We start from the raw sequence: 144,179 nt of genomic DNA, 5'->3' as shown, positions 1-144,179 counted from the left end.
GGAGGGGTGGGGGATGAAAAAAAGTATGGCATTTCTTAATGGAGAAACAAAGAGGGTGTCAAAAGGGTTGAGTTGCTATTCATCTGTCCAGTTTCAGTTTGTTTGTTTGCATGTTTCTCATAATCATGCTGCAATTCGTTTACACAATACTTCCCAGCATGTGCATCAGCGTAACCTGCAATAATACTGTTATGGTTGAAGTGGCACTATCATTATTATCTCATGTTTTTGCAGAATCGTCATTTGGCTAAAGTTCGTTTTGCTTTCTCATAGGGTAATGCTGATTCTTTTGGGACAGTTTGGTAAATTCTGTGCAAAGTGGAATCAAATGCGAAAGAACAAATTACCCATGGACAAGGAAGGACAAATTAACTCAGTGGGGTGTGTGTTGTGGTTTGTATTTGGGCCTGTGTGCATAGGCGCTGGAACTAGGGGTACTGGGGCTGGGGGAGACTGATGCAACCCCTGGCTTGAAGTGGTTTCCATCATATACAGGGTTTACACTTTAGTTCAGGTTTCAGAGTAGCAGCCGTGTTAGTCTGTATTCGCAAAAAGAAAAGGAGGACTTGTGGCACCTTAGAGACTAACCAATTTATTTGAGCATAAGCTTTCGTGAGCTACAGTCTACTTCATCGGATGCATTCAGTGGAAAATACAGTGCGGAGATTTATGTACATAGAGAACATGAAACAATGGGTGTTACCAGACACACTGTAACGAGAGTGATCACTTAAGATGAGCTATTACCAGCAGGAGAGCCGGGGTGGGCGGGGGGGGGGGGGGGAACTTTTGTAATGACAATCAAGGTGGGCCATTTCCAGCAGTTGACAAGAATGTGTGAGGAACAGTGGGGTGGGGGGGAATAAACATGGGGAAATAGTTTTACTTTGTGTAATGACCCATCCACTCCCAGTCTCTATTCAAGCCTAAATTAATTGTATCCACTTTGCAAATTAATTCCAATTCAGCAGTCTCTCGTTGGAGTCTGCTTTTGAAGTTTTTTTGTTGAAGAATTGCAACTGCAACTTTTAGGTCTGTAATCAAGTGACCAGAGAGATTGAAGTGTTCGCCAACTGGTTTTTGAATGTTATAATTCTTGACATCTGATTTGTGTCCATTTATTCTTTTATGTAGAGACTGTCCAGTTTGACCAATGTACATGGCAGAGGGGCATTGCTGGCACATGATGGCATATATCACATTGGTAGATGTGCAGGTGAACAAGCCTCTGATAGTGTGGCTGATGTGATTAGGCCCTATGATGGTGTCCCCTGAATAGATATGTGGACACAGTTGGCAACAGGCTTTGCTGCAAGGATAGGTTCCTGGGTTAGTGGTTCTGTTGTGTGGTGTGTGGTTGCTGGTGAGTATTTGCTTCAGGTTGGGGGGCTGTCTGTAGGCAAGGACTGGCCTGTCTCCCAAGATCTGTGAGAGTGATGGGTTGTCCTTCAGGATAGGTTGTAGATCCTTGATGATGCATTGGAGAGGTTTTAGTTGGAGGCTGAAGGTGATGGCTAGTGGCATTCTGTTATTTTCTTTGTTGGGCCTGTCCTGTAGTAGGTGACTTCTGGGTACTCTTCTGGCTCTGTCAATCTGTTTCTTCACTTCAGCAGGTGGGTATTGTAGTTGTAAGAATGCTTGATAGAGATCTTGTAAGGTGTTTGTCTCTGTCTGAGGGGTTGGAGCAAATGCGGTTGTATCGTAGAGCTTGGCTGTAGCCAATGGATCATGTGGTGTGGTCTGGGTGAAAGCTGGAGGCATGTAGGTAGGAATAGCGGTCAGTAGGTTTCCGGTATAGGGTGGTGTTTATGTGACCATCGCTTATTAGCACCATAGTGTCCAGGAAGTGGATCTCTTGTGTGGACTGGTCCAGGCTGAGGTTGATGGTGGGATGGAAATTGTTGAAATCATGGTTGAATTCCTCAAGGGCTTCTTTTCCATGGGTCCAGATGATGAAGATGTCATCAATATAGCACAAGTAGAGTAGGGGCATTAGGGGACGAGAGCTGAGGAAGGGTTGTTCTAAGTCAGCCATAAAAATGTTGGCATACTGTGGGGCCATTCGCATAGCAGTGCCGCTGATTTGAAGGTATACATTGTCCCCAAATGTGAAATAGTTATGGGTGAGGACAAAGTCACAAAGTTCAGCCACCAGGTTTACTGTGACATTATCGGGGATACTGTTCCTGACGGCTTGTAGTCCATCTTTGTGTGGAATGTTGGTGTAGAGGGCTTCTACATCCATAGTGGCCAGGATGGGTGTTTTCAGGAAGGTCAAGATGGATTGTAGTTTCCTCAGGAAGTCAGTGGTGTCTCGAAGATAGCTGGGAGTGCTGGTAGCATAGGGCCTGAGGAGGGAGTCTACATAGCCAGACAATCCTGCTGTCAGGGTGCCAATGCCTGAGATGATGGGGCGTCCAGGATTTCCAGGTTTATGGATCTTGGGTAGCAGATAGAATACCCCAGGTCGGGGTTCCAGGGGTGTGTCTGTGCAGATTTGTTCTTATGCTTTTTCAGGGAGTTTCTTGAGCAAATGGTGTAGTTTCTTTTGGTAACCCTCAGTGGGATCAGAGGGTAATGGCTTGTAGAAAGTGGTGTTGGAGAGCTGCCGAGCAGCCTCTTGTTCATATTCTGACCTATTCATGATGACGACAGCATCTCCTTTGTCAGCCTTTTTGATTATGATGTCAGAGTTGTTTCTGAGGCTGTGGATGGCATTGTGTTCTGCACGGCTGAGGTTATGGGGCAAGTGATGCTGCTTTTCCATAATTTCCGTCCGTGCACGTCGGCGGAAGCACTCTATGTAGAAGTCCAGTCTGTTGTTTTGACCTTCAGGAGGAGTCCACCCAGAATCCTTCTTTTTGTAGTCTTGGTAGGAAGTTCTCTGTGGGTTAGTGTGCTGTTCAGAGGTGTGTTGGAAATATTCCTTGAGTTGGAGACGTAGAAAATAGGATTCTAGGTCACCACAGAACTGTATCATGTTCGTGGGGGTGGAGGGGCAGAAGGAGAGGCCCCGAGATAGGACAGATTCTTCTGCTGGGCTAAGAGTATAGTTGGATAGATTAACAATATTGCTGGGTGGGTTAAGGGAACCACTGTTGTGGCCCCTTGTGGCATGTAGTAGTTTAGATAGTTTAGTGTCCTTTTTCTTTTGTAGAGAAGCAAAGTGTGTGTTGTAAATGGCTTGTCTAGTTTTTGTAAAGTCCAGCCACAAGGAAGTTTGTGTGGAAGGTTGTTTTTTTGTGAGAGGTTTCAGAGTAACAGCCATGTTAGTCTGTATTCGCAAAAAGAAAAGGAGGACTTGTGGCACCTTAGAGACTAACCAATTTATTTGAGCATGAGCTTTCGTGAGCTACAGCTCACTTCATCGGATGCATACTGTGGAAAATACAGAAGATGTTCTTATACATACAAACCATGAAAAAATGGGTGTTTACCACTACAAAAGGTTTTCTCTCCCCGCACCCAACTCTCCTGCTGGTAATAGCTTATCTAAAGTGATCACTCTCCTTACAATGTAAGCTGCTTCTCTTGTTCTCCAGTGGCCCCAGCCCCTCCCCATCCTGTCTGGCACAAAGTGCATCCACAGGGCCATGTGGAGGGAGCAGTTCTTGTTCTCCCCTAGGCATGGAGACTGCAGTTGTTCCTTGTCTTTACACAGGAAAGGTACTTTTGCTTCCCTCTAGCCCAGGTACCTTCAGGAGGATCAGGCAGAGAATCCTTTAATACTGCACATGCTGCTCAATGATTTATTACTTGGAGCTGTGAATATCAGTGAGTTTCTTGTGAAAAGAATATTTATTATCTTTACTTTTGCTCTATGGTGGTTTGAGCGCCCCGAGTTTTGCTTTAAATTTCAAATTCAAACGAAGGGGGAAATCTCGAAGCATACCCATAAACTGATCCAGGTCATTCAAATCTGGGGCATGGTTCATTTGAAACAATGGAGCAATGTTGATGCAAAACAATAAGCACAAGTTGGCTCAGACTGTTTGTGGCACTTGGCCAAACCTTTGGTGACCTTGGTCTGAGTTGGAGACAGTTTGTAACAAAACATGAGAATGGGTACGATTCACCTGGTTTCACTTTTCACAGCAAAGACTGCATGCACACAGCTTTGTCAGTGTGGGGCTCTGCATTTCTATTGGCAACCATAATGTTCTAGTAACCTGCACTGTGTTACCTTAGCTTGAGAAAGAAGAGAGTAAGGAAATAATATATAAAAAGTGAGCAGCCAACAAGAAAAAAGCCAGACAAACTGCAGCAGATGCTGAGTTGTTGAAATGACCATGTTCATTGCAGCGTGAGAGTCAGCTGGGAAAACAGGCAAGGAGAATTCAAAGATGGATGTCCGAAAAGAAAGACAAAAAGCAATGTTTTTTTCTTTCCCTAATTTCTGTGCAAGGGAGGGAGGAGGCAGATAGTGCCCCCTGACGTCCTACATGGCTACCAACACATTGGGGTGGAGAGCAGACTCTAGGGAGCTGCTACTCCCCTTCCCAAATAGGGAGGCATGGAGTGAGCAAGTGTAACCCACACACCTTTGGGGTGTGGTGTTCTGTCCCATCTACTGGCACCAAGACCACTTAGAGAAGGGGTGGGCAAACTTTTTGGGCCAAGGGCCACATCTGGGTGGGGAAATTGTATGCAGGGCCGGGGCAGGGATTTGGGGAGTGGGAGGGGGTGCGGTGTGCAGGAACGGGCTTAGGGCAAGAGATTGGGGCAGAGGAAGGGCCCGGGATGTATGAGGGAGCTATGGGAAGGGGGTTGGGGTGCAGGAGGGGTGCGGAGTGCAGGAGGGGTGTGGACTGCGGGAGGGAGCTCAGGGCAGGGGTTTGGGGTGCAGGAGGGGTGTGGGGTGTGACAGGGGGCTCAGGGCAGGGAGTTGGGGAACATGGGGTGCAGGGTGCAGCAGGGGGCTCAGGGTAGGGAGTTGGGGTACAGGAGGGGTGCAAGGTGTAGACAGGAAGTTGGGGGGTGGGGTGCAGAAGGGGTTCAGGCTCCAGCCCAGTGCCGCTTACCTAAAGCGACTCCAGGGTGATAGTGGTGTGCACCAGGGCCAGGGCAGGCTCCCTGCATGCCTGCCCTGACCCCACCCACACTGCTCTGGGAAGCGGCCGGTACCACGTCCCTGTGCAGCCCCTGGGGGAGGGTGGAGGCACAGGCCTCCGCACACTGCTCTTGCCACGCCTCCAGGTACTGCCCCCGAAGCTCCCATTGGCCACGGTTCCCCATTCCTAGCCAATGGGAGCTGCAGGGGGTGTTGCCTGGAGCCAAGGGCAACGCATGGAGCCCTTTGCACCCCCCCACCCCGGGCCGCAGGGATGTGGTGCCAGCCACTTCTGAGAGTGGTGCGGGGCCTGCGGCACCACGGCGGGCAATCCCGTGGGCTGGATCCAAAACCCTGACGGGCTGGATCCGGCCCGCGGGCCATAGTTTGCCCATCCTGACTTAGAGAGAGAGATAAAATGAACCTGCTCTATAGCCTTAGCTAACAGCCAGTTGGCTTTTAGTTCTTGTGGTAGAGGCTCATGCACTAAGCTCCAGAGGTCCCCGGTTTGATCCTACCCGCCGACGTCTGGGGTCTGTCGCCGATACACAAGCAGAGGTGAGGGCTGGGCAGAGCCTTAGCTCTGTCTCCACAAGCACACTGGCCAGTGACACTGAGCCAGCACTGAGAGGGAAGTAGTCTGCACCTGCTGTAGGCCAGTAGCAGATTACTTCTCTCTTGGAGAATGGGAGCAGCCAGGGAATGAACTGTAACTCAGTACCACCGCTTTGTTCCCTGGTCCCCTCAGGTGCAGCCTGCTCCTTCCTCAGGGCAGATTGTTACGTTACAAGCTAACCCAAAGAGAAGTGCGGGGGGTGGGGAGGGGAAAGGGTGTATTTGTGTCATTACAGGTTTGTGTCATGGCTTTGTAATGTGGCTATAACCTATATGGTCCCATTCACACAAGCAACACCTAACATATTCTAGTAGAGCTCAGGCATTCCCCATATTAAACAATAGTTCCCCTGTCCTCGCCCCTGCCCCAGTAAATTCTGTTGTGTTGCAAGATCCAAATATGTCCACATCAGCAACTTCCTTTATCATTTGCATATTTTCTCCTTTTTACATTTTTTCCAGTTGAGTTTCATGTTGCACAGAATTTACCAAACTTTCCCCAGCTCTCACGTCTGTGCTAAGAAGAAGCATGAGAAATTTTAGCTCAAAGGATGATTCTACAGAATCTGCTAAACACTAGAAGACATGGGTGTATGATGAAATAGCCACCCCTGTAATGCTGCACACGCTGGTCTGTATTCTGTAGAATTGTGATCCTGTGATCATGAGCCATGTCTGTCTACAAACAAGCTCAAATGTAAAAGATTAATAGTCATCCGTGTTCCTCAGTGTCTTGCCTTCTTTCTCCCACAAGCATCATCCTTTGCCATTCCACACCACTCACCTCGCTGTGCCCTAAATGACACAGGGAAGCTCTGTGCACGTAGACAGGGGACTGAGTTACAGGTGCTAAGGGAACTGTAACTTTGCATTTCCTAATGTATAAACTTTTAATTTCTCACCTATATTTTAGGTTATTGTAGGCCAGGATTTTCTTAACTGGGCTTTTAAAGTTAGGCTCTTAAGTCTGAGGGTGGGTGTTTCAAGAGTGTTCAAGTGACTTAGGAGCATTGCAAGTCACCTAGGTCACATAGATGCTTTGAAGACCCCACCTTAGCTCCATATTTAGACATCCACACTTTTCAAACCTGATGAGCATCCTGAAGCTCCGGGTGAGGAGCTGCTGGCTACTCAGTACTTTTTAAAATTAAGCCACTTCTTAAGATGCTTAAATATGGATTTAGAAGCCTGACTTTAGGAACCCATTTTTGAAATATTGTCCATAGTATCTTGCAAAGCTATCATTTCAATAACACTTTCCATATTTTTACAGTACTTTCACCTAACTACTTGTAGCAGAATTAATGGTCACTGCAGTTTGTCATTGTAACTTTCAACAATATGTTTTCATTTTGCAGTTACAAGAAATAGTTGTACACACAGCAGTTGTTATGAGCAATGTCCAGGATTGGCAATGGTTTCATCTGGAATTACTGTGTACTGAAATCATGAGTAATAATGTCTTCCTTGTAGAAAGGAGAAGTCAGAAGTATTAGGCAGCAGACAGAAGGGGGCTTAATCTCATTCTTTTAAGCCTTAGGCCTGGTCTACACTACAAATTTAGGTTGACATAAGCTGCATTAAGTTGATCTAATAATGTATGTGTCTATACTACTGAGTCCCTTCCACTGACTTAAGCAGCCTGTAAAGTCAACTTTTATACTCCGCCTCCATGAGAGGTGTAGCACTTGATTCGCCATCCACAGGTCGACATGTGGATAGTGTAGACACTGCGTTGTGTAATTCTAATAAATTGACCTCCAGGAGGTGTTCCACAGGGCTCCGCTGTGACCTCTCTGGAGAGCACTTTCAACTCCACTGCACGTCTGCCAGGTACACAGGAAACAGCTGCTCCCTTTTAAAGCCCCAGGAACTTTTGAATTTTCATTTCCTGTTTGATCAGCTTGGAGAGCTCGCCAGCACAGCTCATCATGGAGGCTCAAGGCCGCAAACGCACTCCAGCATGGAGTACAAAGGAGGTGGTGGAGCTTACTGCTGAGTGGGGAGAAGAGTCTGTGCAGGCAGAGCTCCGATCCAGCAGAAGAAATTCTGACATCTGTGCCAAGATTGCACGAGGCATGGGGGAGAAGGGCTACACCAGGGACACCGATCAGTGCCGCGTGAAAATAAAAGAGCTATGGCAAGTGTACCAGAAGACAAGGGAGGCGAGCAGTCAGTCTTGTTCTGCCCCACAGACATGCTACTTCTATGAGGAGCTGCATGCAATTCTCGGCGGCGACGGCATCACTACCCCCAAAACACTCTGTGGATACCTCCCAGGAGCCCCGTGCGACCTTGAGCAACAACGAGGAGGACATTGTTGACGAGGAAGAGGAGGAGAAGGAGGAGAATGCACAGCAGGCAAGCAGAGGATCCATTCTCCCCGACAGCCAAGAACTGTTTTTAACCCTGGAGCCCATCCCTTCACAGGACCAGTTGGTGGCGGAGCTGGGGAAGGCACCTCTGGTGAGTACACATTGCCAATCAAACTGTAGGGGTTACATGCTGTATTTTTTTATGTTTAATCTGAACAAAAAAGTATGTGTAGTGGGTATTGGTGGCCATTCCAGGTATGCAGAGGGTGCTCTTATGTGCATGGGGATGGCCTGGGAATTCTCCAGAGAGATCTCTAGGAAGCTTTCATGGAGGTACTCTGCAATCCTTTGCAGAAGATTTCTGGTAAGGGCTGCCTTATTTTGTCCACCACAGTAGGACACTTTCCCACACCACTCCAGTATTAACTCTGCTGGCATCACTGCAGCACACAGCATTGCAGCATAAGGACCAGGTCTGTACCCAGATGCTTGCAGCATCTGCTCCCTTGCCACCTCAGTTACCCTCAGGAGAGTGATATCGCATAGGATCACCTAGGGGAAACAGAGGAAGTTTTTGGTGCTAATCCTTAAACCACAAACAATTCAACAAGTAATCTTCCCCCGTTTGGTGAAATCCGGGTCACACAACCACGCTTTCCCAAACGTGCCATGGTTGTGGTTGGAAGGGATCACCGTGTATTACAAGCAGCATTGAATAAAAGAGGGGGTGGGGTGGCCTCATCCTGTTTGTCTCCCTTCCCCCCCAAAACGGTGCCACTTTTGTAAAAAACAAACTAATTGGGGGGCTTTACATTGGTGCCTGTCCTTAAGCACCATCCAGGTTGCTAAGGGAAAGAGGGCTTTTCTCAAGTTCCAACCTATGATCCCAAAGATGTCTTCACAAAAGCAGCAGCAGAAGACCTTTCACCCATGCCCTGTAGCCTTACTTGCCATGGCCGGAGCAGCAAACCGACTCTTGCAATAGCCAACAGTTGTGATTATGTTGTCGCTTGCAGTGGAGTGTATTGAGGGGTGTTTTTTTAATAAAAAAAATTAACCTTGCACCAGAAACAATATATGCACTGTTAATGCTACCCTTGTGCTTTGCATTCCTTGCAACTGAAACCTTGTCCGTTGGCGCATCCTCCACACCAGGATAGAGACTTTCTGAGATTGGAAGGTGGAAAAAGAAAACGTGGGAGGACATGTTCAATGAGTTAATGTGCACCTCCAAGAGTGACAAGACAGAGCTCAGAGCAGGGAGAACCTGGACATGGGAGGAGAGGGGAGCATGCAGGGAACAAGAGCGTGGCATGCAGGAAGAGATGCTGCGGATAATGAAGGAGCAATCAGACACGCTGAGGTTCAAGAATGGCAGCTGGATGCAAGAGTCCCTTTGCAGCCTGTGCTGAAACTGCTGCCATCAGTACCCAGTTCTACATCCTCCTCCCCGAACTGTCCTATGAGTCGGGGGGTGGGAGGGAGTTCGGTATCCCTTGCACTCAACACCAGAGGAGGGTACAAGGACCAGAAGGAGCCCATTCCCACACCTTTGATTGTTATTGCAGTGCATCTGTAAGCAAGCTTTCTTTGTTTCTCCCCCCCACAGTGTTATCAGCCCTTTTGCCCCAGGTTATCTTACTTTTCTTTGCTGTCTCTGTGTGTTTTTGTGCATAATAAAACTTAATGGATTGAGGAGAAAAGGCTCTTTATTCATTCAACATACAGTGGTTGGTGGGGCTGGAGTTTACAGGGGATAACATGCAATGGAGGGATCAGTTTGGTAAGGAACAACACAGATAAGTGTCACATTTCAACTCATTGAAAACATTGCTGAAGCTGGTTTTCAAAGTCTCACAGAGATGCAGAGCACCTCGATGTGCTCTTCGTATTGCCCTGGTCTGGCTGCTCAAAATTGGCTGCCAGGAGATCTGCCTCAACCCCTACCTCCCTTTGTTTCACAGATATTATGGAGCATACAGCAGGCAGCAATAACAATGGGGATACTGATTTCACTGAGGTCTAACCTAGTAAGCAAACAACACCAGCAATCTTTTAAATGTCCAAAGGCACATTCCACCACCATTCTGCACTTGCTCAGCCTATAGTTGAAATGGTCCTTACTGCTGTCCAGGCTCTCTGTGTCCGGCTTCATGAGCCATGGGAGCATGGGGTAGGCTGGGTCTCCCAGGATCACGATTGGCATTTCAACATCACCAATCGTTATTTTTCAGTCTGGAAAGAAAGTCCCTGCCTGCAGCTTTCTGAACAGACCTGTGTTCCTAAAGATGCGCGCATCATTCACCTTGCCCGACCATCCCATGTTGATGTTGGTGAAACGGCCCCCGTGATCCACCAGCGCTTACAACAACTTTGAGAAGTACCCCTTTTGGTTTATGTACTCTTTGGCAAGGTGGTCTGGTGCCAAGATAGGGATATGCTTTCCATCTATTGCCCCACCACAGTTAGGGAAAACCATCCACTAAGTCCTGCACGTTGCCCTGAGTCACTTCCCTTCTTAACAGAAATCTGTTGATGGCCTTGCAAACTTGGATCACAACAGATCCCATGGTAAATTTACCCACTCCAAATTGATGCCCCACTGACTGGTAGCAGTCTGGCACTGCAAGCTTCCACAGAGCTATCACCACTCACTTCTCCACTGTCAAAGCAGCTCTCATTTTAGTATTGCTGTGCTTCAGGGCTAGGGAAAGCTCTTCACACAGTTCCTGGAAAGTGGCTTTATGAATTCAAAAGTTCTGTAGCCACTGCTCATCATCCCATAGCTGCCTAATGATGTAGTCCCATCAGTCAGTGCTTGTTTTCCAGACTCAGAAACGGCACTCAACTGTGTCAAGATGATGCGTGACTGTTGTCAGTAAATGTGAATTCATAGAATATCAGGGTTGGAAGGGACCTCAGGAGGTCATCTAGTCCAACCCCCTGCTCAAAGTAGGACTGATCCCCAATTAAATCATCCCAGCCAGGGCTTTGTCAAGCCTGACCTTAAAAACTTCTAAGGAAGGAGATTCCACCACCTCCATAGGTAACGCATTCCAGTGTTTCACCACCCTCCTAGTGAAAAAGGTTTTCCTAATATCCAACCTAAATCTCCCCCACTGCAACTTGAGACCATTACTCCTTGTTCTGTCATCTGCTACCACTGAGAACAGTCTAGAGCCATCCTCTTTGGAACCCCCTTTCAGGTAGTTGAAAGCAGCTATCAAATCCCTCCTCATTCTTCTCTTCCGTAGAGTAAACATCCCCAGTTCCCTCAGCCTCTCCTCATAAGTCATGTGTTCCAGTCCCCTAATCATTTTTGTTGCCCTCCGCTGGACTCTTTCCAATTTTTCCACATCCTTCTTGTAGTGTGGGGCCCAAAACTGGACACAATACTCCAGATGAGGCCTCACCAGTGTCGAATAGAGGGGAACGATCACGTCCCTCGATCTGCTGGCAATGCCCCTACTTATACATCCCAAAATGCCATTGGCCTTCTTGGCAACAAGGGCACACTGTTGACTCATATCCAGCTTCTCATCCATCGTAACCCCTAGGTCCTTTTCTGCAGAACTGCTGCTGAGCCATTCGGTCCCTAGTCTGTAGCGGTGCATTGGATTCTTCTGTCCTAAGTGCAGGACTCTGCACTTGTCCTTGTTGAATCTCATCAGATTTCTTTTGTCCCAATCCTCCAATTTGTCTAGGTCCCTCTGTATCCTATCCCTACACTCCAGTGTATCTACCACTCCTCCCAGTTTAGTGTCATCTGCAAACTTGCTGAGGGTGCAATCCTCCAGATCATTTATGAAGATATTGAACAAAACCGGCCCCAGGACCGACCCTTGGGGCACTCCACTTGATACTGGCTGCCAACTAGACATGGAGCCATTGATCACTACCTGTTGAGCCTGACAATCTAGCCAGCTTTCTATCCACCTTATAGTCCATTCATCCAGCCCATACTTCTTTAACTTGCTGGCAAGAATACTGTGGGAGACAGTGTCAAAAGCTTTGCTAAAGTCAAGGAACAATACATCCACTGCTTTCCCTTCATCCACAGAACCAGTTATCTCATCATAGAAGGCAATTAGATTAGTCAGGCATGACTTGCCCTTGCTGACTGTTCCTGATCACTTTCCTCTCCTCTAAGTGCTTCAGAATTGATTCCTTGAAGACCTGCTCCATGATTTTTCCAGGGACTGAGGTGAGGCTGACTGGCCTGTAGTTCTCAGGATCCTCCTCTTTCCCTTTTTTAAAGGTGGGCACTACATTAGCCTTTTTCCAGTCATCCGGGACTTCCCCCGATAGCCATGAGTTTTCAAAGTTAATGGCCAATGGCTCTGCAATCACATCTGCCAACTCCTTTAGCATTCTTGGATGCAGTGCATCCGGCCCCATGGACTTGCACTCGTCCAGCTTTTCTAAATAGTCCCGAACCACTTCTTTCTCCACAGAGGGCTGGTCACCTCCTCCCCATGCTGTGCTGCCCAGTGCAGTAGTCTGGGAGCTGACCTTGTTCGTGAAGGCTGAGGCAAAAAAAGTATTGAGTGCATTAGCTTTTTCCACATCCTCTGTCACTAGGTTGCCTCCTTCATTCAGTAAGGGGCCCACACTTTCCTTGACTTTCTTCTTGTTGCTAACATACCTGAAAAAACCCTTCTTGTTACTCTTAACATCTCTTGCTAGTTGTAACTCCAAGTGTGATTTGGCCTTCCTGATTTCACTCCTGCATGCCCGAGCAATATTTTTATACTCATCCCTGGTCATTTGTCCAATCTTCCACTTCTTGTAAGCTTCTTTTCTGTGTTTAAGATCAGCAAGGATTTCACTGTTAAGCCAAGCTGGTCGCCTGCCATATTTACTATTCTTTCTACACATCGGGATGGTTTGTCCCTGTAACCTCAATAAGGATTCTTTAAAATACAGCCAGCTTTCCTGGACTCCTTTCCCCCTCATGTTATTCTCCCAGGGGATCTTGCCCATCAGTCCCCTGAGGGAGTCAAAGTCTGCTTTTCTGAAGTCCAGGGTCCGTATTCTGCTGCTTTCCTTTCTTCCTTGTGTCAGGATCCTGAACTTGACCATCTCATGGTCACTGCCTCCCAGGTTCCCATCCACTTTTGCTTCCCCTACTAATTCTTCCCAGTTTGTGAGCAGCAGGTCAAGAAGAGCTCTGCCCCTAGTTGGTTCCTCCAGCACTTGCACCAGGAAATTGTCCCCTACATTTTCCAAAAACTTCCTGGATTGTCTGTGCACCACTGTATTGCTCTCCCAGCAGGTATCAGGGTGATTGAAGTCTCCCATGAGAACCAGGGCGTGCGATCTAGTAACTTCTGCGAGTTGCCGGAAGAAAGCCTCGTCCACCTCATCCCTCTGGTCCCGTGGTCTATAGTAGACTCCCACCACGACATCACCCTTGTTGCTCACACTTCTAAACTTAGTCCAGAGACTCTCAGGTTTTTCTGCAGTTTCATACTTGAGCTCTGAGCAGTCATACTGCTCTCTTACATACAGTACAACTCCCCCACCTTTTCTGCCCTGCCTGTCCTTCCTGAACAGCTTATATCCATCCATGACAGTACTTCAGTCATGTGAGTTATCCCACCAAGTCTCTATTATTCCAATCACATCATAATTCCTTGACTTTGCCAGGACTTCCAGTTCTTCCTGCTTGTTTCCCAGGCTTCGTGCATTTGTGTATAGATACTTGAGATAACCCGCTGATCACCCCTCTTTCTCAGTATGAGGCAGGAGCCCTCCCCTCTCACGCGCTCCTGCTTGTGCTTCTTCCCGGTATCCCACTTCCCCACTTACCTCAGGGCTTTGGTCTCCTTCCCCCGGTGAACCTAGTTTAAATCCTTCCTCACTAGGTTAGCCAGCCTGCCTGCGAAGATGCTCTTCCCTCTCTTCGTTAGGTGGAGCCCGTCTCTGCCTAACACTCCTCCTTCTTGGAACACCATCCCAAGGTCAAAGAATCCAAAGTCTTCTCTCCGACACCACCTGCGTAGCCATTCGTTGACTTCCACGATTCGACGGTCTCTACCCAGGCCTTTTCTTTCCATGGGGAGGATGGATGAGAACACCACTTGCACCTCAAACTCCTTTATCCTTCTTCCCAGAGCCACGTAGTCTGCAGTGATCTGCTCAAGGTCATTCTTGGTAGCATCATTGGTGCCCACGTGGAGAAGCAGGAAGGGGTAGCGATCCGAGGGCTTGATGAGTCTCGGCAGTCTCTCCGTCACATCGCGAATCTTAGCTCCTGGCAAGCAGCAGACTTCTCGGTTTTCCTGTTTGGGGCGGCAGATAGATGACTCAGTCCCCCTGAGGAGAGAGTCCCTGATCACCACCACCCGCCTCCTTCTCTTGGGAGCTGTGGTCCGCTCAATGTCTTCCAGCAGGGCTGCTTGCATGGCATCATATTGTTCCGTGCGGCAGCTCCTGTATTGGCTGTGTAAATACTGCAGGATAAGGTGCAAGGTGTTTGTAGTGCTCACAATAGTGTACAGCTGAGAGAGGTCCATGCTTTTCGTACTATGGCATCTGCGTGGGTAACCTAGGCTTACGAAAAAAGGCGTGAAAAAAGGCTTGGTTTGTTTGTCACTGATTTCAGGGAGGGAGGTAAGTGCATCATGGGAATCTAATACCATGTTCCCATTACCACCCGCATCAATGTTTTGGTCCCATAAGGCATTGCTCTAACCCAAAATTCCACTCGGCTATGTGCACTGTGGGACAGCTACCTACAGTACAGTGCTCCGTGCAGTGATGCAAGCCCTGCTCGTGAGGATGCATTCCGCTGACAACAATGAGCATAATGTGGATATGCAAGATCGACTTACTTAAATCGGAGGCTCAGTGTCAACTTACATGAAGTCGACTTAACTTTGCAGTGTAGACATTGCCTTAGTGTAGCAAAGCAGAAATAGATGTAATAATAAAAATACCTTAGTGGTATACAGTAAGTGGAGTTTGCACTAGCTTACAACAGCTCTAAATATAGCTCATTGGTAAATAAATATAGAACCCCTTGTGAGATAGGTAAGTATCATTAGCCCCATTTTCACATATGGAGAACTGAGTCACAGGGGCAGTAACTCTGAGTATGGAGCAGGACCAAACACCCTGTCTCTCAGTCTCCTCTTCTAACCCCACCAGCTTGTACTTCAGAATTAGAGTTAACCAGATCTGGAAAGACCTGAAGGTTCAGTTCAGATAGTCATCTAACAATATGGATGAGGGTCTGAATGATCCTTTGAATATCTTTGGTTTCGAAATCAGGATAGAAATCTCAGACAGATTTTATGTGAAATTTCTAGTATCTGGTACTCTGTACCTCTGGCCAGGCTGGAAATTCCATAAAAACAGCCTTTTTTTTAGCAATAATCCCATTGCTGCAGAGAGCATGGGTGAAATGCTGGCCCTACTGAAGTCAAGAGGATTTTTGCCAATAACTTCAACAGGTCCAGGATTTTACCTCATGTGCTCTTCCATATTTTGTGCAGCCCTTTTTGTGCTTAATAAAAATATGTAATAATAATAACTTTCATTTCCAGCTCCTCATACGACTTCCATATGAGGAGAGATGAATAAGACTGGGACTTTTCAGCTTGGAAAAGAGACGACTAAGGGGGGATAGATGTCTATAAAATAATCACTGGTGTGGAGGAAGTAAATAAGGAAGTGTTATTTACTCCGTCCCATAACACAAGAGCTAGGGGTGACCAAATGAAATTAATAGGCAGCAGGTTTAAAACAAACAAAAGGAAGTATTTTTTCACACAATGCATAGTCAACCTGTGGAACTCCTTGCCAGAGGACTTTGTGAAGGCCAAGACAATAACAGGGTTCAAAAAAGAACTAGATAAATTCATGGAGGATAGGTCCATCAATGGCTATTAGCCAGGATGGGCTGGGATGGTATCTCTAGTCTCTGTTTGCCAGAAGCTGGAAATGGGTGACAGGGGATGGCTCACTTGATGATTACCTGTTCTGTTCATTCCCTCTGGGGCAGCTGGTACTGGCCACTGTCAGAAGACAGGATACTGAGCTTGATGGAACTTTGATCTGACCCAGTATGGTCATCTTATATTCTTATGGTTAAAACTGGAAAGTGCAGCAGTTCACATAACTTCAACAAAAATTAACCTGACTTTTTTTTTGCATCTCAAAGTTTGGTTTGTGTTTTTAACTAAAGTTCGCATTTGTGTTTTCTCTAAACCAGTTCATCCATCTCAAACTACGACACAGCATTTGAATTTAATTTGAATATGTAACAGTACACAGCACTAAACAATGTGAAGTGGAAAAACCATTCTGAATCAAAACACGACATAGTCTCATTCTGCTTTTGCCACTAACATAAAGCTTTTTCTCATATAGGTCTGCTGAAACTATCCCAGTCATCTTTGTTATCTTGCAGTGGTTTACACCCTCACAGAAGTGGTATTTTAACCAACACATGCAGCATCTTGAAGTTTCCTGATGATTTATTCACATGCATATACAAATGAGAAAATGGTGTTCAGGTCGGGAACTTTACAAAAACTGTGTTTTCCTGTTTACACAGTTGAGTCAATAGTTAAGTCTTGAAAAGTTTATTTTAGCTTTGAACAACCCACAGCTACTTTTACTAATATCTACTTAGCCATTTTTGTGTGTTGCACACCCAAGACTTTCTGCTTCAGGGGATTAGTACTCAGCTGACCATGCAGGGCATCAGAACCATAGCTGGTACATCGGCATATGGCACTATTTTGATTCACAGCAGCTGAAGATCCGGTCTGAAGGTATCTGGAATAGAGGAAATGTAATAATGTGAACTGATTTTTACTAACTGGGGAAAATAAAGGTTTCGTTGCTTCGTTTCTATGTAGAGCTGGCTGAATACCACTAATACAGTGTGTGAAATCCTGGCTCCATTGCAATCAATGAGAATTTTGCCATTGACTTCAGCAGGGCCAAGATTTCACCCAGTATCCATAAAGTTCAATTTAAGCTCTGAGTAGCTGCTCACTTTATGCTCCTGCCTCTCCTTATACGTTGTTCACAAACATTTGCAGAGATAGGGTTTCATTTGCATGAGTATTTGAAGAATGGCTTTTTTTGTTGTTTGAACAAAGACCTGTATTTGTACATGAAGAAGGGTTTTCATGCATAAATTGGAGTATTTGTTATTCACTATTCTCCTATTTGAAAAACTTCTGTTATCTAATTAGAAATAGTCTCATATGATTTATGTGACCAATGCAAATAATTGCAAACTTAGTGATCAATGCACACAATTTGTGAACCACACATAAACTGAAAATTTCAGAGTAACAGCCGTGTTAGTCTGTATTCGCAAAAAGAAAAGGAGTACTTGTGGCACCTTAGAGACTAACCAATTTATCTGAGCATAAGCTTTCGTGAGCTACAGCTCACTTCATCGGATGCATACTGTGGAAACTGCAGAAGACGTGTCTTCTGCAGTTTCCACAGTATGCATCCGATGAAGTGAGCTGTAGCTCACGAAAGCTTATGCTCAAATAAATTGGTTAGTCTCTAAGGTGCCACAAGTACTCCTTTTCTTTAAACTGAAAATTGTTAGTCTACATTATTTGGTGAATTGCAAACACAGTTTGTGAATGATTTGCAAACAGGAAAACAAGGAAATCTGGATATTAAATTTATTTGTAAGTAATATATGGAATAACTGTAACTATACTGATGGATTTCAGAAGCATGGTAATAATGCTTAGCACGTAATTTATTCTGCCCTTCAGCTGGTGTAAATCCACAAAGCCCCATGAACTTAAAAGAAGCTACAGCTACAGGAGATGAGAATGGCCCATACTATTCAGTTTGGATTTTTCTGTGTCTATCAGAAGCTCTAGTTTCATTACATCTATAATTTTGTATAGTGCTTTCCCATCTTAGAAAAGCAGTACTAACATTAGGAAATTTTTGCATGTTTTCTTCCACTCTTCTTTCAACCGACCACATTGTAGACAATTTGTTTGTATAAAACATAGAAAAGTATAGTGTTGAAGGAACACTGACCAATGCAGATTTTAACTACCCTAGGGATGTGAGAGTGGTTCCATTTTGGTGTGGTTTGATGTGACACTTTTGCCTGTGGTTTACGTGTGTTAAAATTGCTTTGTCTAGCTAGCCACTGGTACACACTCACTGTGCTGTTGGTTATATGGCTTGAGAATGAATTACTGTGGTCTGAATGTTTCTCACGTAGATCAGGACTCTGAAGTGGCTTAACTGCATAAGAAGAGGAATGGTCTATGTCTCCTGGAGACGTTTCAAATGTCACAGGTGAAAACAGAGATGTTACATTGTCAGATTATGAAACCTCCACCTGTCTTTTATTTTTCTTCAGAATAAAATGACCCACTGAGGATTTTTAGATTATATGTGGGCTTTTTGTTTTAAATTTTATATTCTATGTCACTGAAGAAAAAAATATGAATATGACACGTTTGAAAGTTTTTTCTGTACAAGACACATGTCAGTCTGTGAATAGAAACTTTAACTGTTCTAAAAAGTTAAACAGAAAGTGATGAGAACATCAAGGTTAAGGATACAAGCAGAAAAGCATATAAACAGCCAGAAGCCCAGAGTGGAATGGGAATAGAGGGAGTTGTTGTTGACTGGTGACGAAGACAAGACTAGAGCATGGAATCAACTGCCATTGGATGCTGAAGAAAGGGAGTAGTTGTGATCCTGAACAATTAGAGGGCCTTGATTTGCTAAAATCTAGAAACTTCTGGAAGATAAGCAGGGGTTCTGAGAACTTACATAAAGCTGGCTATAGCTCATCTTATTTTTTAGTATTCATGCTTTTGAATTCACAATTCACGATGTAGTAGGTCATTCTAACTGTGGAAAATGTGAAATCTGCTGGACAATACTGCTAAAGGGCTATTAGTGTTTCGTGATTATCCAGCATCACGGTATTAATTTGTCCAAATCGACAAGCTGTGATACACCATGGCCAGAGGGCAGCAGGAGAGTGTTTTGGGTTTTTTTTTGAAACAGAAAAGAATTTCATTTGTGTAACACTTACAAAGAATCACCAAAAAGGATAAAGCAAAACTATGCAACAAAACAAAAGCAAACACAAGGTATAACACAGCAGCCTTCAGGAGGGAGAAGTGTTCAGGCTAGCCTGGGCCCAGAGCCGGGGGGGCTTCCTCGACACTCGTGGTCTTCCACCCTCCTGAGTTATCTGGTGGCCTAGAGCAGGGGGGGCTTCCTCGACACCCCCTCGAGTTACCTAGTGCCACGCCCAGTGTCACCAATTATTCCTCTCCTGAGAGTGCCTGACAAGATGGGCATGGCTGCGGGGTGGGCGTTTTGGGGGTGGGGGGGACGTACACCCACGTGTGATTAGGACCCCTCCTAGGTGACAGTGATGATGGTATCCACAGCGGCAACGGCTGGGGCTGGGGTCTCTCGCTCTTCCCCTCAATCAAAGGGTCAGACGGAGGGAACCGGACGGGGTCACTGAGCAGAGAACCTCGGACAGTGCCCACCGCTCCTCGAAGGCCTCAAGGGAGTCAGTGGACACCGCCCAGAGGAACTCCGCCCGGATACGTGAATGTACTGAGGATCGGAAAACGGCCCTACAATCGCAGGACGCTTCATTAGCCAACCTCCCCTCTCTGGTTTTATAAATGGCTGTTTTAGCTAGGGCTAGGAGGAGGTTAACCAGGAGATCTCGCGATTTTGTGGGGCCACAGATGGGGAGTGTGTAGATAAAAAGGTGAGGGGAAAAGTGTAACCAAAAGCGTAATAAAATATTCGTGAGGAGCCGGAAAAGGGGCTGCAGCCTGGCACACTCTAAATATACGTGCGCCAGGGTTTCCCTCACGTTGCAAAAAGGGCAAGTATCCAGGATGGGGGGTGAACCGTGTCAAAAACACGCCTGTGCTCACAGCTCCGTGAAGGAGCTGCCAACTAATGTCCCCGATGGGCCTCGGGACCAAGGTGGAATACAGGCTGGCCCACTGGGGTTGCTCACCCTCCAAAGGTGGCAGGAGGTCCCGCCACTTTGTATCGGGGCGGGACACCAGGGTGTGGGCATGAAGGGTGTGAAGTGTGAGTGTGTATAGATATTTCCGTGGCACAATTTGGAAGCTGACCGGCTGCAGTTCATGCAGCCGGCTCGCAGTGAAAGGGTGAGGGGTTTGTTGGGATCTACGGGGTAGGGGCCCAATTGAAAGGTCCGGCGGGCCTGTGGTAGAGGGTGGGCGGGGTGCGCCCTCGCGCAGGGCTCGGTTGAGATAAGCCCGAGCAGCGGGCATCAAGGCGGCCTTCACCTCCTGAAGTACACGCCAGGGGGTACAAGGTCTGGAGAGCCCCATGCGCCGAGCGAGTGTCACGGGATCCAGCCAGTCTCCCCGGTCATAGTCCAGGAGGTCTCCGACTCTCGTGACTTCCGCCAGGACCAAACTCTGGCGCACCGAGCGGGACTCCGCCGCCTGCACACGGAGCTGGGGGTTGTGTAGCAGGGGCTCCGTGAGGAGATCTGCTCCCACAGTGACCGCCACGGACCTGGTCATTGAAAACAATTTCCAGGTCCGGAGGAGGTCCTGGTAGAAGACCGGCAGCCCAGAGAGGTCTAGCGGAAAACCTCTCGGACAAAGATAAAAGAGCTGCCGGTCGTATCGGAGTCCTTGGAAGCGGCGCAGGAAGGCGTGCGCCAATATGCTCCACGTCGAACTACCTGCACTATAAAGGAGCCTCTGCAGAGCCTGGAGGTGGAAGACATGGACCTGAGTGTGCAGACACTTCAGGCCCTGCCCTCCTTCCTTCAGGGGTAGATGAAGAATCCCAACAGGGGCCCAGTGCATTCCTGACCAAAAGAACTCTAGAATCGATGTCTGGAGGTTGGTCAGGAAACCCAGGGCCAGGACCAGGGTGTTGAGCTGGTACCAGAGCATGGACAGGACTAGTTGGTTAAGCACCAGTGCTCTCCCTCGGAGGGAGAGACATCGGAGTAGCCTCGTCCATTTCTGGAGCCGCTCTATCACCCCGCCTTCTAAATTTTGCCAGTTCTCCGGCAGAGAAGGGTGCGTGGCAGAAAGGTAAACGCTTAGGTAGAGCAGTGAACCCGCGCTCCACCGGACGATCTGAAGCGCGGGTGGGAGGGAGCTCACCTGCCGCCAGTCTCCCACCGCCAAGCCAGAGCTCTTGACCCAATTGACTTGGGCGGAGGAGGCTGCCGAATAGATGGCCTGGCAAGCCTCCACCCACGCCAAGTCGCCCGGGTCCTGGACCACGAGGAGCACGTCATCGGCGTACGCCAACAGGACCAGCCGCAGCTCCGGCTCCCGCAGCACCAATCCCGTCAACCTCCTGCGGAGGAGACAGAGGAAGGGCTCGATCACCAGAGCGTACAGCTGGCCCGAGAGGGGGCACCTCTGCCGTACTCCTTGCTCGAAAGCAGGAGAGTGTTAGACGGGAGCCTTATTCCCTGTAGAGGGAAGAAAGTTTGCTATGAATTAATTAAAGCACCTGAAGACAATTAAAGCACCTGAAGCCAGTCACATGATAAAAACCCCTGCTTCAATCAGACAAGAGAAGGAGTTGAAGCAGAGTGGATTGATGTTGGAGTAGAGAGCAGTTTGGAGGAGTTGAAGCAGAGTGGATTGGTGTTGGAGCAGAGAGCAGTTTGGAGGGAAGCAGAGGAGAGTTTGGAGAAGTGCTGCGGTGGGCTAAGAAGACAAAGACCCTTGGTAAGGGCACCTGGTTTGTGCAGAGGGAGGACAGGAAGCCCCACAAGCTGAAGGGCAGGAGAGGGAAGTAGCCCAGGGGAAGGAACCGCTAGTTTTAGTGGTTTACCGCTATCCCTAGGGCCCCTGGGCTGGGACCCGGAGTAGAGGGCGGGCCTGGGTCCCTCCCTCTCCACACCCCTCCTCTAGGACACTGTTGGGGCAGTTAATACCCCAGTTCAGGGGCAAGAAACAGTGCCCTGACCCCCCCCACAAGAAGAGAAAGCACGAGACCCATCATAGTAGTGCCGGCAATTTGCCACAAAGCCTAAAGTTGAAGGAAGTGATAGGAAACAAACTGTTGAATAGACTGATGTAATGAAAACACATTTTTTCTAAGATAAAAGGTGATTATTGTCAAGAGTGCCAAGTAGTAAGATAAAAAGGATTTGTGCTCATCTCAAAGTGCAGAAAACCATTTTCTATGGATTCTTCAAGATCAGATATGCCATTGAATTAAACTTTGGCCAGGATTTCCATAAAAAGGGCATTTATTTTAGTGCCCCACTATGGATGTAAGTTCCTAATTTTAGGATCTTGTTTTTGAAAATCTTGGCTTTAGTGGACTGAATTAGAAGAGCAGATGCCTGATGAGTTTGAATGATCCTCCAAATGAGACATTCTTGTGCTATCGTCATCAGTGAAAAGTAGCTAAGAGGACAATCTGGATGTTACCCAAAGCCCAAAGAAGTCAATAAGAATCTTTCCAATGATTTCAGTAGGCTTTAGACAAGATACTTATTTCTTGTTCAAGGCCTTTTAGGGTTCATCTACACAGCAATTAAACAACTGTTGGCCCAGGTCAGCTGACTCAGGCTTGGGCTGGGGAGCTGTAAAACTGCAGTGTAGATGTTCTGGCTCAGACTGGAGCCGAAGCTCTGGGACCCCAGAAGGTTCCCGGAGCCCAGGCTCCAGTCTGAGCCTGAACATCTACACTGCAATTTTTAGCCCCACACCATGAGCCCGGAGCGCCTTAGTCAGCTGACCCGAGTCAGCTGCAACCATGCCATGGGTCTTTTATTCCAGTGTAAACGTACCCATGATGGCTCTTTAACATCAGCCTCCTACAGGAGTAGGCTCTTTCATCTTTGGCATCCAAAAAATGTTGAAGATCAACTGGTGGTTAAGCCATAAAACAGCTGAATAGCAAAGACTGGAACTGAAAAAGCTGCAGCTTCCTTTTAGGTTGACAACATCATTTTCAAAGAAGCAACAACAACAAAAACCCATTTAAAGAAATATTGAATCATTCCACTGTCAGCATAGTCCCACAGGCAAATTTAGAGTTACAAACCCACGCTTTGGTTATGCCACTGACGAAACAGAGGAACAATTAAAAGATTCTTGATCGAAGATGAAAAATTACCCAATAATGGCTTCAAGCATCCATGCACAAAAAAATATGTTCCTAATTAATACAGTTGATTTTACATCCAAAAAGAAAACATAGATTATTATGCCAACAATGCAGAGAAAGATTAGACAGAAGAAGTTTTGCCATTTGCTCAAAGTAATAAAAGTAGAAAAGATGAAAGACCTTCTCAGGTGAAATGCCTCTGGGAGTGTTCCACATGGTGTTTAAATCTTTTTCAGAAATAAGTAGCTCCTAACATGGTCAGAAAGCAAATTCAAAAGATTATATCTGTCACTGATTAATATGTTCTGTTTACGTCATTGCTGATACTTCATTTTTATGGGAATGTTTGAAGCAAGAAGATTTTTTTCAGTTTCCTTTCTTTTATATGTTTGAAAAACTATATGACAAATTTCCAAACACAGTTACATGTAGGGAAGCACTAAGGTAAGGGCAATTTCAATGTACTAATGATCTGAATTAGCTCAGCCAGTATTTGTGAATGTTGTACAGTTGTGACCTACTCAGATCAGATTTGGTCAGCCTGCAATATCCTGCTTATGAAATACACGTTTACAGTGGGGAATATGGACCCTAAAGCAGCATAAACTGATGAATCCAGAATGAGACAAGATAAAATAAAATTGTGGGCTAAATTCTGCCTTCCATTTCAAGTCAATGGGAGCTATACAAGTGTATCTGAATTTGGCCCCTATAAATTGGAAGTGAAAAGTTGAACAGGTAACCTAAACTCTCCTCTGCCAATGAAGGATTTTATTCTTAACCAATACTGTTCAATGGCAAAAAGAGTTAAGATTGCTTGTGGTGTGTTGTCCCCTGGCACTGAGTTGAGCAAAACTGAGATTTCTGAAACTCAGGAAAGGTTGCCTATGCCCTCTGTCAGCAATGTCCCATTAACACACTTACCTTCACTCTGCCAACCCTACAGGTGCTGGAATGTACAAGCTCTTTATCTCCTTTTACAGGCCATTCACTCTCCCCCTCTGGATTTCAACACATACAGGACAAAAAGTATGTGTGTGGGGGAGGAGGGAGAAAAGGTTGCCCATGCTACCTTTCTTCTGTTCCCCTGAAGCTGGAGGTAGCCAGTGGGAATTAGTTGCATACATTCCTGGTGCAGTCAGCATGTTAGGTGTACCTACACTAAATGGTGGAGGCCGTAGTTGGGCCTGCTTGTGCTTGGTAAATGGGTGTTTGTGATAGAATCATAGACTTTGAAGTGAGAAGGGACCATTATGATCGTCTAGTCTGACCTCCTGCACAATGCAGGCCACGGAATCTCACCCACCAACTCCTGTAACAAACCCCTAACTTATGTCTGAGCTATTAAAGTCCTCAAATCGTGGTTTAAAGACTTCAAGGTACAGAGAATTCTCCAGCAAGTGATATGAGAACATGTGTGGGTTATGTTGGAGTAGGGAACACAACTAGCATTTTACTAAGCAGAAGGGCCAACTTACTTGCCCACTGCCCCAAATTTGAGTGGCATCACGACCTGGTGCACAGGGTCACAATACCACTCCTGTGTCCTGGCTGCCCCTCTGTAAGTGACGTGAACTTTTTCTTAAATACTGCTCACCATTTGGGTCTGCCAAAGACTTAGTGGGTGCCAGGGACTACCTTGGGTAAAAACTGACCAAGACCCCCCATCATAGCAGTAGTTTGACCTCTAGCTCTGTTTAAAAAAAAACACCTAGAAACATTTTAAAAAATATAGCCATTTCTTTGGGGTTTGTATCTCTGGAGCCTCTTGCTCAAATTACCTCAAATTTGGATCACTAACGCTACTCTGCACTTCCGTGAGGCTTAGTGAATTTTAAGAATATCTGTGCAAGCATGTGTATTTTCGAGCACTGAGAAACATCATCCTTCAAATAGGAAGAATAGAGGAACAATGGAGAGAAGGGCTCCTCTACTTATCCATCTTCACTTTAGGAGGCTCTGAAAGACCTGAAACTCTGAATGATGTGAAGGCACTGAAAGGTGTGAAGCTGAATGAGAACACCCCATGAAGATGAATACAACCTGGAACAATAGCTCTGAGAATTGTGAACTGTTTCATTCATCTCAGATGGTGTTCACATCCACCCCAAGTGTCTTAGAGCCTGTGATATGCATGAAGTATGCCTGTTCTCAGCTTCCATCCAAAGGGGCAGGACTTCTGCAGATCCTGGCTTACATGGGGGGGCGGAGAGGGGCCTCAGATACTCCCAAAAGAGCAAGCCCCCCCCCAACCGGTTCATATGAAGGAGGTGGTAGTGGTGGGTCCATCCCCTGTAGACGGGCACAGATCCTGGCATATAGGGGCAGTGAGAGAGGTTCAGACACCCCCAAAAGGGCAAGGGCCCCATATCCCAACTCATATGAGGGGGCATATAAAATGGTAAGCATGGAAACCCTTTAGCATATGCTCACTGTGTATCTTCTTAAATACAGTTTGTTTGGGTCCCCCAAAGGTTTAGTGGGTGCCATGCACTACCTTCAGTGAAATGCAACAAATTGAGATCTTTTTGACCCACATCTATGGCATGTACTATGCAGGAGGCAAGGCTAGGAGATCAGAATAGCCCTTTCTGCCCTTAAAATGCCTGGTTAAAATTGTGACTCTATTGAAATGTGTGACAAAACTCCTGTTGAGTTCAGTGGGGCCATGATTTCACCCTGTGACTCTATGGGCCCCAAAATGGACTGTTGCTCGGAAACAACCTTTGATATTATCTAAGTAGCAGGTCTCAAAAAGAAGGTTGTCCTCATTTTGTTCCATTGTTTTGTTGTCTGAATGTTCAGATGTGGGTAGTGGCAGAGGAGAGGAAACTTGTTTCTTATGTCTAATTCAGCTGTTTCTGAGAAGCCTCCATTGCCCTCCCACTCCTCAACTTGGGCTCCTTTACATAGTTTGCTTTCTAACATTCACTGCAGATATTTTGGGGAGGCAATAGGGAAAATGAAGGAATGCAGGGAAAGGGAGGTTTTCAGTGTGCATCACAGCTCAGGTGAGAAACGTCAAACTGGATTACTTCCTCTGGAAGGGAGGAATGGGCTCTACAACGTAAAACTGCTCAGCTAATTTACCCTCCTCTTGGCAAGTAGCTGTCATGGTGCCAATCTTGCTGTGATATGGAATGCCTCTAATTTTAGCCTTCTTTTACCTGTGCCTTTTGCTAATGGGGAAGTGGCGAAGATAGGCGAGATTTTTAAAATAATTGATTCTTCACTCACAGTGCAGAGCCCTAACCACAAGACCATCTTTCTTCCCCTTCAGACTTCCTCCCAGAAGCAATGTGAATGACAGGCCTGGTTTAAAAAACGCTAGGCTCATTGTCTTACTATTAATCACAGTGTGAACTGTACGACATTTCAGCCAATACAACATTTACTGCGTGCTTGCCACCTGTGTAACTGCAATGCTATTGTACAACAAAAGGTTTTTCTTTGTCAGTTTCCTGCCAGCCCTGGGTCTTCAGGACTTTGGGTTCCAATTGATTTCAGTACCTTGGGAGCTTGCAGGACTGGATCCATGATCTTATTTTAGCAAAAATGTTTATTTATATAATCAATGCAAATCAAATTTAAAATCACTTAATAATAACCCTAATCTGGAACAGCAAATGATAATGCTTTAGATATTTCTATAGTATCAATAATAGTGCAAAAGAACATTCCCCAGTAATGATCAAGATCCTACCCACTAAGTCCCCACTTTAGGAAAGACATAGGAAAACAGACAGGCCGTGCAATGCTCCCTAAAGGTCAGCAAACTCAGGGCCTGGCTTTTCACTCTGTTACACAAGTTTTATGCTCATGTGACTCTATTGGGTTCGAGTCTCCTATAGCAAGATCCACTCAGTGTTGCAGGAGGTTCTCTAGAAGTCAGTCATAGCTCTCTGATTCTGAAGCCACTGCTTCTCTGCTCTAGCCTCTGGGTCAGGGCGGTTCTACCCTGAAAACTTTCATCAGCATAGCTCGGTCACTTTGGGGTGTGAAACCTCCATGCCCCGAGACATGTAGCTATGCCAAACTGGTGTAGACAGTGCTAGGTTGACAGAAGAAATCTTCCATCAAGTTAGCCACCACCTCTTAGGAAGGTGGATTACCTAGAGCATTGGGTCACTCCTGTCACTGTTGTGTGTGTGTGTACACTGAAGCACTACAGTGCTACAGCGACAACACTGCAGCTGTGCCATTGTAGTGCTTTAAGTGTAGACACAGCCTCAGTCAGAGTTCTTTGGGGCAGAGGCTGTCTTCTTTGTTATTCATAAGAAAGTAAGAACAGCCATACTGGGTCAGACCAAAGGTCCATCTGACCCAGTATCCTGTCTTCCAACAGTGGCCAATGCCAGGTGCCTCAGAGGGAATGAACAGAATAGGTAATCATCACGTGACTCGTTCCCTGTTGCTCATTCATCTATTCATCAACCCTATTCATGTATTCATCTATACAGCACCTTGCACAATGGGGACCCTAATCTTTCCTGGGGTTCTGGGGCTCTTAGGCACTACTGTCATACAAATACACTAGGAGGTGTTCCACATTTCACAGCTTCTGCAGGCCAAGCCCATTGCACACACCAGGGGCTCCTTACATCCCTCCATTCCCCGCACCCATAATCTCCCTGTGTGCCACCTTCCCCTCCCCGACTCTATTTCCGGGACTCCCTGCAATTCCCCCACCCCTTCCTTCATACTGGGGGCTCCAGGTGCCCGCCCCATGCTCTTCCACCATCTCCATTGTTTCCCATTCTCCCCCCGCCCTCCTTGCTGGGGGTGTCTATGTGCTCTCTCATTCCGCACTTGTCTCATGCCAGGAGCTCTGTGCCTCCCCATGTCCCTCTCCCCGATACCATTGTACCCCATTCTCCTGCCCATGCCAGCCGTTCTATATGCCCTCCCCTTTCCCTACCACATGCCAGGGGCTCTGTGTGACTCCATTCATTCCCTCCTTCCCCCATGCTCCCCCCCCTACATATTTCCAAGTTTCCAAGTCTCCCCCTTGCCAGGGTCACTCATTGTGTCCCCGCCATGCCAGGGGCTCTGTGTACAACCCGGCATTTCCTCCCCGTTCTTTTTTCCTTCTGTCTCAGAAAGAAGTCATTCAGGGGGTTAGACAGACAACGTGGGTGAGGTAGTATCTTTTATTGGACCAGCTCTGTTGGTGAGAGAAACAAGCCTTCAAGGTTGGTCCAATAAAAGATATTACCTCATCCACCTTGACTCTCTAATATCCTTGCAGTGACACGGTTACAACTACACTGCATTCAGAGGCGCAGCATTTTAAACTCTATTGAGATTATGGGCAGAGATGAGGTGGGGCTATTACACCAGAAGGTATTAATGGTATCAACCAATTCCTTGGTCTATAGCAGGGGTGGCCAAACTGTGGCTTACCATTAAAGGGAGACTTGCAGAGTCGTCCCCCCACCCCCATTCTCCACCTACCAGACTGGGGATGGGGGAGATTGGGACCTCTGCCTTGCAGTGGGGTAGGCGGCTTCTGCCCAGCAGGGATGGGGGTCTCATGGCTTCAGCCCTGTGGGGCACACATGCCCCAAGCCCCATCAGGTGCCTCCCCCAGGACTGAAGCCTTGAGCCACAGCGGGTGCGCCTTGGCTCTCGAACTTCTGAAGATTGTCATATGTGGCTTGGAGTGTCAGGCCATCCCTGATCTATAGACAATTACAGAGGTGGTTGAAACTGCTGGCTGTGCTAACCAGATATCAGGAGCTCTGTGTGTCCCTTATTTCCCACTTCTGGTCTTCTGATTTTTCTCCAGAATCAACACTTTTACTCTGAAAAGTGGCTGTGGAAAAAATGACACCTTTTTTTCTCAACAGACCTGCTACCTCCCTATCTGCTGACTTGAGAGACAAACATTAAGCATGCTTTGCATGGCACAGCCAAGGCAGGCTAGAGAGGGAGTTGGATTCTATGCCTTCTTCTGTATCATCATTGGAATTGTTTACTAAGGGCTGTCTTCACTAGAGGGATCCACACTGCTAAAATCAATGCAGCAGGGATTGATTGAACAGGTCTAGCAAAGACCCGCTAAATCGATGGCAGAGAGCTCTCTGGTCGACCCTGGTACTCCAGCTCTCTAAAAAGAGTAAGGAAAGTCAACTGGAGAGCATCTCCTGTTGATGCAGCGCAGTGAAGACACCAGGGTAAGTCAACCTAAGCTATGTCGACTCCAGCTACATTATTCACGTAGCTGGAGTAGCATAACTTGGGACGACTTACCCCAATAGTGAAGACAAGCCCTAAGTTCCAATCAGTCACACCTGTGCAACCTCAGTGAAGTCAATGAGTTTGTACTGCAGGGGTATAATTTGAGAACAATGAGATTGCCCAGATATGGTGGTGGGATAATTTCCTCTGAAGAACCTTTATTATAGGTCATGATACATGAGATGGAGAAAATAAAACAGTTTGGTTCTCCAAAGCCAGGCAGAGTTTGTAAAACCAACCATTTGATAAAAACATCATTACTTGTAATCCAAGCACATTTGAGATGGAATCCCTGACAGACAACAAACATAGGACCAACCAATGCCATTTTTAGAGTCACTTTCCAGCGTTGAACTACACTACAGTGGTTGGACTTTCCTGAGTTTGGTTTGATTTCATAGCCATAATGTTGCATTAATGTTAGTGGTTTGCATTTAATTTTCAATTTTAGTTAACATACTATGTCCTTTCAAAGCATATAGTAAAGCTGCACATAAAGATTAATTTACACTTTTCACTCATTATGGAATAAAACAGAACTAAGTGGTTTTTAACAAGCTGACATGCTTCTCTTGTGAACGACATGAAGAAGGCAGTGGTTGAACCTCGAGTTCAATGGAAATTTTGAGGTATGAACCACAGAGCAAACTAAGGAACATTTCTTGCTAGTATGGAAACAGTGTGACAGCATCCAGTCAGATTTTAAGGGGAGAAAAAGGCCCTAATGTTTTGAAAAATAGTCCAGGTATTCCCTTTCAAGTGTTCTGCCTCTCACTGGGCCAGATGATGCCCCGTTAGATTTGCATGTGGAGGGAACCGGCGTCTGCTGATCTCCTCTTCTCTGTGTGTAAGGAAGGGACCATCCAAATCACTGCCCCTGAGCCTGCAAAAGATTCTTTGCAAGCTGGGTTCCACACAGGGCGAGGGGTGGTCAGAATTGGCCAGAGGAGGGTGGGAAACAGTGACAGAGCTGAAGTTGTGAGTACCTCACCCCTCATCTCCCAGTTTGGTGTGACTTATAAGAACCAGACCAGGTCTACACTAAAAAGTGAAGTTGACACAGCTATGTCACTCAGGGGCAGGGGCAATGCTTGGGGGGGGTGGTTGCAGGGGCTAGAGCCACCCCAAAATTTGCCTTAGCCCCCCCTCAACAGCTGCCACTCTCTGGCCACCCAGCTCTGAAGGCAGCACTGCTGCCAGCAGCAGCACAGTAGTAAGTCCAGGCAGGGATCCGGGGGGTCCGAGAGCAGCCTCCAGCCTGTGTCCCCACCTGCCAGGGCATGCTGCCCAGGGCAGGTGGAAGCTCCGGGGCTACCCAGAGTGGCCCAGGCTGACTGGCTTCAACCCAGTTGCTGAGCCCTGCTCCCACAGTTGCTGCTCTCCAAGGGCTCTGCTGGCCCCAGAGCTGGGTCCGCCCCCCAGATGGCTGTTACCAGCTGTGAAAAGTGAAAGGGAAGTAGGGAGCTGAGAAGTAGATGCAGTCCCAGGGCCTCAGGCACCAGTGGCAGCAGAAGGCAGAGACAGGGGAGCACTGCAGCCACCCACACCATGTCACCCACCAGCACAGCAGCCGCCCCGCACTGCCCAGCTCTGGCTTCCAGCCTCTGACCTGGCTAGGGGGCAGTGTCTTGCAGGGGAGGAGGGAGGAAGAGGTGAGGCAGGCATTTACCTGAGGAACAGGGGACAGGGTCACAGAGAGGGGTGGGGCCTGATGGCAGGTTGGCCACCCAAGTAGGTTGGGCACCCAGCTCACATTGAAATCAATTTCAAATCAATTGATTTCAAGGGGAGATAGGTGCCTGACTTCTTAGGCATTTTGAAAACCCCACCAGGTGCCTAACTGCATCTTTAGGTGTCCAAAAACCTTTGAAAATCTGGTTCCCCCAGTCACAAAACGTTGCCAGCCATAGCTGAAAGAAACTGGGCAGCAATGGACATGAACTGGGGAGAGGAGGAGAAGCCCTGATGGTCATTTGTAGTTTAGTAATATGTCTGAGTTACTAGCATGTAGTTTACTAACTGATAAGGCAGGGGAACTTGCCTAGGAAGGGTTAAGGAAGTAGCATGCATTTGCCTGTTACCTGCAGCCTAAGCAAATAGACAATAATTAACAAAATCTTTTACAAAGATTGCAGTGGGTGTTTATTGGTGCTCATAATGATCTCTAGGGCAGGGCTTGAGACTTTTCCCAGGGGCAAGGCAGGGGAACAAGAGGGAAGATAGCGCCTGGTAACACTGATGGCTTCCCAGCTGTCTCCTGTGTAGTAGCTTGAGGTTACACTTAAGCAAGAAAGAGTAGAAACTAAGTTTAAAAGAGGAACATGCAGAAAATGTTGGTAAAAAATCTTGTGCTAGCAGGAGGACCAGAACCTGGCCTATCTTTCACGCTGTCATTCAGCCTTAATCACCTTGACTCCATACTATAGCACGCCCTGTAAACAGGGAGTATGTTTTATTGGGGCTGTTATGAATGCTCTGAACCAGGAAACAGACTTTGAGACTTTGCTCAGGAGAGATTATGATTGTTTTGGTGTCTTTCCTCCTACATGATGCCTGAAGAGAGGGTTTCTGACCTTATGCAGTAACTGTGGCTCTTCGAGGTGTGTCCCCCTATGGGTGCTCCACTCTCGGTGCGCTCGTGTCCCCTGTGCCTCAGATCGGAGATTTTAGGTAGCAGTGTCCATTTGACCTGTGCATATACTCTCCCTATCTCGTGCCCTGCACCAGGCCTGTAAAGTGGTTGCACAGGTGAACCTATTACAGAGGTCATTGGAAAGAACTCTGAAGCAGAGTGGAGGAGGGCGGATAGTGGAACACCCATAGGGGGACACATCTCGAAGAACCACAGTTACTGCACAGGGTGAGTAACCCTCTCTTCTTTTTCGAGTAGTGGCCCTATGTGTGCTCCACTCTAGGGACTCTGCAGCAGTACCCCTAAGGGTGGGATCGGATTTCAGAGGCGAGTCTAGGATTGAGGATAAGACAGTGGAGTCTGCTATGTAACAGCACCATCTTTACGTCCTTGGGGCAGGTCGTTTCTCTCAAACCAACAACCAGCCACACCTTGAGCTGGAGAACCTGGAGATTGGAGTGATGGATCTGATCAGACTCCTGGGAGAGGAAATGAGTAACAGGCTGGTGAGTGACTGGTTGGCAAATAGTGAGTTGAGTAAGGTAGGGGAACCATGTTTGTCTTGGCCACATGGGAACTACAAGTATAACCCTAGCTTTTTTTCTCTTCATCTTGAGCAGGACCTTGGATATTAGATGAATCAGTGGAAATGCATACAAGAGACCTCTGTTCCATTGGAGGAGAAATGCATCTCCGAGAGGGAATTTCACCTTTGACTTCAGTAAGAATAAGATTGGGTAGTACCAAGGCCACATTGAAATCTACATACAATATATGGCAAAATGCCCACCTACCTTGCTCACAGGTTTATTGTTTGAAGATGGCTACATTTTCAAAAACTGGCACAGTTCATCCTGGCTGTCTTTGATAGGCTGCATGTGCCTTCTTTCGAATGGACATTCCTGTAGGGCTATTTTGACAAGTGTAGTTTAGTTTCAATTATAATGAGACTATTACTGAATTAAAGCACTGTATTAGCTTTTGTAACAATAGTTGTCTGAGGAATACGAGGGCCTATTATAGTGCTGAACTATTACATCTTTGCTGAGACGTAGAAAGAGGCCATCACTTTTTGTGAAAATTCCAACATATGTATATTTATGACAGGCACACTGCAGATTAAGACTACCATTCAGCAAAGGACTGAAGCTTATGTTTAACTTTAAGTACATGCTGCAGTATTTTGCTGAGTCAGGGCCTAATGGAATCACTATGCAGTCCTTCTGGATTTGCTCAATACAAAAGACTACCTGAAGATAACATTATAAAAGAGGACTGCGGAACATAAAGCAGAAAAATATTTAGGAAAAGACACTAGACTGTAGAAATATAGGGTGTCCCTCAGAGAGTACATACCATTAGTTCAAAGAATTTCTCATCTGACTTTTCAAAGATGCTGAGTACCTGATGCTCCAATTGACCTTAATAGGATTTGTGGATGATCAGCACTTCTGAAATAAGGCCACTGATTTTTATTAGGAGAACCTTGGTGTATAAGCTTTCCAGTAAAATCACAGCCTTACCCTTTGGCATAACAGCTAACTTGTACCAAATGAAGCTAAATTTGGAATGAAAGTAATAGATGGAGATTCTCCACATTCTGAAAAAGGAATAGAATTGTGTTGCAGGTGGAGGCTATTCTTTAAATGAAGGGGAAAAAGCCAAAAGCTTGCTATAAATATAGGAATAGAATGTTTTAAGAATACTGCATGAAATAAAATGAGATTTTGACTGAGTTGCACTGTGGTAGGGGAAAAAAGATGTTGGTAATAGAGTGAATTAGTTTGTATGCATCATACTGTTGTCATAAGTAAAACGAGGATGTGGAGGTTTCAGCATGGTTTGCGGGGGCACAACAAGGTTTCGGCTGTTTCTATGATAGTACCTAGTTACAATATACCGGTGTGGTTAGCATGAAGCATGTAGACTGCAGAGACACAACATTATTTGCTTAAAGCTGATGAGCTTTGTATGTCACATGTAGATGCTTTGATCTGCTACCACCAGTCTACAACTTTCCTTTCAAATTTGGATTGCCTAAAATCAGCTAAGAAACAAGAAGGGTCAGTGTTGTTATCAAGAAAGTCTAAAATATATGGAAATATGTTTATTAAGTCATCATGACAGACTGATGCAGACTGTTACAGATGTCTTGTAAGGCTCTAGTCTAAAATATTGACAATTTCTGCTGGATACACTGGCCATGTGTATTTACTTTTTAATACATAACTGCTTTACACTTCAAGCAAACCACTTCCCAAACCTTAAAGAGAATATTCTACTCACAGTTGGCAAATAGTGAGCTTCAGTTAGTACTACAAAATGTCTAGGGTATATGGCCAAAATGCAATAAAGATATATATATCAAAATTAGAGAGTATTCTATGCAGAGAGAAATTGCTTAACAGACGTCATAGACTTGTTACTCTGTGTTGATAAAATAGCCCTGATTCAGCGAAGCACTTAAGCATGAGCTTAATTTTTAAGTTTATTAGTAGCCCTTTAGTGTTAAACTCATGCTTAAATACTTTGCTGAATCAGGCCAGAGTGAGGAAGTTTTGATGGTCACCAGGGCATTACCAAATGCAGAAAACATGCCAAAATGACAGTTGGTTAGCCAGGTATAAGTAGACAGTCAGAAAGCGGATACTACCTCTGCATGCTGCCAGGTTAATAAACCAATACAAAAGAAGGGCACTTTTACGTGTCATGTCCCGAAAGTGTAAGTTTATTGATCTGTGTGAGCTAGACAGTCACAAGTACCTAGCTGCTATAGCCATTAGTCAGAATGCTTACAAATGTGCATATGCCACAGGAATGAGCATCATTGGAAAGTTAAAGAATATATTTGCTCATTGGGGAATTCCAGAGAAACTAGTTACAGACAATGCTCTACAATTTACAGATACAAATTTCATGAAAAAATACAGTTCCCTTCCTATTACTATTAGCTCTCATTACCCTTAAGAGAATGGAAAAGCTGAAAGAGTTAGATAGCTAAAGAAATTTTGTCAGGGGAAGGCATTCTTAGCTTAATTAATTTACAGAGCAATGCTGAATGCAACGACTAAATTCAATTCAGCTCTATTGACACTCAATAGACAAATAAAAATTGTATATAGGTCCCACCTTGAAGAATTTGCATCCTACATGGTGAAAGTTTAAAACGTGCTGATACGAGAACAATAAGAAAATATAAAAGTAATCTTGACAAGCACAATTCTATGAGAACTTTTCCAAAACTTCAACCAGGAGATGCAGTAAAAGTCAAACTGTATGGAGAAAAAGGTTGGACAACTTCTGCAGAGATGAAAGAGAAGAAAGTTTCACCAAGATCTTATTTGGTACTAACAAAGAGTATGTTATGCAGCAAGTATATGTTGCTCTGTGCTGTATAGGAGGCCAGATAGAGCACCATCCCAGGTAAACAAAGCCGGAACCTGAGTTGTCTAGAAGATTGTCCTTTTGTATCTGTAATATATAGTTTTATTTAATAAATGACTCCCTTCAAGAACTTTGATTCAATGATTCCATGTAGCATGACAATTATTTGAAAGTTCACTGAGAAATTTTACTATAGCTCACACTGTGTTCTTCCACTTGAACATGAGCTTGGAAATATTCTAACAGATTGTAATTAGAATTTATCTAGAAATGGTATGTTAAAAATTGAAAGGTTAGAAAACAAGGGTTAAATATCTCTGCTAATACCAATAAGTATTACAATTTCATATACATTATGGCTTTTCAGTAGTTTGTCCTTATTTAATTGAGAGAAAATTCTGTTTTCATTTATATTATTAGTTTATTAACTAGCAATTGTGAGACGCTGTATACAATTAACAAATATCAATGTTTGTGTTCCATCAATATTAACAAAAGATGATTTTGTACATAGGACTGGCAAATAGTCTATTCCTATAAAATTATTAAAGAACATATTACTAGTCAACAACTAAAAACCAACTTCATTTTATTTAGAAGTGTTATCAGAATATTTTATCTAAAATAACCAAACTTCTTTAATCAAATACACTTTTATTTAAAGCAGAGTATAGATAGCATGTAATATACTTAATTATTATAGGACTTGACCTGCAATCCTTACTCACATCAGTAGACCACAAGTCCTAATTCCTACAAAAACTTCCCTTACTGCTTAATTTTTTTTCATATTTTAACATCTTTATATATTTCTCCATCAGTTGATTGTGTCTGTTCATCTCTTTGTAGAATCACTTTAATATCCTACACACAGGAATATTGAAAACAAAGTTAAAAGGACGTGTCAGATAACTTTTAGGTCACAATTAAAACTGTCATAAATTACTAAGTAACAATCTCTGCCTTTCCAGAAGCTGACTATCCTATTAATGAGCAGGAGATGTAGGTGTATAACTTGTATTTTAATTGGGATTTATTCATGTAAGTCACTCTTTCCATATATCAAATAAGATACTCAACATATTCTATTTAAGAAAACATTGGCACTGTCCCTGGGCTCAATAGAAGGCTCAATGGAATATTTTGTAAAGAAAATTACAGCTTTTTATATCATTTGTATAAGGCCAATATCACAGTTCCATACTACTGTAACATGATATTATCAGACCAAACAATTACAGGTTAACTTGTCATGAATTAAAGAATAATGGTCTACTATAGGCATGAAATATTTGTATTACAGAATAAACCAATCACTTCTTTTCCATTATGGAATTGTTATATGTATTGTTCCAAAGAAATCAGTATATGGTGTGGTGCTTCAAGCATGTGATGGGGATGTCAAGGATGGATTTTAAGTAACCAAATCCAGGAAATTCAGTGTTAAGGCTTAAATCTACCTTCTTATCTAGGCATTGGAGGGTTCTTGAATCAGTGTGTGTTTTGTACTACAAATGCTACAATACCTAGAGAAGAGCTAAGGAAATGGTGGCTGACTCAGAACCTTTCCTTTTGCTGGTTCAGTTTTGACAGTTAATCTTTGTGAAAAGACTCTTTCTTCCTTATTCTATGTAATATGTAAATAAAACAATAAAAGAAAGTACCATGTTGATGCCACTGATATATGTCGCATTACATATTTGATACAATGGTATGAATTTGCATGGTAGATTTTTTATCTATCTATCTATCTATCTACTCTAGAGTACTCTCCATGGCAGTATCTAGGTGCTTCCCTGATAAGTTAGGTCTGCATGGTGGCTTCATGAATCTTTTCCAAGAGAGGAGGCTCTACTTGGCATATGAACATATACGTTTTTTGTTGCTGTTTTTGTTTTTCCACTCCTCTCTCTCTCTCTCTTCCTGTCCCTCCCCCATTAACTAGACTATAAACTCTTCAGGAGAGGAACTCTCTTTCTCTTACTGTGTTTGCAGAGGCCCTAGCTCTTCTGAATCTTGCTCCTGATTGGAACATCTTAGTGCTACAATTTACAAATAACACAGTAATAAATAATATGTCAGAGAGTAGGGTTTTCCTTGCACCCTAAAAATGGTAATTTTCAGTTTAGCCTGACCTCCTCTAGAAGTTCACTCCACAGTCAAACTTCTTTGACTATGAGTGATTTGTTCCCAAAGCTCAGCAGTGCCGGCAGTGCATCCTATAGGTATAAATATGCAGAGGCCAGCTTGAACAAGAATGAAAGTTCTTCGGGACAAATTCTGCCTCTCTTACTGTTTAACGCCTGTATCTTCAGGATTACATTTTCAGTGACACCTATGCAACCTTATTGCCATTAATGGATTTACACAGGTATAGCTAATTGGAATTTAAATTGAACAAAGCACTTAAGCATGTATTTAACTTTAACAGAGTAAAGAGCAAAGAGCGTTAAAAACTTATTTTGACATTAAACTCAGCAAGTGTGACTCAGAGCACACAGAGCAAACCTGTTGAGTAAGAAGTCGCCTTTTTTAGTAATTCAATTTACAGAGTGAAGCAGAGCTTCAAAGAAATGGAGGTGAAGATAAGGAAAATGAGAAATTGCAACAACATTTGGAGTAATATGTGTTTACATCAAGACAGCATGCATTTACATTTTTGTGCAGTTTTTGGTATTGATAATACATTAACTTATTGGTTTCCAGCTTTTTGTGTCAAGTGATCTCACACAAACTACTCCTCGCTCCCTCCACCATTTTGATAATACTACCAATTGTGTAAAGGAGACGAACAATTAAATTAAAGACATAGTGTACTGTGTTTTCAGTAAAAACACGAACAGCAATCTATTAGCCTTCTAGTGTTTGATATTAAAACGTTGGCGATTACAATTTTATCTTAAGCAGAAAACATACTATTTTTTCCAGGTTGTAGGCTAAATCCCCAGGTTTTATAAAATAAACCAGATTAAGTTCAAATACTTTTTTCTCAGCTAATATATTCTGTCCAAATTTTTAAAGTCCAGCTTTTTCTCTTTTTTTCAACCATAAAATTACCCATAATTGTTGATATTCCACTAGAGAAAAAGCAATAAAGCATTTCACTGGCTTTTGTTTTACAAGTTTGTGATAACACTTTAGGATTAGCTGGAAGAGTGGTTCAGTTTAAAACAACCCTTTTTCAGTACAATGAGTCAGAAACAGACGTTTCAGTTCCGGTTATACAGGAATAAAATGTTAGCAAATGGAAGCTTCAGCAAGTTCATTATCAGTACTTATCACTACCACATGAGGTAAATGCTGATACCAGTTAATTGTAATGCTTCTGACACACTAGAATGTGTGTTTTATTACTAAAAATATAGTTGTGAAAAATCAGTAAAACTGCAAGAAGTTACTATTTATTATCATGGAAAAAGGGCACCTCTGACATGCTGTGTGGGCAGGAAGCAGAAATTCTACATACAAATATATTTTAAACATTACTCTAAAAATGAGCAAGGATTCATATGATCCATGATCTGATGCAGTGAGGAAAATGACAGCATAGCATTTAAGAAAACAGCACATGTACAAAGGAAACCAGCTTCAGTGTATGTAACCAACAATTACAAAAGAAACCAAAGCTCTCAATGACCTCAAATATACTGCAGAGGTAACTGTTTCTGCTCTTGATCAATAGCTCCAATAGACAGAAATGTGCTTTTCTTCAGTTTCATGCAAGAATAATGTCTCTTGTTATCTGAACCAATAATTATCATTATTATTAGCAACTGAAGAAAAATATTATTTTTTGACGTATGTATACATTTCTTATGTCCTCCTTGACGGAACACATGATGGAGTACATTTGAAAATGTACTTAAAGTCCCTTTTAGGAGTTGAGTTAAATTTTCCGCCCTTTGTGCACCCACACATCACACCACATAGAAAATGTTTCTCAAGTTTTAGAAGTATCATGAGCACAGGCTAAGAGCAGACAGTGATTCATCAATACTCCTCCTGCCCTGAGTATTAAATACCTTATTTACTGTGCACGGGAGGCCGCTACTTGTAGTCCTTACTAAGTAGGGACTATAGGAATTGTCCTTATAAGTCGAAGCAGGGTATTTCTTCATTGTCAAATGTTGTATCAAGTGTTGAATCCATACTGAGACAAATGTATGTTTAAAAAACTGCTGCTAATGTAAATTTTACAAATGTTACATGAAATAGTCTATGTAAACTCTTTGGGGCAGGGACTATCATTCCCTGTACGTTAGTACAATGCCTACCACAATGGTACTCTGAATTGAACAAGGCCTCTAGGTGCTACTAATATGTAGATGGTTAATAATAATATTAAGTTACAATTACTTTAGGAGGAGCAGCCTGGAAGGAGGGGCCTAAATAGTTACATTTATAATATAAATTTATATAAAATTTTATCTATATATATATAACACACACACATATATATAAAAATACTATATACATGTATTTGAAATCTATTCTTTGATATGCTAAACTAAGAGATTTGGAACAAAAAGGAACTTAAATAATCTTTATGCATAAATAACATAATGGCGTCAAATGCTTTAGAAAAACTGAGAGGCGAGGTGGGTGAGGTAATATCTTTTATTGAACCACGTTCTGTTGGTGAGAGAGAGAAGCTTGCACAGAAGAAGAGCTCCAGTAAAAGATTTTACCTCACCCACCTTGTCTCTCTAATATCCTGGGACTGACACGGCTACAACAACACAGCATACATTAAAAAAACTGTACATTTTATTTTGGATGAGAGACCAAAAAAAAAGATAATAGCAAACTGGGGAAAAAAGATACCAATCATCAAACTGTGCCCATTGCTCTCATTAACTAAGATCAAAGTATTCCACTGGAAATAAGTGATTATTTTAAACACTAAGGAGGTATTAGTAGATGTTAAATATCTATTGCAGACTATTTTTGTAATTTTATTACAATGAAAAGAGTATTATTAAAAATGTATTCAATAGAATTTGACACACACACACACTCTCTCTCTCTGTGTTCTGGTGACAGGTGCAGACTGACAACCCTAAAGAATAAAGTTGTCTGATAAACCAAAAAATGGATAGGTCGTGACAGAGAGCTTGCTCCACAGTTCTAATCTGGACAGAAAAGGCCAGAGGTACAAGGGTAATAAAATCTTTGTGTCTAATCAGTCCTTGGTCTTTGTGCTGAGGCTAACAAAGAGGGTACCAAACAGAGGTGGTGATTTATGATATGGTTACTGGTCCACAAGGAATTGGACTAAGCCAACAAACTCACTTCAAATAGGTCAGCAAACATCCTATCAGAGGATAATTATTTTTTATCAAGCTGCTATTGGTTTGATTTGAACTGGTGACCCAGAAGTGAAGGGCTTTCTAATTCATAACCAGTTTCCTAAGCCAGCCAGTGCTGCAGCACATATATTTTAAAATCCTGAATTTTATAATTAAAAGCAAATATTTCATCTATATCTACCTAAATATTTTTCTGCAACTAGTGTTTATGACAGCAGAAGTAGCAACATTTTAACCTTAGAAACCACACCCTAGCTTTGCTATACTTATCTTGCAAAAGATCTCAAAATAGCAGCACTGCGGTTGAACTTCATTTTTTATAAAGATTTTTATATTCACTTGAGGATATATGGAAAAATCTTTTATGTTAAAACGACTGTATTCTTAATTTTGCTTCCTTGGAAAAGGGAAGTTTACCTACCTATGAAATGTAGTTCTTTGAAGAGGTTGTCTGAATGGAACTACATTTCTGAGAGTGCATGTGTTTTGGACACTGTGGTCAGAATTCTATGGAAAGGATATAGTGGCCACAAGGATCATGAGTATGCTCCTTCATGAATATGCACAATTAAAGCAAAGTTGTATAAAGAGCTATGGCCTTAGTTTTTTCCCATTTGATTAGAATTTTAAAGAAAGATTCCAAAGAATTGGAGATTGTGGAACCACGCCTGTAAGTACTGTTACTGGATGTAACTTCGCTTTCTTCTTCAGTACTGAGTACAGATCACCATGTCTGTTGAGATTAATTAGCAATAAAAACCCTTGAAAGAGAAAAGACTGAGGGTAATAGTTAAATAAAGATTTCAGGTCTGCATGATCAAGTCAAGTCAAGCTGCCAAGTCAAGATATGTATGTATCAGATCTAACTGCCAGATCAAGAGATAAATGTAGTACTTGAGCTCCAGACTGCCTTATGTATCTTCAGTAATAAAAGTATTCCTGAGACATGCTGCAGAAGTAATTTTGGTCTAGAGACTATGTTCTAAGACCCTCAGGTACTGTGCAAGTTTGCATACACAGTTTGATCTTAGGCAAACTTTGGAGATTGTGCCACTTCTGAACTTAACCTGTAAGCTGCAAACAATGTAGGTGATTTATATATGTTTAGTACTATCAAGATAGCTGCTAAGAAATGGTAACGTATTTAAAAATCTGAGTGCTAAGCTATGTAACAGCTTCTCCTGGAAGTGATTGAGGTTTAGGTTAGACTACTGGGAGGTTAGCAGTTTAGTTAAGATGGAAGAAACAGTGTTGGTTAGCTATTTATTGTGCCCTTGGTAACTATAGTCCTAGCTTCCTATGCTCCTCCTTGCACAGGTGGTCCAACAATGGGAGAAGTTTGTCCCACAAACAGAAATAATATTTCATCAGCAATGTCTGATCATTTGCAATGCACAATTATCCATCACTAGCAATTTTTAAATCAAGATTGGATTGTTTTTATAAGATATGCTCTAGTTCAAAAGGAATTATTTTGGGGGAGTTCTATGGGCTCTGTTATATAGGAGATGAGACTAGATAGTCACAATGGTCACTTCTCGCCGTGGAATCTATGAATCGTAGACTTGCTGATGATTTGCTGCTTTGCGCATCAATAGACTTTGCCTACTTCTCCTTTGGCATTGATCTGAAAGTTCTCCCTGGTTTGGTTCTTTTGTTGGCAGTTAAGACTACTAGTGATCTAGAAGCAGGATGCCAATAAACAGAAGAAGAGGTCTGTGTAGCTTGAAAGCTTGTCTCTTTCACCAGCAGAAGTTGGTCCAATAAAAGATATTGCCTCACCCACCTTGTCTCTCTAATATCCTGGGACCAACATGGCTACAACAACATTGCAAACAACATTGCAAACAATGAAAAAACTTACATTTATTTTGGGATACTTGATACTATTTATTCCTCCTCTTTGATACAGCTGGCATATATGCAGGTGTGAGCCTCAGGTCTTAAGATGGTCCCCAGGAGACCTTTGTTTATTGCAAATGTTACTATGCCTTTCTAGTTGAACTGTAACATATTGAATGATCAGCTAATCTCACCTTGACCCACCAAAAATTCCATATTCAGAGCTTCCACATAATATCCACACAGGTCTTTAAAGTTCTAGAAATCATCAGATGGTGTAGTAAAGAAGCTTCTACATTTGCATTCAGGGAGAAAGACTCTGATTGGTCTTCTTGGGATCCTGATCATCTCCATTTACATCTGAAGAACCAGAATGCTTATCGATGTACTACGGACTGTAAATACACTCAAAGTTTTCTCAGGAGGGAAAGAAGTTGGAGCTGGCTTCTCAGAAATCTTCACAGAAATCTCAGAAACCTTCCCTTGGAAAACTGACTCCCAGTGGTTCTCACAACAAATTTTTTGGTTGCCTCAGAGTGCGACCACCAACTCCTGCTGGTGGCCACTTTGACAATTTTTCCTAAAATACTTAATTAGATTTAGGAAAAACAAAAAACGTCCACATATACATGTCCAAATTGTAATTTATTTATGTGGGTTTTGTTTTTTCAGACTCAATAATAAAAATAATGTAAAGTTGTCTCTATTCTTTACTGGATCTAAACAGAACAGAAACACAAATAAGGTGCTTTACACGTTCTTGTCTTTTTTGTTGTTGTTTTTGTTGTTTATTTGGTTGCTTTTTATTTTTAAACTTGCTAGCTAGTAAGTCTGCTGCTCTGAAAAGTGATACTTGTATGTTAATATCACTTTTCACAGCCTCCCAGCTAGCTACTAAGTCTGTTGTGAAAAGTGATATTAACAAACATACAAATATAACTTTTCACAGCAGATTTACTCAGCCCTGGTAAGGCCAGGGCCAAATTAAGCCCTGGATGGGGAAGTGGGTAGGGAGGCATCAGGGGCCAGTGGCAATGGGGTGATGGACTGGAGGACAGCGGAGGCAGCAGGTGCCAGAGGCAAAGGCAGGGGGGTGATCTTGGGGCCAGAGCCACCACCATGGAGCCAGAGCTGAGGTTGGGGCGGGGGCAGGGGCAGGGGCCGGGCCCAAGCCAGGGGGCCGAGCCTGAAGTCCCATGGCCAGGGCCTGAGCCTGGCAGCCAGATCCTGAAGCCCCATGGCCAGATCCCAGGGCCTGAGCCTGAAGGCCTGGGGCCAGAGCCTGCCGCTGCATGGCTGAAGCCCAGGGCTGGAGAAAGCAGTGGCGGCCAGATGTGATGGGGGAGTGGTGGTGAGCCTGGGGCAGCGTCCAACCCCTGTTAGCTGCCCATAAATCAGCCACAGTCCAAGGATGAATAGCGTCTTCCAGTGAAACAGACACAGAGCCTAGAGCCAATGCACTTATTTAGCACCAACAGCGAAGGCTGTAGCAAATCCATCCCGGGCTGAAATCTTGTAGGGCCATATTTTCACTTACTCTAAGGCCACTTTACAGCAGTCTGGCAGTGAAAAGTGACTGGAGTGTCAATAGGAATCTGGCCTAAACTGCCCAAAGTTGGAGTAAAGTGACAGGAGGTCTTTTTGAACTAAAATATAATTATAAGAAAATGTTTTACTCATATAAGCACCATGGAGCCAACAAATTCCCTCTAATCAGTTAACTGGACCTACAGAATTGCTTATTTCAGGTTTGTGATCCTTGGGAACTACAAAATAGTTATAACAGGCCAAATTCTTTTTAAAATGGGAGGACATGGGCATTTAAGGAATATCAAAAATACGTTTATTTTAATTGGAAACTTCTAATGAAATAAGATTGCCAACCCTTTTACATTTTTCTGTTCTGGAGAGCACTTGGAAACTTACTGAGTGGCATCACTGCCAACACATTGACCATCATCATCAACGCTACTTGTTGGGATGTGGGGTTTTACTATCACACCGCTGGGTCTTTTCCCTCAGCATGAAGAATAGTTTTACTGAACAAAACAAAGAGAAGGCAACTGATCAGCTCCTAAGATATGAATCAAAGGTTCCTTGTTCCCCTTCCTAATGTGCTGATTTTAACTAGTTTTTTTCTTGTTCATTTGGATAATGTGGATTCAGGTAAAGCACTCTGGTAGCTTTATGTACAACAATGAGATATCTGACACAGCTGTTTGTTTTGTGTTGCCTTACTCAAGACAGTGGCTAAATGCCACAATCTTGCCCAGTATTTAAACCTTAACACTACAGTAGCAATGTTTTTTGTATTTACATACACGTTTTTATTTTTTAAATACTTATTTTTTTATGTTATTTTTAAGGTTTCATTCATATGGCGTCCTATATGAAATAGAAGTGGGTAGATTATCTCATCCTTAATGACTTATGGCCAGAACATGACATTAAGACACTAACTATGTAGGAGGCAGAACGAAGTCACTCTACCGAAGGAGGAGCTCAGAAAAACTGTACCTTAGCAGGCATAGTCCCTCCATTAGATCTCAAGCATACAGGAGGAATGTGCGTGTTGCACCATCCCTTTAGCTGGCCTTGCCAGCTCTACCTGACCAACTCTAGGATCTAGTCTCTTCCCTGCTCACTTTTGTGTGACTTGTGCCCATGGGGGTGATCATCTCTCCTCTGAGTGCATGTATGTCCCTTGTGCATGAGGAAAGGTAAGGCTCCTTGCACCTTCTCCCACACCATGCACCCATGCAATGGCCACACGCAATCTGGACTGAGCAATCTGCAATGCCCATAAAGAGTTTACACTAGTGAATTTGAAGTATTTCTTACCATTAAATTTAAATTTCTAGAATAGTACACATTCGAGATTTCTGTACAATTACCAAGTAGACCCTCCCGGAAAAGAAATACTTACAGGAAGTTTGTACCCCTGGTAGTTGTTAATCAAGTCCTGAATGAAAGGATGCTTCAAAAGAATGGTAATTGGAATGGGTTTCAGATCCTCAGAGCCCAGTTCCTTGTATATTTTTCTGAAATGCTTCAAGAAAAAAAATCTTTCATTTATTAGGAAAACTGAAAAAGAATCACTTCATAAAACAGATATTACATTGTGTATTTCTATAAGACATTCTTGCTGAGGGGTTAAAACATTACTTTAAAAATATGCTGTTAACGTAATTTACAATGATGTGTTTAATCTAAATGTTGTCCTTATATTGCAACAGATAGAACTTTCTTTAGCTGAACCAACCAACCTTATTATTACTGCCTGCCTTCTGCTGATCACTGAATCTATGGTTGTCACCACTTTTACTTCCTTCATGATGGAACACTCTTTGTAGAGTTGCCATAGAAATTCTTCCCTCATCTGTACAATACAAGATCTTTTCTTTTTCCACCAAAGGTTCCTCCTTTATCAGCATATCAGTGTGGGAAAGAGACTGGGGAAAGAAAGCATTTATATATTATGATTCAGTGGTAAGCGGTCTAGCATTAGTCATACATTTCAGTTTGACATTTATTAAGAATCATTGAGGATGTACTTCCAAATATCCATTATTATGATGGAAATCACCATATACAAACAAAATCAGTAACTGGAGTATAGGGCTTTTGAGAGTAATGGGACCCACCACTCCTGTTGACATCAGTGGAAGTTGTGAATACTCAGCCAGGATCAGGTCCAAAGTCCTGTTATAGTAATACCATTCAGAACACTGGAGGAAGTAGCTGCTTTCAAAATAGTCTTAACTTCCTCAAGTGTATATATATATAGATGTAAACTGCTATTTGCTTTATTGTGTTTTTAATATTGTGTTCTTCATATTAATCACTAATTTACATTAGGGACTGCTAGACCAATACAAATGACAGAATTCTCTAAATTAGACTATAGGGGAAGTCCTCTCCAGGCACTGGGGATGTTCACATGGTGAAGATAAGAAGGGACTCTTCTGCTCCAGGCCATAGAGCCACTCCATGGAGGTTACATTAAACAAATGGTTGCAGTAGCCTTGCCAGGCCTCTGCAAGGAAATGGGGAAGGAGAAAGAGTTTAGGAGGAAAGATCAGAATTTTTGGTTTTTGACAGGTTTAGTATAAAGGAATGGTGAGACATCCATGAGGCAGTATCTGATACAGGAAAAGAGGAGAGCCCGGATAAAGAGGGAAGGCCAGAAGTAGAGATTTGTGATCACAAATGTGATTGATGCTTTAGCTACCTCTAGATTAGACTGCCCAATACACTCTACCTAGGGCTAACCATTAAAGCTACAAAGAAATTCCAACTAATTCAACATTCAGCCCATTTTCTGATTAAGAGAGATTCCTGAGAGTATATCACATTAGTGGTCTGGGCCCTATACTGGCTCCCTCTCCAATATAGGAGGCTCAGGGTCTGTTTATCTTTGCCCTGAACAGCTTAGAGCCCACCTATCTTTCTGTCTACCTCCAATCAGCAAGGGTTTTGTTACTAATAGAACCCTAAAACTCTTGGGACTTAGTTGCTGAGTGTTTTCAGTGAAAGATCCTCTGCTGTGGAATTCATTACCACACAAAATCAAAATGGCAATCATTAGGATGTGATGCAAGATGCAACTGATTGTTCAAGCCTTCCATCAGTAGCAACATTTGCACTATAGCACAGCAGTATCTCCTTGGAGTATGTAAGTGCTGACTCTAAGTCCTTAAAATGCCAGCATAAAACAAATGAGCTGAGAGTATGTTCTGTTTGAATACATGAGACACACTTGAGAAAAGATGCTTCCCTTAAATTTACTATATATGGCAACTAGATATTGTGGAGATTGGCATGTTTGAAACGTCTAGCAGAACAGAGTGTGTTTCTGATTTCTTTATCCGAGTACACTATTTTTCAAATCTCTGAACTTTCTTGGCTTTTAACTGGTGTCACAATTTAAATTTTTAGTTTTAATTTTACTTTTTTTAGTGGAAAGGGGGAAACGAATAAGTGGAAAAATTAGCTAATTAGAGTCTAACGGTTGACATAATCCTTTATCAAATAAACACATGTATCCATGTTTCAATACAAAGATAATTTACTTGATAGACTAAAAAAAGTATTTATTGGGTACATACATATTCCAGCTCATGTGTTTAAATCATAACTTTGACTAACTTCTCTTTATAAATGATTTCCAAATTAGATACAGATGCTAAAGCAACATTATTTATAATTGCTGTTATTTTTTAAAAAGTTATGTAAAAACAAAGGACTTCAAAATTATCTTCTAAGCCTTTTTACTTCACAGAGTTTGACTAACTTAAATGTATCCTTCTACACCACAACTATAGCTCACAATATATTTTTTATTCCATGCCCCTTGGTGGTTGTTGAACATATTGGGTGACATTTTGGACCCACAGAAGTCAGTGGCAAAACTCTTCTTGACTTCAGTGGAATAGGATTTCAGCCATTCACTCTTTTATATATTTAACACTGCTAATAAACTGTAGATGTATGCAAAGAAGAACGTAAGATGAAGGGATATTCTGAAAGAATGTTTTTCCAGCACTGCAATTCTTTGAACGCTAACTCATAAAATAAAGCTGTTATAAAGTGAAACTGTTTAAAACCTGATGTTATCTAAAAGAAAAATATCTGTCTAGATACCTCTGTGCTCCCCTGCTATACTAATGAAGCACCTCACAAACAATAATGTAGTGCCTCACAAACAGAATGTATCCCGCAACATCCCTACCTATGAACATACACAATAACAAAGGAAAAGGGGGAAGGAAAATGCTAATTAGAATTTTGGCAAGCCAGACTTCAGGCTTTCCTCTGCTTGATACCAAGAAGAAGGTACTGAGGCAGTAGAAAGTTCCCCCTCTGATTTATAACTACAAACATTATTGTCTTTTAGTTATACGTGAAAAATTGAGTTACAAAGAGATTAAGTGACCTGTCCAAGGTAACACAGGAAGCCTGTGGCAAAACCAAGTTTGAACTTTGATAGCTTTAACCACAAAGCAATCCTTCCTCTATCTTCAACTAGCAGCCAAATAGGGACAATGTTAATCTTCTTTTACAATCTAAATTCTCCATAAATTCAGTAAAAATACCATGTGTTTTACAAGATGTTTATCCTCAAATTACAGAAACTATAATTAAAAATGTATTATCATGCAACTATGTATTTGGAAATGTCTAGTTTATTTTAGTATTAGCTTTACATTTATTTAAAATGTAAACTACTCAGAGAAATAACTCTAAAAATGGGAGAGTGTGGTTCCACATTTATAGTATCTCAAGGATTTTCATATTAAGTATTCTCACCTTACAAGTAAAAAGTTTTTTTCCCTCTTAACTGCCAGTCTTTCAGACTCTCCCTGGGATCTTAAAAGTCAAGCTGTGTTCTTTACCAAATGTAAGATTCTGCTGGGCAAATTCTGGCCTCAGTTATACTTGCACTCCCTTTCCCAAAGCTGTGCTGGGTCTACAGTACTAACAGGGGTAAAGAGTACTAAAAAAACTAATTTTTGTCACAAAAGTGAGAAGACGTGACTATGAATACACATGGGGTAGATCTGAGCCACAAAACAATGCCATTTTTATACAATAACTTTTGAGAGTAGAACTGCAGTTTAAGTAGGTTAAGGAAGTAGTAGTCGCTGTGGTTGTGCAAGTGTGGTGAGAGATTTCATCATGTGTACAAGTATTGAGCTCTTTAAAAGATACGAAAAGAAATACATGGTGGCATGCATACTTGAAAGATCAGTCATGATTTTTATACTTTTGTAAAAAAAAATACAAAGTAATCAGTATTGTATTGAAAGTTTTGGGTCATTAAAGACTGGGAAAACAGCTCAGCACACTAAAGAAATATGAACATATTAAATGAAGTCAACTTTTTGCAGTATGTCAATATATTCATAATGGTCTTGAACTTTCAGACTGAACTTTGCAATAAATGACTGAATTTACTGTTACTAATCCATCTGACTAACAGGTGAACTGAAATATTTGAAAACCATACCAAAAATAAACTTTTTAAGATCCCAAAGAAACATACCAGAAAAGAAAGTTAATAAGAATGGTAATGATACTATGACTGGGGTCCTAGTGGGGGCCAGCTATGGTCACTCAGGGTGAACTGCAAAGAATGGGGCAGCCAAACCCCCAAAAGCTGGTGGATATTCCAATACTTAGATTTACCAAGACAGCATAAAACAGCTTCTTTATTACCTTACTGGTTACTCAGAAGTCCAAACAACACAGTTCCCTTAAAAGTGATCCAGTCTCAGGCCTCCATCCAGGTACCCACGTCAAATATGATGAAAATTTCTGTAAATCTTATTTCATCATATAAAAGAAAAGGTTCTACCAATCCCAAAGGATCAGACACATTACCTCCCAGGTTAATGAATGTTTCAGATCTTACCCAAATACACGCTACGGACAATTCTTATTAACTAAACTAAAATTTAGTAAAAAACAAAAGAGAGTATGGTTAAAAGATCAATGTACATACAGACATGAATTCAATTCATTTAGGTGCAGATTCTTAGCAGAGATGGTGAGCTTTATAGTTGCAAACAGTTCTTTCAGAAATAGTTCATATTTATAGTCCAATGTCCAAATATCATATTCAGGGCATACCAGCATAACTGGGACCTCAGTCTTGTGACTCAAACTTTCCCTAAGCAGATCTGAGATGACAGAATCAGGATGCAAGGATCTTTTATACAATTTCATGTCTTTTGACAAGTTGGAGTTCCTCAGGGAACAAAAGCTAATTAGGATGACTTGGAAGGAGGTCCATCACCGGTACTTAGCTATACAAATTAACATAAGGCCATTTGCTTGTTCCTCCACCATTCACAGTGTGACGCTATTGACATAAACTGTGACCGTATAGATCATTGTTGCACCAGTTCTTGTACAGAGGAGGCCAAGTGGGGTGTCTATGGAAAGGTTGTAGTTTGCTGGTTATGATTATGCTGTCTGTATGTGTGTATCATTTTTTAATATGAAGTTATGAATATTGGCCATGTATTTGTTTGATTCTAAGTAGCCTCAATGAAGAATTTCGTCAGCTTCTTGAGAAAGGACTATTCTCAGTAAGTGCCCAATCAAGAAACACTTAACTGACAAGGGACTTTGGGAGACACCAATCCACATCTGAGTTTTCCTGGGAACATCCAAACTAACTTGTAAACAACGGCGTCGGCCTGCAAAAGGCTGAATCATTCATAGACATGTGACTTGCCCAGGTGGCTACAGACTCCATCTTGTTGCTATGATCTTACACAGGAGAACAAAGGGGTTTCTGCCCACAAGAAAAAGAATATAAAAGGCCCTGGAAACCCCTCCATTTTGTCTTCAGCTGGCTCAGAAGATAGCCTCTCCACCTCAAAGAGATGCCTGAAAGAAACTGGAACAAAGGACAGTAACTACGGGGGTGTGAGTGATTGCTGGACCCAGACGAGGAAGGAATCTAGTCTGTGAAAGAAGCTTATTGGAACATCTCTGAGGATGAGATTTACCTGCATTTAGTTCACCTGTATTAGGCCTAGACTTGCGTGTTTTTGTTTTATTTTGCTTAGTAATTCACTTTGTTCTGTCTGTTATTACTTGGAACCACTTAAATCCTACTTTTTATATTTAATAAAATCACTTTTTGCTTATTAATTAACCCAGAGCAAGTATTAATACCTGTGCATTATCTGAGCAAACAGCTGTGCATCTCTCTCTCTCAATGTTATAGAGAGCGAACAATTTATGAGTTTACCACATATAAGCTTTATACAGAGTAAAACGGATTTATTTGGGATTTGGATCGCACTGGGAACTGACTGTCTGGGTGCTAGAGACAGGAGCACTTCTTAAGCTGTTTTCACTTAAGTCTGCAGCCTTTGGGGGACGTGGTTCAGACCTTGGTCTGTGTCTGCAGCAAGCTAGCATGTCTGGCTCAACAAGACAGGGTACTGAAGTCCCAAGCTGGCAGGGAAAACGGGCTCAGAGGCAGTCTCAGCACATCAGGTGGCAGTCACAAGGGGGTCTCTGTGACCCAACCTGTCACACACAGTACATTTCAAAGAGAGATGAATACTGAGATATCCTGTGTTTACAATTCATTTAAATGTTAGGATCTTCTTTTGACTTCTGAATTATCAGAATACAGCATAGACAGGGACTGTTGATTACATGGTCGGACCCTACTCATACACATGTAAACAGACAAAAACACAAACATTATCTCCCCACATGTCTTTTGAGGGTTATTCATTTTGCAGGACATTTAACCCTTTCTATCCATGCATCGCAGATACATTTAAACAAACTTATTATTTTTTGCTTATAATAGCAATAGTAACAACCACAGTGCAGTGTATCTACTGGGGATTAATAGCTAGCTGGCTTTAGTGGTCTGAGGTTAGACCAAAGGATGCCCTCAATTCGCCTGTACTGGACATTAATTACCAGGAAATGCTCTGCAATTGTGTTATTGCTCAAGGAATATATTCTCATACCCTTACTCATATTGAGAAGCATCTTATTTTGAGTATTTCTACCGATGTTGTTAGTGCATAGTCAATGGTACTATTTCTGAAGAAAGTTGCTACCCAAAATGAGTAAGGGTATCAGAATCTGACCCTAAGACATCAGACAAGAAATTATAACTTGCCAGCACCACAATGGCTCTATTTACTAATTCATATAATCACATTTTACCACATGTGGAGGAGAAACCTCTTTTCTTCTATGGATGTATGTTCCAGTAGCAATACTAAGCGCTCGGTAGACTCCCTCAACAGCATCAGGATGCGAAGCAAAATAAAGCAGCATCTTAGTATAGTCAAGTTGAGAGGGATCTTTTCTGGCATCAGCAAATAAAATAAAGAAAAACTAGAACAGGAAAAACATTTAAATTAATTCCTGCAAAAGATATTTGGCCAATTTAAATCAAAAGTCTATAGAGAACAGGATTAAATGTATATGCAAGGTAGTGACTGCTGAAGAGAAATATATTTTCAGAAAGAGTGTTGAGATCCTATGGAAAAATCAAGAAAATCTACATTATAATATTTTGTTTTCGGCAGTGAAGATTCTCAAAGAACCAGTAGGAATCTGTAAAATCTCACAAAAAAGTTATGACATTTTACCTCTTCTGTACACATGCACTGTGTCTTTCTCTGTGAATATATATATACACTGGTACTACATTTAAAAGTAACAGGTGCAAGATTCATCTTCCTATTCTCAGGTTTTTCTTATTTTTTGTAGTAAGTAGGTTTTTTTCTTTTCTTAAAAAAGTTATTTACTCAAAACTTTTGCTCCCAACAGTTGTGTTAATTATCATTTTTATACTGTACACCAATAATTTGTTGCAAAGCCCCCTTCATCAATAATGAAATGTATTCACCACTAACTATATTGAAAACAGTATCCTTGAACAGGTGTCAAATTGGAAAAAGCAGTGGTAGTTTTCCAGTGTCTTATGTAAAATTAAGTGCTGCCCAGTCCTGACACCAACATGAGACAGCATTCATAGTAGCTTCTACAGAAAGGATTGTCTCTTTTTGTGTGTGTGCTGTAATGAGTAGTGAAATAGTTAATTATTATATGTCATAGTTTCACAGAGTTTAAGGCCAGAATGGACCATTAGATAATCTAGTCTGTATACAGGCCATTACATTTTAACCAGTTACCATTATATTAAGACCAATAACTTGGGTTAGACTAAAGCATTTCAACCTTCAGGGACTAAACTGCTGTGTGCCACAGGCAGAAAACAGGGGATACTGAGGTGTCAGCAATGTCTGAGGCCCTTGCAATAAATTGTCATAATTAGGTTTAGGAATGAACCAACCATTGAGGTACATTGGATTGTTTTTTTCTCTCACGGCTACTGTTTCAGGCTGTCTGCAGACTGAACCAGGCATCACAGTGCCACTTTACACACAATTTACATTTTGAAGGGGTTGGGTTTTTTTTGCAAATTTAAGGGCTAGAACTTGGGCTAAGGTGTCAAAAATGGGTGCCTAAAATTATGCTATTAAATACACCTATAGCTGCCTAAATACATGGCCTGATTTTCAAACGTGTTGAGCATCAAGTGGTTCTGACTGATTTCCATTTGATTTAGGTGCCTAAATATGGATTCAGAAGCCTAACGTTAGACATCCAGTTTTTTAAATCTTGGACTTAATTTTTAATAAATGAAGCTTAGATTCTGGAGCATAAGATGGCAGCCACCACAAAAAAATACTGATTAAATGAGCCATTGTTATTCAGCTCAATTGAATTCCTTATTATATTTTCATTACTGTTATTTAACACTTGTATTGTGTAATTACTCAGAGGCCTCAAACAGGTCAGGGCCCTGTTGTGATAGACACTGTACAAACATATAATAAATGACAGTCCCTGCCCCAGAGAGTTTAAAGTCTAAAAGACAAGACCCAACAAAAGTGGAGAGACAAACAAGTGTGCCAAAGTGTTTGGGAGAAGTAACAAAAATTATAGGATGTCATTGTACATATTAGCTATATGCACAATTCTTAGCCAATCATTAGCAGATCTTTAGACTCAAATGTTTTTCACAGGTAACTCATGTTATCAGTGACAGCTGTGGTCATTTATGACTCAACTGCTCCCCCCAAATTTTTTTTTTATAGTTTTCTGGTGAAAAATAATAGCTAGGTAAAATAAGTAAGGATTAACATTGCAAAAGAGGTCATGCAAACTGAGAAAAAGGACCACTGCGTTCAAAATGGTAAATGATACCTTAAATTCTTTACAGTTTTCAATAGTTACCGTTATAAGATGCTCCTGTCTATTAAAAGACAAAGGCTCTGTAGAATTTTCTGGCATTTTTAAATCTTCACTGCCTTTAAACCATAAACCAACCTAAAAAAAAAAAGTTACTGATTTTCATCCCCTTAAAAAAAAAAGTGGCTGGACTGTTCTGTTCTAAAATCACAGAAAGAGATAGGTTAACAAAGTATAAAACCTGTCTCTGCATTTATTCAAGTTCAGAATTTATTGTTGTAAGTAACAATCTACTTAATATGAATAATTTAATTAGATACTTGGACACTTTGCAACAAACTCTTTTCATGAGCAAGTAAATACTGAATGTTATGGTAGCAACTCAAACCTTATACTGCTACTACCTACATAAGAATGAATTTGTATCTAGAGAGTTCCCTGAAAATACCAAATATTGAAACTTTATTCTTTTTGCCTATACCTAGGGGTCAATTGTGGATTTACTAAATGCCTCTTCATATAGATGCACTACCCTAAGAACAGACTAGGAAGCTGTTTGTGATGCAGAATTGCAATCTGCCTCCTGGTTTTCCCCTTCACCAGATGAGGTGTACCCTTTGCTAGGCCTATAACTGACACACTGTACATCCGCCTGAGGTACCCATACAACTGTACAGGTTGGGATTTCGGGAGGCAGAGGCAAGGCTTCCCATTCCTGCCTCGCTCCCAGTCCGTAATGGCCAAAGGAGGTCAGCAGGTGCAAGAAGTAAGGGGACACCTTATAAGCCATTCCTCTCCTGCATGGACATGCAGGACAGGCCACAATCTAGTCCCTGATCCTTATGGACCAAAACTTGCACCTTTTATTTAGGCAAAATTCCCATCAATATCATTTTAAAATTCATTTTGGTCAGTAGCCTGTTTATGGAAAATGTGTGTGCATATAGATATAACGTAGGAATATTCTTGTTTTTATTCTCACAGAGGTTTATTTTTTCATAGTTTGCTTCTTGGAATAGCAACATATAGAGTAAATAAATATGACTGTCATGACGTGAGTATGAAATAGAGAATGAACCTTGTTTAAAATTTTATAAACCTTATTTTCAGTTAAAAATAATACTCTCAATATATTTCTCATTGGATTAATAGAACAATATGGGCATTTCCAAACCGTCTAAATAATACCTGTAAATTTTCAGAAATGTTGACAAAAGACTATAGCCTATCAATGTATACACTGAGTTCAAATCCTATTGGGACTGTTTTTTTGTTAAAACTTCTTCATGTCCTTTTCTCCCTTTTTAGGTGGATCATTACGTTTTCCACCATTCACAACTTACAATACTCTGCATTTTAATACAAATATTTTTGCAAGAGGCAGATTTAATATACAGTATTAAGCTGTTTTTTCAAAAACACAGGACGTGCCAAGAGAATTTCAGAGGGGAAAAATTGTTAAAATATGTTTCTGTACTGGATGCCTTCTATAGACAGATTAGTATGGAGAATTCAGAAGATAACAAAGATTAAGTGGATTCTCATGTTAGCTTTGCAGGTCCTCCTTAACAAAGAGTTCAGTGGCTTTTCTTTACAGATAACACATCCTTACATGGCTGAACAGCTCTTACCAACTCAGTGCTATTGCTCTTTTCCGGATTGTAACTACTGACTCATTAACCCTATAGTGCATTCTGTTCTACAGATGATGAGTCAGTAATTCTACATCAAAGAGTTAAACATGTAAAAGTGACTAAACATCTATAAATGTCAAAGAGAAGGATATGAAGTTTGTAATAGAGTAGCTTTAAATGCAGTGAGGCAAATACTGACCTCCATTTCCCCTAGGGTGACCAGATGTCCCGATTTAATGGGGACAGTCCCAATATTTGGGGCTTTTTTTTATATAGGCTCCTATTACCCCCCACCCCCCAACCCGATTTTTCACACTTGCTGTCTGGTCAGCCTAATGTTCCCATACAATCCCATTGATTTCAATGTAGTTTCAAGGTGTAACTGAGAGCAGAAATGCCTGTTAATTTCAAACTTCATAAGTCTGAAAAACTCCTGGTTACATTTCCCCCCATATGTATTTATGTTGTAAAATTACAAAAATTGCAATATACAATGCTGTCAGTTAAAATTATTGGATCTCTGTAGTATGATTTGTGGGATCCTAAAGGTTTTTGGAGGCGTTCTGCAGAATTAAATAGACTTTGGGTAAAGTTTTCCAAAGCAACTAAGTAATGAAGCCTAAGTCCCATTTTCAAAAGTGACATAGGTATTCAGGCATCTGGTACTGACTTTTGATGAGACCGAGGCTCTGAATTAGGGTATGTCTACACTGCAGTTAGACACCCGCAGCTGGGCTCTAATCCTTCCATGCCTATATACAATCATAGCATTTACTGATGAATAGCTATTGGTCCATGCTATGTTCTCTGCAATAGAAAAGTGAGACAGGCGGAATCTAGGTCTGGAATAACACCTCTTAGCAGAAAATGTTATAGCGCTGACATATTAATTAATGGAGCTACATTTCTTAAGGGATTTTAAAAAAATCTCCAAAGATCATTCCGTGCAAGCAAGTACTTGGTGGAAGGGAGAGGAAAAGATGAGAATGCTACATTTTTAGCATTAAATTATTACAGGCTTACCCTTTGTAAAGAATACCTTCTTATTGCAGTAAACTTGGTTTTGTTTTGCTAGTTCAGACACATTGACATGGCTGCAGGGCAACTGCTAGAATGTTCATACTTCATAGCGTTCATATCAGATGCTGAGTTAAAAGGATGTTCAAACTAGCATCCTGTGTCAAAAATGCTGCATTAACATTCTGTTGACTTTGGAGCTGTTGGTATATTTTTAATCTCTAGTACCTCAGTGAAAAATACCACAATAATGTGTAGGTGGGTGCAACATCTATAGCTACACCTTTCTGTGGCTTTTCCAGCTCTGGCAGGGTTAGTTTCTTTTCAAATGTCTTGGGACATTTGCTGCTGGAAGATAGTTGGATCAGTGATACTTTGAAGAAAGAAACTCTGAAAATCACAGGCTTCTGGAATTATATTGCCAATATTTAATTCTGCAAGAGGAGCAGTATAGATGCCCGTGAAAGGCACCTGCTGCCTTCCCCAAAATTCTTTTACTTTCATAAAACCTCCCTTCCCAAAAACCTCGCTGAACTTTGCAAAATGAAGACCCAAATTAAAATTTTCTTATGTATTTGAACCAAAGAATCTTGTAATTTCCCACTCGCTGCAGGATGAAAAATCAATCTTCATTTGCAAAAATTGTTTATTTAACTAAATAAAGATAAAATTACAGATATTTTACAGCCAAAGTAGAGCTGTCAAAAAGAAAAAAAAATCTGGATAAATTAAGAGAACAAATAGCAAGGATCAAATAACAGTATGTCAGTTTCTGATTCTCTAGAACAGGAGGATTTTCATTAGAAACTAGTTCCCGAGGAAAGAGATAAATGAATGTACAGAGTCCACCTAACTAATCTGATTCTTGTTATTAAAAACTGTGGATGGGATCTGCAAATATTGGACTCAATCTAGCAAAGTTTCTTTATTTTCTCTGCATAAGACAAATTTCACCAAAAGGGATCCCCAAAATACCAAAACTATTAAAATTCAGACTGTTTAGAAAACTAAATGAACAAAACTAATAATACACCTTTTGAATAAAAAATACAAAATAATATTTTTCAAAAGAAGAAAGAATTATAACCTGATTATAGTATTCCTGTGTAACAAAGCCTGATCCAGCTTCATCAGCAGCCTTAAAGCTGTGCAGGGTATTCAGGAGCTGTATCACAGAGGGAACTGGCCAGGGTTGAGCCGCTGTTAATAAGAATCTGCGCCAATCAATAAGTTCTGAGTTCACCATTAATGTAGTTGCCAGATTTTGTAACTATAAAAATAAAATTATAAATAGTTTGGACTACAGTTGTGTGTAAGAATATACATTTCTTACATAATTAAAATAAAACACAATACAATTTTATACAGTTATACAGAAGGAATTTTCTTCACTCTGACAGAAGATAGCCATCAAACTCTGACTCTCCACTTTTAGACACTTAGCATCAGATTGCGCCATGTCTTAATGTGGTTTCACAGGTGAGTAAGATAAGCTCTCAGAACCTGAACAGTCATTTTAGGCATCCTTAAACCTTGAGTCCCCCAGCAAGATGAAAGCTGTGCACTTGGTACTCCACTCTAAGATGGTGGATGGGGAGGAGTATGTGGATCTTCGGTTCTCTTCATACCAACAGACAAGTCAATTATTATCTATTTGCAGTAGTGTCCACTATGTGCAAGGCAAAGAGGGGAATATATTACACCTACTAAAGGGCTCCCCAGTAGGAGTAGGATCCTTCTCCTAAATTCCTAGGAAACTGGATTTGTAGCCTTACAGCATCATCTCCCAGTTCAAGTCATCACTGAGGTTTCCTGCAGTGAAATTTCTAAGATAGATGATGGGATGAGGGTTCTTCCTATTTCTTCTTGGAGATGAGGTTTTCACTGTATTTCACCAAACAAGCAGCAATGTCTAGGGGTGCACTTTAATGAAAGCCTGGTTTGGGAAATCTAACACCTGTAAGGACTAAAGATACTTAAAGAATGTGTTGTGGGATACATAAATAGACACATATTTTATATTAGTGATGTAAGTAATCCCCATTCAGTCTGCATACGTGTCAACTACTAACAATATGAACTACAACTACTAACAACGCTACTACTAACATACGCTAACAACAAACTGAACATCTGACTCATATTCTTTCTATTTAATTTCTTTACTATGCAAAAAATATCGATTTATGGCCTGATTGCAAGAGGTACTGAGCATCTGCAATTCCAATTTAAGTCAATCGGAGCTCCTGTTGCTCAGAACCTTTTAGGATTGATCAGGTACTCAGTGAAATTCATCCATGTGCAAAGAGTCCACACGAAGTTCTCTGTACCAGTTAAGTCTCAATTAAAGTCTTAATGTTAACCCTCTTTCACTGTCAGTGCATTTCATCCTCCGAGTGTAAGCCGTTTCCTAGAAGAATCCAAATTTACTAAATTTGGTAATCCTCCTTATCCCATAGTCTTGGACGCATGTGCTATTAATAAAAACATAATCATTTGGGAAATCTAATGGTATCACAGAAAATTCAAGATTCTTGAAGAAACATATTTAACACTATGCAGGTCCAACCTCTGCCTACTTATTCCCATATCTTGGATTTACAGTTGAATAAAGAGCAAAAACGGTCTTGTGGTTAAGCACTGGATTGACTCAGGAGATGTAGGTTCTATTTGCAGCTCTGCCATTGATTCTACTTCAGTCTTGGGCAAGTTACTTAATGTCGCTTTTTCTCAGTTCCCCCTCTGGAGATAATTCCTATCCCCACAATGATGTTGTGAGAATAAATTAATTAATGTCCAAGACACTCATATACTATAAGTGAGAAAAGCATAAATAAATATAGTAGTAAAATACGGATTAAATCTTGTCATTGCTGCATCCACAAACTTACTCTTATAGAAAGGAATTGATGGGAGTAATAACTCGGAAGGCCCTTTAAAAAATTTTTTTTTGTGCTTCTTTATGGTAAGGATAAGGCCCAGAACTGCATATTCACTAGGCAAACTGGCAAAGTGTTCAAGTGATGAGATCTACAGAAATGAAAACAGCAATTAAAACTTACATCTGAAACTGTGAAGCGCATCCAAACATCAGGAAGGCTGTTTGTTCCAAGGTTCAAAGTAATCAAGTCAAGAAGAATGTCAATAAATATTTTATTTGATATTAAACCTAGTGAAAAAATAAAAATGTGTCAAATGGATAGCAAAAAAAAAAAAAAAATATTCTGAATCGGAATATTGGTATAAAATAAACCATATTTCTAGTATTTACTTTCTATGATTATACAAAAATTACTTGTACTGTCAATGTAGTTCTTAAAAGGCAGTAGTATCCTCTTTGTTTCAATTCCTACATTTTTATATATAAAATATACATGTTATGAATTACACCACATGTATGGTCTTGATAACCCATTTTATAGCCACCTGATAAACTTCAGAAGCATATGATAAATTATATTTATTTTGCATGTTTGACCTCTTCACCTGTACTATGCTCACTAATCCATCTTTGACTAGACTACATTGACAGTTAATAAGTAGAGAGGCCATCACAAATGCTAGTTGCCAGACACGAACATAGTCTTGTACATGAATATCATCATCGCTACCAATGGTTTCTTTTTGCTTTATAAGACCTACATTCTTCAATTTAGGTTAATTAGAAAACATCAGATGCTTACTCTTGAAAGCAAGTAGATATGAGAGTGTGGATCTTTAGAGGAGACCACAATACATTTGCAGAAAATTCCAGCTACAGTTAAATAATTTAACTTTACTTCAAAACAAAAATTCTTTATACAGCCCAGCTTTTGGAAATTGTAGCTATCTAACGCAAAGAGGTTTTCTAATGAAATTAAAAGAAAAAACGACTATATGTCTATTTATCTTTGATAAACAAGTAGGTACTTTTATTTGAATAAACAGAAATTTGAGATTCTATGCAAAAATTTCACATGTAAAAAAGTAAGACTGGTTGCTGAGGTAAATAAGACAGATGAGTTGAGCCCCTCAGTTTAAAGTAGGACTTTGAGACACAGACAAGATAGATTAGGATTTATTGTGCAATCACTGTTAATCCAATAAAGTTTAAAATATTGAGCAAGCCTCATATGACTTCAGTTTTGAGAGGCAAAACTTATCTTTGTCTGGCTAGTATTACTGCCATGCTTCTAGAAGACTGGATTTTCATAGGGCCTCTCTAAGGGTCTGTCTACACTACAAAATTAGGTCAAATTTATAGAAGTCGGTTTTTTAGAAATCGGTTTTATATATTCGAGTGTGTGTGTCCCCACAGAAAATGCTCTAAGTGCATTAAGTGCGGAGTGCTTCCACAGTACCGAGGCAAGTGTCGACTTCCGGAGTGTTGCACTGTGGGTAGCTATCCCACAGTTCCCGCAGTCTCCGGAAATGAGATTCAAAAATTCACGGTTCTTTTCCTGTCTACCTGGCCAGTGCATCTGAGTTGAGAGTGCTGTCCAGAGCGGTCACAATGAAGCACTCTGGGATAGCTCCCGGAGGCCAATACCGTCGAATTGTGTCCACAGTACCCCAAATTCGACCCGGCAAGGCCGATTTAAGCGCTAATCCACTTGTCAGGGGTGGAGTAAGGAAATCGATTTTAAGAGCCCTTTAAGTCGAAAAAAAGGGCTTCATTGTGTGGACGGGTGCAGGTTTACATCGATTTAACGCTGCAAAATTTGACCTAAAGTCCTAGTGTAGACCAGGGCTAAGTGACATCTTCACCAAACACTATCAGAAAAATAGCTATTTCCTTACGGTTCTCTTAGCTACAGCCTGGACTTCTTGTGCTTTTTAAAAAAAAAAAAAAAAAACATGCATGTAATTATATAGATTTTCTAGTTCTGACTTTATTCACTGCAGACAGAAAACCAAGGACCTTCTATGAAGGCAGTTAATAAAGAAAAATTTCAATGGCAATGGGCACTAAAAATCTGTTTGACTACGACATAGCATAACTACTGTGTTTTAGGAACTGATTCTCTCTCTCTATGCCCCTTCCTCCTTTCCGGCTGTGACTCCCCACTACTGCAGAGCTTACCCAGCTTTTGTGATGAGTGTTCTGAGCTTGATGAGTCAACCTTGGGCCTGTTGAGTCATACCTGACCCTGACTGTTCTGAGCTTGATAAACCATCTAAGGTAATTATTCCCTGTGAGTCCTATGGGTCCAGCCAATTCACAAGCAAGAGTCTAATAGGTGACCCAATGCAGGTATATAGGCTTATCATAGAATCATAGAATATCAGGGTTGGAAGGGACCTCAGGAGGTCATCTAGTCCAACCCCCTGCTCAAAGCAGGACCGATCCCCGACTAAATCATCCCAGCCAGGGCTTTGTCAAGCCTGACCTTAAAAACTTCCAAGGAAGGAGATTCTACCACCTCCCTAGGTAACGCATTCCAGTGTTTCACCACCCTCCTAGTGAAAAAGTTTTTCCTAATATCCAACCTAAACCTCCCCCACTGCAACTTGAGACCATTACTCCTTGTCCTGTCCTCTTCTACCACTGAGAATAGTCTAGAACCATCCTCTCTGGAACCACCTCTCAGGTAGTTGAAAGCAGCTATCAAATCCCCCCTCATTCTTCTCTTCCGTAGACTAAACATTCCCAGTTCCCTCAGCCTCTCCTCATAAGTCATGTGTTCCAGACCCCTAATCATTTTTGTTGCTTCTAATGAAAGCAGCCACTCCAGTCTGTTCAACATCACTACCTTCTCAGGGATAATCCCAGCAGCCTGGTAATTCTGAAAGTCTGCTCCTGCTCAAGCCATGGTTGGTTGTCTGACTGTCCTGACAATTTGAGCAGACTTTTCCTTACATGTATGGCTCCAGTGCCTGAGATGGAAACCCCCTGGGATGTTCAGCACTGCGATGATGAAGTGGGTCCAGAACCTTCAGGATCAACTTGCCCAGCTGCAACTGAAGAATGCCTTTGTCTGCTCACAAATCCCAGCAGCTCTAGTAGTGCTGGCTATGGTCCCTCTGGAAAGGTTTGGAGGGAACTGCCAGAAATTTGTGATTTTGTTAACCAATGCTGCCTTTTGTTCTTGATGTTCCCATAATATATTCTGATGACCAGACCAAGGTGGGCTTATCATCAATTTATTGACCAGTGAAGCCCTAGACTGGGTCTTGCCACTTCTGGAATAGGTTAGCCTGATCCTTACTAATTTCAATGAGTTCATCCACACCTTTTCGTTGACATTAGACTATCTGAATTGCACTTGTAGTACTAAAGCCGCTGAAGTTTCTCTGACAAGGCCATTGGCCCAGATTGGCACATGCTGCTTACTTTTGGCATCTGGTTGCTGATATGGAGTGGAACCAGGCAGCCCAGAGCTACCATTTCTGTCCCATTCTAAACTCATATATTGAATTGTATATCTGGACTACCAGTCATTTCTCTGAGCAATGCCAAGAAAAGAAGAGGACAAACCCACATCCCCAGTCTCTCTCTGCTCCATTCTGGCCATCTCCAGAGGCTGCTCCAGGGCCAGAGCCTATGCAGATGAAAGTGAGGCAAAGGCACCTCACAGATCAGGAAAAGGAGTATTGGTGGCAGAACAGACTTTGCCTACACTGTGGTGTACAAGGCCATTTCACTACTGAATGCCCCTTTAAATCAAGACTGACCCTTGGAAAACCTGGGAAAGACTGTGTCCAGCCCCATTAGAGGGTTTGCAGCTGGACATAACCATGGAGTCAAGTCCTTCACATGAACCTCCTCTTCTGCCATCATGTATCTTGTATGCAGTATTGTTGTAGCTGTGTAAGTTCCAGGATATTAGAGAGACAAGGTGGGTGAGGTAAGATCTTTTAGTGGACCAACTGATGTTGGTGAGATAGAGCTTTTCTTCAGGTAAGCTCAAAAACTGGTCTGTGTAAGCTCAGAAGCTTGTCTCTCTCACCAACAGAAGTTGGTCCAATACAAGATATTACCTCACCCATCTTGTCTATGAATGTATGTATGTATCTTGGCAGCCACAAATTGTTACCTTACACACCTGCTGGTCTTGCTCTGCCTCTGCAGCCCAACTATAATTTAGGTGAACTGCATCCAACTCTGAGCTTGTGGACTCTGATGTTTAGTAACTTTATGGATGTGGAGTTTGCCAAAACTAACCTTCTTGCAGTGCGGAAGAACCTCACCCCAGACCTAGTGGAATTGACTGACAGTAGCATGCTGTCCTCAAGTCCGGTCATGCATGAAACTGCACCCCTCCAGGTTGAAATCCAAGACCATCACGAAACTCTGCAGTTTAATTTAACCAATTCAACACACTTCTTGACCGTGTTCAGCATTCCCTGGCTCTCAGACCATGGTCCAAACATCTCTTGGAAGATGCAAGAAATGATTTGAGTCAAGCTACTGCTGCTGACAACTGACACAGACCCTATAACTGCCCCATCAACTTCCAGCCAGAGGGCCAGAATTCCATTTGGATGGATTTATTTCCTCTTGGAGCCAGAACTCAGGGCCTTATAATAATATGTTGTCGAGAATCTTGCACAGAATTTACTTTGTCTGTCCATGTCTCCTGCTGGAGCTCCGATTCTGTTTGTTAAAAAGAAGGGTGGCACCTTGTGTCTTTGCATAGGATATCATGCGTGGAACAAAATCACTATTAAAAACAAGTATCCCTTTCCAACCCTTCAACAGGTTGTTGGAAAGGGTAGGTTACGACAAGTTATTTACCAGACTCTATCTTCAGAGTGCTTACAATCTAGTCTGAATTTGGAAGGGTGACAAATCAAACTGAGTTTCTCACCTGTTATGGACATTTTGAGCACCTAGTTATGCCTTTCACTCTGTCCAGTGCCCCAGACACATTTCCAAACTTTGTCAATGACATTTTCATGGATGTTCTAATCTAGACCAGTTAATGGTGATCTACCTGGATGACTGTGATGAAGTGGCATTTTTTGGGTAATATTTCTATAAGTCCTATGTATGCCTCAGTTTCCTCCTGTACTTTGCATTGCCACCCGAGGGGAAAGGGTTAACACTCCTCCTAGAACAATGCAGGAGATATGAGGTGTGTGAGTGTGTGTGTGTCACCTTGTTGTCTGGGTGAAATGAATGGGTTGGTAAGGAACTGGCTGAAACCAACCCAGATCAACAGAGGATCCAGCAGTACAATGGAAGCCCCAATGATTGAACAATCTATACTCAACAGTGGGAAGTTCCTTCAGGTGCAGTTGTGAACTCAGCAAGGCCCTGCCTGGAGAAGAAAGGACTGAGAGATGACCATAAGGGGATAAAGAGTTGGCTTCTGGAAGAGGCTTCCTGCTCTCACCTGGAACTGGAATAAAGAAACATGGACACAGATGGAAACCATCAAAGCTTGGCTGGCATTTATATAGGCTTGGTCAGGATGGACTATGGCTTAACTTTTGCCTGTCTGTGCTATCCCAAAGACTTCAGCTTCTGTATAACAGGTGACTAAAAATTGTTATCTTCTTCTGAAAACGCTGCTTGCTGTTGCTGTAAATAATAAGAGTACTGATCTCTGAAGGGGTACAATACAAGCCTCCTGTAGGAGTCCGCCTTGACTGGATCCACTGTAGGGAGCCACGGAGAGAGACACGGGTTGCTGGTGACTGAAGGCACAGTCTTGGAGTCTTTAGGCCCTAGAGGGGTCACTCCCAAGGGACTGGTTACAGGTTGACTACACGAGACCCTGTGGATCCATGACAATGACATCCTCATCTTTTCAGAAAATCAAGCACTACACAACCAAAATGTCTGCCTGGTACTTGAGTTTCTACAAGCAAATGGCCTGTATAGGAAACATGAGAAGTTACACCCACCTTTCTGTGAACTTCTTAACTATGTCATTTTCCTCAGCAAGACAGGTATGGACCTCAGGAGTATCCACAATCATGGATTGGGTAGCCCCAAGAAATATCTGTGATGTCCAGTATTTCCTGGGATTTGTTAATTTTTATTGGCGATTCATCCAGGGGTTTTCAAAGGTGGTGACCCTGATTACTTGGCTGCTCTGGAAGAATAGTATATTTGCTAGTACACAAGAAGCCCAGTCCACCTTTGATCAATTAAAGAAAGTGTTTACATCAGCACGCAACTTGGTACATCCGGACCCAGCAAAACCCTTTGTTGTTGAAGCAGATGCCTCCAATTATGTGACTAGAGTAGTATGGTTACAGCGACATGGGCCCCAGGGTATGCTTCATCCTTGTGCATTTTAATCCTGGAAACTGATGCACATGGAGCAAAACTATGAAATCTGTGACAAAGAATTGCTGGCCATTGAAGCTGCTTTTGAAGAATGGTGCCATCACCTGGAAGGTGAATGTTTCCCAGTCCAGGCATACGTGGATAAAAGAACCTAGAGTACTTGTGAACTGCAAAAGCTCTCAATCAATGCCATATTCATTGGTCCCTTTTTTCAGGTTTGACTTCATCCTGACTTATCCCTCAGGTGCCAGGAACGGTTGTGTTGTAAGAGTAAGCACAAAGACAAAGGAAATGGGACACTCCAAAACCTGCCACCATCTTGAAACCATGCCATTTTGCTAATGTGGCAGTGAACAACACCCTTGCTGTCTCTTGTGAAGTCCCTCCTGCACCTTGATCCACTTGCAGCTAAACTTATGTTGACTGAAATTGACCTAGCTCCTGACTCAAAATTCTTGGTCAAGAACAAGATTCTCTTGGTTAAAGACCAGATTTATATCTCTAATGGTCAACCACTTCTAGCAATACTCTGGCTATGTCATGATTTGTGCCTGGCTGGCCATTTCAGTCACTGGAAAATATAGAGGTTGGTGTCTTGAACTTTTGGTTATCAAAACTGCATTTGTTTATTGAATTGTACATCAACTCCTGTGACATATGCACTTGAATGAAGACTTCCATTGCCAGACTTCCTCTGGGCACTTTGATTCCACTGCGAACTCTGTCTCAACCTATCTACAAATATTTTATCACTGAACTTCCAAATGCCAGTGCCACACAATTGTGCTAGTCATTGTCAACCTATTTACAAAAATGTTCCATTTCATGCTGTGTCTTCAAATTCCCACAGTGGAAGTAACAGAATGACTGCTTTTCAACCCTGTCTTCAGACTCCATGATCTATTGTCTAACATTATATCTGACTGAAGATCACAGCTCATTTCACATTTCCGGAGAGAGCTGTTCAAGTTCTTGGATGTGGCTCTATTGGTCTCCTCAGCTTATCACTGCTAGACATATGGACAGATGGAACATGAAAACCAAATTCTTGACCAATACCTCCACTGTTTAATCAATTACCACCAGAATGACTGGGTTTGACTCCTCCCCTTTGCCAAATTTGCGTATAACATTTCTGGTGGGAGATTAACCCACCAGAGTCCTTTTTATACCAGCTATGGTTTCCACTCCCAGTTCCATCTGTCTATGCCACAAGTTTCCCATGTACCCATAGCCTCCAACCTAGTGGAACACCTACACTGCATCCAGGAAGAGTTGAAAGCCCACCTAGAACTGAGCAAACAGGATTTCAAATGGTACGCCACTCTCCATTGGCAGGGAACCTGTTACATCACAGTTGGAGATAAAGTATGGCTCTCCATGCTGACTTTGTCTCTACCTGACCTTCATGAAAGCTGGATTACCGATATGTTGGCCCATCTAGCAGATCAGTCTCTGTAGCCTTCAAACTCCAACTGCCCAAGATGATGAAAATGCATCCAGTATTCCATGTCTCAAGAACTCCTTTTCCAGATGAGTTCAGCCTCCACCAGCACCCGTCATGGTCCAGGGACATGAGGAGTACCTGGTTAAGCAGATCTTGGACTCCAAAGTTCACTGAGGAAGCTTATGTACCTTGTTGATTGGGAGGGTTATGATCCAGCTGATCATTTGTGGAATGTACTTGCACAGCTGACAATGTATATACACCTGCCCTACTTAAAGAATTCCATCAGTCATACCCCGATAAACCTTTTCAGGTGTGTGTGGGGGGGTGTATTGTAATGAGTGTTCAGAGTCAGAGGATGAGTCATCTCTGAGTCTGATGAGTCATCCCTGAACCTGAGTGTTCTGAGCCTGATAGGTCATCAGAGGTAAGTCCCTGCAAGTCCTGAGGGTTCAGCCAATCCACAAGCAAGGGTCTAATCAGGTGACCTCAAGTAGGTATATTGGCTCCTAGTGAAAGTAGCCCTCCAGTTTGCTCAACATTACTATCTTGTTGGGGAAACTCCCAGCTCCCTGGTAGTTCTGACAGACTACTCCTGCTCCAGCCAAAGCCTGTGCCTGCTCTTTTTCCAGCCTGTGACGGCTCCTGGTTCAACCACAGCATACTGCCCAGCTGCCCTGACAGTTTTCAGTATCTACCTGATCATGGGAATCAGCAGGTCTGACAGTCTGTGTGCTGGGCTTCAATCTTGAAAACAGGTGAGCAATGCACTACATAAGTTCTAATGCAGCAGAGGTAGACTGAGGCCAGTAGTTAGTCACACACGGATGTGTGTGTGTGTGTGTGTGTTGGTAAGGAAGAAATAGGTTGTGACAAGTATGACGTCTGTTGGTAGAGGCCAAGGTAAGAGAGGGAAATCCAGAACTTGAACCCCTAAATGGCCCATCATGAATTTCAACACCAAAGGTGATTCCAATAGACTGGGGAACAGAGAAGAAATATTTGCAGGATAACAGACAGATATCACCTTTGGAATAAATTTGGATATAGATTATGAGAAAAAACACCTTATAAAACTAGCATTTAGTGGACCATTTGCTAACATACACAGAATCCCAGGTTCGCAGATTTCATAATTTGAAGTTATTACCCATCAAAAAAATAAACTATGATGGAAAAACTCAAGGTTACAAGAGTCACATGATCAAAAGGAAGCTTTATAAGTTTGGTAAGACCTACATCATTATCTGTGGCATGAAGTGCTCCTTAATGGGAAGCTTCATATGCAGCATGTTCTTAATGAATCTAATAATCAGGTACTCTACCGCAAATTTACTTTTACTGATTTGTGGGTGGGTGCAGGGGAAAGGAAAGCAAAGTCCCTCAGAAAAGCAGTAGACAGACTAAGATAATATAGTATATTTTTATATATTTTAATAAATTAAAATCTAGAACTTCCCAGTGGTTTATCATGAACATTTGGAATATCACAATTCTTATTTCAGGTTGTTGATCTTTCTTTCCTCTTCCAGCATGGCCATGATTTGGGTTGTTTTAAGTAACTTTAAATAACCCATTATCAACTTTGTCCTAACCTTAATTTATGCCATTTTCCTCTTTTGGCTGTAGTCACTCCTGCTCTGGACATCTGCCATCTGTTTTCCTTACATCACATCATTGCTCAGTTTGTTTATCTCCCCCATATCTCCTCCTCACAGTGTCTCTGTGAAGTAAGATGTACAGGACCCTAATTGGCTCCATGTTCCTGAAAACCCAATTGCCTCTTGCCTATCTGCAACAACTTCCCAAGATGTAGCTATCCCCTAGTTTCACCTTTTGTAAAGCTACATGGAGTTTTGTAACACCCCTTCATGGATAGTACTAGAATGTGATTGTGAGAAAAGGAAAGGAAACTGGGATGAAAAGAGAATCAGAGGTAGAGAACATTAATCACAATTAATAGCACTATGACTGGCTGGTGAGATGTGGGTGCATGTGGTCCCTATGTAAGCAGAGCTATGTAATCACATTGTTCCCATAAGCTAAAGCCCCATCTCTTCTGATGATTTCAGAACTGACTCTCCAAGCCAGCCTAAGTCTTTCAGTATCTCCACATGTAGCATGGCCTATTTCCCCCGCCCCTTCCCCCCCAACTATGTCATTAGGAGAGAGATCAGCAGGGAGATAGGGAGAGGCTAATGTCCAGAGCAGAAAAATAAGATTCAAAAAAAGATTTTAAAACATAGTTTTAGGTTTTTTAGATAGCTTTTTCCAATTTTAATGTATTTCCTTGTTTATTCGGTGAATGATGAAACTTCTTCTGAGTGTAAGATTATATTTTAAAAAACAAAAAGGATTTAATTATTTTTCTTCATTTAATTTTGAGATAATATTTGCACAGAATCACCTTAGAACCATAATGAAACATTTCTGAATATGCTTCATGTTGGGACAGCACCATTTCTTTAGTGTTCTGCAGCAATCTACCTAAAGCAATGTACCCAGTATTGCCAATCCCCAGCATTCAAAAATCATGATCCAGGCCCCTGCTAAATCATGAGATTGACTTAAAAATAAGGAGATTAAAAAAACAAAACTTCAGGTGGTTTTGTTTGTTTGTTTGTTTTCTGGTGTTTGAGCCCTTTGCAGTCAGATTTCCTGGCTTTCCTCCACAACCAAAAGGGCTTGAAACTTCCTTTAAAATAAAAATAAAATTAACACTGAGAATCTAACAACTCCAGGAGCTGGTGCTTTAAGAAACATACCAAATGTCATGAAACTCATGATAAAATTGTGAGAACTGGCAACAATATGTACCAAATAATGCACCTAGCACAACACATACCATGCCATGTTTTGTTCCTTAATAATAGGATTAGTAATGCTTAGCCAATTGAACGTGGTGGTTGTCTGAAAATTCACATTTGATAAAAGATGTATCTTTTACAAAGCTACTCTACCATCTTCTGGTGCATGACGCTGACCTCTTGTTCTGAGCCCATTAATGAGCTGTACTTGATTAGCCCACCATCCATTAGAGTAAGCATGCATTCAAAGGCTGTATAACTATATTGCACAAATTGTGTTTATTATATTATTGAATCTGATAACTGTTTAGATCTAAAGTATTTCGTGTGTATACTACACATATACATCTGACATACCTTCTGCAGTTTTGCATTTGAGGTACCTTATATCCAGAGTACACAGCTGATCTTCTTGATTTAGAAGTGAGTGACATCTTGAAATTCGATTTTACCACAAAGTTGTTTCACCTTCTTAAGACCTGTCTGGGTCTTAGTCCCCAAGAAATTTTTGATGACAATGAATATCATCTCACTCCATTTTTCTTCTGATACAAATTGATGGCATTATTTGAGAGTAGAAACTCAATTTCCTGGAAGCTGTTTCTGATACTGGTTGTCTTTCCCCTTGACTGGAACTGAACTTTTAGTAGAAAATTCCAAAGAATGAATTCTGTGAATTCTCTGAACAATCCTGAGTGTCCATCTGACAGAGGCAATCAACAATCAGATAGGTACGAATGGCTCCAATTTGGCTCTCTAGAAAAGTCTTTTGCAGGGTAAGTTTGACAAACGTTAAACTTACATGAGATTACAGTAGTTGTCAGCCAAGATAGAACAGAAAAATAATCATCAATCCAGTTAGGAAAGATGTGGACAAATTGGACAGAATCCAGATAAGAGCAACAAAAATGACACAAGGTTTAGAAAATCTGACCTGTGAGGACAGGTTAAAAAAATGGTCATGTTTAGACATGAGAAAAGAAAACTGAGGGGTGACCTGATAACAGTCTTCAAATATGCTAAGGGCTTTTATAAAGAAGACTGTGATCCATTGTTCTCCATGTCCACTGGAGGTAGGACAAGAAGTAATGGGCTTAATCTGCAGCAGAGGAGACGTAAGTTAGATATTAGGAAAAACTTTCTAACTATAAGGGTAGTTAAGATCTGGAATAGGCTCTCAGGAAGTTTCTAGAATCCCTGTCATTTGAAAGTTTTTAAAAGCAAGTTAAACAAATATCTGTCAAGGATGGGCTAGGTTTACTTAATCCTGCCTCAGTGCAGTGGCTGGAATTGATGACTTCTCAAGGTACCTTCCAGCCCTACATTTTTTATGATTCTATACCACTTCTAATAAACTGAAAGACACATTTTTTGGATGGGGTGTGGCCCAGATTCACAGGATACAGGGGAAAAGCATCATTTGACAAGAATGGTTAGTTAGTATTTCTCATTTGATTGTTTAAAAAAAAAGTAAGGGATTTACCAATGATCTTTCTTAAACAACTATTTCAAGACACTTGTTTAAATCAAGTTTGTGGCTGAGATTACAGGTAACCATATTGGATGTAGTGTACTACAATTCAATCATGAATAATAAATGAAAACAAACCACAAGACATCATACTGTCCCACAAATGAGAGGAGCCACTAATGGCATGAAGTCCTCTAGAGTAACATATTTTTAAATTATCTTTGGGTTCGGTCCTGGTATTGGTTTTATATCAAGTGTATATGGGCAGATGGGAGAAGCTATTGGAGATTCAGTAGTGGACATATAATGGCTGCCATCTTTGCAATGCTAAATTTTTGTGAACTTAGTGTAATATTTGCTTTGGCTAAATTTTCAAGGAATGTTACAAAAATCTCCATGCATAATACAAAAATGAAAACTGGTTATGTTGCACTACTCTAATCACTCCCATAATGACTATCAAAATCAGAGTCTGAGGAGCAATCTGATCTTCCATTAGTTATCATATAGACAGTCTGTAGTCTTCTATGTCTCTGCCAAGCACTATTCCACAAATGAATAGCCTTCTCTGGGTCAAACTTTTTGATGTCTGGGGAATTCAGCTGAATTATCATGAGATCAGTCACACTTTCAGACATTCCTTTAGAGTGCAGTTGCATCATGGTAAGCTTCACTTGACTGAAGCCACGCTCTGCCTCAGCTGAACTTGCAGGAAGTGTTAGGATCAAATCTACCAGCATCAGGATGTTAGGATACTTGTGAGAGTAATCTGAGTTCACTGAATCCCATGTCAAACTCCGAATGTTCTGAAATCTAAAAAGCATAGCAAAAAATAAATAAAAAAATTGGCCATGTAGATTTTGCATAATCTTTAAACACACTGACTTCAAACATTTTTAGTTTGATGAACTTTCACAATTTCAGTATCTTTATTACCTGTCATATAGCTCTAATTTCAGCATGCTCCATTCAGTGTCAACCTCATCAACTTTTACATTGGCACCTTCCAGTATTGGTTCATAATGCTTAGTTAGGATGGACACCTCCCTTTCACCAAATTCTGTACCAAAGGTGAAAGAAAACATCGGCATAACTTAAAGAAAAACACAAATAATTCGGATTTATTCAGATAGCCAGTGCATAGTTTTCCATACCTTGTTTGATCTTGTCTGGCCAAAGTTTAAAACTTCCAATGGTGGTAGCTCTCAAAACATCTTGGCTGGCATCACAAAAGCAATCACGTAGCCTCCTCACCAGATTACTTAATACTTTGGTTCGTACTGGTAAGATATTTCCATTTCCTACAAGCTGGTGACCATGAAAGTGTGTAACTGCATCAACTAGGCGTTCCTTTGGACCAGATCTGAAAAATGTAGAATACAAAACAAATATTAATCTTTTCTTACACTTTAAGGTAAAACATCTGGTGTAATGGTTAAACACACTCACCTTGTTTTATACATTTGGAGTGTTTCCAGTGTCGACTGCATGGTTGCAAATATATCTGCAATGGAAGAGTTACGATCCTGAGTAACACGGGATAGAATGTTGAGGACATTAATGATATCCAGCAAGAAATGAGAGAACTTGACAACCTCCATTTGCAGAAGAAGCTTTAGAAGGCCTTTGACTTTTTGGTGATTTGAGGCACTTGGGTCTCCTTGCATCTGGAACTCAACAAGAAAAATAATACATGTCAATGAAAATGGTGACAAACAAGTAGCCATGAGTTTGCTTTTTTTTTATTTTGGTCAAGATACATAAAAATTTTAAAGCACTTACCTTACTCATATGCAGGAGAATTGCAGGGTAACCCTTAAGAAGGATCTGGAGAGCTGTCTGTAGGCGAGAAAGCCATCGGGTGCCTCCAATTCGAGAGGGAATCGCTGGACGTAGCTTAAGGGTTTCATATGTGGAATTGAGATTGCTCTTATTTAGAGGTGAGTTATGATAAAAGTAATATATATTTTGCAAGAGACCACTTAGAGTGGTGTATAGCTGAATGCTTTTCAGTGCTCCCTTATAAGCCAGTTCAAGTCGATGAGCAAAACAATGCACCGACTGCACACAAGGCTGAATTTCCTTCAGCAGCTTAGCTACCCCATTGTTTTCTCCTACCATGACATCTGCACCATCACTCCCAAACCCAACTAGTTTTCTTGACCAGTCTTGACTTGACAGATTGAGCTGAAGATTTATTTGCAAAGTTTTCACAATGGCATTTTTTATAGTTGAAGCATCAGACTTGTCAACTGATTGAACCCCAACAATCTGGCAGTGGACTTTTCCTTCATAGGCAAAGCGTACATATACAACTGCAGCTTCTTTGATTGCATTGTCTGCGACTCCATCACTAATGAGGGAGAAGAACTTACATTTTTCGAGTTTCTCTTTCAAGGCCCTACGTTCTACTTCAGCAATATAATGTATAAATGTTCTTGCTGACTTGTCATTTCTAAACATAGAACCAATATCCACACCTTTCATGTCATCCAGTTTGCACATCCAATCAAGGTCTGTAAAAGGACGTCCACACTTGGCTATAGCATGGCATGTTCTAAAAATATTTTCTATTCGTCCTAAAGTTACTTTGCTCATGCTCTTTAACATCTGCTCAGTAGAAGCTTGGTCTCCTGTGGCATTGCTGGCGGCTTCCATGCAACTAGCCCAGGCATGAGCTTCACTGCTGTGATGTATATTTATAAATTCAAGCTTAAAGATGTCAGTCCCAGAACAAAAATTATGTATATTTTCCCCCAAGTTCACATTATGCTTGCGACACAGGGCACAGAACATTACTCCTCTTTTACCATCATACTTTAACCAGGGGTATTTCGTTAGCCATGTTTTCAGAAACTGGTGATTACCCTTTGCTTGATGTTCAAAACATTGTTTCTCTTTTCCTTCGTCACTGACTTTGCTCTTGTTAGGAGGGATATTCTTGCTTTTAAAATGCTTCAATGCTTTTATGGCTACAATTTAAAAAAATCATTATTTGGGGCTTGGATGTGATTTGAACTCATACACTCACAAACTTTAAGGCTAGACAGAACTATCATGATCATCTAGTCTGACTCCTGCACATCACAGGCCACAGAACCTCACCTACCTACTCCTGTAATAGGCCCATAACCTCTGACTAAGTTACTGAAGTCCTCAAATTTTGATTTAAAGACTTAAAATTACAGAGAATCCACCATTTTCTCTAGTTCAAACCAGCAAGTGACCCATGCTCCATGCCGCAGAGAAAGGGGGGAGAAAAACAACAACCAAAAACCCAGGGTCTCTGCCAATCTGATCTTAGGTGAAATTCATTCTTGACTCCTAATATCACAAGGAGTTAGACCCTGAGCATGTGGGTGAGACCCACCAGCCAGGGAAAGAATTCTCTGGGTAACTCAGAGCCTTCTCAAACTAGTGTCCGATCTTTGGCCATTGGAGATATTTGCTAACAGCATTCACAGATGGGCTATTTGCCATTGTAGGCAATTTAATCATACCATCCCCTTCACAAATTTATCAAGCTCAAATCTTGAAATGTTAGATTTTTTGCCGCCACTACTCCCCTTGAAAGGCTGTTCCAGAATTTTATTCCTCTGATGGCTAGAAACATTGGTCTAATTTCAAGCCTAAACTTATTGATGGCCAGTTTTTATCCATTTGTTCTCGTGTCAACATCTTGTGCCTTAACTTAATAATTCCTCTCCCTTCCTGGTATTTATCCTCTGATGTCTTTATAGAGAGCAATCATATCTCCGCTCATCCTTCATTTTGTTAGCCTAAATAAGCCACGCTCCTTAACTCTCCTCTTGTAAGATAGGTACTCCAGTCTTCTGTTCATCCCAGTAGCTCTTCTTTGCACCTGTTCCAGTTTGAATTAATATTTCTTAAAAATGGGAGACCAGAATTGCACACACTATTCCAGATGACATCTCACCAATGCCATGTATAATGGTAATAAAAATTCACTCTCTCTATTTGAAATACCTCACCTAATGCACCCTAGAATTGCATTAGCCTTTTTCATGGCTACATCACATTGGCAGTTCATAGTCATCCTGTGGTTGACCAATACACCTTTCTCCTTCTCTGTAGCTTCCAATTGATATGTGACCACCTTACAGCAGGAATTTTTGCTGTTGACCTATAAGTGCTTGACCTGCCACTTTGCACTACTAAATTTCATCTAATTTCTATTATTCCAGTTTTCAAGATTGTCCAAATCTTCTTGTATGATATTCTGGTCCTTCGCCATACTGGCAATACCTCCCAACTTTGTCATCCACAGATTTTTATTAGCACACTCCCACTTTTTGTGCCAAGGTCACTAATGAAAATGTTCAAAAAGACTGGTTCCAAGACTGATCCTTGAGGAACTCTACTAGTAACCTTCTTTCAGCCTGACAGTTCACCTTCCAGCATGACCCGTTGTAGTTTCCTCTTTAACCAGTTCCTTACCCACCCTTCGATTCTTGTACTAATCCCCATCTTCTCCAATTTAATTAATACACTCATGCAAGAGAAAGAGGTGGAATAAGGGCTCCTCTTACTCCCTTGGGCCTAGACTCCTAAGAATAATCTTGTGCTACATGCTTACTTACTTCAACCCAAAGCAGATAGATAGTGCAGAGTTTTGGCTCCACTTATGTTCCTTGCTGGCCGGCAGAAAAATTGCTGCTGGTATAGAGCAGTAGAAAATCACTACTCCCAGGGAACAAGGAAGAAGAGGAAATGTGACTCAAGGGGGTGTCTTGGAAGCACAATGTCTATGGGAACTACTCCTGGGATGGTGAAGCGTACACATCGCCCATTACTCATAGCTGTGCCTAAAATCACAATCTAGCCAATAGTTTCCTGTTCTAGAAGTTTATTCTCCTCTTCATAGGTATGCATGAGGTGATGACTTGCCTGAAATGACTAATATTTCAAGATATATACTGCAACACATCACTGTTCATGGAGGCAGGCTCCTGCATGCAGGCATGGTGGGAACCCCTCAAGCTTGGTTTCCAGAGAGGACATCTTGCACCATCCCTGCAGTACACACAATGCCACAAACAGATGAAGAACAACAAGGCAGCAGGTCTAGATGAGATCCCCACTGAAATCTTTAAAGATGGTGGACCTGCTTATCCTTAAAATCTGGATAAAGGAGGAGATACCCAGTGAAATGAGGGATGCCCTGATTGTCACCCTATTCAAGAAAGGGGATAAAGTGGATTGTGGAAATTATTGTGGTATCTCCCTCCTAGCCATTGCAGACAAGTTCTGGCCTGGATCCTTGCAACCCACCTTCTGCCCGTCAGAAGAAATTTTACTGGAGTTAGAGTGGTTTTTGACCATGTTGTTGAACTGTGGATATGATCTTCACAGCACAGCAGGTGCAAGAAAAGTGTCGGGAGCACAACTGACCACTGTACATGGCTTTTATTGATCTAACTAAAGACTTCGATTCAGTGAATTGCCGTGTCCTCTGGACTGTATTTTATATGATTGGATGTCCTGATAAATACATCAATGTTGCTTCATGATAACATGAAAGCGACTGTTCTGAGCAGCACTGGCTCCCAGAGTGAACCTTTCAAAGTACAAACAGGAGTGAAACAGGACTGTATCATCGCTCCAACCATGTTTGCATTTTTTACTGCTTTAATCCTTACCTAATTGCTGGGAACTTTACAGCTGGCATTGAAATCATTTGCAGAATGGATGGAAAGCTGTTCAGGATTAGCAGAGTAAGATCTCCACAACATCTATTGTTGAATTTCAGTATGCTGATGACAACGCAATCTTTGCCCACTCTTAGAAAGATCTTCAAACTATCCTAAATGTGTTTGCCGATGCTTATGCCTGTCTTGGTTTCACTCTTAATATCAAGAAGAATAACATGCTCTATCAGCCCTCTCCAAAAGAGGTATTACATGCCCCATCTATCAAAATCAATGGAGTGGCACTGGAGAATGTCGATCATTTCCTCTGCCTTGGAAGTCAGCTTTCATCCAAGGCAGATACTGATGCAGAAATTCAATATGGCTTGAGCTGTATCAGTGTAGATTTTTATCGTTTATGGCACAGGGTTTTTGAAGATCACGACATTCAGACAGACACCATGCTTCTTGTTTATCAAGCCGTTATTCTCCCAACACTGTTGTATGGGTCTGAAACTTGGACAACCTATAGACACCACTTGAAAGTCCTTGAAAGGCACCATCAACACTGCCTTTGTAAGTTTCTGAAGATCAAATGGGAAGACAGGCGCACCAATATTAGTGTTCTGGAAGAGGCAAAGACCACCAGTATTGAGGCAATGATAATCAATCAGCAATTCCACTGGACTGGTCACATTGTCCGGATGCCACACCATCGACTCCCAAAACAGGTCCTGTTCTCTCAGCTGAAAAAAGGGCACCATAACGTGGGTGGACAATGGAAGCATTATAAGGACTTGCTGAAGGACAACCTAAAAAAGTGTAATATTGACATTGACATTTGGGAGACACCTGCACAGGATCGCTTAAAATGGAGTAAAGTCCTACATGATGGTCCCCTGCATTTTGAACTTGCTCGCCGACAAGCTGAAGAGGACAAGAGGTGCAGGAGGAAAGAGAAACTGGCTTCCAGTCATGGTCAACAGCCTTCTGTTGAACCTGAAAACATCTGCCCTCATTGTAATAGAACTTGTGGTTCAAGGATTGGCTGTATTAGCCACCTGAGGACACATAACTCCCATGGAAGATGATCATACTCGGTAACAAGCGATCGCTCATCATCATCATCACTACCTTTTTGCAGGTCAGCTGCCAGTTCCTCCTTAGGGGGAAATGAAATACTTCTACAATTTATTTATTAAAAAATAGCAACAGAAACCTCAAAATACATAACAGGAAGGCAGATTACTGGTGGTCTATCACAACACGTATTGCTAGAGAATAGCAATTACAAGTAAGCAATTTTCTCTAATCCAAATACATTTCTGGTACATTCCCCACTCTCCAGGGATGTCTCTAAAATAAAAATATAACATCAAAAATTCTCAACAAACTAAAACAGTTCCCCTATTGCAGACTAATAGGGAAAAGGGACCAGCTGAAGTAAAAGCAGGCTAAGGCTCTACTGTTAACCTAAATTACAACCCCAGCTACAAGGAAAAGAGCTGGGGAACTCCTGTCTTAAGAAGAGATACGAGGGACTGCCTGAACCGCAACTCCAGTTCCAGGCAAACGGCTGTGTGGGACTCCTGTCTTAAGGACAAAGCAAGACAAAAACGGGCTTTATGAAGTACAACCCAGCTGCTACCAAAGAGGCTGGGAGTAGCCTTAAGGAAGCTCCTCAATAACTGGCTGGGGAAAAGCCACATGAGGAGACAGAACTCTAGAGCGGGAATAGAGGAATCTGCAGCCCCTGTGAAAGACAAGGACAAAACAGGGAAAAGGTAGGAGCAGCCTGAAGAAACAGCAAGGGATTAGAAGGAGCAGTTCTTAGCTGCCTAACACAGGGTCCCTGGGCTGGAACCCAGAGGAGAGGGCAGGCCTGGGTTCCCCTATCTCTCCTCCAGCAAGAGGGGAGGTGCAGGCCGTGGGACTGAAAGAGGCAAAAGACAGATGAGGTCCACATGGGCATCAAAGGCCAAGCATAAAGACCACTGGACTCTGGATTTTTTCCTCATTGGACTTTTCTGTTGCCCTCAGAAGGCCATTGAACTGAGAGGAGACAAGAGCAGGCTATGGAAGCTGCAGACTGCTACAGCACCAGTATGATGGACAATATTGGGTGCTAGAGCAGAAGAACCCCTGCAATGTGTGTCCTGGCACAAGGGGGTGCTCTGTGAGTTTGCTCCATAGTATCTTACACCCTATTGTAATGGTTAGTGCAATCCTATTCAAAAACGAATATGATCTAAGAATTGATCAGTCTCAGTTCCTAGTGTCTTCTAGTGAGGGACTAAGGACTAAGCACAAGTTCTGTACTTATTCACAGTGAGTACGGGTCTTTTCCACAAGTAGTTCCACTGAAGAAAATGGGATTATTTATTGAGTACTTCTGCTGAGTAGTACTGTACAACAGTGGCAGAATCAGGTCTTAAAGGAAAACTGGTGACCTAGCTATCCAATTCAAAAACTTGGGAAAGTGACATCCTGCAGGACAGAGTCATTACACGTATCTTCCCTTGTGAAAATATATTTGACCTCTGAAGAATCACTAGTTTCCTCTGTGCCATAATAGCACTCCTCCTCCTTGTCTTCTTCCTCACAGGTGTCCCTTCAGTCCCAAACAGCCATGCAGGTTGTAGTGCCAGTGGAAAAGTTGGCATTGGTAGCACAGGCAGTCTCAAGGAGCTGTTGAGTACACCATCACAAGGAGTGCCAGTGGTAAGTGTGCTAAGAATAGCACTGGATGTGTGACAAAGGTTCTGATGGAACAGGGCACAAGCCTTAGCACTAAATACAGACGAAGCTCTGTCTGGTTCTTCTCTGCCTTGTCATCAAGACAGTGCTTTGAGGTATCGATATCAGTGCAAAGGTCCATGTTATCATCATAGTAATTTGTCTGGAAGTAGACATCAAGTCATGTGATATCCCCTACTGTTACTTTTTAAGATCCACTGTCTCATATACCTGTATAGCACTATTTCAAGAAGGGTCACCGGAAGTCTTGGTTGAGTGCCAGCAAATACACAAAGCTGGTCCCCTCTTGACATGGGCTGAAAAGCATAGTTTAAAGCAATGTCTCACTTCACAAGGAGTGGTGAAGCACCAACAGGATGGTGCATTGAGTCACTCAAGGCAGTGCACTGTGGAAGAATCTGTTGTATAAACCAGTCCATCCTTGCCACAGAATTGTGCAGTAAAATCTAAGCTTTCATTAAAAAGTTAAGTTTCTAGACCTTTTGATTGCCTTAACTCTTCCCATGTGAATAGAATTTAAACAGGTATAGTGTTTTTTTCTTAAGTCTTCAAACAGCCAGCCTGAAAAATGGCTCTGAGAGGTATGAACTGCCACATACAAGTCAGTGCTATGCTACTCAGACATTGATGACAAATTAAGTATCAAAATTGTAACAACTTTGCTGCTTAGCATTTAGCAGAGACATTTAGCTAATGTACTTATCCATTTTTGTTGACACAGCCGTGGACAATGGAGAGAATAGTGGGGCATGTGGTTACTGTAATGAGAAACTCTGACTTCAAGTCCCTACCATTTCAACAGGGCCCGGAAGGCTTTTAAATGCTCTCTAGAACTTCTGACATCAGGTGACATACAATCACACACTCCAGTTAGTCATGGCTCTGCTGAGACTGCTGATGTAATTGTGTCTGTCCATGAAGAATTTAATACAATTATAATATGGGCATTTTCTGAAACCACTGGAGTGTCTTCCTTTCTCCATCCTATAAATGAGGTCAGCAAGACAAAGAGAGAATAAGGCAGCAAGTGTGTTGATGTTCAGATCTAAAGATTTGAACTGTGGGATGGAAGCAGATGAACACTTGGCATGTTGAAAGAACTGCCTTTCCTCCCATGTATCTAAAAAGAAACAAGCTTTGTGCTGAGGAGATTCATGACTCAATGCTTAAGGTATTGAGTATTCATAGAATCACAGAATCATAGAATATCATGGTTGGAAGGGACCTCAGGAGGTCATCTAGTCCAACTCCCTGCTCAAAGCAGGACCGATCCCCGACTAAATCATCCCAGCCAGGGCTTTGTCAAGCCTGACCTTAAACTTCTAGGGAAGGAGATTCCACCACCTCCCTAGGTAACGCATTGCAGTGTTTCACCACCCTCCTAGTGAAAAAGTTTTTCCTAATGTCCAACCTAAACCTCCCCCACTGCAACTTGAGACCATTACTCCTTGTTCTGTCATCTGCTACCACTGAGAACAGTCTAGAGCCATCCTCTTTGGAACCCCCTTTCAGGTAGTTGAAAGCACCTATCAAATCCCCCCTCATTCTTCTCTTCTGAAGACTAAACATCCCCAGTTCCCTCAGCCTCTCCTCATAAGTCATGTGTTCCAGTCCCCTAATCATTTTTGTTGCCCTCCGCTGGACTCTTTCCAATTTTTCCACATCCTTCTTGTAGTGTGGGGCCCAAAACTGGACACAGTACTCCAGATGAGGCCTCACCAATGTCGAACAGAGGGGAACGATCACGTCCCTCGATCTGCTGGCAATGCCCCTACTTATACAACCCAAAATGCCATTGGCCTTCTTGGCAACAAGGGCACACTGTTGACTCATATCCAACTTCTCGTCCACTGTAACCCCTAGGTCCTTTTCTGCAGAACTGCTGCCAAGCCATTCGGTCCCTAGTCTGTAGCGATGCATTGGATTCTTCCGTCCTAAGTGCAGGACTTCGCACTTGTCCTTGTTGAACCTCATCAGATTTCTTTTGGCCCAATCCTCCAATTTGTCTAGGTCCCTCTGTATCCTATCCCCACCCTCCAGCGTATCTACCACTTCTCCCAGTTTAGTGTCATCTGCAAACTTGCTGAGGGTGCAATCCACACCATCCTCATCCACATTCAATGTGTTGAGGCCTAATCTCATTGTGTAATCAGCACCATGAAAGGCAGTAAGTCAATGCCTTGTTGAAACACCAGATAATCAGGTGAAACAAAATTAGGCCAATGCACTAATGGCACAGAAATCACCTATGCTGTAAATGGAGCAGTAACATAGGAACTAAGTTCCAAAAGGGTCAGTAGTGTAATTGGGCACTACTCAAAAAGTAGGAGCCATGCACAAAAAATTCTTTTTAGACCAAAACTACTTTTTTAGGCCCTGATTGTGCATCCCTTACTCAAATCAATTAATGTTTGTTCAATAGTAGTCCCACTAAATTGAGTTCACGAGACTACTTACATGAGCAAGTACTATCCAATGTGAGTACCGGTTGCAGAGTAAGCCTTTAATATTAGGAGCCTGACCAAGGAAAAACATGCTGAAAAAAATCCTGTACAGCATCACTGGAAAGCAGACCCTCACCACTGAAGTGCTGACAAATCCTGGGAAGCTTCTCTATTGAAAGATGGCAGAAATAAACTCACCTTGGAATTTGGGGTGCAGCCTGTGGAACTTAAAAAAGGTGTGCAAGACACCCCTGTGCTCCAACAGCTCAGAAAACTTGAATGATGGGAATTTGTTTGGAATCACAGACCCAAGAGAACAAAAAACAGGACATCCACTGTAATAACCTATATATTTCCCAGTGATACCTTATCTTGTGAAATAAATGGACTGGATTATTTGAAACTTCTATAGTACCTTTTGCTATTGGCTCTAACACACCTGAATTCTACATTAGAGTGAAACCTGCACAACAGACTATCCTTAATAGCAACCTTTTGTCTTAAGATACACTTCTGCTTCACTTTAATAGAAGATCACCTCCTGGAAACAACAGGTCTCTGGCTGTGAATGGCTGTTCAGCACAGATTTTGCTGCAATTTTTAACTAGCTGTCGATTTCTACTTATTGAATTAACTTTAATTTTCAATAATGGGATTTTAAAACTTTTTAACAGCTTTATTCTAGTTGTACGTAGTTTATTATTTAGCTTTAACAATAGCTGTAAATGTAGCACAGGGATAATCTCTCATGTGCAGTTCTTCCCATTGATAATCAAATTAATTAACAGCTATGAGCGTGAGCTCATTCAATAGCTCTTTGGACCACTGGACTACCTCCATCTACAACCTACATATCAGGATCTATACCTTCGTGGCTTGGTATTTGTGTTAGAAGATATCCTGGTATAGGCCCAATCCTGCAAATCATAAAGCATGTGTCTGCAGAATCAGGGTCAAACTGGACTCCTCACTAAAGACGTATGGCCCCAGTGGTTTGGGCACTGGCCAGGGACATGGGACACCTGGGTTCAATGCAGAGCATGCCACAGACTTCCTGTGTAACCTCGAGCAAGTCACTTAAACGCTCTATGCCTCAGTTCCCCATCTGTAAATGGAGAGGAGAGGAGATGCGTGCCACCAGGCTAAACCACCCATTGTAACCATGAAAAGGACACCTTTACAACCAAGGTGGTCATGAGATATGTAGATGTAGACTCTTCACTAAATTCCTTTCTTTACTTATAGAGATTGTTTGATTTTCAAAATTTAAAAGACAATATAATCAGAACTTTTAGGAGTTAGCAGTCTTCTTTCTTTCCTGCTCATAAGCATCCATCAGCTGGTCTTAAGTCAATACATGCAAAATCTGCTGTTGGATGAATGAAATGCCCTACTGTATCCCTAACTGATTTGACCTTCTTCAAAAATGTTCAGCAGAAGGACAATTTTATTACTGCTTTTGAGAGACAGAAAGAGTGTAGCACTCATCCTTGAAAACATAACTTTGCTTAAACTTGCCTCCCATATTCAGCAAATAATTTCATAGATCTGGTGTAACATGGGAGGTCATGGGAGGAAAGGCATTATCTCAGACAGCCAGAACCAGTCACATGTAGGGCTCAGGACAGAAATTCCAAACTCTACACTGGCTCCCCATTGAATAGAGAGTGGAGCACTGGGGTGATGAGTTCATGACAACCTATATCTCACCTCGCACTCATGGTGATGTGCACCCTTAAGGCAAGTGGAGAGACCAGTACTTGCAGTCACATATTTACAGGTGATGCAATTGTTGCTGAGCCCTGGTCTACACTAGGACTTTAGGTCGAATTTAGCAGCGTTAAATCGATGTAAACCCATCCACATGATGAAGCCCTTTTTTTCGACTTAAAGGCTCTTAAAATCGATTTCCTTACTCCACCCCTGACAAGTGGATTAGCGCTTAAATCAGCCTTGCCGGGTCGAATTTGGGGTACTGTGGACACAATTTGATGGTATTGGCCTCCGGGAGCTATCCCAGAGTGCTCTATTATTGTGACCGCTCTGGACAGCACTCTCAACTCAGATGCACTGGCCAGGTAGACAGGAAAAGAACCACGAACTTTTGAATCTCATTTCTGGAGACTGCGGGAACTGTGGGATAGCTACCACAGTGCAACACTCCGGAAGTCGACGCTTGCCTCGGTACTGTGGAAGCACTCCGCCGAGTTAATGCACTTAATGCACTTAGAGCATTTTCTGTGTGGGGACACACACACTCGAATATATAAAAACGATTTCTAAAAAACCGACTTCTATACATTCGACCTAATTTCGTAGTGTAGACATACCCATATTCTTTCACAGGGTATGCCAGAGGGGTATAGAGTGAGAAGGAGGCTTCTTGCACCGTATCCCACACCTTCATAAGGAACAGGGAAAATCTGGCCCATGGTATATTAGAGTACCTCTGAACTCTGCTTTGAGACCCATAGTCTTCTGAAATTATATTCTTCCCGCTCAGTTCTTAATTGTCAATATTATAAAAATTTTCATTGGCACATACACACATTTAACTTTTTATAATTTAAATCCATTTCCATTATCAATGATTATTTTAAAGAGCTGTTGCTACATTTGCTATAATATTTTCTGTTTTTCACCTCCCTTGTCCCATTCACCTCCCTTGTCCCCTTCACAGTATGAAGATGTGATTTTTTGTTTTAGCTGTTCAAATCCTGGCTCCTTGAGCCTTTGTGGCAAAAATGCAGTCAAAGCTATGGAGCCAGCTGTGCTCTACAGCCAGAGACACTGAAGAGCATCATGAAGAGATGAACTCCCCCTTCAGAAGTTGCTGCCTAGTGATTATGCCCTACCCAATTCCTTCATCTACCCAGAGAGCGGAGACCACGACTCTTTTTCTACATGGGATTGTAGATTATACAGTTACGGCACTGAGTATGCTCAGTGGATTCCTGATCTCTCGCCAGGGAGTGTGGAGCTGATTCTTTCTGTCTGACAGCCAACCAGAGGGGCCTTGAAGAGGACACACCTCCATAATACAACCCTCCTATCTGACAGCTCTGAAATGGTGCCATTGACCAGAAGAGAATACAGGGCCTTCAGGAAATGAAAGGATGTGGTTTTCCCAGTGAATCTCACCCACCTACAAAAAGGTTAACCTTTCTGATTAGTTTATAACTCCTCTTCCCTTGTGGAAGTCAGCTGCATGGAAAATATTGCAGACCTAAGGTCCATGGGTCCAGTGAAGGACTGGGACCCAAGTGATTCTGCACCTCATTCTCTATGACCAGGTGTAGGTCTTTTATTATTATTTCCATTATTGTGGCCTGTCTAGCCTCACTATTGATATGTGGTTGGCTTATATAGCAGTAAAGGAATACGATGCTCTTTACTGGCATTGCTTAAGCCAAGGATTTGGCCAAGAATGATGATGTTATTTATATCATCATACACTTAGATGGATCCCAAAACACTTTAGAACTTTCAATAACTGTGTCAGGTATATCACTCATTCACACACAGACCCTTTTAGGACAAGAAATGAGGTAATCATATTCTTTGGAGTGCCACAGAGGAGTTTGGTAACAAAATATTACTTAAACTGGAATTTGCTAAGAATATCAAGGTAACACTCTGTTTGCAAGCTCTTAACACAGTTCCGCATGACATTCTCATAAGCAAACTAGGGAAATGTGATCTAGATGAAATTACTAGAAGATGGATACACAACTGGTTGAAAGACCATACTCAAAGAGTAGTTATTAATTGTTTACTGTTAAACTGGGAATATAAAGTATGTATAATATAAAGCATCTAGTGGGTTCTCTCAGAGGTCAGTACTGGGTTTGGTACTATTCAGTATTTCCTTTAATGACTAGAATAATGGAGTGGAAAGTACGCTTATAAACTTTGAAGATGACACCAAGCTGGGAGGGATTGCAAGCACTTTGGAGGACAGGTTTAAAATTCAAAATTACCTTGATGAACTCAGACCAATTCTCAAATTTTAACAAGATGAAATTCAATAAAGACAAGTGCAAAATCAAATGCACAACTACAAAATGGGGAATAACTGTCTAGGTAGTAGTGCTGCTGAAAAGGATTTAGGGGTTATAGTGAACCACAAACTGAATATGAGTTGCTAATGTCATGCTGCTACATGTAATTAGTCTGACTGCCCCACACTTCCTTGGTTATGCAGTCTAACAAGTTGACAGCTTGAGGTGATATGGCTGTAGTGTTCTGCCATAGCTCCTTATTTCCAACAGAAGTTATATTCTCTGTTTACAAGTAGAGGATTATAATATCATGTGGGGAATAAGCAGCACCAGCAGATGAGTGGCCAAGAAATAAGGACTAAGGGGCAGATCCTCAGCTGGTGCAAATTGTCATAACTCCTTTAAGGTCACTGGAGCTATAACAATTTACACCAGTTGAAGACATGCCTCAAGTATCTTAATTTCATATGGAGGTTGTTTGCTTTGAAGACTGAGGGGAAATAAATGTAAAAAAAAGGATATATAATGTGTAGAATTGTTTTTAAGTAGGCTGTTTTCCAAAGTCAATAATTATTTACTGATATATACAGCAACTTTAAGTGTTAACACGTTTCAGTAAGTAATGAATCCAGATAACATATAATAACATAACAAAAATGTCCTTTCAACTAAATTAGGCACGTTACAACAATAAAATAAAACTACAAAGTAAAAATAAAATTATATTTTTAAAGGAGATAGAAAAAACCCAGGAACAAATAAGAAATTTTTTGATACATGTACCAAGTGAATAAGGCAAACCATTTTAAAAGGGCAAGCAATAGGGATGGAAGACGTAAAGATGAATCACAGTGCCTGAATTATGAGAGAGGACAAACATGAGACAAGCTCTGCAAATATAAAGATCAATTTTTAAAGAGCCTCAAAAGTTATCAGTTATAGATTTTGAACTTGTTTCAATTTCAGAGGTAAACAATTCACTTGCCCAAACCAAAGGATATCACAGGAATGACAGAGATGACGAATTATATGAGCAGAAAATATGAAACAGAAAGAAGACCCTTGCAACAATTAAGATAAGAATGATCAGATCTGGTTGAAAAATAGAGAAAATGTTTAATGGAAGTCCCCCTACCCCTTTTTTATTTGAAACCAAGTTTCAATAATTTCTGATCAGCTCTTGATGTTCCTAAGGGCTGGCTATGTTTAACATCAGAGGCAGTGGTATTTTAATAGGGCAGGGGTGGGCAAACTACAGCCCGCAGGCCGAATCCGGACCACCAGCCGTTTTAAGCCGACCCTCAAGCTCCTGCTAGGGAGTGGGGTCTGCCCCACTCCAGCGCTCGAGCCAGGCAGCAGGGCTGGGGGCCGCTCCACGTGGCTCCTGGAAGCAGCTGCATGGCCCTGCTCCAGCGCTTGAGCCGAGACTCAGGGTTGGGGGCCACTCCACGTGGCTCCTGGAGGCCGCGGCATAGCCCCCCTCTGGCACTCGACCTGTGGAGCAGGGTCAGGGGCCGCTCCACACAGCTCCCAGAAGCAGCGGCATGGCCTCCTCCGGCACTCCAACGGAAGCTGCAGGGGCAGTGCCTGTGGATGGGGCAGTATGCAGAGCCACCTGGCCATGCCTCCGCATAGGAGCCGGAGAAGGGACATGCCGCTGCTTCCAGGAGCTGCTTGAGGTAAGAGCCGCCCGGAGTCTGCACCCCTGAACCTCTCCCCATACTCTAGCCCCCTGCCCCAGCCCTGATCCCCCTCCCACTCTCCAACCCCTTTATCCCAGCCCGGAGTACCCTCCTGCACCCCAAACCCCTCATCTCCAGCTGAAGCCTACACCCCTTCCCGCACCCCAACCCCCTGCCCCAGCCCTGATCCCCCTCCTGCCCTCCAAATCCCTCTGTCCCAGCCCAGAGCACCCTCCTACACCCCAAAAATTTGCCCACCCCTGCAAAAGTGGGCAAATGAGTGAAGTAATTGTGTGTGTGCATATTCATGTGTGTGCAGTGAAGGGGATAGGTTTTTTGTATACCATGCTGATGGGTATCTTAAAACCTAAATAGATACATATAATATATTTGTAGGCACAAACGTGTACGTAAAGCTCTTTGGGATTCTTCTCGATATAAGGTAATTATGTACAAGCAAAGATTTTAAGCTGTGCAGACAGATTTTTGAAAGATTAAATAAAATGAAACTATATGTTTAAATAAGAGATCTAACTGGAGAGGTAAATGATAAATAAGAATCAAAAGATTTTCTACTTTTGAAAGAAATATAATGAAAGAAAAATTACCCTCGGAAAAAATGAACACTAGTTATGGAGGTCTCATTACCTATGTCTACAAACAAAACTACAGCTCCTACTCGTACTTAACATCAAATTGCAGCTAAATAAGTTTACTGTTCTAAAGATTTTGATTTGTACTCACAAAAGTGCTGGGAAATGGACATAAATCTGAACCCCTTTTAGTATACATTATAGAAGATATTTGAAATCATGGGCCCAGCTCTGAATTCCTTACTCAGGCAAAACTCCCACTGAAGGACAGACTTCCAATTGAATTAAATGGAGTCTTAAATTTAGCTATTTCAAATCCAATGATGCAACAAAATTAAACTGATGTCAGGCTTACAGTATCTGCAGTTTTTGATGCAAATAATGATAAGAAGATGGTGGCCATTGGCTATTTTATATTTGGTAAATACTGAAATAATAAGGCCTGGGATAAATTCTGACTACAAATAATCTGTCATGATTGATTAGAAAGATAATCTTCAAACTGTACATGCCCTGAATGCCAGAGAGCAGCTCAGGTCTAAGTTGTCTATTTTTCACTGTGTCTAAATTTACAAGTATTCTAAATGATTTTTGGATTTAGAATAGAGAAGTAAATAAAGATTTGATTCATGGTTGCTTCAGTTGAATGGCTAGCTCTACAAATTGGACTGATATGGTTCATACAGTTCATGATTATGAAGAAATGGCATAAGCTACAAACATGATCATGCATATCAATTATAAATAGAAGAAAAGAATGGGACAGAATTTATTTTAGTTAGTTTAGAAATGCAAAGCGGGTGAATTTAAAATAGGATTCATTAGGGCATATTTAGTAAAATATTAATAAGTTCCAGAAAACAAAGATGCATTTTTGGAAATTAATCCAGTCATAAGAAGGTGCTGTTGAAGAAAATCAAAGGAGATCAGATCAAACAAACTTAAGTAGACAGTTGGATTTTGCTGACAAGATAGACTACATCCAAAGAGACTGGGGAAAAAAAGAAGAGAAAAATGTTGACTGGGAATTAGTGGCTCAATTTCAGACCTGTCCTGGGTCTTCTATTACAGAACAGGGACACCCTTACTAGAGAACAATACAGCACATTCATCAGGGGTATACTTTAAATTACCATAAGAAAACTGATCAAAAGACTTTATGAACCCAATAAACACTGAAAATTCACCTCAAATTAATACAATGACACTAACATATATGTTTCCTTGTTAACTGAGAGATTGCACCAGCATATATCTAGGTCCAGTACAAGTCTGTTTTTTAATCCATCGATGCTCAGAGTTGTGAGTAAGGTGTCTCCATAGAGAACCAAGGGTGAAGGACAGAACAAAGTTGTCTGTGAAGCACCAGCAGCTCTTTAATACTTTACAGTCCTAGGAAACATAAAACTGTTTAAAATTTGATTTTTGAGATGATTGAACTTTATGCCCTCACCCTATTGTTAAAATATATTGAATTTGCCTTTTCTCCTCTGATTTTGTCAATCTATTAAATATATCACCAAGACAGCCATTTTTCATTTCAAAAATATTTTCCATCCAAATTTCATGTGAAAAGGCACTTTACATCTCTGTTTCTTCCAAAATTAATTTTCTCCTGTTTTTAACTCTCTTCTCTGGTTTTCCAGAGAAGTTAATTGAGAGACTGCATTTAATTCAAAATTCTGCTATATGTAATCACAGCAATGTTATACCCAGTCAACTTGATACTCTAATTCTTAAATCCTTTGCCTGGATTCTGATGAGGCTTCAGATCAAGTTTACGATTTTTGTTATTTACATACTATAGAACAGGGGTTCATTGTACCACGATCCCCTTCTGATGAAAAAAATTACTACAGGACCCCAGCAGGGGGGACCAAAGCCTGAGCCCACCCGAGTCCTACCACCTGGGTGGGGGGGCCAAAGACAAAGTCCCATTGTCCCGGGGAAGGGAGGGACAAAGCTGAAGCCCAAGGACTTCAGCCCCAGGCAGGGTGCCTGTAATCTCAGCCCCACTGCACAAAGCTGAAGCCCTCAGGCTTCGACCCCAGACAGTGGGGCTCAGGCTTTGGCTTCGGCCCCTGGCCACAGCAAGTCTAAGCCAGCCCTGGCAACCCCATTAAAATGGGGCTGCAACCCACTTTGGGGTCCCGACCCACAGTTTGAAAACCGCTGCTATGGAAGACTTGTTCTTTTAATTTTATCCAAATGCGCAGTCTTGCCACTTAACCATTCTGGTGGTGGGGAATAGAGGTATTAGGATTAATATTTGTAGGTATTGTGTATCTGTAAGTATCTATATTAATGCCTAATCCTATAGCCCATACTCATAAGTAGTCTGGTGACTTTAGTATCACAAGTAATCTGAGGACTACTCACATGAGTTAGGATTGAAGGATTAGGCACTATCATTATTATTCTTTATTATTATTATTAATTGGTTGGGGCAATGAGAGCTCTAAAAGTTTAGAGGTTGTTGGTAGCCTGGGTGAGTGTGATTGGCCTCAATGACTAGGGAGCCTAGATTCTTGTGCTAAAAGACAAGAAGAGACAGGAAAGGGAGAAATTAAAGAGGAGTGCTGTTGTGCTGTGATCTCTGCTTATTATACAAATCATAACTGACTTATTGTCATATTATCCTCCCTTGACTGTTTGTTGTACTCACCTGTTGTTTCTTGCCATATACCTTGAACGTAAGCTTTTTGGGATAGGGATAATTTATTTTTATACTCATATGTGTTTATTGCTTAGACGACATTACCATACTACAAATACTACTACTCCAGCTACTACTGCTAATATGGATATAAACTAAAACCAATTCATTTTGATCCCAATGGTTTCCCCTGTTGTCATCTCTCTGGTGAATGGCATGTCAGCAGACAAGAACTGAAGTCATTGGCTCATGCTGATGTGCGTTAGCATATTTGGTCATAAAGTTTCCACCATCCATGATGTAAGAAAGAATGAGGTTCCCAACCTTGCATATATTACCAAAACCTGGCTGGACAATACTGCTGGACCTGTATTTGTGCAGTTGGTCTCATGTGGATGTTTTGTACAGTAGGAACTGAAAAGGATTGCTGAGGAGGTGGTGAGTCCGTGCTGTTTGTATCCAATCTACTGCATAGGTCTTTCACCAAAAATGGATTGAATACAATATGTCCATCTTGTGTGTGAGACCCCAAATAAAAGATGGTACTAATCTTGGCATACATATCACACCAGTGTTCCTACCTGAGTCCCTGCTGGTGTAGTGTTAGATTCGCCTGGACTGTTCATGATCAGCCACTTAAACATCTATTCTGATGATTATTCCTCTGAATAAATTCAGGCCTCCATGAGGACCACGGCTGACCACAATCTTGAGCTAGTGTTTGGATAAGGACGGGAGGTGGGTTGACTGGATATGTTACCTATGTCTTTGGACCATTACCTCCTGCAGAAATAGAAGATTGCAGCATACCTTTTTCATTATGGCAAGGGAACGGTTTTGATGGTCTGCTCTTGATGGAACAAGAGCACTCTGAAGGAGAGGACTGTTCTTCCAACAGACCACTCTATTATTGTTTTCAGTAGGGTTTTTAAAGTTGTTATACTGTGGCTGTGGAGGAGATAAAGAAAAAGATTTTTTTCTTCTACTATCCCATCTCCAAAATCTTGTTCCAGAGACCTTTTTCGATGACTGATAACTTGGACAATCCAACTGACTCCACTCAGAGGATGACTCTAGTTTGGTTTGTGAGGAAACTCCTTTTTATTTTGTGGAGACACTTTGATTCTGACCAAAGTGTCTGCTTCTGTGGAAGCAGGGCAACTGTTTGGGGGACAAATGCTGTCATCTGTTTCAGCCAGTGGTGCTCTGTGAAGTACTGGAGGGCGATCTTTGAGCCCCAACCTCAGTTCTGGATTCATGTCCTTCCTGAACCTGGGGAGGTTCTGAATCCAGTGATAATCCAGACTGTCAGTGCCTCTCTTAAGAGTATGCTGCTGGCTTTCTTAAAGAATAATTGATAAGGTTTTTGTTCAAGATGCAAAAAATTGATGTTGACTTATCTGGTTAACTACAGTCCCGTATCTAATCTTCTCTTCATGGTTAAAATTACCTACATATCTCAGATTTCCTTGATTCTTGTCAACTGGGGTACCAACTAGGTTACGGGACAGAGATTATGTTGATCGCATTAATTGATGACTTCATCCTATCAGTGAATGAAGGCTGAACATGCGGATATCTTTAGATATATCCACTGCTTGCAACACCACTGACCATAGTAAGTTGCTATGGACCATATGTATGCACCATGGGGGAAGGGACAGGGTTGTCCTCAATCTTTTTCTCAAAGTTCCCAGGAAGTAGTGTTTGGCAATTGCCATTTCTCCATGAAAGTGCTAACTGCAGGGTTCCTTCTTGTTCAACATTTTTTTTTTAGGAGGGTCAGTGAGATAGCATGAGCTGCATTGCTTTCAACAGACAGATGATTCCAATCTATTATTTCTGTTCCTTCTGCCCCAGATAGTACAGTAGAGTACCTTTTCCAGTGTTTGGCTGTATTGAGAGTGAGCTGGCTAAAGCTCAATCTAGATATGTTGATTGGTTGGGGAAACCAATCGGAAGATATGGTGCGGATTATATCTGCTTCTCTGATTAAGGTGTCTGTCTCTCACTTCTCACTGGAGTATTTGGTTAGATTCCTAATTACTGTAGGATGATCACATTTCAGCAGGAACCAGGACTGTTTTCTTTCATTTGTGTCTGGCCAGGAGGTTGAGATTTATTGATTTATTTTGGGGGGCAGGGGAGGGGAAGATATGTATCTTATTACCATGATTCATGCCTTTGTCACTACAGAATTAAATTACTGCAATGTGCTCTTCATGGGACTACATCTTAAATCCATTCAAATGCTGAACAAAGTGCAGAATGCAGCAGCCCACTTGTTAAGCAAGATATATATCTGTCAGGACATTACACCAGTGCTTGTTATCTTCACTGGGTACCTGTATGTTTCTATCATTATAGAGTTTAAGGAGTTGTTTTTGATCCTGTGGGTTCCTGGCCACTAGCATTACCATAATACCAATAACGTAAAATAATAACAACAAAACGCATGTGGCCCGCGACCTGCCTGCTTGAGAGCAGCTCTATTCCTGTGCTATACTGTCACTGCAGAGATCAGTGGAGGCTCTTGAACTGCAGTCCCTTTAGAAGAGAGGGAACTGCTGGTAGGGCATTCTTGACTTGGCTTTGGAACTTGTTCCCCACTTGGTCCAGAATAGCTTGAGTCTGTTGACCTTTCTTTTACTGGAGGAGGTGCTACTTAAGGGGCAACACTGGAGGAAGGTGAGATATTCTACATTTTTTTTGCTATAAGATTTAACTGGTTGTCATCAATATATGATGGAAATTATTGCTGCATTTAACTACATAGAAATGTCAAGGGTGTTAAAGTCTGTGTTAGACACCTTTTTATAGTCTTATATATCTAATAAATAAATCTAAAACAAAAGCTCCTTGAGGGAATGACCAGCCATGTTTGATGTCTGTGAAGTCTGCTTTACTCCTATGGAACTCTATAAATGAATGCAAATATAAGATATTCCCTGCTTCTTATAATTAGTTATATGCACAATACTATCTGTTGTTTTATTTGCTGCAGAGCACTTTGGAATGCTCTCTCTCACAGATACATACACAAGACAGATAGACATCTCTTTAAAGGAAAACTGTAAACATGTTTCTCAGCCAAACAGTTTTCAAGCTCAAAAAGTGAGCTCACTGTTTTCCTGTATATACAGTGAAATGAATTTCAACCTAAAGGACCAAATTCATCCTTAGTGGGCCTTCGTGAGCTTCAATGCATTACACTGGGTGAATCTGGTTATGATGTTTAACTACACAAGGTATTTCTTAGCGTACTGGCGGCATAGGGGCTGGAACTAGCGGTGCTGGGGGTGCTGCTGCACCCCCTGGTTTGAAGTGATTCCCATTACATACAGAGTTTACAATTTGGTTCAATAGCTCTCAGCACTCCCACTATACAAATTGTTCCAGCACCCCTGATTGGCGGTAGCAGTCATTTGCTACAAAAGATAATAATTTGTGACACTGCCAGTAATGAATCCTTGTGTAAATGATTGTGAACTATTTTCCATTTAATTTAATATTGATGTAACTAATCAGGAAAATATATATTTAAATAAAAGGTTTAATTTTTAAACACTTAAATTGTTTTGCATAATTCTAAAACCAGTATTAGATCATGCTGGAAACTAGTTTAAAATCTTTTACCCAGGGTTCCCACATTTGGAGGGTGTGTTTATATTAAGTGAAGAGACTCCTATAGGTTCACTAATTGCATGAAATTGTTGGTTGGCTCTATAGTTAAGCTGCTTGCAGGATAAACTATCGTTGAATCTAGTAACTGAACCACAACTGAGCTAAACGCTTCATCTACAAGTGTTACAGGAAAAAAAGAAACATATCTGATCTACTACTTGCAAAATAAATGGAATGGTTGCTGTATATTGACAAGAGGCATTCTAGAAGTGTTGCAAACTCAAGATATTTGAACCAATGCTTTGTTGCCTTTTGGCTAAAAAGGCACCAATGTCATAAATGATGTCATTTTTAATAACATGGCTGCCATCTGCACTGAACTCAGAAGTATTCATTTAATTAAAAACTTGTATTTGAAAATGATTCTTACCATATGAATTTTCAGAATTTCTGAATTAAGCAAGATGGCCACCACTTTTAAAAGCACACACAGCATACTGGAGTATACAGGAACTCAGATCAAAGACTCTTACAGATCACTTAAGTTTAGATATTTCACATTAAGATGAAAATGGATACCAGCATTCTGACTTTGCTCTTAGTAACAGTAGTAGCATCTTTACTTACTAGTATAAATTAGTGTACGTAATGCTGTTGGCTAAGTATCAAAAATGGTTTAGTAGCTCTTAACAGTTATTTTAAATCTTGATTAGGTAACTAATTCTCTTATGAACGTGTAAGAATATTCTTTCCTACCTTTAGGTGCCACCTGTAGAAATTGCTTATGGAGTGTGCTAAGTTGAGAAATAGTTAGGGTACCATTTACAGATGTCTCTACAGGTGGAGGCCGTGGTGGAGGGATAGGATCTGGAATTACTTTTACATCATTGCTTATGAAGAAGTCTGTCTCATCTAAAACCAGTTCATATTGGATTCTCGTAGAACATTCAATGTGGTGGCGTGCAATCTCAGTTAATTTGTCAACACTAAAAATTGAAGTGCAGGAAGCAAGTATTACTTTAAAATGTAAGATAGTAACTTAGAGTCAAATTCTGAAATATTTCATCAATGGGAGATTTTCTCCGTTAAGGACCACAAATCCTCTGTGTGGATCATGGGAAGGAGGGTCAACAGGAGGCCCTATGACAAGCTAGTTATTTCTCACTACATCCTGGCAGCAAGCTCTATTTGTGACTGCTATGTGAAGTCCACTTAAAGTGGAATCCCAGCCATAGAGAAAACCCGATGGAAAGATAGTACAGGTTGAGATTTTCAGAACTCCATAAGGAAAACGAGGTGATGTGTATTTGCCACACCTCACCCTGTCCACTTGCTTCAGCCTGTTGCCCTGTCATGTGCCCCTGCATGGACTCCTGAATCTACGGAGCACATTCTGCAGGGAAAGGAGTAATACTGTTGTGGAGGCATAAGTACTTGGATATTATAATGGGAAGGGTCTGACCTGCACACAGAAGATCTACACCTCTACATGAGAGTCAGGGAGTCATGATTAGGCCCAAATCTACACACCTCTTGGGCACTGGAGACTAATTTGTGTCACAAAGCAGGCCCTCATGTACTTATGATCTTTAAAATAACTTCCGTCAACTGCTATACACAGTGGGTTTAACAAAAGGTGGAGGATTCTGGAATGGCAGAAGCACAGCAAACAACAGCCCAAAATTCCAAGGTGGCAGGAGCCACGACTTGGTATTGTGGCTTCCTGTGAACAAAATTTCGGGTTCTCTTCTGGTGCTCATAAGTGTAACTGTATTTCCTAAGAAAAAAATAAGACTGAACAATTGTATACAATATTGCTGACCACACTTTTTAACTTTCCAAGGTATGCAGCACTATAGGGCATATATCATAAGGCAAGATCAAGTCCCAAATCCTGAGAGTAAAATTAGCAAGCAAAATGCTAATGCAAAAAATTAATTTTTGTACATTTTTACAAATTATTTGCTTATGTCACCTGTCTGAACAATTATTTTTACCAGCTTTACTATAACTTTTCTATTCTACCAAGATACCAGGTCTATTTAAAAATTAGCCATATATTACCTGGACATTTCTGCTAGGAACCTGGCTCCAAGCCACTTTTCCATATATTTGTAAGTTTCTTCTGCTTTCATTACTAGTTCTTCAACAAATGTTAATGCCTTTGTCTTTATCAGCTGCAGTCGAGATTTTGCAGCTTCCTCTGTTGAAACAGTCATTTCAGAATAATAATTTATTTATACAATCTGAAACCTATTTTCAAACTTACTTAGGCATCTAAAGTTAAGCACCAAAACCTGCACTCAGGCATCAAAATGCCTATTTAGGTTTTCTGTGTTCATATATTACTTTATATATTTTTAATTCACTCAGACTCCAGAATTTGTTTTAGAAAATATACCTACTGTTGATACCAGAATGTGCATATCATAAGGATATAGCAATGTTAACCAAACTGATGTAGAAGGAAGAGATGATAAAAAGACATTAATTCAGACAGTACCCTCTGACAAAAGTGTTAGATTTAGAAGCTCAATGATGAAAAAGCAGATAGTCCACTGAATATGATTTCAAAACATTTCCCTTAGAACTTGAATATAAAATGTATATATTCTACAGAGGAAGTGTTCCTTTTATTTAAAAATTATACCATTTATATTTAGGTAATTTAAAAAATGAAATCTTTTCAGGGAGAGACCATTCCTTTCTCAGATTTTTCAAAAGGGGAAAAAGCAAATCTCAAATGATACAAATTTTATGGGAACCATAGCCAATGTTTGTTCTTACAGTTCCCTCTTTGTGAAAATGGGTGGCATAGTGTGAGGAAAAAACGGTTACCTACCGTTTTGTAACTGTTGTTCTTCAAGATATGTTGCTCATGTCCATTCTATTCTAGGTGTGCGCGCGCTCACGTGCACAGTCATCAGAGATTTTTGCCTTAGTGGTATCTGTAGTGGTATCCCTATGCCCTCTCAGTTCCTTCTTGCCAGCAACTCCAACAGAGGGGCAGAAGGATGGGTAATGGAATGGACGTGAGCAACACATCTCAAAGAACAACAGTTACAAAAACATAGGTAACTGTTTTTTCTTCTTTGAGTACGGCTCATATCGATTCCATTCTAGGTGACTCACAAGCAGTCTCCTTGGAGGTGGGCTCAGAGCTCACAGTCTAGAGGCTTGCAGCACTGCTCTACCCAAGCCTGCTGGGTAAGTGCGTAATGGGACATGAACATGTGGACGGACAATCAGGTGGCTACCCTACAGATGTCCTGGATAGGCACTTAGGCTAGGAAAGCTGACAAAGAGGCTTGCGCCCTGGTTGTATGGGCAGTTACAATCATCAGAGGAGGCACCTTTGCCTGATCGTAGCAGCAGCAAATGATGTAAGAGGAAATTATTTGACGGGACACTGGATAACCTTTCATCCTGTTGGCCACCAAGACGAACAATTGCATTGATTTGTGGAATGGTTTGGTCCTGTCAATGCAGAAGGCTAGCACCCTCCTGATGTCTAGGGAATGCAACCTACGCTTCTCCTCCTCCAACTTATGTGGCTTTGGAAAAAAGACAGGTAAGTAAATGTCCTGGCCCGTATGAAACTGTGAGACCACCTGAGGCAGGAAAGCTGGATGTGGCCGCAGCTGGACCTTAACTTTGCAAAAGACTGTTTAGGACAGTTCCGAGGTAAGCGCCCTAATTTCAGAGACTTGGCGGGCAGATGTCCTTCCAGGAAAGGAGGAGAGAGCAGGAAGCCAGAGGCTCGAAGGGTGGTGCCATAAGCCCCGAGAGCACAAGATTCAGGTCCGACTGAGGAAGAGGGTCCTTGACATGCAGGTAGAAGTGCTTGAGGCCCTTGAGGAACCTGGCAGTCATATACTGGGCGAAAAATGACCTACCCTCGAGTGGCAGATGGAAGGCTGTTGGGGAGGTAGACTGACACCAGCCACGCCTGCAGGGGCTGAGGCAAAACCATGTGTGCCAGACCACGTCAGTGCTGGCCACCATGTGGCCTAACAATCGCAGGCATGTGTGAGCGGTGGTGAGAGGGTGGGCTGGCATCCATAAGATCAGATCCGCTATGGCTTGGAACCGAGCCTCGAGGAGGAAGGCTCTGGCCTGATTAGAGTCGAGGACCATTCCAATTAACTCTATGCGTTGCACTGGAATTAAGGTTGACTTTCTCGTTTATTAACAGTCCCAGGTCGTGACAGGTGGCGCAAACCAGGTCGAGATGATGCTGCACCTGATCCCAGGATTGGCCCTTTATCGTCGACGTATGGATAAATTTGCAACCCCTCAGTGCCCCAGGTAAGTGGCCACTGGTGCTATGCACTTTGTAAACACTCTCAGGGCTGACGAGAGACCGAAGAGCAGCGCCATGAATTGAAAATGGCAGTGGCCTAACACAAAATGGAGGAAACGCCTGTGCCCTGGGAAGATGGAAATATGCATCCTTTAAGTCAAGGGTGGCGTACCAGTATCCTGGATCCAGGGAGGGAATAATGGAAGCTAGAGAGACCATGCGAAACTGCAACTTCTTGAGAGACTTATTGAGGCAGTGCAGGTCCAGAATGGATCTGAGGCCCCCTTTTGCTTTGGGGATTAGGAAATAGAGGGAGTAGAACCCTTTCCCTTTCAAGTCTGGAGGGACCTTCTGTACTGCCCCCGGGTGTAGGAGGTTCTTGACCTCTTGAATGAGTAGTTGCTTGTGAGAAGGGTCCTTGAAGAGGGATGGAGAAGTGGGGTGGGAGGGAGGGTCAACCATGAACTTCAGGGTGTAGTCCGAAGATATCATGTCGAGCACCCAGTGGTCCGAGGTCAACCGTGACTAGGCCAACCAGAACTACGGCCGGATTAACCTTTTGTGGGCCTGGCACCAAACATATTTATGGGTCCCCATGTATTCATCATGGGCCCCTTCCGAGTGTGGGCCTGGTGTGGCGGCACCACTGTATACTCAGTACTGAATCTCAGAGACATTTTTCATTTTGATCACACAACTCTGCTTAACTATATGTATTGCCATACACAGCTTCCTCAGCCCCCAGTTTTTCTCGTTAAGCTGTACCATTGTGGGTTTCCCAGTGTCCATAGTGAGCAGAACTTTCATAATGATCAGGGAAACTCCACTCAGATTTATCTCCTTCCTCATTAAGACATTCTATAGTCATGTCTCCAGTACCACCCTATTTCACCAACCACTGTATGTGCTCCTGGCCTCAGCTCAATAAAGTTCCACAGCCAGAAGATACCTGATCAATTCTGACAAATCCCTCCCCCAGGACCCATCCTGCCATTTGAGCAAGCCACTTGTAAACATCATTTCTCCAACCCTGGCTCAGTGAGCACTTAGCCCCTGGGAACCTGCAGTCACCAGCCTTCTTTTCCCCTCTGCTCCCATCTACATGCTATTCCACTATCTGGTCACCACCACCTCTCCTCATGCTTATTTCCCTTCTACTTTGGACATGCTCCCCAAACAGCTGGTCCTATTCTCCCCCTGCAAACCTGACCTGCTTCCACTTTCCCTGCTCCCCTTGACATTCCTTTCCTACTGGTGACCTCTGTTCCTTGAGGTTAACTCGTTTCTTTATCTGCTCCTAGTTTAATGGCCCTCAATAGTCACAGAGTTACCTGTAGCTCCTCTGGCTACAACCATAGGGCCAACTGCTAGAGGCCAGCCTTAGACAGGTGCACCTACTAGCTGGCAATTCCAACACTGAGCATGCTTGAACCTTGCAACAGCAGCATTGGGACTCTCAATCCTCAGTGCTGGCCTTATGTAGCTGTAGACTCTGCAGTTAGGTGCTTCCCTACTCCAGGCCATGGCTTTAAGTACCTGAGATCCCTGTCACCTGCAGCAGGAGCCCCCCAGTTCCTATGTACCCAACAGCTAACACACAGTAGTGAAGAAGGTGCAGCCTAGATGATTTCTGAGGCTGGGGTGCCAGGAGATTCCCCATCCCTGAGCAGCAGCTTTGCAATAAGCTCATGCCACCCCTCTCTGCTGTGGGACCGGGACCCTATGAAGACAGTGGAGTTACCCCATGTATAACCAGTTCTACCCAAAGCCTTTTGAAGTCAGTGGGAGTCTTTTCGTTGTCTTTAATGGGCTGTGTATAGAAGCAAAGGAACTAATTCTAGACTCTAGGAGTACAGTGCATTCTAAAACTATGCTGCACTGGTTTACTATTGTAAACAGGAGGGACTCACATTACCTAGTGAATAATGAACACCTCCTGCAGCGCTTAACTTTTTCTGAGAGGCCTCCCACGCAATTACTAAACGTAAACCTGCTTAGCTTACAAATTTGAAAATATCAGGTGGTATGGTTACAAAAGCAAGGCACTTCTGAATTCAGTAGGAATTTTGGATGTGCACAGAATGCAGGACTGGTTCCTGCATGGTTACAGAACTGCAGTAAAGTGGAACAATTTTCAGTTTGTGTGATTAGAGGATATCTGGAACCATATTGTAAGACAGTCCCACATAATGAGGAAAAGTTTTCTGTTCTTTTGTTTCTGTGGGGAATGTGCCAATGCAATATTACTGTCATCTTCTTTTTAAACAAAACTGAAAAAAAACAGTAATGGTTGTTGAACATAGCAATTCCAGTTTTAGTTAGCATTGGGAAGATGCCAGCATTTGTTGCTCAATTTTATCGTACTTTTTTCTAGAGAAAATTACAGTGGATCAATATTTGATTTGGGAGAAATTATGTACATTGGCCAAACCGGACAATCTCTATGCAAAAGAATAAATGGACACAAATCAGACATCAAGAATTATAACATTCAAAAACCAGTTGGAGAACACTTCGACCTCCCTGGACACTCAATTTCAGACCTAAAAGTTGCAATTCTCCAACAAAAAACTTCAAAAACAGACTCCAAAGAAAAACTGCAGAATTGGAATTAATTTGCAAACTGGACACCATCAAATTGAATAAAGACTGGGAGTGGATGGGTCATTACGCAAAGTAAAAACTATTTCCCCATGCTAATTTTTCCCCCTACTGTTACTCACACCTTCTTGTCAACTGTTTGAAATGGGCCATCCTGATTATTACTACAAAAGGTTTTTTTTCTCCTGCTGATAATAACCCACCTTAATTTATTGATCTCGTTACAGTTGGTATGGCAACACCCATTTTTTCATGTTCTCTGTGTATATATATATATCTTCCTACCGTATTTTCCACTGCATGCATCCAATGAAGTGGGTTTTAGCCCATGAAAGCTTATACCCAAATAAATTTGTTAGTCTCTAAGGTGCCACAAGTACTCCTCGTTTTTTGGTTTTTTTTGAAGTAACAGAGAGCAGCTCAAATTGAACTTGTGCTCTCCTGAACTTTGAGGGTGCTCAAATATGGAAGGGAGGTGCTAGATTCCCTTTTTGATTATTAGATAAATCTGGAAAGGAAAAGCCAATTTCTCCTTCTGTTATCTCAGAAATTGAGTCACATCCTCCTGTGTGCCTGGTACTGTACCTAAAGCTGCCCAGGTCCTCTAGTAGACCCTTCCCTCCCTCATAGGCGCCAACTTCTGCTCCCGCCGCTGGGTGCTCGACCCCCCTCTACCTCTGGCCCCGCCTCAATTCCACCCCTTCCATGAGGCCCTGCCCTGCCCCCATTCCAAACCCTTCCCCAAAGTCCCTGCCCCAACTCTTTCCCCAAATCCCTGGTCCAGCTCCGCCTCTTCCCTGCCTCCTCCCCTGAGCTCGCCACGTTCCCGCTCCTCCTCTGCCCCTCCTGGAGTGGTCAAACAGCTTGGCTGCCAGTGAGTGCAGAGCACCCACTAATTTTTCCCCTGGGTCCTCCAGCCCCGGAGCACCCACAGAGTTGGTGCCTATGCCCTCCCTTACTTATCATTTTAACTTCTCCTGCTGGGGTCCACATATCTCCCTTGCTAGGCTTCAGATAGAGGAGCATTGTCCATTCATTCTATCCAATTCCTTCTTTGGGGGCTGCCAGCTGAGGCCACCTGCATCCCTAATCCAGTCTGATGAAGTCCTTTGAGCGTGATATCTGGGCCAAAGCCTTCTACTCCTTGTGCATACATGTTCCCCATTCACAGTGCCACCCCCTTCTAGCAGCCAGCTCCCCATTCACAGCAAGCCCAGTGTACTGGGTCACACCAGCCCTGACAGCTTCCCCACTCCCTCCCACTCCCTTTCCTGTTGATAGCAGCCATGGGAATGCTTGGAAATGTAGTTTCTTCCCTGCTCCAGGGCGAGGTGGATCCTCGGAAGCGACAGAGGCGATGTCCTCGGGCACATCTTCAAAATCCCTGGTTCTGGCTTCCTTAGCCTCTAGAAGAACCAGGCTGGGCAGAGGAACAGGAAGATGAAGGGTGACGCCGTTTAAATCCTTTGTCTCTGTTCTTTTTGTAGGAGCTGGACCGAGGGACACCCCACTACCTCGACAGAGGAGGTGGGGGGTGGAACAGCTTTCTAGCCTGCTGAGGGGTGTGTAGGTCCAATGAATGTAGGGTGGCACAGGAGTCTTTAAGACCGTGAAGCTGTGCATTGGTCAGCTCCAAAAAGAACCCTGCCCCCTCAAACAGAAGGTCCTGGAGGGTACTCTGCATCTCCTGGGATAGCCTGGAGGACTGTAACCAGGAGCTGCGCCTCATGACCACTTAGTCTCTTCCACCAACGTGGCAAACTCCTAGGCTTGGTCCTGTGGAAGGCCCTCCTTGAACTTGCTGATGGAGTCCCACATGTTGAAGTTGTACCTGCCTAGCAGGGGTCTGCCACATAGACTCAGCAATTTTTAGCAACGTGACCTGGGCCAGAGTGGAGGAGGGTATGACATTAAAGAGATCGTCGGACTCCTCTGCTAGCTCCTCAACCACCAAGTTTAGGTTGGCAGCCACCCTTTTGAGCAGGGCCTGGTGCTCCTTGAAGTTGTCGGGGGGAGATTGCTCGTCACTGCTTCGTCCGGAGATGACGAAGATGACTGCACCACAGGGGGAGAGGTGGCTTCCCCTTGTTCATCTGGGGATGGTTCCTGGGGTGTTGGGTCCTGCTGTGTCATCCCCGCAACAGATTCAACACCGTGCTCTGACTGTGCCAGGGGCAGTTTGTCCAAAGCAGCCTGACAGGAACGGCATAAAAGGTACACCCCACATGTTCCAATACTGCCACCGAGCCTCCATACTGCTGCTGCAGGAGTCGTGCCAGTCTCATGGGCTGGTGGTGATTCACCTTTCATAGGTGAGAGGCTGAACTCTCCTTCTGACTTGGACCATTGCCCTTCCAGTGACCAGGGCGGAGCTGTAGATGCCTGCGTCTGCTGACTGACCCTTGTCGGCAACCAGTAAGGAGAGGATCCTTACCCTGGTGAGGATCAGTGCCTGTCAGAAGAGCGGTACTGGGGAGCTGCAGACCGTGCCGCGACTGGGAACGATCCCGAACCAGGCAGGGAGGTGGGAATCTATGCCTGGGAGACTGCCTATGTGATGGTGATCTGCGCTGTGGCGATCTCTGGTGGGAGGCCCGACGGTACCGTGGGTATGGGGATTTGCGTCATGACTCAGGTGTCCAGTGCCATGTAGGTGGAGACCTCAGCATCAGGGACCTGTGTCTTCTAACCGGGGACAGAGGCTGAGGTATCGGGGTTCAAGGCTGCAGTGAAGGGAATCGACGCCTGCGGTCTGGGGACACTCTGCTGCTTTAGAGGGTAGTCCCATAACTGGCTTGTCTGTAGATGCCAGGGCCTTAGCTGGGTCCATCACCTGGCTTGGTGCCTGCGGTGCTGGACAACCTACTTGCTCTTTGGTCGCCAGGCCCACTTTGGGCACACATGACCCTACTAGGGCCCAGGACCCTCTGCCGCTCCCGGGAGCCGGAGGTGGGTCCCTGGCTGGGCTAAGGGGTCCGACCACAGCAGTACCCCTCGAGTAGTTCCGGGGCGGGCACATGGCCTAACACAGGTTCTTTGCCCAAAGCCCCAAATGGTGCTGGGCAGATTCCGATGCCAGCGGTGTGTTGTGCACTGATGCCTAAGTGCCGGGCATGGAGTCCGACGAAGCGGGCTCCGAAGCAGGAGGAAGGGCAGCCTCCATGAGGAGGCCCTCAAGCAGATATGCCGCTCCTTTTGAATTTGAGGGCGAACTTTTTTTGCAGATCCTGCACTTGTCCTTTCTGTGGGACTCCCCCAAACACTTCAAACAGCTAGTGTGGGGGTTGCTAATGGACATTGGCCAGTTGCACAATAAGCGTGGCTTAAAGCCTGGGGAACAGGGCATGCCCTGCTCCGAGGCGAAGTTCCAGCTGGGACTATAACTCCTAAACTATTATTCTAACCCTTAACTTAATGGTCTAACTAAGTATCTATCAACTAAAAACAAAGGAGACAGAACAATGGACTGTAAGAACCACTAGCGCTCTTGCAATGAAAGACAAGATGCTCCGACCACCCATCACGGGCGGTAAGAAGGAACTGAGAGGGCGTAGGGTCGGCAGCACCTAATATACCAGCACATGAGCGTGGCACTCAAGGGGGGCACCACAGCCGTCCCTACGGATACTGCTAAGGCAACAATCTCTGACGACTGTGCACGTGGGCACGCACAAACCTAGAATGGAATCGACATGAGCAAGCACTCGAAGAAAAAACAGTTACCTACCTTTTTGTAACTGTTGTCCTTTGAGATGTGTTGCTCATGTCCACTCCATTACCCACCCTCCTACCCCTCTGTCGGAGTTGCTGGCAAGAAGGAACTGAGAGGGCCTAGGGTTGGGGTGCCTAATATACCAGCGTATGAGCATGGCACTCCAGGGGGCACCACAGCCAACCCAACGGATACCGCTAAGGCAAAAATCTCAGACAACTGTGCACGTGGATGCGCGCACACCTAAAATGGAATGGACATGAGCAAGCACTTGAAGAAGAAATATTTGTCTACAGAGATCTATGAGTAAAAAATTCCATCTAACTTAGAAAAAACTGGCATTTCACAATGGGAACTGAAAAAAGACAAAATTTGTTGTCATTGAGATGTTAAGAGTAAAAAATGGAGGCAACAGACAGAGAAACATAAATGTCTTGGAAAAGATAAATGTCTTAAAAATGGGTATGGAATGTGAGAAAGAAAAAGATATCGAACAGATAAATAGAGGAATGAAAAACCTGAAGAAAAAGAAAGAAGACCAAAGAGTAACACTGAACTAAGAGTATCTCAAATCTTGGAAGATCCATGTAGGCATCCAATGTTCAACTCAATTTTTTATTTTGAGACCTGAAGAAGACCTCTGTGTAGCTCAAATGTTTGTCTCTTTCACCAACAGAAGTTAGTCCAACGAAAGATATTACCTCATCTGCCCTGGCTCTCAATTTTTTATTAAATTTAATTTTACCTGCTAGAAAATGTTTTTCTAAACAAAACAAAATTTTAGTTGCCGCTGACAGTGACTTCAATAGGTAAAACTGTAAAGCAGTTTCTGTTACAGACCTTATTCCCATATGCCAATAATAACTTTTGAAAACAATCATCTTTGAGGCTGAAACTTTCCTTAGGCAGGCTCTACAGAAAGATGAATGTATTTGGAAGGTCTGAACAAAATCCCTTTAAGTTCATCTTTGAGTTAAATGAGAATGAAAAAAAATATACACTTCCTATTTTCAGCAAAAACAGCTGACATTTGAAATTTTAAACTTGGCATTAACTCATTTTTCTCTGAGATCTGCTTGATTTGGGAGGGAAAGCTGTAAAATTAAAAAGGTAAAAGCAACTGAAAACACCTCAGAGGATTTTTAGTGCATATCTATTAAGCTTTTCAGTACAGCTTAACAAATTGCTGCCTTCTTCGTAACTTCTTTGCACGTTTTCCAGGAGCTGCTTCTCTCAGTCTGCTACTGGGACAATGGCATAACAATCTGTAAGTATCAAATTGAATCACACAATTCTCAAAATATCCAACAACAGAAAATACTCTCAGACCAGGAACACAACTGAAAATAAGGCATATACATGCAACTGCTAAATTCAGTGAGAAATCAAAATTCACAACTCAGTAACTGCCTATGGATTTGCATGTCTCGAAATATCTACACACTTAATTGGTCATTTACATTTCCAGTTATTACACTTGCAGGTGTAGCTGTGGTATCTGCATTTGCAAGGTATGTTAATAAGCTATTATGAAAATGTGGCCCTGTATGTTTTAGTTCTCCTTTGATACATACCTTGGCTGTTTTGTTAGGCAGGTCTTTACCTCTTTAAAGTTCCCCTTCCTATTTCAAAATATCTGATTTTAAAAAAATATTGTTGTGCTGAGATTGGGTGAAACATTGTTGAAGCAGGTGAGTGTAACAGTCACCCTTCGTTCAGGATAAATGTAAGAAGCAATTAAGCTCCTTTGTAGAACAGATAGCTGAAACAATAGGAGCCACTGCCCAAAACACAGGCCACCTGCAAGGCTGATGTGGGAGTTGAGCCAGGTGGTTGGAGCGGTTCTCCTTGGAGTCTAAACACAAATGCAGAAGGCTGATTATGGTTTGATGAAGCTCTGTGTCTGTGTATGTGTGCACGCAGGAGCAGAAACATGCCAGAAGCACATAAAGGAGGCAGGAAGTAAGCTCCAGAGACAGCCAGAAAAGCTCTTGTAGCATTATCTTGAGAAAAGCTGAGAGAGTTTTTGGGTAGAGTGCTGGCTGAAAAGAGGCTTGGCACTGTGAGAAAAGGAACTGTCTCCTGCTGTTTCATTCCTACTGTATTCAGGAAAACAGGACTTTATACATTCTTTGTGAATAAACAGGATTGCATCAAACAAATACCTGACTCCCTCTAACAGAAACAATCCAGAAGATCCTGAATATTGGTTAACTGCTCAGGTCAATATTATTTAATATGTTCTCTTACAATGAATAGCTGATAGTAGAAGGATGACAGGAAAGAGAAGAGAAAGGCTTAAAAGTACTTTCTCTTCTATTTTGAATATATTTATTCAAAAATTATTGTCTACTACCATTTTTTTAAGTTTCCAGGATTCTTCAGACCCCTTTCCTCTCCATTCACTCAGCAAACTTTCAACAGAACTTTGCAGACAGTTTCAACTATTAAAAAAAATCTAAATTGGGAATGATGATCAACTTCCACAATGTAGGCCACTGAACTAATTACATACCTTCATATTCAAGGGCACTAAAATATTCCTGTTTCATTTTAAGCTTTAATTCCTGTTTCTTTAGTTCCTCTGGTGTTAGAGGAATGGCAGTGGCTTCAGCCACAGGTGCTGGAGAAGGAACATCTGAAAGAAAAGAAAATATTTTCACCAAAAAGAAAATCTTATAATGTTTGGACTGCATATATGTAGACAACACAGCATAGTACAATTTGTTTTATGGAAATAATTTCTTTTCAAATGAATCTGATATCATTTTTATGAGATTACAAGTTTGGTGGATAAATGTAATTGTTGACATAATATCCTTAGACTTCTGTAAGACATTATTACTGCATGACATCCCAATTTAAAAAATTAACACTATACTAAATCAGTGTAGCACCTATTAAATGGATTAAAACTGGGTAACTAATAGAGCTCAAAATATAATTGCTAAAGGGAAATGATTATCTAATGGAGTTGTTTCTACTGGGGTTCTAGATGGTCATAATGATCCCTTGTGGACTTAAAATCTATTAATCTATTGATAATTTGCAGGTACACAAAGTACCTTTTGAATGCTAAGTGTCAGTCAAATTCAGAGATGAAGTAAATGGTGATAAAAGTTCTATGTTGATAAGTAGGACCCTACCAAATTCACGACCATGAAAAATACATCACGTGAAATCTGGTCTTCTCCCATGAAATCTGGTCTTTTGTGTGCTTTTACCCTATACTATACAGATTTCACAGAGGAGACCAGCGTTTCTCAAATGGGGGTCCTGACCCAAAAGAGAGTTGCTGGGCGTTTGCAAGGTAATTTTAGGGGGGTCATGGTATTGCCACCCTTATTTCTGCACTGTCTTCAGAGCTGGGCAGCTAGAGAGCAGCGGCTGTTGGCCAAGCGCCCAGCTCTGAAGGCAGCATCCCGCCAGCAGCAGTGCAGAAGTAAGGGTGGCAATACCATACTACGCCACCCTTATTTCTCCGCTGCTGCCTTCAGAGCTGGGTGTCTGGAGAGTGGCGGCTGCTGACTGAGGGCCCAGCTCTGCAGGCAACAGCACAGAAGTAAGAGCGGCAATACCATACCATACTATCCTTACTTCTGTGCCGCTGCTGGCGGTGGCTCTGCCTTCAGAGCTGGGATCCCAGCCAGCCGCCACCACTCTCCAGCTGCTCAGATCTGAAGGCAGTGCCACCGCCAGCAGCAGCACAGAAGTAAGGGTAGCAATACTGCAACCCCCTGCAATAATCTTGCAACCCCCCCCACAACTCCTTTTTGAGTCAAGACCCCTACAATTACAACACAGTGATATTTCAGATTTAAATAGTTGAAATCATGAAATGTATGATTTTTAAAATCCTATGACCATGAAATTGACCAAAATAGACCGTGAATTTGGTAGGGCCCTATTGATAAGTCAGTATTAGTTACATTAGGACAGTACTGAAATACGATAAGGAGGGTGTACAATGTATTAAAAGTAGGTCTCCTCTAGTTCATGTTATACTTTTTTACATCATCCTATTAGTTACTTTTACATGATGGACCTAAAGCCTGCAATGAAAACAACTTTAATATTATAAAGCTATTTTATAATTTTGTTTTTTAATATTGTGTTGGCAGTTTATTTGTAGTTTAAGCACTTTTGACTGTTAAGTGTTGTTAAGTACAGATAATGATAACTTTTCTTCCCCAACAACTGACTTGCAGCTGCTGTGGTGGTGCAACAGGATGATACCAGATCAGTATATCAGGTTGAACATAACTCTAATGATCAAATCTAAAGGTGACAAAATTGAGTGCAGAAAGTTATATCACTCTTTCAGTAAGTATGCTGCTGCACTGCCTACAAGATAAAAAAAAATTGCATTGTGCATCCCTAGGATGTGAAAGCCAGAAATAAAAGTTGGTGAGCTCTTCCACTCTCAGGAGATGTACAACAGCACTCTATTTGGCATAAAATGAAAAATGTATCCATTAATATCTTATCTTGTATTGTGAGGAAAGATGGTTAAGGCACTTGACTTAGATTCAGGAGACCTGATCTCTGAAACAGATTACTTCTATAACCTTGGACAAGTCATTTAGTGTATGTGTACACCGCAAAAAAAAAACCCTGTGGCAGCAAGTCTCAGAGCCCGGTCAAAAGACTTGGTCTCGTGGTATGGGGCTGAAAATAGCAGTGTAGACATTCAGGCTTGGGCTGGAACTTGGCCTCTGAAACCCGGGTGCCGGGGGGGGAGGGTCTTGGAGCTCTGGCTCCAGTCCAATCCCGCATATCTACACTACTATTTTCAGCCCTGCAGCACGAGCCCCACAAGCCTGAATCAATTGACCTGGGCTCTGAGACTCACTGACGCAAGTGTATTTTCGCTTTGTAGACATATGCTAAGTGACTTGCCCAAGGTTACACAAGTAGTCTGTGGCAGAGCACAGGTTTTTTTGCTGTGTAGCTATACATATACTCTCTCTGCACTTCATTTGCCCATTTTTTAAAATACTTTCTTTCCCCCACCATTTGCCTATCTTCTCTATTTAGACTGTCAAGTCATTGAGGCAGAGACTGTCTCTTATTACGTGTACATATGGTACTTATTACAATAGGACCCTGATCTTGGTTGGGTCTCTAGGTGCTAACAGAATTCAATTAAACAATACATTGTTTATACCTTGTCAGAATGATGACAGAGCAGGGACAGACCTGATTGATCTATCATATTATAAAGGTTGTTACATTATACTGTGGAATAATAGCCTTGGACTATTTTTATCCTGTTCTTTATTAATAAAGTAAGAAGTATTTATATGGTTTTAGCTACATCAGGAGATTAATGTTAGAAAAGAACAAGCATTTTTAAAAAAGTTGACATAATTTGATAAAATGGCTGCAATGTGTACATTTCCAAAACTATGCACAGAAAAAGATTAGCAAGTATTACTTTCTGGTATTACTTTGAACATTTATCCCTAAATATTATTTATGATTTAATTCACCCAACTGTCACTCAACAGTCTCTGGATTTCTTTATCACTACCATGTCAGCACACTGATATATCATGTTTTGAACTATCAAAAGAATAGAGAGAAAAGAATTAAACTTTTGTAGTTAGTCTCTTTTTTAACGTATGTTCATTTAATTTGAATAGTTTTATGCTCTATTTTTAAAAGAAAAGCACATGCTTCAGTTACCTTTCTTTTTGGTGGGTGATTTTGGAGGTGGTTTCTTGGCATCTTTGGCATCCTTTCCACCACCTTTGCCTCCTGCTGCCTGAGAAGGTTTTTGACGTTCTTGTTCTTTCTTTTCTAGCTGCTGGCGTTCTTTTTCTTCCTCGGCTTCTTTTGATTGTATTTCAGCAGTTACCTTAATATTCATATTAATATTTTAACTTAACTATTCTGGATCTATAACATACAATTAATATTTTGAACGAGCTATCCTTTATTTTCTACTAGTGGTTGCTGCTGGATGTATAATATAAATTAGATATTTTGATTCTTGATTTCATATCTGATCAGTATATGTTTATTAAATAAGGAAACAGTTGTTAAACCAAAAAAGCAAGAAGGAAAAAGATGGCAGCTTTAAATATTTCACAGAAGAAATTATTTAAGTATTAAAGGAAAGCAGCGGAAGTAGACCAACTGGTAACCAAAGCAGGGCTAGGCTTCAGTGAAGGCTGAGAAGCTGAAGAACTGAGGGTATGTCTTCACTAGCAACGTTAAAGCGCTGCTGTTAAACGTTAAAAGCTTTAACATGGCTGTGTAGTCACGGCACCAGCCCTGGGAGAGAGCTCTCCCAGCACTGTAAAAAAAAAAAAAAAAAAAAAAACCTCCATGAGGGGAATGGCTCCCAGCGCTGGTGAACTGTCTACACTGCCACTTTATAGCACTGAAACTTGCAGTGCCCCAGGGGTGGGGGGGGGGTGATGTTTCACACCCCTGAGCGAGAAAGTTGCAGCACTGTAAAGTGGCAGTGTAGACAAGGCCAGAGTTAAGTTATCTTAAGGCATTCACTGTAGAGGACATGTCTGACTATATTGTAAAAGTGCAGAAAGGTGGGAAAAGCCATCAATCCTAGCCACTGATCCAGGAACTGCCTTTCGAAACTAGCTGTGACACAAATAGCACACTTTGGGCACTATAAAATAAAGCTGGAGAAGTCTTGTGAAGTCTAATCTCTGCTTGAGGATTTATTTTTGGAAGGTTTAAGAAAAACTGTACTAAGGGGCAAATACTGATCCCTCTTCCTTATTGCACAGGTCACTTCTAACACCAGGATTGTTTGGTTCCTCCATATGAGGAGGCGGGAGACAAGATTTGAGTGGATATACACAGAGCAGAGCGCTGAGGAGGAACTGCTACTATGCTGATCCTGCCATTTCCCCGTTTATAGCAGGGATGTATTAGGGCTGCAGCGATTACTGAAACATCAGGAGTGGAACAGCAGCCATGGAGTTGAGATACTGGTGCATGGGTCTGGTATTTGGACTGGAAAGGTTTAGATCTAACTATTTAACCAATCTGTGAATCTTTACTAAACAAAGCATTTCTTACCATATTTGATATTGCTGTTACTGCTGCTTGCCATGTATCAGTGATAAGTTTCTCATCTGCCCCAAAGTTAAATATTGTACTTTCAGAGGAATTCTCCTCCTTATTGCTCTTTAGTTGAATTGCTTTGCTTTTCTGCTTGATGACATTTATTTCAGGAGAAGGGGGTCTACGAGGAACCATGGGAATCCTTGAAAACAAAATAGGAAATAACTCACTATCCCAATGGTGTAGTATATGTTTACATGGTGCAATTAAGTTACATTAAGAGAACCAGAACCCCATTTTCAAAGTCTGTGATAGCAATGGAAAAAGGAGGAATCCTCCCATGGATCACAAGTGGTAAAATTTGTGGATGACACAAAATCATGTTGATTAGTCTAGAGTAGAGAGGTTTATAAGGAACTCAAGACTGATCTAAACAAAACCAGGGGACTAGACAACAAATAATACACACTGGATTGATTGATATTAACTATTGATATATATATTGATGGGGTCTTGATGGACTGTAACCATTCAGGTATCAATATAGGTATTGTTATGCACAGCATTATGCCATTGTTATATACAAGTGATGGTACCCTCTCACCTTGAATATTGTGTTTAATTCCACGCACCCAGCAAGGCTGCTTTAACTTATGTTCAGTTGACCACAACCTCAGAGGCCATGCTCGTGAAATTTTAATTTCGTCACTGATACAGAACCAAATGTTTAATATTTAACTATAATTAGTTGCAGAATTTGTTGGGGAACTGTCATAATTTGGGGGAAAGAAGGAACCTTTTATCCGGCAGTTTTTGTTGTTTTGTTACTGCACAGAGTATAGATGGGGCAGCCAAAAGTGTATAATAAATTAAATACATTACAATACTCAACATCTATCATATGGCTGTGATCACCATCGTCTATCTAACAGTAACACATGGACAAACACACTTATATGCTATATTAATTACGTTACTTTTCTTTTTTTACAATGCAGTTTTTACCTTCTTGACTTGCTTTGTTCCACAGATTGCTCTACATTAACAATATCTAACAATGGGATTCTAGTGAACTCTTGACAGGCCTCTGTTGGCATTTTGCCTTCCATTCCCCTGTAATAGTCATGTAGAAATCTCTTTGTATCTTGAAAACGGTCCACTTCAACCTTCAGAACAGGACGGAACAAAGCAGTTTCTGTTTTTTAATACCCTAAAGTAATGCCTACATCATGAGAATGCTTGATGGAGGCTAGAAAATAGGACTGGTTGATCACATGTGTTTAAGTATCTTATAATAAATACATACTATAACATGTACTGGAAAAGTACACTTTCAGAATGTGTGTTCAAACTTTAATATAGATATTTCTAAGATTTAATAACAATATCAGCTATGAAATCAGAAAATATATTTAATTTGAACATATAAATATATTGATATTTAATTCTGACACATATATATATACAAAATTAATTAAAACAAATCTACCACGTGCTTCTAAACTGTAATTAAACAGATTTGAATAAATCTTTAATCCAAATTATTAAAAATCTTTAATAATAATATAAAGCAAAAGAAATTTGTTTAAATGGCCAAGAAAGAATTATAATTGTGCAAGCTGTTTAAAGAAAAAACAAGTGGATTTTGTAAGGTTCAAGACATCTATTTATTTCAGCGTGAAGCCAAAAAGCATTAGCACCTGTCATGCTTTGATTTATTAAACCAGTAGTGTCAGAGTCTCTAACTGTCAAAACGGCACTGCATATTCATGGGAAAATGCACAAAACCACATTCACAAAAAGAATAAAAATCTTATAGTGTAAAGCAGCCAGTTGGCCATAAGTTAAAGATAAAAATTTTTCTGTTTGGTTACGGAAAATAAAGGAAGTGGATGGAAATCTGATATAGACTAGTTAGGGATATCAGACCTCGCTAAAATGAGTATATAAAATCTATACTAATACAATAATATAGCAATATGAAGAACATATTATAGAATACCATAGTAAAACCTACACCAGAGGATCTCAGCAATCAGGAACTCTCTGCCTGTTTTGTTGCTATTCTTATTGCTTTCTCTGACAAAGCTGTTGAATGTAAAGATAGCACAATTTCAGACTTGCTACTTTTAGCACGAATAATTTTACCCATTATTGTCAATGAAGGTGATAGTAGGTAAAATTATTATTAATCATGTTAAGTAACGTAGTGTCTAAGGGCCAACCAAGAATGCAGCCTCCCTTGCACTTGGCTCTGTACATACCCAGAGTGGTAGATGATCCATGCCCTGAAGAAACTAAGTGTTGGGGAAGGGGTATAACCCACAAGCAGAGTGAACAATGTGATGATAGCAAATATCATGTCAACTCCATGGAGGTGGGGAAGGGTTTTGGGTGGGTTTACTTAGGAGGTAACAGTTTGAGGGGAAAACTCAGAAGCAGCTCAGTGACTTTGGAGCCAAAATCGCATTAACTTTCAATGACACTTAGTGCTTGACTACACGTGAATTTAGTTCATGGCAAAGTGGGTGCACCCTGCACTAGCCTACTCTGCGCTAACTGTCCGTGTGGACCTTGCTGATGCTCATTACCCATTCATTAGTGCATTTTGATCTATACTCGTTTCAAAGAAGGGTAGTTCAAAGTGCACTAACAAACTATTAGTACAGCCTTGTGCGAATACAAAAATTTGGATCCGCATCTGCGGCAATTAAATTGTATCCAACCCACAATCCACCTTTTATATGCATTTGCATCCACACCCACACCAGCACCATCTAGAGTAGCAGTTCTCAACCAGGCCTACATGGTCCCGAGAGGGCCACGAGCTGGTTTCGGGGGGTCCACGGGCCTGTCCCAAGCCCCAAAGCATCAGTGCCCCATGCAGGGCTGAAGCCCAGAGCCCCGAGCTGAAGTCCTGTAGCATCGTCTCTAGCAACATCTACTTGCCCTGGATCGTGTAAGTGCTGAATTGTGCTCCCTATGCTAACAGAGAGGTGTCCGTTTTTATAATGATCACTGAGGAAAGATGTGCAAATGGATTTTCTGTGCATATGTTGTGATGGTCCTTCCACCACTGAGGGATTATTTCATGAAGGTAGGTACGGAAAGAAGCATATTTAGACTGTGCCTGGTGTGTGAATAGATGGTTCTGAACCACCCCTGAAGGCAGCCCATTCGAAGTCTGACATGTTCCGTCATGAAGGTGGTGGCTGCCATGTGCCCCAGTAGTTGAATGCAGTTCCTGTTCATGGTTTGGGGTCTGAGCTGAATTCTCTTTGCTATGTTGGAAAGAGCCACAAATCTGTGCTGAGGAAAGTTGGCTCTTTTTATCATTGCCCACATCAAGATGTGCCCCTATGAACTCTAGGTTCTGTACCCAGGTCAAGATGGATTTTTGTATGTACAGTTGTTGGCCCAATTTGAGAAAGAGGCCTATAGCCTTGGAAGTTGCCCGAGACGTCAGTTCCAGGGGGCAGCTCAGCAACCAATCGTCCAGATAAGAGAATACTAAAACACCTTTCCTGTGCAGTTGCGTTGCTACCACCAACATGACCCTTGGGATAGGCTAAAGAGGAACACTCCATATTGAAAGTTATCCTGGCCTACAATAAAATGCATTGGACTTCCTCACCACAAGATGAGAACTTGAGGCAAAGGACACTGCCTAATGTACTCTGGGGTGGGTGTTTTGCTCATGGTCATAAACTTCTGAATCATGCTTATGGGGTTTCCCCAAATTAATGTCAGGTTACTTCCCTCTTTTTCTTTTCTTTTCTACGCACAGACTCAGTCATTGAGAAAGGGGAAGTATTGTCTCTTAGAGGTGCCCAGGGGTGATGTGTAATTTCCCAGGTTACTGGGTGGGGGAGCTCAAGCCAGTGCTCAGTTGTATTGTAAAAAGGAACCCCTGGATATTGAACCTGGCCCTTGTGGCTGCCGACTGCACCTGGCAGATGGGTTACATCAGTAAAAGAGAAAAACAGAGTTGAGGGAATCTCAATAGGACAACTGCTAGAGCTCCGTCTCAGGCAAAGGCAGTTAAGAAGAAACTGGGAGTGGTTCACCCATGCAGTGCTATATAACAACGGCATGGGCATGAGACTGACTAACACCCATGAGCAGGCCAAACGGACACTGCTATGAGAAATCACAGATCAAAGCTGCAGGGGGCTCTAGTGCACCTAGAGTGGAGCACTCGTAGGGACATGACTCGAAGAAGAACTGGATAAACAAGTCATTGAAGATGGCAGATGAAGGGTTGATGTTTGACATAGTGAGAGACTAGCCCAACTAAACAGGGAAAGGCAAAATCATTCAGGATGTTGAAGCACGGACAACATTGATTTGATGTTGTGGAGAATGGAAGCCTGTGAAAAAAGGATGTTTTTAAATGTACAGCATCATTTGTCAGTGCATCTATGAAAAGTGATATTTAGAGTGTATACTCTAAAATATGATACTGTAAAAGAGCTCCAAAAATATATATAATCAATGTCAAGCACTTAAAAGTTAGGAAATGACAGAATTAAGCTTATCTGTGCAACTTTAATTCAATCCCCTTCCATGTAGGCATGATGATAGTTTTTAATTACATGATCACATGATATTTTTTCCATAGATGTCCTGCTTCATTCAGTGCACAGGATGGATGGTGCTCTATTAAGATCAGTTATTCAATATTTTGTTTTATCTGCATGATTCAATGCATAGCCTTTGGTTTATTCATAGCATACTATTCAAACCCTGGTCTCAATACAGAATTATGAATTTCCTCATGGGCTTTTCTATGGCACTGATCAGGGTGCTTCCCAAACATTTATTTATCTTCAAAACACCCCTGTGAGGGGAGGGGATGGTATTATCCCATTTTACAGAGGGTGAACTGAGGCACAGAGAGATTAAAGTCAAAACTATCCACTAATTTTGGATGCCTAATTGAAGAAGCTTAGGACCTGATTTTTCAGAGTACTTAGCATTAGATAGCACTTTATATTCAAAGCACAGCTCTCATTGACTTCAGCTGCGAGTCTCCTTGCCCACCAAATCCCAGTCCCCAACCTGAGTCCCAATTTCCTCCACCCCCAACACTCACTCACAGTGTCTCTCCTCTCCTCCAGTTCCAGACTCAACAGATTCCTTGTCCCAGTCTATTCCTTTCCCTCCCTCCATCCCTTCTTCATCCATGCTGCCTGGGCACTAAAAGGGAAGGATGTCATTGAGAGCACAGGAGAGAGAGTCTCTCCCTGCTCTCAGTTCTAGTGTCTGTCCATGCCCTTGCCTGGAGCAACTGGAAGCAGCAATTACAGGGGAAGTCCAGCTTCAACCCTGTAGCCCTGGGCTGGAACATGCTCAGTCACTCTGTAGTGATGGTGCATGAGCAGTCTGGTGAGCACTAGGAGCTGTGAGGGGCTGGAGCATGTTCATTAACAGATAAAAATCTCCAAAGGTATTATCCTTAAACTCTAGGAAGCTTTTACTGAATATGTGTGATGTGAGGTTTTTCAAAGGTTTATAACTTGGCCAAATGTGAGCAGAATTTCTCAGGAACAGCAAAAGGCACATTCCTGACACAAAGGCCAATCCCTATCAAATTTCAAGTCCAGGTTCCAAAGAAAAAAAAAATGACCAGATTTTTTTACATGGCAAAACAATGTTTTTCCCCTTTGCTTCACTCTTAGAAATGGCTGAACTGTTTTGGCTGAAATTTTCCAAAAGACATCTGGCACCTACAATTTCATCCCAAATGGCTAAAGTTTGGCAAAGTTATAAGGAACTGAAAACAAGGTCTTATAAAAGGAAGTGTTGGGCAATCTTAAAATAGGTGGGTCTGGTAACATTGTATATAATTACAGCATTTAGATGGCCAAGTTAAGAACAGAGGCCATTATAAATAGAAAAGGATAACCAATACCAGGATATTTCACTAAACTCATTTGATTGGTAAGCTGAATGCAAATAGCAACATTATGCAATATAGCCCAAAAATTTATTTTTACAGGACTATGATAATGGTATTTTTCTCGATCCGCTCTGCTCAGAAGGTGATACAATGCCAGGAGTGCACATGCATTCTTCTTTTTTATATTTTCTCACTCCTCACTTCAGTCAGCTTCCTTCTTTAGTGGGGTTGAATTAAAGGGATATTTGGTCTTGACCATGTAGTCTTAAGGGACCACATACGTGAAGTCCCACTGAGATAAATACATTAATCCAAGAGTCTGCCTGGGCAACTGCAGGATAAGGACTATATTGATATAGCTATTTACCATACCTGCATAAGTGAAAAGAAATGGTTCATCAAGATTCCCATATGATCTGGTAACCAGCCATCATTCATGATATCACTACGTTCTTGCTCTGCTTCTTCCCTTCTGTTCTCACAAATATCCCAGAGACGGTCCCTCAGGTCCTAAATACAAATACTATTGCAAATAATGGATGTGTAAAACCTTAGGCTATCTTTCATATATTTAAGTATAATAAAAGTCAATCCAAAAGAACCTGGCCAAAAAGCAATCAACAAAATGTAGCCTTGGAGACCCACCACGGGCATGGACTGACTGAGAAGTAAGAAGACACAACCAGTATTATTGGTACCAATGAATGCACAACTAGTATGTGCTGTTTTTTCTCCAGTACTGGAGTGAGAATTGGTGGTGGTGGAGGCTGTAACCTTCACAGTTCTGGGAATCAGAATATAATTTTGCTAGGCCAAAAGCCACTTATGGCAAACAGGTCTTTGAAGCTGAGATGCACCTGCACTGGCCTTTAAACCTGAAAGAAGGTACCCATCACGCTTTGTTCTTAAAAGGCACTCAGTCCTTTCTCTAATGGCGATTTCCCATGTTTCTTCTATGTAAACACATCAAAAAAGAACAACATCGACAACAGAGGTACTGGTATACTGACCCATATTTTTGACAAAGGAAAAGAATGAAAAGAAAAAGAAACAGTGCTTATTCCAAGTCTTATGCCCACTATAACTAAACTCCAGGAAAGTTCCCTAGGCTTTTAGGATTTCATTGCAATGCACTGCAGAAAAATGACACTGCAATTATAACGTCTTGTTCCAACATAATGCCAAGCACTTCAGGCCAGATCTAATCAATCATTTCAGCAAACCAGTTGGGAAATTATTTTCAATGTAATAAACTCATCTCTGTAACAGAGTTAATACAAGTAAGATTCACCAGAATACCAACTGCTTTGAAAAGATCTGCTGAAAAGATTTTGCCATGGTATATTAAAACAACTACCACTGTCTCTTTCACAGCCACAGAGTATCAACATTCTCTATGCAGCAGTAAGTCTGACTCAGGGTAAATTTTTCACCATTCCTACCAGTTTATCAGTTGCAGGCTGACAATGTTAAAAAAAAAGCAAAGGAAGGGGAAATATAAGTGGCTAAGTTCAGTCCACTAGTAGTAGGTATTAATTTAAATTATTTTCCTACTGATAATAATATAATCACTATGGCCAAGAGGAGGCATTACTAAAGTAACATGCAATATGAAAAATTACAATAGTTTTATTTCATTGTATGCAGATCTTCTAAGATGTACACTTGCATTCCATTTCTATTTAATGAAGCTGATTCTTTAGTAGCAACTGCCACAATTTTTTCCATCTTCTGGAATTCTGCACATAAAGTCTATTCTTCTCTCCATGTGACCTTAGGTTTTGCCACTGAGATAGAGCATCACACATATGGGATATTCCAACTCCTGTATTTCTTTTTAGCTTCTTGAAATTGTTTTTAACTGGGTTTATGCTATTATCCTGGAAAAAGTACATTTTGACATTTTGATATTAGAAATCATTCTTTCTTTTTGCCAGTCATGTAATCAATTCTTCATTTTTCAGATATTCACCTCACTAGCTGGGCCGCAATTTTGATGGGGCCAGGAGTGGCAGAGACATTTTCTGGGGGTGGAGGATGGGGGAAGAGGGTGAGAGCTCACCTGGAAAAGGCTGAGGAAGTGTTCCATGTGCCCCTACTCCTTTTCTTTCTCCTCCCCCCTACTCCTTTTCTTTCAGCATGCGGGGGCTGCTTTTCCCTTCCCTCCTCTTTCTTCCTCATGCTTAGCGGGGGGAAGAGGGGACATACTCGATCAGAGGCCTAGGCTCTGAGACCAGTACCACACACTGCCACAGCCAATGAGCAGCAGGGGTGGTGCCAAAGCTGGCTCTGTTTGGTGACTGATGCTGTTTGGTGGTGGTGGAGAGTGAGAAGGGTTCATATAATAGTTGCCTAGGCAAGGTAGCACTAGTACATTAGTAGTCATATTACCTCAATCCTGTGTGAATTCAAATGCCCAAAGATGTACAAAGCTCCAGAGCTAGAAAAACTGAAGCATTTGCCATTTACTCACAGCAACCCTTTGGTGTAATTCTGCTTTTGTTTCCTCATCTTCCCACAGATCATCAGCAATGGAGTTATAATCAGATTGCCACTGAGATACAAACTCCTGCTTATGGTCTGGACGCTTCAGGTAATCCTTAAAATGGTTTCTGTGAACAGTGAGTCAAAACAAAGGAGTTTTAGCGCTAAAACATACATAGTGTGCTAGAGGAATAATATAAAATGAGAATTCTAATGTAATTAACTACTGTTACTCACCTAGTATCTGCTAAGTAGTGAATCACAGAATACCGTTCTTCTCTTAAACATCTAAGTATAGTTTTGATGGTATTTTCATATGTATTTTCTACCATTTCCCAATAAGGTACTAAAAATTCAGGTATTTCCTGTTAATTATTAAAACACACAAATCTTTACTTTATATACTTCCTGCAGCCTGTCCAAACACACAATCAGCAAGTATAGGAAAGAGGTATCTTGGACATCAGGTTAACAATATATTTCCTTTATTTTATTTATAATTAAGGCTACGATTATGTCACGGAGGCACAGAATTCATGACTTCCATTGACCTCCGTGACATTTTCTGCCTTGGGGCTGGAGCTCCCACCCAGCCCCGCCCTCATAGCCCCCAACCTGCAGCTGTCTACCTGCCCCAGGGGATGGGGGGGGACTCTCCGCAGCTGCCAAGCCACGTCAAACGGGAGACCCCAAGCAGCTGCCCAGCCACGGCCGGTGGCCTCCCTGCATCTGCCCAGCTGTGGAGGGCAGGTCAAGGCGACCCCGCACAACAACTGCCCAGCCGCGGCTGGAAGGCGGGGGGATCCCACGCAGCTGCTCAGCCGCGGCGGGCAGCCGATGGACCCACTTCAGCTGCCAGCCACAGCAGGCACTCCCCACAGCTGCCCAGCCGCAGCTGCAGCCACGGCCAGGGGATCCTGCAGCTACCAGCTGCCCAGGGTAAGGGGACCCCGCTGCAGCCCAGCCCCAGGGGCAGGGAGACCCTGGAGTTCCCACACACCACATCAGTGGGGGACCCGGGAGCCCCAGCAGCAGTGGGTGCTGAACCCACCCATCCCTTTTGTCAGGGACATTTTTAGTGAAAGTCAGGGACAGGACATGGGCTGCCGTGAATTTCTGTTTATTTCCTGTGACCTGTCCCTGACTTTTATTCAAAATATCTGTGACAAAAACTTAGCCTTAGTTATAATGTATTACAAATACCCTGCCAAAATATAATATTTACTCTGGATACACCTTTCATAATATTAAAGTGTTACCATCTTGTCAACCATGTGCATTGTCACTCAGGAATTATCCATAAATTTCTAATATATGTCATTATCAAATTATCAGATATTTTCAATACTGTACACTGAGTTGCAGCATATTTTTAAAATCACATCTCTTTAGGTATTTATATTTATAATTCATGCTACAATCTCTCAGACATTCTTTATGTATTAGAAATATGTTTTAAAATGAATTCATTTGTAATGGACAAAAAGTTATCTAGAACTCAATAAAGTATAGTCATATAAAAGATTTCTAATCTTGAACTGCTGCACCTTGGGAAGTGGCTCATCTATATAAACCCATTTATCTGATCCTGGTTTAATTGGCGGTGGTCCTACAGGGGTGGGAGGAGGTACATCTTCAGGTGTAGCTGGTGAAGATTTTTTCCCTGGTGATTTTCCTCGAACGGAGCCTTAAATATAAATGCACAATTAGTACCCTCAAATATATTTTAAATAACAATAAATACATGGACCTAGACACCTAAGCTGCTTAGTTGCCTTCAAATAAACTTTGCAGGTGTTCAAATGTGTCATTCCGCAACCAATATATAGCTGAAGTCAGTAGTTTTGCATTTATATAATGATATTTTCCAGTTTAGCTTTTATTTTATTCGACTTGCCAAAAAAGTTAGATTTCCTAAAGCTCTGCTGTGAAAGAAATAGAAAGATAATGAAACAAGTTACTTACCACGTTAACAAAAAGTAAATGGTATTGTTACCATTATGACTGCCAGTATAGGTACCATGATTTCAAGGTATCACCATGTAATTTCTGCTTGATGGATCTTGAACACTGTAAATATTTACAGTTTCTATATAGCAGGGCTTGGAAGAGCTGGAGTCAGACTGAAATAATTTCTAGGACCAATAATCCTTTGAGGTTACCCCATGATTTCATGGCAAGATGCTGTTTTTAAATTCAATTAACCCTGGGCATTAGGGTTACCCACAGAGTGCTTCATTTGATATACACTCTACTTTTAACTTTACATGTACTGCAAAATACAAAGTAAATCATAGGTCATAGCCCTGCAAGTGGGGATACACAACACATAGTCTGAAAAGCTTCTAGCAAAAGCAAAAGGAAAGAATGGGTACTTACAATCACTCTCACTACTGGATCACTTTCTAAAGACTAGGTGTTTTTAAATTGTTGAGGAATGAGAGAGAAATGGGCAACAGGAGGGGCAGGACGATGGTATGGCAAGATTCAAAGGGGGAAGAAGAGGAATAAAAACAGAAAAATCAGATATATAGGGAAGGGGAAAGAAACAGGTGAATTTGAATCCAAACCCCAGCACTGAGGGAAAACTGAGAAGTACGGAAGGAGCAGAAAGTGAGCGGTACAAGAACTGGGGGAAAGACCAAGGCAGATAAAGGAAGATAAAGTTAGTAAACTAAAGAGGGGGATCAGAAAAGATCATTCAAGCAGGGAGTTGGGGGGGAAAAATCTAGTGGCCTGCAGGAAAATGTGGGAAACTATTTAGAAAACCATAGGAACTGTAAATGCGGCAAGATTTACAATTGTCACCTGCACTCCATCTTTGTACTACTTTAGGAGGGGGATCCAGCCAAATAATTTCGCTCTGAGAGCAGTCAGACAAGAACATAAGGTATGGTAAAATAATATTGGCTGTACTTAGTAGAGAATTGAATGGGTCATGTTGTGTACAATAAGCTCCTTTAAAAATGTTATACAATGGTCCCATTCTTTTGTTTAAATTTTTAGTGAAGACATATCTTTGTTCACTGCCTCATTGCTGTGACAAAATCTGTACATCCAATAATAGCATAACTAGTATTCCCCAAAGGAACCTCTGCTTCTGAAAGTGCTGATTTAGTATGACAGAAAGCAGATAAGCTGATAACCAAATAAAGTACTCAAAGGATATCTGTAGTAAACATTGTGATGTGCCTGTCAATGCCCTAAAGCTCCTCCCAGTGCTCCCTCACTTAACATCCCTACACTCATACCACCTGCTTTGCTCTCATCATCCCTCTAGCCTCTGAGAACAGGATTGGACTCCATTTGGAATTCATCAACACAAACCCTAAATTGCTTGTTGTTGACTGACCCAAAGGATTATTGCCCCACAGGGTCTGAGTGCTCTGCAGCACCTCCAGACTCCAAGTGTGAAATCCTTGCTCCACTCAAATCAATGGGAGTTTTGCTATTGACTTCAGTGGGGCCAGGCTTTCGTGCCAAAGCTCATGCACATAAATGTAGAAGACAAAACCAACCACGTGGTTCCTTGGAAACATTTTATCCAAGTATCTGTCATGTGTGACATTTACAAGAATTCATCATGAAGTGGCTGAATCTCCCTTTGTTGGTATACTACACCAAATTGTCCATATCTCAGTGTCCCTTACAACCTAATTAACAGTTATCAACACTATTTTTAAAGAGAGGAGTGGAAGATAAGTAAGAACTATACATCCTTATGTTAATTACCAAAAGAGTAAAAAACAAACAAACATGCAAACGTGTACTTCACCTGGTTTATTTACTTCATCTTTCTTTTCCTTTTTCTCTTTAAAGGATTCTGACTTTTTGGGTGGCTCTAAGGAAAGTTTTAAAAAAAAACACAAAGACACACAGCAGAGACACCTTTAAGATGCAGAGTTACCAGCATTTCTGAAGTGTTAATATACCAATTTCTCTCTAATGCTAATATGTTGATAATGAAACTTGGGTCTTTCCTGTATATACATTGTGCTGTCTCAGATGGTGAGGGTACTAGCTCTGAGGTTAAACACAGGAAGGAAAGGCTGAAATTAATACTCAGTTATCTCAAGGAATTAAACTATACCTGCTGGACAGCTCCCTTTGAACATTTTAGAACCTCCTCTCAAAGTATCTGTGAGAAGATGTGAAACTGACTCATATTACTGGAAAAAGGTAGACAGGCTGTTCAGAGGTTTGGGACAATTATTTAATAGGAAATACGCTCTAGTTAATCTTTTTGGAAATACACTGAAAGTATTTATTATTTCCCAGGATCTGTTCCAAACAGCTAAGAAAGAGCTTTATAAATAAGTTTGCTATGGCTGACAAACCTTTGGGTGATTTGGATTTTGCGGGCATAGGCTCCTTATCTTCAGAAGGAGATTCAGTTTCCTTATTTTTATCTGCTGGAACTGTTAGCATCTCAGCTTGTGGCAAAGGGGTAGGAACTTCTTGCTTTTTCTCAGATTCTTTTTTTTTCAGTTCTTTTCCTTCAACATAATTTCAATAAAACACATATAATCTGATAAAAGATGTACTGTAATCATATTATTAATTTTGAACCAATAAATCTTGAAGACTATTCACTATTATATCTTACAAAATATGTGTGCGAACAACAAATATGTGTTTACTTTTGTTTTATGTATTTAAATGGATTAGCATTAAAAGAAAGCTACATTTAAAATGGGTGCATCCATTTGCATAAGCTGTATATTTATAGAGACTTGCTGAAAATATGCCCTTTTAAATTAAACATAACTTGACAATTTTTTCTCTCACTTATACCAGTGTAAAACTAGAGTAATATCAATTAAGTTATTCCAAATTTATACTAGTTTGTCTGGGAACAGAATTTGGCCCACGCTTACACAATCCATAAATACATCAACACACACACTACAGCCGAACAATTACCAAAATTCCAACTTTGGTATTTTTGTGAGTCTGATCCAAAGCAAAGTTTTGCCATTTCTGCAACTGAATATAGCTTTTCATGGGCAAAATAACAAAATTTCAGCTAATGAGGGAGATTTGTTTGTAATAGGGATTTTTGTCAATAAAGTAGATAGTTAGAAAATATTTTTGTCTATATAAAAAAATGTGCAGTGAGAATGAAAAATGTCACCTTTCCACAAACCTGCAAAAACATTACACCTTTCAGTGCCAGTGAGATATTTTTAAGCTCCCTTCTGAATTATAAAGACCCAACCATATATTTTAATATTAAAGTCTCCATATGAAAAACATAAATTCAAAAACTTACTTCTGTTCTGTTTTTTAGCAATTTCCTCCATTATGATTTCCTTTATCCTTTTACACAGAAGGTTCTTTTCTGTCTCGCCATTAACTTTCACTAGAATATTTTGCTGTACTGAAAACCATTTCTCTAGTTTTGGCCAGTTGTCTAGAAAGCCAGCAATTCTGTGAAATCATATCAATGTATAATTTTAAAATCAAAACGTTAAAACAAATAGTGAAAAATAAAATCTTATTCTCAACCCAACAAACACATTTAACAGCATGGTGTCTAATCTAAATCTAATGCCAATTCTGAAGATATTCTGGATGCAGAACTCCCAGTGTAGATAAGGCCACAGGTTAAACTAATCTTCTGTTACATCATCATTAAAAATCAATAATTATTAAAAATATTAATATAAACTAATTACATATTTAGACATGCAGGTTGTTGTCTCTTTAAATTTGCTCATTATACAAAATTAAATATTTAGTGCAAATGATTTTAAAAGAAAGTATAGTACTATTTTTGTATATAAAAATAAAAGAGAAAGATAAAAGAAAGCCCAATTTTGGAAATACCCTAAGCCAAATTGAGACACAACATGCATTTATGTATCACATAATATAAATATGTAGATAGCTGTTTTGATATGAATTTGAAAAATAATCTTTTCAAGACTTTGAAAAGTAGAGTATATGAATTATTATTTTGGGGAATCATTTATACTATACCAATAAATGAGGATACGTACTTGGGCCCCACTTCAGCAAATTTCTTAAGGACATCCTTAACTTTAAGTACATGAACGGTGTCATTAGAAGTCAAGTATACCCTGACTGCTCTGTGCTTAAAGTTAATGACGTGCTTCAGTACTCTGCTGAAGTAGAGCCTTACTGGACTAAATATAACAAACCTATGTTGTATCTGGTCCCTAACTAAATCGATCTTCTCTCTTTCTTTGAGTTCAACATCTGAAGCTTGATCACTGTCTTCCAGTTGAATCTGTGATGACCCTGATTTATCTGTTGAGTAGAAAATACCAGAGACTATTGAAACAAGTTACTACATAGACTTGTTCTGTGTTCCTGTTAAAAAGTTTATCAAAATGAAAACACCGACTGGCTACTTCACTCCTTCATTTTTAAAACTAGCTCCATACATTCTACACAAAGGAGATGGTAATACAGTACTTTATTAGGAATACATTCTCATTAGATTCCTGGGACTATGGCATTTACTGTCAAATTTTCAAAGTGCTTTAGCAGCACAATCCCTTCGAATAATTGAGAATTGCAAATCTAAAGTTCTAAGGCCTTGTCTTCACTGCATTGTTAGCTCTAGTTGTAACTCAAGTTTTACATTTAACCCACCTTCTGTTCACACATAAAAATCTCTAGCTGGAGTTAAGTGGTGCTTTAAGCTCGAGCTAGTGGGTTTGAGCTAGTTGGTCAAAGGGTATAGGTTGAAGCTCAAGTGATGCTGGTGTTTGAGCTAATAACACAGTAGGGATGCAGCAGCTCATGTAACAGCAACTCATCTATTGCTAATCCAATCACTCAGTGCCGCTAATCAAATCACTGTGCTTTCCCAGTGTGGCCATCTCACTCGGGATAGGGTAGCCCGAGCGGAGTAGCCCAAGTATACTAACTTCAGGTAACTATGGCAGTAAAGACAAGCCCTATGTCATTCTTTGGATCTTTAAGGGGCATTCTCCTTTCAGTTTGGACAACATACGTTCTCGTCAAGATAATACGTCCCTCCATAGCCATCATGTGTAAGGTGACAAAGAGGATGTGGTCTGAGTGGAGTGTGGGGATGGCCATTTGTTGCCCTCCTTATCTTTGACTCTATAATACAATGTGCTTTGGCTATTTTGTCAAAAACACTTATTCCTGCATCCTCACAGGATTAAATGAACATACATAGTGAAGGCAGTGATCAGTGTGGGGGGTAGTGGTGCCATTTGCTCAGGTGTGCACCTTCCCTCTTCTCCCTTTTGCTTCTCTCCTAGTTTTCAGTCATTGCAATATGCGGCCCTCAGAGAATGATGTTGTCTGTACATTCACAATAAACTAGTCATATTTCTGCACTTGCTGTATTATATATTTTTTCTACTTGGCACTTCATTAAATTATGTGGGATACTGCATATCAGCTGGTGCCAACATAATGCAGATTTAAACAAATAAACACAGCATTTTTTGGCTGCAGGCAGATCTCAAAAATTAAGAAAAAAATCTACAATAGTTTGAAAGTACCTGCACTAATGATACATAGTAACCACATGAGATCTAGTGAGATTTAGAGAAATTTGTCAGTAATGATTTTTTGCTCCATTGAATATAAGCTATTGTGAGACATTCTGGTAAATCTTGAGATAACTTCTGTAACTAGTGTGTGATTAGTATGACATTTATATTTAGCTATACACTATAGCAGGAGTATACAAGCTGAAGTCAGAGGCCACAAGAAGCCTGCAAAATATTAAAATACAGCCAATAGCTTCCCTCTTTTTATAACTGCACATAAAGAAAAAATCTGATGATGAATCTAAACAACACACAATTCCTATCCATCATCATCATCAGGGAAGAGAAAAGTAAATTTTTAAGAGTTTCTGGTATTTGTGATAAAAATTATGTAAGTTTATATGTGATTTTAAAATTCAGCCCACAAACTCCTGGCACATAACTAATGTGATCCTTGGTATTGTAAAGATATGGCAAGCAAGCAGTACATTAATAGCTTTAGCTCTCTTGGTGTCATAACTACTTAGCATTTCCCATTTTATCATGATATGCGTGTCACTAAGCTTTTTTAAATGTATGTGTAAGCGGGGGAATAGTCCCGCTATTGTGGGGAACTTTCCTGGTTTCTGCACTACCCCGGTGAAGTGGGCTAGCGAAAGGATCTAAGTCCTCGCTCCCACTTCCTTTACCCAGTGGCCTCCCTGCCCTTGAGGACTCTCCTTCCACTCTCCTGTCTGGCAGAGTCCTCGTAACCCCAACAAAGCTGGGCCCAGGATTCCTGGGGGCTCGATCCCCAACCCTGCTGTGGTTACCTAGGACAGGGGCTAGGGTGTCCCCACTCCGGGGTACTCTCTCTGCACTCGGCACTTCTCTGACCCACTGACCATTACATACAATTGAAAGCAAATGCAAGTTATTTAATCAACAATTAATTTTAAAAAGAATAAGGAAAAATGGGAAAGGTTAAAGGAAACACATCAACCCGCTCTGTGGCACAGAACATCACAAACAGTGTCTCTGGAATGTCAGGGCAGTTCACAGTCTGTTCCTTGTAAGTCCCAGGCCTTCTTCTCAGGCCCTGGCTGTGTTGTAGGGATGCTGTGGGTTGGACACTTGCTCTGGTGGTGGCCAGACACTCTCAGGCTCTAAGTGATAGGACCTTCTTCCCAGTGTCGCCCCCGCCCTGTCGGGGTTACGATCCAAGCCTGGCCTGCAGAGCCTCTTGGCTGAGGCGTCTGCCTGTGCTGGGCCCGCTGCCCAGGGTCCCCCTCGCTCTCCCCAGCTGCTCACCGCACCCAGCTCCGGACTGCTCCAGCCGCAGCTCCACCACGCTGTCTCAGCACTGCTACTGCTGCTCTGCCTCCAGCTCCCTGGGCTGCTTCTTTGGCCCCTCTGCCTCCGGTTGCTACAGCTCTGCTCCCAAGACAGGTCTGCTCTGCAGGCTGCTTCTGTGACTCTGCTCCCAGCACTGACCTGCTTTCTGGGCTGTTTTCCTGGCCCCTCTGGCTCCGGTTGCTGCAGCTCTGCTCCCAGGGCAAGTCTGCTCTCTCTGGGCTGTGCCTCTAGCTTTGGAGCTGCAGCTCTGCTCCCAGGACAGGGTCTGCTCTCTCTGGGCTGCTTTTCTGGTCCCTCTGGATCTGGCACAGCTCTGCTCCCCAGCTCAACTTGGGCCCCTACTTTCTCCTTAGCTTGGCCCCACTCTGTCTGACCCAGGCAATTCCAGTTCACACGGAGGACGGGACCTCCCCAGCCTCCTGACTCCCTGATTAGCCTGCCCGCCCTGTCATTCAGGCTGACCTGGAGCACTGGCCTCTCCCGATTGTTCCTGGGGGCTGTCAGTCTCAGGGTCCTGATTCCCCATTGACCCTTCCCCCTTTTTAGTACTGGGAGCTAGCAACTAAAACACCCGCACTGAATGTTAGTAAGGGGCCAACAGTCCCTTTACATATGCAGTGAAGCATAACTCACCCTTCATGCCAGCCACGCGTTCCAGCACTGTGGTGTCTGAAATGTCTAATAACAGAGCAAAATCAAATGCAGGTGGGGATAAAGGTAGATCTTTTGGGGCTGCTGGGTCTGTAACTAGGGAGGGCTTCTTAGACTTCTCATCCTTTGCTTCTCCTTTGTCCGGATCACTCCCTGTAAGTGCTTTTTCAAGTAGTTTTGCCTGGTTTATTGTCATCGGAAATCCATCCATGACCCATCCCTTCTTCTGGGGTGTTCGTTTAAACATAAACAAGGAACTATAAACATGTAAAGAAACTACTTTAACTTAGTATTAACATTTATAATAAAGAGTTTTCCTATAATTCTGTGATTTGAAATTAGGTAGAACAAAATATCATGAAAATTCTATAAAATAACAATGTATGTCATTAAAATTAACATGGCAAATCAAAAGATTTTCCAAACAGAAAACCGCAGAAAACAGGACTAAAACGAAACAAAACAAAAGGACTGCAATTTTCTGGAACAAACACTATGGGACTGATCTTTATACCATGAGAAAAGATGCCAATTTTCTGTTATCTGCCAACATGTGGAACAGCAGCAGCAAATAACAGATTTCTAGAGGGAGGTGCATGCCTTGACCAACTTGCCTATTAGTTCAGAGGAGGTGAAAACTATTCCATGAGTTACTCTATTTCAATGGAACTACTCACGGAGTCAGGTATTATTCACCATGAGCAAGAATGGCAGTATCTGCCCTAAGAAACATATAATTATTTAGCATATAATTATGTTTGAAAGCAAACTACACTATTTCATACTTAATAGCCTCCACCATGATGTCAACTAGCAATTCATCAGGAATATTTTTTCCTTTCTTCAACAATTTCTCTGATGCTGCACCAAGACAGGCACGAACAGATAGCTGTGGAAAAGAGCAGTTAAAAGAATATGTAGTACTAATAATATCATGTTCAGGAAGTAATAGTAATAATATCATGTATCATGTAGTACTGATATCATGTTCAGGAAGTTCAGAGCACTAAATTTTAAAGTGTATGCATTCCACTGCACATTTAAAGCACGTATTCAATTCCGGCAAGATCCTCAGCAGGTGTAAACTTGCCTAGGATCTTGGTCATTACATGCAAAAATTAATGTTAGACAATGTTAAGGTTGAAAATTGAAGCATTTAAAAAATCAGGAAATTTAAAGTTAAGAAGCCTGATCTGGATCTCACTCTGGTTTTACACTGATGTAACTCTACTGACTTCAATGGAGCCCAGTCCTGATTTACACTAGTATAAGATTATAATCAAGACTGAGGTTTTTACAGCAACATTTAATCTGGTTGGTGTCACCAGAGTCATGCTCTCTATAGGTCTTCAGGATATTCCCACATCCTGCTTGTTGAGTAAGGTACTACTTAGTATAAGCCTAACATAATCTAGCCCTAAGGAATAAACATTTTAATATTGGTAGGGCCAATATATTAACAAATTCTGTGAATGCTCTGGATGTGGTAATAAGCAGATTTAAAAGCATGGAAAATATGCGATGAAGAGCAACGTTCCCTCTAATTTTTGACAGTCCATGTGCACAAAAAACTTTTTCTGTGCAAATTTTTGACAGGTTGTGTGCGCAAAAAATTTCTTCTGTGCAAATTGTGCTTCTGTGCAAATTTTTGTGCACGCAGTGTTTCACTGTGTGCGTGGGGTTTAGGATCTGTGTGCATGCACACAGCTTAGAGGGAACAGTGATGAAGAGGTATTTGTGGATAATTCTGATGACATAGATGACAACAAAACCAACACAGAAAATAAATCCAAATTTGTGTAGTAACTTTGAGTAAAGTTATCACTTTTCATATTTTATATAGTCCATAAATTAAAAATAGTAAGAGAAAAGTTCAATATTAACCGGCTTTGTTTAATAAACAAACATTTCATATATCTATACATGGTGGAAGTCAAAGTCAGTTTACATACTTTAGATATTTCATCCTTACTCTCACTTGACTTCATTTCTTGATGAGAAGATTCTTTTCTGCCAAGACCATTACCTAGCAATAACAAAACATCAGTAAATATTACTTTTATTATATTAACATTCATTATTAATTATTATTATGGATACATAATATCATTACATAATATTTTTATTTAGTGAGTGCTGTCAGTGTTCTCTGCACTAGTCAGAACACAGGGGGAGGCACAGAAACTATCCCCAGGAGCTTATTATCCGTAATTATTTTACTATAATGTCTCCTTTTCAGTCTATTTATTTGTTTATTTTTAAGAGACAAACCATCAAACTCTTACTCACATGAATAGACTTTACTCCTGAGAACTAACTTCAATAGGGCAACTTGCATTAGTAAGGACTACACACAGAAGAAAGAGTTTTCAGGACTGTGTGTTTTTCAGGGCAGGATTCTTGTCTTCATACCTCTCTATAAAGCACCCAACATATTGTTGTCACTCTCCAAATATAAAATAATAACTATTTTGGTTTTTTTCTCCTTCTCACACTATATGATGCCACAAATAGTCAGTGAGGAATATGGCTTAGTACTGTAAACACTTCTCCATGTACTTGAGTTTATGCACACAAATAGACTCACTGATTTCTGTAAGACTACACATGTATCTGAAGTTAGGTATGTGTTCACAGGTCTGGGGGCTATGTCCATGACAAATTTCAGGTTTCAAACTTCAAACAGTTTTTGCTGGAGTCATATTCAAAAAAGAGAGGTTAACATTTTCTGACCAAGGGAAAATACTATTTTCAACCTCCATATCCTAATACAAGGAAGCTGAAAAAGTTTCAACCTCAGAGATGAATGTTTCGGAAAACTATGAGTATGCGGAAACAAGGGTTATAATGGGAACTTTTGCAAAGCATGAGCTGTAGTGGGCACTAACAAACACCTGCTAGAACATATAAGCAAAAAATCAGCAGGGGATGGAGAGATCCTCTTTTTTGCCATTCAAATCCAGACATCAAAATTATTTAAAAGAAATCTAATTAACTCTACACATTTTTACCTTTGGTTCCATCAAGTGATGCGCTCTTTGGCACGGTTTCAGAAACCTTAGATGCTGAAGCTGAAGGGGGCCTCTTCAGGACCTTTTATAAATTAAGCAATCACGAACCACATTTCTTAGTTTTCATAACATTAAGCAAGAATAGTTTTTGGATATTTTAAAAGTATTTTATTGAATATTCAGTTATTTAAACATATATAAACTGATTGTCAGGTGCATAACAGCAGAATAATCTATAGTACAACAGTAAGAAAAAGTTATTAATGTCAGCCTGGAATGATGAGTGTAAGTATTATTTTGATATTGATGGTAACTTGAAAGCAAATGAAAAGTTGGATGGAGTGACAGGAAAGAGAGGGTTGTTATTTACTCATGACACTACTCAAATTCAAGTAAACAGAGCAGGCTAGAAGGCAATGATCACTTCAGATGTCCTCTGTCCTATGGTCCTGGTCCTGCGACACTGACTTCAATGGGAGCGGGATCAGGTCCTATATAAATCTAACCCCGGTCTACACTACGAGTTTAGGCCGAATTTAGCAGTGTTCGATAGATTTAACCCTGCACCCATCCACTCAACGAAGCCATTTTTGTCAACTTAATGGGCTCTTAAAATCGATTTCTGTACTCCTCTCCAATGAGGGGATTAGCGCTGAAATCGACATCACTGGGTCGAATTTGGGTTAGTGTGAACACAATTCAACGGTATTGGCCTCCGGGAGCTATCCCACAGTGCTCCATTGTGACTGCTCTGGACAGCACTCTCAACTCGGATGCACTGGCCAGGTAGACAGGAAAAGCCCCGCAAACTTTTGAATTTCATTTCCTGTTTGGCCAGTGTGGCAAGCTGATCAGGACAGGTGACCGTGCAGATCTCATCAGCAGAGGTGACCATGGAGTCCCAGAATCGGAAAAGAGCTCCAGCATGGACCGAACGGGAGGTACTGGATCTGATCGCTGTATGGGGAGACGAATCCGTGCTATCAGAACTCCGTTCCAAAAGACAAAATCCCAAAATATTTGAAAAAAATCTCCAAGGGCATGAAGGACAGAGGCTATCACAGGGACCAGCAGCAGTGCCGTGTGAAACTTAAGGAGCTTAGGCAAGCCTACCAAAAAACCCAAGAGGCAAACGCCTGCTCGGGGTCAGAGCCCCAGACATGCCGCTTCTATGATGAGCTACATGCAATTCTAGGGGGTGCCCCTACCACTGCCCCTCCCCTGTACGTGGACTCCTGCAAGGGGGGAGTCTCACACAACAGGGATGAGGATTTTGGGGATGAGGAAGATGATGAGGAGGGGGAGGTTAAAGATAGCACACACCAGGCAAGTGGAGAAACCATTCTCCCCGACAGCCAGGAACGGTTTATCACCCTGGAGACAGTACCCTCCCAACCAGGGCTCCCGGATCTTGAAGGCGGAGAAGGCACCTCTGGTGAGTGTACCTTTGTAAATATAATACACGGTTTAAAAGCAAGCTTGTTTAATGATTACTTTTTCCTGAAGACTTGGGATGCATTCGCGGCCAGTACAGCTACTGGAAAAATCTGTTAACATGTCTGGGGATGGGGTGGAAATCCTCCAGGGACATCTCAATGAAGCTGTCCTGGAGGGACTCCAAAAGCCTTTGCAAAAGGTTTCTGGGGAGGGCAGCCTTATTACATCCTCTTTGGTAGGACACTTTACCATGGCAGGCCAGTAGCATGTAGTCTGGAATCATTCCATAAGAAAGCATGTGGTCCCGGTGTTTGCTGGCATTCAAACAACATCCATTCTTTATCTCTCTGTGTTATCCTCAGGAGAGTGATATCGTTCAGGGTCATCTGGTTGAAATAGGGGAATTTTATTCAGGGGATATTCAGAGGTGGCTGTTCCTGCTGGGCTGTTTGTCTGTGGCTGAAAAGAAATCATCCCCACTGTTAGCCACGTGGTGGGGGGTGGGGGGTGGGGTGAAGCGATCATCCCAGAGAATTGGGTGTGGGGGGGGGGTTGGGTAGTGTGTAGTTGGGTTTGTGCTGCATGTTAACCCAAAAACATTAGCCCCTCCTTTTAAATGGCCAAATGTGTCTTTTTCAATTTTACTCTCCCTTTTTTTCCTCCCGCAGCTGCAAATGTTTCAACGCTCCCCCTATCATCTCCGTCCCATAGGCTAGCGCAGATAAGAAGGCGAAAAAAACACACTTGCGATGAAATGTTCTCTGAGCTCATGCAGTCCACCCAAACTGAAACAGCCCAGCAGAATGCGTGGAGGCAGACAATGGCAGAATCCAGGAAAGCACAAAATGAAAGCGAGGACAGATGGCTGGAGCAACAGGAGAGGTGGCGGCAGCATGATGAAAGGAGGCAGGATGCAATGCTGAGGCTACTGGAGGATCAAACTGATATGCTCCAGCATATGGTTGAGGTGCAGGAAAGGCACAGACCGCCACTGCAGCCCCTGTGTAATCAACCGCCCTCCTTCCCAAGTTCCACAGCCTCCTCACCCAGATGCCCAGGAACACGGGGGAGGGAGGGGACCTCCAGGCACCCAACCACTCCACCCTAGAGGACTGCCCAAGCAACAGAAGGATGGCATTCAATAAGTTTTGAAGTGTAGTGTGGCCTTGTCCTTCCCTCCTCCCCTCCATCACCCAGTGCTTCCCTCCTGGCCCACCCCTCCTGGGCTACCTTGACAGTTATCCTCCTATTTGTGTGACGAATTAATAAAGAATGCATGAATTTGAAACAACAATGACTTTATTGCCTCTGCAAACAGTGATCGAAGGTGGGAGGGGAGGGCGGTTGGCTTGCAGTGAAGTAGAGTGAACCAAGGGGGCGCCATAAACGTCTCCCCCTTACTCTCACAGATATTGTGGCGCACACAGCAAGCAGTAATAACAATGGGAATATTGGTTTTGCTGAGGTCTAACCAATTCAGTAAACTGCGCCAGCGCGCTTTTAAACGTCCAAATGCACATTCTACTACCATTCTGCACTTGCTCAGCCTGTAGTTGAACAGCTCCTGACTACTGTCCAGGGTGTCTGCATACGGCTTCATGAGCCATGGCATTAAGGGGTAGGCTGGGTCCCCAAAGAAAACTATAGGCATTTCAACATCCCCAACAGTTATTTTCTGGTCTGGAAAGTAAGTCCCTTCCTGCAGCTGTTCATACAGACCAGAGTTCCTGAAGATGCAAGCATCGTGTACCTTTCCTGGCCATCCCACATTGATGTTGGTGAAACGTCCCTTGTGATCCACCAGTGCTTACAGCACCATTGAAAAGTACCCCTTTCGGTTTATGTACTGGCTGCCAAGATGGTCCAGTCCCAAGATAGGGATATGCATTCCGTCTATCACCCCACCACATGTAGGGAATCCCATTGCGGCAAAGCCATCCACTATGACCTGCACATTTCCTAGAGTCACTACCCTTGATAGCAGCAGCTCAGTGATTGCGTTGGCTACTTGGATCACAGCAGCCCCCAAAGTAGATTTGCCCACTCCAAATTGATTACCGACTGACCGGTAGCTGTCTGGCGTTGCAAGCTTCCAGAGGGCTATCGCCACTCGCCTGTGAACTGTGAGGGCTGCTCTCATCTTGGTATCTTGTGCTTCAGGGCAGGGGAAAGCAAGTCACAAAGTTCCATGAAAGTGCCCTTACACATGCGAAAGTTTCGCAGCCACTGGAAATCATCTCAGACCTGCAACACTATGCGGTCCCGCCAGTCTGTGCTTATTTCACGGGCCCAGAATCAGTGTTCCACGGCATGAGCCTGCCTGATAGCCACCAGGATGGCCAAATTGCTGGGGCCCGTGCTTTGAGAGAAGTCTGTGCCAATGTCCTCATCCCTCTTGTCACCGCGCTGCCATCGCCTCCTCGCCTGCTTTTGCAGGTTCTGGTTCTGCATATACTGCATGATAATGCACAAGGTGTTTACAATGCTCATAACTGTCGCGGAGATCTGAGCGGGCTCCATGCTTGCCATGGTATGGCGTCTGCAGGAGAGCAGAGTGGCAGCGGAAGCACTTGTTCAATGATGATGGTTTGTAGACCTACTGCACCGTCTGCAGCAAGGACACAACAGCTGAGCGGGGTGCAAACTTGCCGTGTTATGGCGAGACAAGAGCAGCCGAGCAGAGTTGCAGAGGAAGCAGCCCTGCGAGACCATCAGGAGAGCGGAAGCGGTGGCTGACGACCTGCAAGGTAGATTCATGAGAGCAGGAGAGCAGAGTTGCAGCGGAAGCGGGAGCCCATGAGAGACAACATGGAGAAATTCGCTATCGAGACAAGAGCAGGAGGAGGAGAGCAGAGTGGCAGCGGAAGCGGTGGTTCGAGGATGACGGTTAGCAGTCCTACTGAACCATCTGCTGAAAGCAGTATGGCACCCGCATGGAAAAAAGCCACGAAACGATTGTCTGCCGTTGCTTTCACAGAGGGAGGGGGAACTGACGACATGTACCCAAACCACCCGCGACAATGTTTTTGCCCCATCAGGCATTGGGAGCTTAACCCAGAATTCCAATGGGCGGCGGAGACTGCGGGAACTGTGGGATAGCTACCCACAGTGCAACACTCCGACAGTCGATGCTAGCCTTGGTACTGTGGACGCACTCCGCCGACTTAATGCGCTTAGTGGGGACACACACAATCAACTGTATAAAATTGCTTTCTAAAAATCGACTTCTATAAATTCGACCTAATTTCGTGGTGTAGACATACCCTAAGAATGGTTTGCAGTTGAGGTTGAAATCATCATTTTGTCATACTGCACAAAGGGAGTATTCTGGCATTTTCTCATATCCAAAGGAAGCACTCTTGCATGGCAACACCACATTAATCTACAGTTCTATAGATGAGGCTGATTTACTCTTCCAGTACGAGGCTAAGTTATTTTTCTGTCACCAACAGTTCTTAAAAATAATCTTTCTCCAGTGACTCAAGATTTTAGTGCATTAATATAATAAAGACAACAAGGAGTCCGGTGGCACCTTAAAGACTAACAGATATATTTGGGCATAAGCTTTCATGGTCAAAAAACCCACAAAACCTTATGCCAAATATATCTGTTAGTCTTTAAGGTGCCACCGGACTCCTTGTTGTTTTTGTGGATACAGACTAACATGGCTACCCCCTAATACTTAATATAATAAAGGACAATCAGGTCTGTACTCCTTTCCATGCCTGTATTCAGTGTAAGGTTCCTCCTACTTAACAGAACATCCTAATGTGGGATTATTACTAGGCAGCTCCATACCATGTGGACTAGCAAGACTTTCTTATCAGCAGGACTGGTATCACCACCTATTACTAAGGTTGCCCAACACTCCTCATTATCAGTCTTTTTTCAGTTTCTTATACCTTTTCGAAACTTTAACTATTTGGGCTGAAATTTTCTATGCTTGGAATATTTGGGAAAATTTCAGACGAAAGGGTCCAGATGTTTCCAAGACTGAGGTTAAGGAAAAATACGTTGTGTTGCCCACATTAAAAAATTATGGTAACCTTTTCTTTGAAATGGTCTGGCATCCTCATGCTTTGGAGCAGGGACTTGAAATCTAGAAGAGAGGTGGCCTTTGTGTCTGGGATGGACCTTTTTCCATCCCCATGACAATCCACCTAAATTTAGCCAAATTATAAGACTTTGAAAAATTACCTGTTCACATGCGCTCAATAGAGACTTGCTAGAGCTTAACCGTTAAAACCTCAGAATACTCCCTCCTCTCTGAGCATGCTTGAGCCTCTCACAATCCCAGTGCTGACCAGACTGTGCATGTGCCATCCCCACAGAACAACGGACCATGCTACAAGGCTACAGAGGTACTTTCCCTGTAACTGCTGCTCTGGGTCAGGGTAGTAGGGCTGGGGCCTGGAACTGACAGCAAGAAGGCTGTCTCTCCTGTGCTCTTAATGACCCCCCTTCTGGTACCCAGGCAGAAAGGGAGCAGGAAGGAGTCTGCTTTGAATATAGAGGGGATAAAGCTGGACATGGGGAAATAAAAGGAGTAGACTGGGACAAGGAGTCTTGTGATGATAAAAAGAACGCTAAAAAAAAACACTATTAAGGTGTCAAAGCCAACCCCTCAAAAGTTAGGAAATGTCAGAATTAAGACCTGTGCAAGTCTTCTATACCTGACTCATCTCAAAGAAGAGGAAGGAACATGACCAATATACTTTCCCCCTAACCTGCTCCACTGTTCCTTATAACAGTTAAAACCAAAATGAAACTTGCACTTACTTCATTTTGTTTCCCAGAACCCTCTGCTTCTCGTAAAATCAAGCTGCTTTCACTTTTCATTTCACTCTCATGGAAAGCTTTGATGGTGTCCTGGACCAGAGTATCAATAGACAATACCTGAATGTTGCAAGCTAATAGACAGAAAACATTATTGTGATAGGTTTACATTTTGGAAAGAATGTAAAGAGATTATTAAATGCAATTAAATTAATTCTAACAAGGCAGCTTTATTAAATGCAATGCACATTTCTTTTGGTTTGGGTTTTTATTGGAGTTTGTTCCCACTGACACGACACTACAGCCTGTACAATGTACATTGGTAACTGCAATTAGTCTGTTTGCCATTTTATAACCATCTACAGAAAAGTTCTGTGAAAACATTTCTCACCAGTTCTTTACTTAATAAATTCTGAAGCAGTAAAATTATTAGGTACAATGAATTAACAGTAAACTTTTATATTCAGAAACTTTTCATTTTACTTGGGAAGGTGGAGAATAAATTACACGGAGCCAGACCTTGCAAGTTCTGATGCATCTGAGGCACCTATCTTGCAATGAGCTCTGCACAGATGAAGGGGTCTGACCACAAAGAGCTTATTGTAGGGACTGGGGCTTAAAAGAGTATAAACAAAACAAACAAACAATAAAAAAAAAGTCTACAGAAAAAAACCTTCTACCTTCTTCCAAGAACTTTACACAGGTGCTTTTTCCACTAAAAAGCTTTCCTAAAACACATCCCTGGATAGGAAATGGAGGAAATACAGGTGGTGGGGGTTCAGGCGTTGGAGGGTAGACAATGTCCATCAATCTATGAACCACATGACCCAATATATTATTATTAGGTGGAGGTTTGCTTCCACTGTGCTCTTCAGGTGGGCACCACTCACCTATCATACTCTGTATCAAAAACAAATCAGAGAATAATTTGTGACTCTGCCGTCTATTTCATCTTTTAAAAGATAAATACAGAAATAAATAAATAAATAAATAAATATTTTGCGCTTCTAGAATGCTGTATTTCATCCAAAGATATCACAGGGCTTTACAAACATTATTAATTAAAACTCATTAAAACCTATTTGAGGTAGGCATATATTATTTTACCCATTTTACAGACCAGTAAACCCATTCTTATCTGTTTTACTGAGAAATTAAGTAATTTGACCAATGCAAAAAACAAGTCAAGGGCAGAGTTAGGAGCAGAACTCAGGAGTCCTGACTTCAGCCCCCTACTTTAAACATTAGACAACACTGCTTCCTTATTACCATACACCAACATCTAGCTAAAACTTTCAGTAACATATTGTAAATTTATTTGATTTATTTCCTAAGCATTTAGTTAAGAAACTAAATTACACAGTGTTTTAAGGGAGAAAAATAACCATGAGAAATGTGGGCCAGGTCTATACTTCAAACTTTTGCTGGCATAGCTACATCAGTCAAGGATGTGATGAGGTATAATCTCTGACTGACACAGCTGTGCTGGCAAAAGTGCCCAGCATAGATGCAGTTATACAGGCAAAGCTGCATTTTTGCTGCTTGTGAGTGGAGGGAGGGCTGGAATAATCAATACTGGCAAAAGCATAGTTTTGCTGGTATGAGCTGTGTCCAAACTAGAAGCCCTTTGTTGGTACAGTATATGAGTATAGCTATACCAGCAAAGCACTCCTAATGTTGACCTGGCTGTGGGTTGATACTAACAAAAGAAAAAGGGAACATTTTATTAGGACTGGATAATTCTAACTCTTTAAAAAGACTTATTGAGAAGACAGGCCATTAAACAGCTTCTAGAGGACAAGTTTTGGCTTCCAACAACCTGGGCTAGATTCATGCTTGTAATCTAAAGGTTAAACACTTCGTTACCAATCTTTTATGTCATCCAGTTCTCCCTCTGAGCACTACTGAAAGACACAATATGTATTCAATCACACTACAGGTAAAATATAGTTATTTTTCCTATGTCTATTAACGAATAGATGATGTCTCAGTGTATTTCACACTCTTCAAATATAAACTTGATTTGTGCTTACTTATTTTCACATGGAGCATCCCATGGAAACTGTAACTAGATGTGATTACATATAACTATATTATTAGTGTAAATTAAAATGTTGCCTATTTTTCAAATAGCAAAACTTATTTTGAGCTATAAAATGTGCCCTCTAACATATCTCAGGGCAGATAAAAATGTATGAGAGGAGACAGGATCAACTTACTTGATCTCTAAGGGAATATCTACACTGCAGCTGGGAGAATGCCTCTCAGCCCTTGTAGACAGACACGTTAGCTCCAGTTGACCTCATGTGCTAAAAATAGCAGCATGGACATTGCAGCATGGGTGGCAGCACAGGCTAGCCACTCAAGTACCAGCCAGCCTGACCCCTGGGTCCAAGTTCACGTGGCTAGCCTATGCTGCCAAAACATCCATACAGCTATTTTTTAGCACACTAGATTGAACAGAGCTAGCACATGTCTGTCTACCTGGGCTGCGAGGCAAGCTCCTAGCTCCAGTGTAGACACACCTGTCAGACAAGGGGGAAAAGTGAATCCGTACTGCAGGGACTCTCAGTTAAGATCACCCAGTCACCAATTTTCTGGCCTTTAAATCTAAGGACTATTAGCTTTTGTGACTCTGATGACCTAAATTGTCATGATGGCTCACAGGGGAGAGGCAGGCCTGGTCTACATTACACAGTTAGGTTGACGTAAGGCAGCTTACATCGCCCTAATTATGTCAGAGTACACACTACAGCCTTGTCCCACCAATGTAAATGTCCTGCTACACCAACATAATAATTCCACCTCCACAAGAGGCATAGGGCTTATGTTGGTGTAGTTAGGGTGACACAGTGTCTGTCTAGATACTGCGTTACTTATATTGGCTGTTGGCTATCTTGTCAAAAAAGTCAGGCAGGTAGAGCCCGGCCCCCAGCTCTCCACTCCCAGTTGGGCTGCGCCCACCCCGCTCCCTATTCCCAGCCAGGCTGCTGCCCAGAGGCTTCCCGCTCAGGGACCCAAGAATCCCAGGCAGCTGCCCCCCACTCCCAGCTGTCAGTGTCCCTCACGTCAGTGGAAGCACTCCTAGTGAGGACGCACACCACCAACAGAAGGAGGGTAATGTGGACATCAGCCACCGCAGTGGCTGTAAGTCAACCTAACATAGGTCGACTTAAGTCTGTAGTGTAGACATGCCCTGTCTTTCAGACAGCCAAGACCCAAGTCATATAGGGATATACAGATCAAAGTCAGTACCTTGAATTGCACCTGGAAGTTAACTAAGATTCCATGTCGATCTAAATTTTTAAGAACATAAGAACAGACATATTGGATCAGACCAAATCTAGCCCAATATCCTGTCTTCCAATAGTGGTCAATGCCAGGTGCCCCAGAGGGAATGAACAGAACAGGTAATCAGCAATCCATCCCGTTGCACATTTCAAGCTTCTGGCAAACAGAGGCAAGGTACACCATCCCTGCCCATCCTGGCTAATAGCCATTTATAGATATATCGTCCATGAATTTATCTAGTTCTTTTTTAAACCCTGTTACAGTCTTGGCCTTCACAACATCCTCTGGCAAAGAGTTCCACAGGTTGACTGTGCGTTGTGTGAAAAAATACTTCCTTTTGTTTGTTTGCTGCCTATTAATTACATTTGGTGATCCCTAGTTCTTGTGTTATGAGGAGTAAACAGCACTTCCTTATTTACTTTCTGCACACCAGGCATGATTTTATAGACTTCTATCAGTAGTCTCTTTTCCAAGATGAAAAGTTCCTGTCTCATTACTCTCCCCTCACATGGAAGCTATTCCACACCCCTAATCATTTTTTGGCCCTTTTCTGTACCTTTTCCAATTCCAATATACCTTTTTTGAGATGGGGCACATAGTATTCAAGATGTGGGTATATCATGGATTTATATAGAGGCAATACGATATTTTCTGTCTTATTATATATCCCTTTCACAATGATTCCCAACATTCTGTTAGCTTTTTTTGACTGCAGCTGCATATTGAGTGGATGTTTTCAGAGAACTATCCCCAAGGACTCCAAGATGTCTTTTTTGAGTGGTAACAGCTAATATACACCCCCATCATTTTATATGTATAGCTGGGATTATGTTTTCCAATGTGCATTACTTTGCATTTATCAACATTGCTCTAGGAGAACTAG

At 41.9% G+C, this 144,179-nt stretch overlaps 2 protein-coding genes across 3 annotated transcripts; both read right to left on the bottom strand.

The window, feature by feature from the left end:
- Positions 1–33,723: 33,723 nt before the first annotated feature.
- On the bottom strand, positions 33,724–71,459 carry LOC141987271 (sperm flagellar protein 2-like). Of its 2 annotated transcripts, none has more exons than XM_074952474.1 (8): positions 70,764–71,459; positions 59,969–60,075; positions 57,994–58,176; positions 54,301–54,393; positions 52,216–52,389; positions 45,774–45,959; positions 45,434–45,556; positions 33,724–36,220 (listed from the first exon to the last, which is right to left on the bottom strand). In XM_074952474.1, exons 2-8 carry the CDS (start codon positions 59,987–59,989, stop codon positions 36,143–36,145), a joined length of 858 nt encoding a protein of 285 aa, XP_074808575.1. In that variant the 5' UTR covers positions 59,990–60,075; positions 70,764–71,459; the 3' UTR covers positions 33,724–36,142. The 2 variants fall into 2 exon arrangements, with proteins under 2 accessions (XP_074808575.1, XP_074808573.1); XM_074952472.1 differs by having other exon boundaries at positions 70,738–71,458.
- A 601-nt stretch (positions 71,460–72,060) lies between these two features.
- Positions 72,061–140,098, bottom strand: LOC141987269 (sperm flagellar protein 2-like). Its single transcript, XM_074952470.1, has 23 exons — positions 140,009–140,098; positions 132,734–132,807; positions 131,567–131,670; positions 130,764–131,038; positions 127,461–127,569; positions 126,569–126,726; positions 125,634–125,792; positions 125,072–125,137; positions 122,844–122,983; positions 121,534–121,661; positions 121,286–121,424; positions 119,185–119,322; positions 113,916–114,076; positions 112,926–113,112; positions 111,561–111,732; positions 108,388–108,510; positions 97,321–97,459; positions 96,013–96,242; positions 73,634–74,823; positions 73,301–73,524; positions 73,006–73,214; positions 72,788–72,911; positions 72,061–72,664 (listed from the first exon to the last, which is right to left on the bottom strand). Exons 2-23 carry the CDS (start codon positions 132,767–132,769, stop codon positions 72,289–72,291), a joined length of 4,587 nt encoding a protein of 1,528 aa, XP_074808571.1. The 5' UTR covers positions 132,770–132,807; positions 140,009–140,098; the 3' UTR covers positions 72,061–72,288.
- Between the last annotated feature and the right edge of the window lie 4,081 nt (positions 140,099–144,179).

Source organism: Natator depressus, chromosome 5 (assembly GCF_965152275.1).
Source record: "Natator depressus isolate rNatDep1 chromosome 5, rNatDep2.hap1, whole genome shotgun sequence".
Taxonomy (NCBI): domain Eukaryota; kingdom Metazoa; phylum Chordata; order Testudines; family Cheloniidae; genus Natator; species Natator depressus.
Note: the sequence above shows the minus strand (reverse complement) of the source record. Positions and strands in the feature narration are given on the sequence as shown.

Excerpts from the sequence above, each read along its gene's own strand:
- LOC141987269 (XM_074952470.1), bottom strand. The coding sequence starts at position 132,769 with ATGAAGTCAAGTGAGAGTAAGGATGAAATATCTAAA. Across the intron at positions 97,460-108,387 it reads TAGTGCCCTTGAATATGAAG|AGGAAGCTGCAAAATCTCGA; the intron begins GTATGTAATTAG and ends CTGTTTCAACAG. Across the intron at positions 73,215-73,300 it reads CTCCAAATGTATAAAACAAG|ATCTGGTCCAAAGGAACGCC; the intron begins GTGAGTGTGTTT and ends TACATTTTTCAG.
- LOC141987271 (XM_074952474.1), bottom strand. The coding sequence starts at position 59,989 with ATGCGCTTCACAGTTTCAGAT. Across the intron at positions 52,390-54,300 it reads GACAGGAGCATCTTATAACG|TTTTTCTTTATTTTATTTGC; the intron begins GTAACTATTGAA and ends TTCCTGTTCTAG. Across the intron at positions 45,960-52,215 it reads AGGTTTCTCCTCCACATGTG|TCTCTTTCCCACACTGATAT; the intron begins GTAAAATGTGAT and ends TTCTTTCCCCAG.